Raw genomic sequence first — 144,179 nt, 5'->3', positions numbered from 1 at the left:
GGAAGTCTCGGGGGGAGAAGACTTCAAGCAGGTAGAACTTGGGTGTTGGAATAGGTCAGGCAAGCAGTGATGAAGCTCTTAAAGGATCTCCTTTCCCACTTCTAACACCTTCATAATGGCTAATATAGTTGTATTTTACATAAATACAGGAAATATTTATGATCTATTTTCAGTGATTTGTCTCATTTTTTTTCTAAATAGGAAAGCTCTTTTATTTGTCCATTTAACACAAGTACCAAATGGCTGTTTATTTCCTTAAACTTGTTTTAGAATGTAAATTAGTAGGGCCAGAAAGTTTATTATTTCACTAGGTTTCACGATACTATCTCTGAGGCCATTTGTAAATATTATTTAGTGATGTTGATTTGGCCTATGGGTTGGCCAGCAAGTTAACACATGCTAGGTAGGTCATCTTAGTGCTTCCAGAGAAGTGTGAAATTGCTCCCTCTCTTCAAGTAGAATATAGTCTGAAAAAAAAGAAGACATACATGCCCAGCAATACATGGTTATACATGTATCACCTATATCAGATTGCTCGCTTTCACAGTGGAAAGGGAGGAAAGGGAGGGAGGGAGAAAAATGTAGAACTCAAAATCTTACAAAATATGAATATTGAAAACTATCTTTATATATAATTGGAAAAAATAAAAATATATTATAAACTATTTACATTTAACTAGAAAAAATTAAAAAAATAAGGGATGATACAATCAATTGCTGAATTGTGTAAAGCAGATTGTAAGTGATGTGATGAATTCAGAGAGGAATCCTTGTGGACTGAAACAGTGGAAAACCCTTAAGAATGAGTCAGGTGTCAGAGTATTACAGTGTGATGGGTTTGGTTATTTTAAGCACATGCCAACATAAGCAACCTCTGTTAATATTACTACTGATGCTGAGGGTAGATGGGGAAAATGATACTAGGTCATAGGGAGAAGACAGAATCAATCAGACTTATTTGGCCTTGGTTTTCTTTTCCAGGGTGAATTTTTTTTCACTAGAAAAGGCAAAACAAAAAAATGACTGTTACGTAGATCAAGCCCAAGTTGAGGAGGAATATAATAACAGAATAGCTAGTTGTAGGGGCGGCTAGGTGGTGCAGTGGATAAAGCACCGGCCCTGGAGTCAGAAGTACCTGGGTTCAAATCCGGTCTCAGACACTTAATAATTACCTAGCTGTGTGGCCTTGGGCAAACCACTTAACCCCATTGGCCTTGCAAAGACCTAAAAAAAAATAGCTAGTTGCTCCTGAGCATGTCAAGTCATTAGTCCCAAATAAACTACAATCCAGAGCATGAAAGAATTGTTGGGTGTTGTTGCTGAGTGTTGTCAGTGACCTTTGAAAAATCAACATGAGTTATGCAAACTGTAGGCCAGAAAATTTGCCTTTGATATCTGGCAAAATTCTAGGTGAGCATATTGAAAAGGAAGCAATAACCAAAAAAAGCCAGTATATCTTCTCATCAAGAATAGATAATGCAGGGGCAGCAGCTAGGTGGTGCAGTAGATAGAGCACCAGCCCTGGAGTCAGGAGGACCTGAGTTCAAAGCTGGCCTCAGATAGTTAATAATTACCTAGCTGTGTAGCCTTGGGCAAGCCACTTAACCCCATTTGCCTTGCAAAAACTAAAAAAAAAAAAAAATGCCATATTAACCTTTTTTTCTCCTGTGAAACACTTATTAAGTCAGGGGAATACTGTAGAAATAATTGGTTTATCTTACATTTCTACCTCTATGGGAAGAAAAAAAATGGCGAGATATGGGCTAGTGTGATGATAAGCATGTAGACACCTAGATTTGGGGCATTGAATCCTCCCACCCAAGAGCTCAACATCAATCTGGAAAAAAGTCTGTAGAGTCATGCCTTGGAGACTTGTCCTTGGCCATGTGTGCTATTTAGTATTTTTATCAAAGACCTCAATGAGGACTTATATGATATTGAAAGCCTGACTCTTAATTCCAGCATCCTCTTAGGTCAGGTTCAAAGTTGGGACAAACCAAGATATTCCCAAATCACTGACCATTTTACATAAGGAGGTTTCCTTTGCCTCAATGCAACAAAGCTATAGTGGCACTTAGCTTTTTGGCAGGTGATCCCCCTTTTCTTCCTCTAGGTGAAAATGAATCTGATGAAAAGGACTGGGGAAAGTGACTTTTGTGATTTTGGGTATCCATCGTGTTTCTGGAGCTTTTTTACACCCTTCGATGACCAGGAAATTGCATTAGGGAAACCAAAGCCCCAGGAACAGCTTTGCCTTCTTTAAGCTAAAGCTCCTGCCTGTTGTGGGTGGGAAGAAAGAAGCAACATCAGGGAGTTGCTGACCCTCTCAGAAGATCCCATGCTTATCAAACAGGCATATGGCTTCAACACCAATAACGTGGGTATCAAAGTCAGGATCCAAAAAGGTCTTCATGGTGAGCCAAATTTGAATCGGAAAAATTTAACAATAAATTTAAATACAGCAGATTACAGGTTTAGAAATGAAAGGAACCTTATCTAAATCCAAACTCCTCATTTTACATTTGAGAAACTGAGGGTCTGGAAAACTTAGACTTTTTAAAAATTAATTTAAAAAATGTTTTGAAAATGTTAAACATTAATCAGTACAACCACCCAAACTTTAGCAACCATCTACAGTTATTTTAATGACTTGTATTTCTAGAATTACTCAAGAAGTTTCACTTGTATTTCTAGTTTTACTCACAAGCAGTTTCATTTGTACAGTTAAAGAAAAGTAGAGTCTATTATGAAGAATGTAGGTTTGTAGATTGATTTTTGAAGAAGAGACAAGTTCGAATTTCCTTGACAATTTCAGTAACATAGAACATAACCTTGAATCCAGAAATAAGGGAGAAAATTTTCTGAATAGCCAGAATGGTTGTTTAGAAAATCTTATTTATGTATTCTACTTACAGAAAAGCCCCTTTGTTTCAAACATATTTGAAAAAAAAATTATTCTGAATGTAAGACCAAATTAAACAAACAATTCATATACAGAGTAGAACAGAAAAAGATGGCATGTGAAACTGTGAATCTTTTATGCACAGCTTGCTTTTCCTTATAAGCAGACTTAACTCATCTTTTTCAGAGTTGTGTTGCTTCTCTTCATTTCTTTCTGGTCTAGTTTCTGTTCTCTTCTTGCATTCAAAATAAATGTTTCAGTGTCCTTTTTCTTAGTTACCCTTTTGTTCACCTCACCACCTACCCACCCCCAAATTGGGAAAAAAATGTAAGAAATATATGGAATCAAAAAAATTCTCACATTTCTGAAAACATAAGCCTCATTTTGTACTAGGGGACGGACCAGAAGAGCAGAAGATTGCTTCATCAGCCATCTGAAATCAGGATTGTTCATTTCATTGATTAATATTCTTTCCTAGCTTTGTATCTAAAATTGTTGTTATTGTATGCATATATATATATATATATATATATATATTTCTTTTTAATTGTTTTTAACTGATTTTGATTATTTTACTTATCTTAGCACCAGCTTCCTCATTTTTAAAAGGGGAATAGTTCTTTCTATTCCTTCTTGCCTCTTAATGTTGCTGAGACTTTTTACTTCCCTTCAAACCTTGATAGTAGTACTTTCCTTGCCCCCCAAATTACCTTTAAAAACTTCTATTCACTTTGTACATATTTTATTTCTGAGTGCATTTTGTATGAATCTGTGTTATGCTGTCTTCTCCAGTAAAATATAAGATCCTCTAGGGCAGAAACTATTACATTATTGCCTGTGTATGCCAGTGGCTAGCATAAAGGATTCAATCAATACTTATTGACTTGATGATCATGTAAGACACTATGTGATATTAAGAATGTTATTTCCTTCTAAGACAAATAGGGTCCTAATAACTAAACCAGGGAGATAAGTCAATTTTACCCACATCTCTAAATGATTCTTGATGTAAAATATTAAACTAAATATGACCTTAGAGGATATTAAAATATATATACTCTGACCAACTTTTATTTACACCAGAATCACAGGATTAGGTCAATTTTAGGAAAACTACAAACATATAATAGACCATAGTAGTAACAAAAACAATTAAAGTTATAAATTTTTTCAGTAGATCGACAAACAAACTTCACCCATTTATATTAAAAAATACCAGAAATCAGGGGTAGCTAGATGGAGCAATGGATAGAGCACCAGGCCTGGAGTCAGTAGTATCAGAGTTCAAATCCGGTTTCAGACATTTAATTACCTAGCTGTGTGACCTTGGGCAGGACACTTAACCCCACTGCCTTGCAAAAAAATAAAAACAAAAATGCCAGAAAGAAGAATAATAAATGGTCCTTTACTTAATATATTAAAAGAGTATCTAAAACCAAGAGCTACCATTATATGTAATTGATAATCATTAGAGGCCTTTGCTGTAAGATCAGGATAAAGCAATTATGCTCAGCATCACTACTCACATTTGATTTGTTTCTAAAAAGTCTCTTTCACAATACAAGAAAAATAAATTATGCAAAGAATTATTGCTTTTGCAGAATATTATAGTGCAGAAAATCCTAAAGATTAAAGTAAGAACTAATAGAAACATTAACTTTAGTAATATAAGATGTAAAATAAATCCATCAATATTGTTAACCTTCCTGTGTATTTTCAGTAAAACCTGGCTGGGGAAAGGGGGGGTTGATTGAAATTTACTACAGAATATACAAAGAATCTGGATGTCCATGTATCAAGATACATGGGAATTATATTAATACAGCTCCAAAACACTACAGAAATAAAGGAAGATTTAATAACAGGAGAGGAATTAATTGCTCATGGCTGGAATGTTCTGACATAACTTAAATAATTATTACCTAAATTAATTTACGAATTCAGTAACATACCAAGCTGCAAAAGATTCATTTTCTAGAACTAGACCAAACTGTAACAAAATTAATCTGGAAAAACAAAGCATCTCAAGAATCTGGAAAAACAAAGCATCTCAAGATACGTGATGAAGGGAAGGAAGGGGACCTAACAATACCAGATCTCAAACTATCCTATGAAAATCTAAACAAATTATTTGATGCTGCTTAAAAAAAGAGATAACTTGATAAATGGGACAGATTAGGAACAGATCCAGAAGCAATTAAGCCATAGCAACATAGTGTTTAATAAACCGAATGAAGGATACAAACTACTGAGATAAGTTTGACAGAAATAACCAGGAAGTATGACTGCGGTCTGGCAGAAATTAGACTTAGTTCAAAGCTCACATGATATGCCACAACAAATTTCAAATAATTACATGATCTAGATATAAAAGTTCATAAATGTAAACAAATTTGAGAATACGAAGAGGTAGTTTGTACTGTATGAAATTTTTTTAAAAATTGCATAAATAAATAATTCAGAGTTAGGTGGAAAACTTAATTCAAAAAATTTTGCAGCATAGTTCTCTGATGAAGGTCTAATATCCAAGTTAAATAGGACATTGATACAAATATATTTTTAATGATTAATAGCCACAGGATATGAATAAATAAGCAATTCTCAAGGGAAGAAATTCAAGAAATTAGCAGTCATAAAAACATAATCCAAATCACTATTCAGTCAGTGAATTAAAACAAATTCTGGTTCCGTTCCCTGGCCTTCAATTTGGAGAAAATAGCAGAAAAAGAAAATGTCAGTTTTTGGAACAACTATGGGAAAACTAACACTGCTGAGAGGACTTTCGAGTGGTTTCCTTATTCTGAAAGTAACTATACTCAGTAATAAAATTCTTTATACCTCTTAACCCAATGATAACCATTGCTAGGTATGTACACCCCCGAAAGAGATAAAAAAAAGACACGAATGTACAAAAAAATATGTTTAATGGATACAGAATTGGAAACAAAGTTGCTGATCATCAGTTGGAGAAATATATGAAGAAATTATGGCATATTAATATGTAAGTGGAATATTATTGTCCAAGATGGAACCAGGAGAACTGTTAATCCAGTGACCACTCGAAACTACAGAAGTTTGATGATGAAGCATGTCTCGCTCTTCTTGGGTATAAACTGAGTTGTACCAATACAATACAAATTTCTTTTGCTTCAGTGATAAGGTCTTTTTTTTTTAGGAGGGGAAAATGTAGTGATTGTGATTTAAAAAAAATTTTACATCATTAATGAGACATTTTTAAATACATAAAAGGGGACATAAGTAATAGCAGGGATATGATGGTACTATCACATTAAATTGAATATATTTTTCCTAAAATTGTACTTGATTCATGGTTTCATATATAACCTCCTTTTCTGGCATTCATATCTAGAAATGAATATATTTGAATACATAGAAATATATATGAATAGAGAGTATATATAGAATATATATTGAAACTGACATACTTTTTTATAAAGTTCATATATGAATCTGTTCTGACATTTGTATCTAGAAATGAATATATTTTTCTGGTTCATAATAATCATTTTTAAAAATAGTATTGCAATAACTGATAAAATTAGTGGGGGGATAGGGATCAGAGAGGAGGAAAGAACAATATCAAAGCCCAAAAGCCAGAGTCTGCTCAACCTAGATGTTACAGCACAATATGATAATTCATCAAGGTCTTAAATGGACCTTAAAGGAATCTATGATTCTAAGGCAAGGAGATGTATATTACAATTTAGAAAGCTTTTCATCAAAAAATGATTTAGATTGTTTTAAAATGTGTACTTAAAGGAGTAAATTTCATTTATTTGGAGAATTCATTTATGTGAAAAGTCTGATTTCATTACAAAGCTAAATGGACATATGGCTACAGTAATTGAGTTCCATGGTTTAAAAGTTAGTCATTTTAGATGTTGAATGTGTGAATACAAAACCTTCTTCATCACCATAAGCTTAGCAAAATAGAAAGTAGATGACAGGAGCAAAAATAGATGGTTGTTAGAATGACTTGTATTCTATACCCACATATACACAAACTAGTTCGCCATTGGTTAGAGCAGTCAACCAATCTCAGTATATCAAACCACAAGACATAGGGGGAGTTGGTGTTCCTTTCCTTTTCCATTGGATGAAGAAGTTCTTTTTCTTAACCTTCCAGATTGCCAATGGGAAGATCCAAAACCTTGAAGCCACCATCGAAATGCTCATGGCCAATGAGAACAAACTGAAACAGACAGCCTTGGCTTTAGAACTGGAAAGGTCAGCCCTCCTACAGACAGTGGAGGAGCTACAGAAGAAAGCCGCTGAGCTGGGGAATGGAGATCCCGGCCTTGGCAAGCCGGAGCTCATAGAAGACAACTAATGACCAGCTGGTGACTGGATGAGCTCCCCCAAAAAAGGGGCAAGGGGAAAACTGCCGAGGCAATGTCACCAAGAGGGCTCTTGCACCATCTGCACGATTGTCCATGCCTTAGCCAAGTCAGACAGACAGAGGAGTTGGATCTGGTAGAGAGAAACATGTTTCTCAGGGAGGAAACTCTTGCTTTGTTATCATGGGAAGTTCTTTTGACCTAAAACAAATGCATTTTAAAAAAAATTGGGAGGAGTGAGAGATGTTCAGTATTTTTCTTCTTAGTCCCTACAATCTTCTATCTCCCCATCCATGCCGTTTACTATACTCTAAAAGATTTAGATAGCCCTCTGATATGAATAAATGCACTTTTATGTTATATTGTATTCCTGCCTTATACTTCAGTACCCCCCCCATGCAAAAGAATATGCAAAATACTGAGGTTTTTCCAAAGCATGATGGGATAAAGGTACCTCCTTTGGCAGGGACCATGATGAAACAGCCCTTAGAAGTAGTCTTCTTTGATCAGACCTTTGACATCACTCATGGGGTTTCCTTTCTCCCAAGCTGGGGCACTGTTCATCCATGTTATAAATGATAGACAACCGTTGGAGGTGTCTAAGGCCATTTGTGAAACTCCAGAATCTTAGGCTTAATTGTTAACCTTTCATATTTGGGGAGAGGGGTTGTCTTTTGGGGGTTTTTTATAAACATTTTATTAAAGGGTTTTTGTTGTTATTGACTGTTAATCCTCTCTCCCTTTAGTACTGCTGACCAATGTAAATGATGAATGTTTCATGGAAATAACATAATTTTAGACTCTACCAAATCCTTCTAAGTTTGCCAAATGTCTATGACATTTACAGCTTTGTGTAGGGGGTTTATATCCATATTGTAAAGCGTCATTTATTTATTTATGCATGGCTGTATCCTGGGATACAGCCTAATGCTCTTCCATTTGTGCCTAACTCATTTCTTGGAAAACAGTATTTTCAGATATTTTCAAACATAATAGGGAACTCTGTTACCTTTTAAATGTACCACAGTTTTAACATTTACACAGCCCTTTAAGGTTTACAAAGTACTTTCCCTGATAGGTAAATAACATAATGAATGTTATTCCCATTTTAAAGATGAGGAAGCTGAGCCTCAGAAAAGTTCAGTGATTTGCCCATTGTCACAGAACTAGTAATCTTCAGAATCAAAGCTTAAATGGAATTCTCCTGACTACAAGATCAGCATTCTTGCCATTACTTCCCCCTCTCCATCCCTATCCCCATGTAACTAAATAAAATGAAGTTCAATGTATGCCTTCCTTAAAGTATACCTTTCAACTTAGTCTCTTTGTTTTGCAAAGAACTCCTTCACTGCAATTCTCAGGATAAAAATATACTTTGTATGAAAATGCCCATGAAAACTGGATTATTTTAATATCTTGACTGTAAAATAAAGCATTAAATTTGGGGAGGGACAGTGGAGGCCTAAACACTTCCATTTTTTTGTTCTAATCATTCTGGTTCTTAAATTTTGAAAGCACAGCACATCTCTCCTATGCCAGAGAGGAGTCCTCCTGCCTCATACTGGGTCAATTGGGAAGGAACTTTTAACAAAACAAACCCTGGGGTGTCAAGAAAGAGTTGTAGGCTTGAATCATTGCAGACACTGCATCCCTGTCATTTCAGTAAGAGAGATTGTGATCCTTCTGTCTCATCTTCCTGACAAAACTCCCAGAACTCTGTTCTCATTGTGGGAACCTTGCCTTCCCCAATCGTTCATTTGATGCTCTGAATGTAATATTTAGTCCTTTTGGTGCCCCACTATTCAAGTCCATTGGCTTTAGGTTAAGGAAGCAATAAAATGGTGAATCATCCTCATCAGGATTTCTGTGTGTATGTGTTTTGTTTTGTGTCTTGTCTTGATTTGAATTTTAAGCCCAGGAATAGAATGCCAAATGAGTTCTTCAGGGGTCAAAGGAGTCTTTCAGAAATATGAATGAAAATATTTCAAATATTATCCTTTCCTTTATCTCCTTAGCTTGTCTCTTCCTGCCTCCACCCCGCCTCCCAACTCCCTTCCAGGTTGCAACAATTTTTGCTGTGTTAAAAATTATGGTGGACTAAAGAGTGGATCCATCACTAGATTGCCAGAATTTAAATCATCTGCATCACCCCAAAAGTCAGGCCAGGGAATGTTTGGGTCTCCCACTGCCTCTTCCAAAGGATAGTCCATATATTCAGTCTGCCAGAAAAAAAAAAATTGAAAACCCATGTTCTGGAGGTAGAGCTAAAGAAAAGCTTCCTTCCAGTTCCTTCCTTTCCATGTCTGTATCCATCTTTGGAGGTGGAAAAACCAAATGAGGGGGCTATTTCTTGAATTCCAGCAGCTGAGGTAGAGAACATCTTCAATGAGTAAGCCAGGTGGTAGAATCTGGAGGAAGGATGGAAGGCTCTGGGTGGTGAAGGGATTTGTGCTTCTTGTTTGAAATTTTCAGGGGCTATGCCCATTTTTGCTGACCATTTCATGGTAAGCCAGGAAGAAACTGGCTTTAAAGGAAATCCAGACCAACTTCCTGCTCTATAAACAACACTTACTTTTTGGTTTCCCCACTGGAAGATTTTCCCTTTTTTAAAGTTCTTTCCTGACATCTCTGGAATTGGCCAGAACTAGAGAAAAGCTGAACAATTTATGTTATTGGTCTTTCTGGGATTTGGGCCATGGTTCAGATGTTCTCCTGACACCTGTCGCCAGGTAGCCAGTTTTGATGATTCCAGTTGTCAGAATTGACAATATTAACTTTTCTCTATTCCAGGCTTCAAAGCCCACTGAGCCTTGTGCCATCTTTCTATCTCTGGACTTTAGTGGTAGATGATGATGGTGCAAAGTTCCACTCGTATGGCAAAGGACTTTTTGTTATATAGATTAGTTGGTTGTTTTAGAAACACTGCAAACCCATGTACGTCTGTCTTTGAACATACTATCCCTGTCCTTGCCCTTAGGATCTTGGTGAAGCCATGCCCAGCAAACTATATAGTTGAGTAGGGTAGAAAGGAGCTGAATTGTATAATTGTTATGAATCATTGTTTTTACAACTATAATGCCCATTTTTTAGGACAACTATAAATAGCCCAGTCGATATAATACAACTTTAAGTATTATTCTTGCTGGTAGAGAAAAATTATAATGATTTTTTTATATAAGATAATGGGGTGCCCAAGGTCACACAGCTAGGCAATTAGTGTCTGAGGTCAGAGAGAGAACAGCCAAGCAGTGATGGCTGGGCCTTAGAGAAGATTGTGGCCCTGAGCGTCTGTCCAACCCAGGTTTTTATGTCTTGCATCTCATCCAGAGGGCAAAATGTGAACTCCCCCTATACTGTACCCAGAATTAGCTAGAGGGTAAAGCCTAAGATCAGGATACAAATTTTATGTTAAACAATGAATCAGTGGTAATGGGGATTTCCAACCAATTTGAACAGATTATAAATTATTTCTGTTACAATCATAATTCTCGACTTCTACTCAGTTTACATCTCAAGAGTAGGTGGGAGGCAATTTACATCTCCACCCAATTTCTACATTCATAATTTTCTTCATTTTTCCCCTGCATCATTATGACAAGATCCAAAAAGATCTCAAAGGGTAAAGTATTGGACTAATAAGATGAAATTCAGTAGGAACAACTACAAAGTCTTACACTAAGCACAAAGAAATCAGTTTAATACTGAACAAAGCATCTTTAAAAAAGATTCTTTTGAAAAAGATCTGGGGGTTTTAGTGGATTGCAACTTCAATAAATGAGTCACTTGTGGTCTGTGGCAACTTAAAAAAAATGCCAGAACTTATCTTGAATTTCTTTAAGAGAGGCATTGCTAAACTGTGGTAGATGTATGTCATGGAATGCTATTGTTCTATTAGAAACCAAGGAGGGATGGAAATTCAGGGAATCCTGGAGGGATTTGCATGAACTGATGCTGAGTGAGATAGCAGAACCAGAAAAACACTGTACACCCTAACAGCAACATGGGGGTGATGATCAACCTTGATGGACTCGCTCATTCCATCAATGCGATAATCAGGGACAATTTTGGGCTGTCTGCAATGGAGAATACCATCTGTATCCAGAGAAACAACTGTGGAGTTTGAACAAAGACCAAGGACTATTACCTTTAGGAAAAAAAAAAAACCTGATATCTTATTGTCTGATCTTGTTATCTCTTATACTTTACGTTTCTTCCTTGAGGATATGATTTCTCTCTCATCACATTCAATTTGGATCAATGTATACCATGGAAACAATATAAAGACTGGCAAATTACCTTCTGTGGGGGGTGGGGGCAGGGAAGTAAGATTAGGGGAAAAATGTAAAACTGAAAACAAATAAAATCTTCAAAAAAAAGAGGGATTGCTAGAATCAGATGTTAGCAAAGAAATGATATAAATTTCCCCCACATATACCCTAGCAAAGATTCAAAATATCATTTCAATTATTGATTAAGAAATCCAAGGAGAATCAATACTTGGCTCCATCTGACTGAACTGTATGAAAGGACAGCTGGTATGTCTCCCCCATTGGGGAAACAAATGAAAAGACAGCTGAAAATTGTAATGGATGGATGGGAAAGAGTCAATCAATAAATATTTATTAAGAAGTACAAAGGGGTCGGCTAGGTGGCACAGTGGATAGAATACTGGCCCTGGAATCAGGAGGACCTGAGTTCAAACCTGGCCTCAGACACTTGATAATTGCCTAGCTCTGTGATCTTGGACAAGTCACTTAACCCCATTGCTTTGAATAAAACTAAAATTTTTTAAAAATTATAAAAAGAATTAAATACAAGACACAGGATACAAAGAATGGCAGAAGATAGTCCCTGTCCTCAAGTAACTTACAATCTAATGGGGGGAAGTAACACAAAAAGAAGCTGAATGGGTGTGGGTGCAATGAGGGGGCAGCTGCCATCCTTAAGTAGTAGAAAGGCCGCAAGTCCCCACAAATCTGACCTGAGATGCTTGAGGGTCCAGAAAACTACAGGATTTTGATTACAGGTGATCAAGGTGGTCTTGAAAATTGCCCTCATTCTAAGGCCAGATACTAAGGAGATATGGGAGCTGGTGAAAGGATCCCAGGAAACTGAGGTCAGAACTAAATATGGCCAGAACAGCTCATTCAGGAGTGGAGAAGAAGATGGGAACCTGATATTCATCTCAAACCAGAAAATGAAACTGGAGACTTGAGGGAACAAAAGATAATGTTGATGTCAAGAAAAAATGTTGTGTCAAAAGGTAAAAGGTAAAAACCGGAAAAAAGAAACTCCACAGCACTTACAGGCAGAATCTGGAGTGGGGTGGGGGGCAGGGGAGGGATAGAAGGGAATGGAGGGAAATTCAGTAAAATTGGAGGAAAATAAATAGCTTAGAAAAGAAATTGGAAAAACTTAAGTCATATGTGCCCTGGAAATTAGAATGGACCAAAAGAAATTGAGGACTCCATGAAATAAGAAATAGAAGGGACTACAAACCTCAAAAGCAACTGACCTGGGAAATAGGTGAAAGAGAGATAATTAAAGAATCAATAAATTATAAATGAATATTACCCAAACTCTGAAAATCAAAGAAAAGTCTAAGAAAGTTGGTAGCAAAAAAAATTGATAAATAAAAATCAGGAACTATTTTTTTAAAAATTAAATGATTACATGAAATTGTTACCTAATCTGATAAAACAGAGAAAGAAAAAAATTAAATTGCCTGTACTAAAAGCCAAAAAGGGAAATTAACAAGAAATGAAGAGGAAATAAGGGAAAATATTAGAAACTATTTTGGCAAATTATGTGAGAACAAAATCAGCAAATGACATGGATGAGTATAAAAATAAAAATAATTGGACTAATAACAGTAAGTAGATATCTAATTCAATTCAAAATAGAAATTGGACAAGCCATAAATTCCCAAAGAGAAAAAAAATTCAGGACTCTGAGATAGATTTACAAGTGAATCCTATAAAATAGTCAAAAGATAACTAATTCAATTTACATAGATTATTTGCAAAAATATAAAAAATTCTACAGATTCTGTGGGAAAAAATAATCTCAAAATTTTTTTTAAAATATGGGTCTCCCCATCTCATCCAGGTTAGAAATGCAATACTTGCTGTTGTTTCTCCTTTGTTGTAGAAGAATTATAGTATGATATCTTGACTGATACATAAATTGGATTTAAGAGAAGCAAAGTTGCAGTCATCAACCTCACTCGCTCTTCCAGAGTCACGGAAATTCAATGGCAAGATGGAAGTCAGGATGGCTTTTCTTTTCTTGGGAAGCAGAGGATGGATGACCTTGGTTGGCATCTTTGATGTCTGACCCAAGTTCTAAGTCCTCCACAGAACCTGCTTCAATCACCTTCATGGCTGTTGGAACACATTCTCACCCACCCATACCTCCTGAAAAAGTCTTCACATGCTTGGGGTTGATATCCCCTAACTCATTAACAGGAGGTGATTTTATCAGGGTGTGGGATACAGCATTGTGGCATCACATGTGAGAGTTGAATGTCAGATGGACACCAAAGGTGGATGAGCAGCCCTAAAAAGGGCTTGACAAGACCTCACACCAGAAATACTAGTCCTTCTTAAAATACCCAATTACTCAAACTCTGAAAATCAAAGTCTAAGAAAATAGGTAGCAAAAAAAAAAATTGAATTGATAAATAAAATTAGGAATTATTTTTTTAAATTAAATGACTGTGAAATTGTTACTAATCTGATAAAACAGAAAGAAAAAATTAAATTGCCTGTACCAAAAAGCCACAAAAGGAAAATTAACAAGAAATGAAGAGAAAATAAGGGAAAATATTAGAAATTATTTTGGCAAATTATGTGGCAACAACTGTTAGGATGATCTCACTATTGATCAACATTGGAGATTTGACTTTCTCTGTTTCTGATCTGGGTTTTTTGGCCCCTGAGGCAACCTGATGGGTCTCTCTCCTCTGCCTCCTTTTTGGGAGCTCATTGAGTAAAGACACCATCTGGTTTAGCCTTCTGTAGCTCAGAACTTCTGAATTCAGATCCCCCAGTCTCAGCCTCTGCTTCCTTAGAAGCAGGAATTATAGATGAATGCCACTGTGACTGGCCAAAGGGTCTTGATTCCTAAACCAAGGTAAGATAAAGATAGAAAGCTAAAGTTTCCAACTGGTGCTTTCTGGGCTTGTAGCTCTCCAGAGGACAAGCTATGGCTCCAGTAAGGGGTGGGGAAGACTAGGTCTTTCCTGTTCCAAGGGTAATGGCAATCTCATCCATGTTATAGATAGACCAAACCTCACCTCAGATGATCTTGTGAACTTTGAAAGGAATAGGGAGGGGAAGCTAGGTGATGCAGTGGATAGAGAGCTGGCCTTGGAGTCAGAAAGACCTGAGTTCAAATTTGACCTCAGACACTTAATAATTACCTAGCTGTGTGACCTTGGGGAAGTCACTTAACCCCATTGCCTTGCAAAAACAAACAAAAAAAAAGGAATGGGGAGCTGTGATAGCAGATCCTCTAGAAGGGCAATGGTTGACTACAGGGGGAGTTTTGGAATCATAGACTCTGGTCACCACCAGGAGAGAAGCCAGAGGAAAGATGCTATCTGGCTATTTGATCAAATTGTGTCCAGTACCCAGATGAAATGTGAAATTCCTAATTAATAGTGTGGCACAATTGCTGTATGTGCTAGTGAGACTTAGAATAATAGCCTTTTAGCCTATTTTTTAAAAAAATAAATTTATTATTTATGTTTAACATTCATTTTTTCTTTATTTTTTCAATTACATGTAAAGATAGTTTTCAACATACATTTTTTTAGGTAAGATTTTGAGTACCACATTTTTCTCCCCCCCCCCTTATTTTTTCCAATTACATGTAAAGACAGTTTGCAACATTCATTTTTTTCAGGTAAGATTTTGAGTACCACATTTCCCCCACACACACCCCCTATGAGTAATCTAAGTTATAAATGTACAACTATGTAAAATGTTCTTCCATATTAGTCATTAGCATTCATTTTTTAAAATTAAATTCCTAATTCTCTCCCTTCCTCCAGATCATCATCCACCCATTAAAAGGCAAGCAATATGAAATGGATTATATATGTGAAATCTTGCAAAGCAAATTTCCATATTAATTAATTATTATGTTTTAAATTATTTTTTTCAAATTTCCATATTAACCATCATCTAACCTAATTTTAACTATAGTTTTAACTTAGTTCTAAATTCTCTTCTAATCATTCTATTAATGTTTGCTGTGATTCTCATGTTTACCATACTCTTCCTAGGAATAAACTACTTGTCTGATACCCAATTCATATTTTAACAAGTGCTTTTTTTTTCTTTCCTCCTTTTGGAAAACCCCTTAGATTTTTCAAGCCAAAACCATTACTAAAATTAGTACCTCTCCGTAATGCAGGTAGAGTCAAAGCTAAAATTTGAACCCAGCTCCTCAGTCTAAATCCAGTGCTCAGGACTGGTATGACACAAACCAAGACCATTCCACTTTTTAAAAATTCTATTCTTGAATTTTGTTGATCTTATCTAGTTTCTAGCTTTCCAGTCTCAACTTTTCATTCCAAATCTATTTCCAATCTGTTTTCTGCTATTCCTCTTTAACCCCAGCCTTCAGCTTTCTTCCACTCCAGTGACCTGAAATTACCTTTGAAAAATCAGAGTAATCCTTGGAGAGCACTGCGTAGGTAGATGGTAGACCACAAGAGAGCTACAAATGACATTAGATAGCACCAATAGATATTTCTAGATGCAAACGTTTATTCTTCATGGTTGCTTAGATACTGGTCTCACCACACCCAGATTGTTCAGCAATGGGGAAGATGAGAGATGTCCATCAGTATTGACATTGGCTCTCCCCATATCATTTCCTGAAAGATTTTTACTAAGTTATTGTTGAGCCTCTCTTTTCATCTATGTTCCATTTACCTTACCAATTAGGAAGAGTAAACAAACTGGGGGTAGATGGCACATACACATGTTGCTACTTACAAAATGAATACAGCATAATTGGGAGGAATACAACTGGCAACTTGGAAGATCTCAGGCAAGTCTTTACATAGAAGATAACACTGAAGTTGAACCTTCCAGGGTACCAGGGATTCTAAGAAGCAGAGATGAAGAGGGAGGGCATCCACCAATGGGAAGGAGTTAATGCAGAGATACAGGGGCTAGACTTGTATATGAAGATCACCAGTTTGGCTGGACTATGGTTTGATGCTTAGGTTATAAATCTATGAAAATATAAAAATAACATAATAGGAGTTGCTTAAGAATGCTGCCTTTGTATAACATAATGACAAATTTTGGGAACCAAGATGGCAACAAGAATGGATTGTGTCTTAGGTTCTCTCTTATAAATCTTCAAAACTAAGGACTCTTAACTTAATTTTCAAGAAACAGAACCCACAGAGGGACCCAGTGAGGCAGTTCTCCTACTCAAGGTAACCTGGAAAAGAGCAGAAAGGCTCTGCTCCCCGGGGTTGGAGGGGCGGCCCGCCAGAACGAAAGAACTTCAGCCGCCCAGAGACAGCCTCAGGATGTTGGGAGCCCTGGCTCACAGCAGCAGGGGAGTTTCCTGACCTATTCCCAGGGAGTACCGGGCACAAATTGGGGGAAGGGGGGGGACCTCCAAGCACATGAAGCCTAGTCTTCAGGGCACACAGTGAGCAATGTGGTCTTGCAGCAGCCCAGATCCAGGAAACAGAAGCAGGAGCCAGTAAGTAGGAGCCCCCAGGGCATGAGCCCATTGAGCCTAGGGAGGGGAGTAAAGAGAGACTGAAGAGCTCTGTCCTTTGACCCTGGAACAGGACTCTGGGGTTCTAACCACATTAAGATCCTGATCACAGTCTAGACCCCCCCCATAGAACAGCAGGGCCCCCCCACCTCAGCCCTGTGGCAGAGGAGGGCGCATATGGTCATTCACAGACCAGGAGGGAGGAGAGAGCCTCACACACTGAGATCCTTGTGGGAGTGTCCCAAAAGCTCAGGAAGCACCCCCAAAACCAGGCTCAGGCTGGGAAAATGAGCAAGCAGAGAAACAAGATGAACACCATTGAGAAATATTTTGCATATGAGCCCAAGAAGGATTAAAACACTCAGTCTGAAGATGAGGAAGCACAAGCTCCTGCATCTAAAGACTCCAAGAAAAACAGAAATTGGCCTCAGGCTATGACAGAGATCAAAAAAGACTTTGAAAATCAAATGAGGGAGTTGGAAGAGAAACTGAGAAAAGAAATAAGAGGGATGCAGGAAAAACATGAAAATGAAGTCAGCAGCTTAGTCAAGGAAATCCAAAAAAAAAAATGCTGAAGAAAATAGCATGCTAAAAACCAGCTTAGGTCAAATGGATAAAACAGTTCAAAAAGTTATTGAGGAGAATGCTTTAAAAAGCAAAATTGGCCAGATGGAAAAAGAGATAAGAAAACTCTCTGAAGAGAACAAATCCTTCAGACAAAGAATAGAACTCAGGGAGACTGATGAATTTATGAGAAATCAGGACTCAATACTTCAAAACCAAAAAAAAATGAAAAATTAGAAGAAAATGTGAAACATCTCATTGAAAAAATCAACTTATAGGAAAACAGATTTAGGAAAGATAATTTAGGGGTTTTTTTTGTAAGGCAATGGGGGTTAAGTGGCTTGCCCAAGGCCACACAGCTAGGTCATTATTAAGTGTCTGAGGCCAGATTTGAACTCAGGTACTCCTGACTCCAGGGCTGGTGCTCTATCCACTGTGCCACCTAGCCGTCCCTTAGGAAAGATAATTTAAAAATTATTGGAATACCTGAAAGTCACGATCAGGAAAAGAGCCTTAATATCATTTTCAAAGAATTACTACAGGAAAATTGCCCTGATATCCTAGAAGCAGAGAGCAAAATACAAATGGAGAGAATCCACTGATCCCCCTGAGAAAGAGATCCCAAAAAACCAACCACCAGGAATATTATAGCCAAGTTCCAGAACTCCCAAACCAAAGAGAAAATATTACAAGCAGCCAGAAGGACACAATTCAAATACCATGGAGCTGCGGTCAGGATCTCACAGGACTAAGCGGCAACTACATTAAAAGCTCGTAGGGCTTGGAATATAATATACCAGAAAGCAAAAGAGCTTAGAATGCAACCAAGAATGAACTACCCAGCAAGGCTGAATGTCCTCTTCCAGGGAAAAAGATAGACTTTCAATGAACCAGGGGAATTTCAAATGTTCCTGTTGGAATGGCCAGAGCTGAACAGAAGGTTTGATCTTCAAATACAGGACTCAGGTGAAGCATAGAGAGTGGAGGAGAAGGGGAAAATATGAGGGACTTAATGATGATGAACTGCATGTATTCCTGCATAGAAAAATGACACTGATAATACTCATATGAACCTTCTCAGTTAATAGAGCAGGTAGAAGGAGCTTTTATAGATGAAGCACAGGAGAAAGCTGAATTTGAAGATAAAGTATGGTGTAAAAGTGGAGTTAAAAGAAAAAAAGGGGAGGGAGAATGGGCCAAGATATTTCATATAATAAGATTTTTCTTTATTACAATGAGCTATTGCAATGATATGGAAGGGGGGAGGCAAGGGGGAATGAGGGAATCTTCGCTCTCATCAGAGGTGGCTAGGAGAAGAAACAGCATATATACTCAATGGGGTATAGACATCTGGAATAAGAAGGAGACGGGGGACAGGGGGAAGGGGTGGGGATGTGAGTGATGGAGAGGATGGACCATGGGGGGAGAGTGGTCAGATATAAAACATTTTCTTTTTTACTTCTTGCAAGGGGCTGAGATAGGAAGGCCTGTCCAGAACCATAGGGCCAGGTGGATGCTGGGCCTAAGGGGTGGTATGTGGGCTTGGGGCCTCTTGGCCCCAGGCCCAGGGATCTGTCTGCTGCGCCACTCAGCAACCCTACAGCAGAGTCAGAGTGAAAGGGGAGAGAAAATATAGTACATGGTAGTGGAGAAATACAAAAGGAGTGAGTTGTGATCAGCAATGGCAATGGTGGAAAATATGGAAGTAACTTTTGTGATGGATTTATCATAAAAAATGTGATCCACCTGCAACAGAGTTGTTGGTGTTGGAACAAAGACTCAAGCACATTTTTTATTATTATTATTGGGGGGGGGGTGCAGGGCAAATGTGGCTAGGTGGCCTGCCTGGGGCCGCATAGCAGGGGGATCGTTGGGTGTCTGAGGCCAGATTTGGACCCGGGTGCTCCTGGCTTAAGGGCCAATGCTCTGTCTGCCACCCAGCCACCCCTACTATTATTACTATTTTATTTTATTTTGGGTCTTTTTTTTTCCTTTTTTTGGTTTTTGCAGGGCAGTAGGGTTGGGGTGGCTTGCATGTCATACAGCTGGGTGATTGTTGGGTGTACGGGGCTAGATGTGGGCTCAGGTGCTCATGGCTCCAGGGCTGGTGCTCCATCCATTGTGCCACCTGGCCATACCTACAATTATTGCTATTATTTTTTTTAATTTTAATTTTCTTCTCTCCCCTTTACTTTATCGCTCAAGCAAGTCTATATTTTTGGGGGGGAGGGAGTATTTTGTTTACTCTTAAACAAGAATATTTTGTTAATGTATAAAAGCATTATTTGTACAAAATGAGAATAAATAAATATTAAATATAAAAAAAATAATGCTAAATTTTGTCAAAAATAACTAACCCTGCCAGACTCTTCAGGTATCTTAAGGATCTACCTGATGAAGGTGTAATATTTCTGATGCTGCTTTCAGAGGAGCAATTCCTGCATATACTCCTTTAACTTGACAACCTAATCCAGGGTGAAACAGTCAATCCATTGGATTTTGCCCTTGCCAGAAAAATTGTCTCTTATCTAAGTGATCTTGAGTTATAAGACATTTAATGGTTTGAATGTGCCTTATCAGCTTATTTAAGAAAATAAATATTTCATAGCAGCCATAATATGACTGACTCCACATTAAAATAGATCCATGCCAGGCAATAAGATGGTACAGAAATAGCTGGGAATATTTATGGCTTCATGAGAAACAGGATAAAAAATGTCATTGCCATCTTGAAACATGTCAATGAATAGTCAAAGCAGGGGTGGTGAGTAGGTATGATAGAGGGGCAACCAGTCATGGTAAATTTTCATTCATTTCAAGCCTAAATTAAGTAGATTTCTTAAAAAATTCTTAAATTTTAAGAAAAAAGGTAAGTCACAATAATAATAAATCTTATATTAGGAATTTTATTTTATTTTAAAAGTTTTAAGCCCAGACAGTTTGACAATGAATAGTAAATTCAAATCCTGCCTCTAATATAAAGTGACTGACTCCAGAGAAGTTGTTGGACTTCTTGGATAGAGAGCTGACCCACTTAATTGCTAAGTGACTCTAGCTTTGTCACATAACCTCTGTTTGCCTCAGTTTCCTCATCAGTGAAATATGCCTGCCTTCTAGTTGTAAGGTTCAAATATAATAATTGCAAAGCCTAGCTCCCGACTCATAGTAAGCTCTAAATAAATAAAATAACTTTAATTATTATTTATCATTATAAATATTATCATTATTATAATTTATCATTATAAATGTTATCATTATTGTATTTATCATTATAAATATTATCATTATTATTATAGGTTGCAGAGAAACTGATGATCTGCAATGGTGAAGGGAGTTTCTCACTGGAACCTATCTTCAGAAAAGTAGTCCTCCAATATTGCTCTGTTCAAATTATTTGACTCACCTCAAACAAGCAAGGAGTAAGTATGATTTTGCATCAGAGACTGAAACAAGAAGCATTGCGGGGTATCCTAGGAGTAACAACATTACCAGAATAGTTTATAATCCTATTGTTCTGTTTTTCAAAATTTTACCAGAGTAGGGAGAGAGAGAGAGAAATACTCCCCTCTCCCTAAAGGACTCCCTTTAGAAAAAATATGGTTTCCTGATATTTTTAGCTGCCTAACAAGAGCATATCTGCAAAAAATGTGCTAGCTAGCCTGAGTCCTGGGCTTTCCAGGAACCCTGACCCATCGGTTCTAAGCCCTGGTCTGCTCTATTCCAGATGGTACCACCTAAAGCTACTCAGTCTCCCATTGGTCCAAACTAATCTCAGCTAGTTCCTCAAGGGCAAGTATTGTAATTTCCACAGAAACCAGGCATTCTATTTCTTTTCTAATTTTCTAAGTAAACTGCACACTCTTTAGAGAGTTTGACACCCCAAATGCTAGGCAAGGCAGGAAGATTGATTACACAGTGTGTGCTAAACTAGTTAAAATGTCCACACCTCAAAAATTACCTGGCTTTTGTTACATACCCACTAAGAATTCCCTATACAAATAAATCATCTCTGGGTCCTGCCAGAGTGAGCATAACTTCTTGCCTGGCCTTCCCCCAGGGAGCACCTCATTGCTGAGGGAACTCCTTCCTAGCCCCTAAAGGAAACAGGCTTATCAAATTCAGGTTCTCCTTACACCAAAAGAAAAACTATTCAATCTAGAAACTTTTTATCCCCCCAAAATGGGGAATAACCTAGGCTTCACATGCCACAAACCTAAAAATATTTCGGGCACATTGGAGACCAAGGAATATTATCCAACTTAGTGATGTAGCATGAAAAAAAAACAAACAAAAACCCAAACTCCTAGGGATCTTAAATTCTTTGCTTTCCCTTCTACTATTCTTTCTTTTCCCTCTTCTGTTATTTTTTCCCCAACCTACTTCTTTTCCTCCATTGTTGTCTTTCCCTGCTTTCTTTTCCCTTCTTTCTTTACCTCAGGGAGCCTAGGAAAGGATCATAGGCACAACTGGACATGAAAGAGACCATCTAGGCAATCCTCAAAGCCCATGCATGAGGACATTATTACAATTTATTATTATTATATTCATTTGTAATATGGGTTACATTGTAGTCATAAATAAATATTAAATTCTGTATGTGGCCCTTGACAAGTTTTTATTGGGTGATTTGGCCCAGAAGAGTTAAAAGGTTAGAAACCCATTTCTAGAGATGATCAAGTCTAACCCTCATTATATAGATGAAGAAACTGAGACTTTGAAAGGGAAAATGACTACTCTAGCATCCCACAGCTAGGAAGGGTCAAAGGTAGGATTTGAACCCAGATCTTTCTGACTACACAAACAGCACCCCATCCACTATACCACACAAAGCTATATGAAAACTTCTTCTCTGGCCAATTATTTCAGTCCCTTGTTTTATAAGAAATAAGGACAGCTTGATGGTACAATGGGTAAAGCAGCAGCCCTGAAGTCAGGAAGATCTGAGTTCAAATATGATCTCAGATACTTCCTAGCTGTGTGACCCTGAACAAGTCACTTTTACCCTGATTGCCTCACACCTAGGATTAACTCCAGTCCTTGTGATTCATATCTGACCACTGAACCCAGATGATGCCACAGGAGAAAAAGAGGCTGGTGACTCAGTCCCCCCCCTCCCCCCAATCCAATTCACATGCTTAATGTGGCATCACCTCCCTGATGTCATGGTTTTCTTCTAAAATGAAGGACAAAACATTACCATAAGAAATGATTTAAGAGGGGTGGCTAGGTGGTGCAGTGGATAAAGCACCAGCCTTGGAGTCAGGAGTACCTGGGTTCAAATCCAGTCTCAGACACTTAATAATTACCTAGCTGTGTGGCTTTGGGCAAGCCACTTAACCCCATTTGCCTTGCAAAAAAACATAAAAAAAAAAAAAAGAAATGATTTAAGAATTTGTCTGCTTGAAAGCAGTGAGATAGCTAGGACCCCATAGTCCCCTTTTGGAACTCTGGTCTGGAAAATGGAGACAGAAAACTCTAACCTGGATTGGACATTGCTTGAAAAAATTCCCAGCTTGTCTCTGTCTATTGCTCTTCTCCCAATATTTCCCTCTCTTCCCAGGCAGTACCAGACAATAATAAGCCTTTTAGACCTACATGATTTGGGTGTACAAACTCTCTCCTCAGCCCTGAGTGATAAATCTCCCCATCTGTTAGAATCCCTTAGTTACTCAGTCTACAGCGATATAATTTGTTCCCTTCATATCAGAAAGGAATCTGAAGGGGGCTGACCAAGGTTATCTGGTCCAATACTCTCATTTCACAAATGAGCCCTTGGATATCTCGAAAGAAATCTAAAATAGTCCCTCTATCTGGGAACCTCTACTAGAGTTGAGCCAACTCTGCTACTTCATCTCCTTCTAGGCCCCAGCCACCTTAGCCTTGCACATAAATAAGTATTTAATAAATGTTTATGCAACTAAATTGAAAAAAAGAATCAATCTCTCCTTTGTGAGACGGGCTGTAGGCTGGACCTTGGAGCAGATGGATAGTCTGCTTGTCCTCCTGCCTCATATGTGATGCCCTCAGGCCTAAGACTGGTTGTTTTTTAACTTGGGAACCCTCCATATCACCCAAGCAGTTTGCACTCAACATTTCAGAATTGTAAATAGATGGAGCCAGGGTGTGACTTGGATTGAAAAGGACAGTCTGTACTCCACCCTTCAACTTTTTTTTAAAGTTCATTTGATTCATTTTTCTACTCTTGGGACAATTTTGCTCCTAGCCAGTTGGTGGGCAATTAGGCAATAGCTAGGGGGTATTGTGTTTTTCCCCCCAGTGACCCAGAAAGGCTCCAGTTTCTTCAGTTATTTACTTAAACTATTTCAGTAGGGTGGGGCTGACTCACAAATCCATTTGGGGCCCTGCCCGTGGGAGCATTGCTGGCATTCTTCTCTTGGCTTCTGGGGGCTTTCAGTGGGGGCTGCAGGAGGAGGGGCTATGGAGAAGGAAGCAGGGAAATGATTTCTTGATAGATCAGTTATCTCTGCCCTCTATGTTACTTAATTCAACTCAAGAAATATTTCTTATGAACTTGCAGTGTACAAGGCTCTGTGAGAGGTAATAGAAATCACAAAAACAGATGAAACAGATGCTCTTCTCAAGGAACTTGTGATTGAATGAGGGGAAAAGATCTGCACCAAAACAAACCATATTACAAAGGAAAGTAAGAAACCTGCAAAGGAGAGACCCAAGCATGAGATATTTGAGGAAGGAGAAAATCACTGATATCTGGAGGTCAGAGAAGGCTTCATGGAGAAGTGGGTACTTGATTGGGGTCCTGAAGGAAGGGACAATAGGGAATTTGGGGAGGCCACTCCAGATAAGGGGAATGGTATGAACAAAGACACACTGAAAAGAGAGGAAAAGATGAGTTTCTGTTTGAAACATAATATATAAAACAAAAACAAAATAAAAATAACGTTAACAGGAGTATGAGATAAGTAAGGCTAGGGAGGTAACAACCAGATTTTTGGAGAGCCTTGCAATGACAAGATTTAAGAATTTATGCTTTTTTTTTTAAAGCAAGGATGAGCCACTAAATCCTTTTGAATAGTGGAGGAGATGATGTTAGTGCAATGAGAAGAGCAATCAATCATGGAATGTGAAGGATGAATATTTTTGGAGAGGATAGATAAGAGGCAGGAAGACCAGTTAGAGGACTATTTCAATGAAATGGATAGGAGGGTCTGTACTAGGGTAGTGGAAATAGGAGTAGAGAAATATCCTGGGGTAGAACAAATTCACATGAATTGGCAGCTAGCATTATATGGATGATGAGAGTAAGAAAAGAGTTTTATGAACCTTGGTAACAGGGAACACAATGGAACTTGAAAGAATTAGCTCAGTTCATGTGGTAGGAGTCAAAAGTGGTTTGGGGGACAGTCTTTAAAATATTAGGGTTCATAAAATGAAAATATTTGATAATAATTTTTGACTTCTATGGTAGAGACAGAAGCCAAGTAGTAGACATGTAGGAGGGCTAAGTATTACGTGAAGAATAAATTGGCAAAGCACTCGGCAAATGATGGTTTATTGAATATGCCTCAACCCAAAGAACACTAGCCCCAAGTCACAGCATACCCCTACCTTCATTCTTTATCACAAGAACATATCCATTTTAAGTTTCTATCCTCTGCTACTCATGGAGTCTGTTAACAGAGTCCCTGACATTCTCAGCACCATACTTGTGTTGCTTTCCTAGGCTGTGTCTTGAAGACTTTCTCAACAGTAAACTGTCCAATACAACTTTATTTCTTTTTTTTAATTCTTAAATTGCCTCTCCTGAAGGCAATTTTGCTAAACCAAACTTGCTAACTTTGCTAAACCAAAATTCACTTCAAATGTAAATATTTTCCCATAGATTTATCAGGAAAAAAATTATACGTTTTCAGTCAATGGTATATAAACAAAACAACCAGCTTAGGAAATGTCCTATTTAGAGAGTTCTTGGTTCTAGATTCCTCTATCCATTTGTCAAGCCCACTTGTGGCTCAAGCCTTCCAGTCTTGCAGGAGGGAACTTCCTATACAATTAAACAAACAATTCCTACTTTAATTACTTTGACCAATTTGCTAAATCTTTAGCATCACAAAGTTGTTCCCCACAGATGACCAAATCCCAAGACTGTCTCCTCTCCTTGTAAAAACTGTACAAAAGGGGCGGCTAGGTGGCGCAGTGGATAGAGCACCGGCCTTGGAGTTAGGAGTACCTGCATTCAAATCTGGCCTCAGACACTTAATAATTACCTAGCTGTGTGGACTTGGGCAAGCCACTTAACCCCATTTGCCTAGGAAAAAACCTTAAAAAAAAAGTGTACAGAAGAATTTTTTCCTATTTAAAAATCTTCTTACTCCTGTCTTAGATCTCCATGTTTCATTTCTGACCTTCTGGAAAGACATTTGGACCCTATCTTCTGTCATGTTAGTCTTCCACTTTCTGTGTTTCCTGTTCCTGACCACTCACCATCATCACAATTTTCCAAAACAAAATACTCTTTTCCTGATTCCCTCTCTCTCTCTTATGCATGATCTTTCCTCTTAAAACTGAAGCTTTTGAGCATAAGAACTATTTTAATTCTACATTTGTGCCCCCAATGTCCTCAGTGCTTACCTCACTGCTAGATATCACTCCATTTATACTTCTCATAAACTAGAATGGGCTATTTTGAAAGTAAGAGTGAGTTCCCATTAATAGGAGGTTCAAAAATGGAGGTGCATCCTATCCAGGGATGGTACATAGGACATTTCTGTTCAGGAATGTTTTGATGCTGGAAGAGAGTTGCAGACTTCTCAATCCTGGAGATGAAACAACTTTGAGGAATAACAAGATATAAGGATACTAGAAATACAATTGAAAATGAATTGAACAAGTTGAGAAAGTCAAATAACTATGAAGGCAGGTTGTAATCTGTTTTTGTTGTTCAGCAGTTTCAGACATGTGGGATTCTTCAAGACCTCATTTGGAGTTTTCTTGGCAAAGATACTGGTTTGTCATTTTCTTTTCCAGCTCATTTTACAAATAAGGAAACTGAGGCAGAAGGGTTACATGATATGCCCAGTGTCTCATGGATAGTAAGCATCTGATGTCAAATTTGAATTCAGTTCTTCCTGATTCCAGAAATTGGAATATTACAACCTACTAAGTTGTAATAAGGATAATCAAAATAGCTGTTGAAATCTTAAAAGATAATTACAGAATAAAGGATGGAAGACTGAGCAAGGTGCCAAAGGACTAATGTAGTAGAGTACCTAAGAGACCAATCAATGACTGTGATAGCATTCAAGAGAAAGTTGATAAGTCATAACAACAAAAGAAGAGAGGTTGTTTAGCAATTGTGGCAGAGGCACAATATGGAATTCGTGGGAGTAAGAAGTACTAATTTTGTCTCTGGGTCTACTGAAACTAGTGGAATTAAAAAAGGGGTTATGTTTAGAGGGAACAGTGGGAAGCTAAGTTTCCCCTAATAGCTAGCATTTATTTAACACCTTAAGGTTTACATTTGTTATATCATTAGGAGACTGAAGTATGTAATAAAAAGAGATTCAGGATAAAGTTGGCTAACAAGTCAGGGTCTCCCAAGAAAACAGTGAAAGGGAGGACAGAGGTCTCTGGAGAGGTAGGACTAGTATGAATAGGCCTGAGATATACAAAGAGAAAGGAAACAAACATTTATATATATTTTATATTTATTTACATACAATATTTCATAGGAACTATGTTGTTTTATAAATATTATCACGATTGTTGTGAGATATATGCTATTACTATCTTCATTTTACATTTGAGAAAATTGAGACAAACAAGTTATTTGACTTTCTCAGGGTCACACTCTGACAGGATTTGAACTCAAGTCTTTCTGTCTTCAGACTTCCTTCCACAGGGCCATCTACCTTTTTAAGTATAAAGGGAGCAAGCAAGAGCACAGGGCTTATTTATGTTGAGGCTGGTCCATCCATTGATGATTCATTGTCTTCCAAAACAACCTATTCTTCCTTATGAAAACTCTGCCCCTTGGGAAGCTTTTCTTTGCTTCAAAGGTTATTGAAATCTGAACATGTCACCTGTTATTTCTAGTTTTTTCCTCTGGGGTGAAACAGAATAAACTGATCAATATTCTACGTAACCTCAATTACAGGAATAGGAAATATCAAGGAGAACATCATGTATCTGTAGATCAGATGACAGGGTAAAAAAAGGTGGGGAAAAATAAAGGATTATGGGATGAATGGGTGGGAATTAAGAACAAGTAATGTAGAATGATAGAGAGCTTTTTATGCTGCAATTTCTAAAGGTTAATTTTCTCTCCGTCTACTGATAGCACCTTGGGTTTTCTTCTCTTTGCTCAGGCCATTCCAACTAGAATGTTCTCCTCCTTCTTCTCTGTCTGTTGAATTCCACTCATCCTTCAAAGACAAATTCAATCATATCTCCACAAAGACTTTGCTGATCAGCCCAGATGGAAATGATCTCTGAATCTCTGCTGCCCCTGAATTCCCAGTGTTTGCACATATTTGCACCTATCACGTGCTTCCTTCTGCTGTGGATTTTTCCCCCATACATGTTCTTTTATAATCATAAACTCTTCAAGAGCAAGACCATGTCTTATCCACGGTGCCTTGCAAATACTAGACACTTGGTAAATATTTGTTGAAGGAGTGAATGAATGAAAGTGTATGTCTGTTTGAACCTTCCCCAGGTTAATGAGTACTGAGAATGAGATTATAGCAAGATGAAAGGCTTCCAACAAAGGCTAATCTAATTTCATAATTAGAATTCAGATTAAGCTATTTCATAGCCTCCATTCTACCAGCAAAAGAAGAGAGGTGATGCCAAGTCAGGCAGTCAATCAACAAATATCTACTGAATTGACATGGCTGCTCTGGTGCCGTGCTCTGTTTGTGGAGGTGACCCAAGGTTCTAAGAAAAGTTGTAATAGTGGGGTGTAATCTGTATCAGGTCCTGCCAAATTGGCAAAGTACAGCAGATTTGGTGATCAGCGATGAGGATGAAATTAAGTATAGCTATGACAGGACTGTAACATGAAAGGCAGACCAGTAAAGTAAATAAATAATGGGTTCAATTTAGAGTCAGGGAGATGTGGTTTCATATCCTGTCTTTGAAACTTATTAGTTAAGCAGTGACAAGAAGATGGCAGTGTGGTAGAGTGGAAAGAGGACTGGTTTGGAAATCAGAGGCCCTGGATTTGAATCTTCTTTCTGACACTACTTGGGTGACTTTGGGGAAGCTATTTAACTTTGTTAGGCTCCAGCTTCTTAGGTTCCTCAGTAAAGGTGGGCAAGAGTGGGAATTTTAAAGTAGCTCTCTTCAAAGTGCCCCAGTGGGTTCCCCCGTAATGCTAATTTGGATACCCAAGGCCATGTCTGTTGGGACATCCTCAAGGACAAGTGGTGGGGTTTGTGTGATTTCAGGACCATCCTGCTATCTATCTAGAGTCTGCTGGGAGGTGATGCCTGCAAATTAATTTCTTCTGTTTCCCTGCTCTCACCCCTCACTTAGACCTAGATTTATAGGCCTGAGTCATTTAAATTCTCTGACACTCAGTTTCTTCTTTTGTAAAATGGAGCCAATAAAAAGACACAGAATGTTTTAATTAAAAACTTGGTATTTCCATGTTTAGCACAATGCCTATCCATAATTAGTACTTAATACATGCTTATTGAATTGAATTAAATAGCTATAACTGGCTCACTGAGTTGTTATGAGAATCAAATGAGATAAGGTACTATGAGAGGGAGAAGAGATTTTCTCCAACCTTCTCATTTGTTTAACCATAGAAGTCACAGGATGTAATCATGAGGTACTAATGAAGTATTTAATTCAATGAGAAAGATAGATGACTCTATACTCCAATCTTTTTATGAAATATGGATGCCTCTTAGTAAAAAAAGGGGGGGGGAATAAGAGTAACTGGAGAAAAAAAATTCTGCTCCTCTAGGGGCTTAAATAGTTATGGCTTAAAGAACTTGAAAGCAATCAAAGCTGAAGCAATTATGGAGTGAGCTCCTCTGTGAGTGGGGAAGAAGAAATTAATAATTTTCACTATCTTCTTCTACACAAGCTCACATTAGTTATGGTGTCTAGCAGAGAATAGGGAGATGTCCTATACAGGTAATCAAGAATGAGAGAGATTTTGAGCTTGGAGTTTCCTGAGGAGATCACTGAACTAGAAAGTGTGGGGAGAGGGAGGAATTTTTCTCTTCTCTCCCTATCAGTTATATAAATGATAAATGTGAAGGAAGCTATTAGAACAGTGGGAGACACTGCATCCATTGTGGACAGACACAAAGCAGACATATATATATATATATATATATATATATATATATATATATATATATATATATATATATAGAGAGAGAGAGAGAGAGAGAGAGAGAGAGAGAGAGAGAGAGAAATCAGTCAGAAGATAAGGGAAGAGCAAATTTAAAGAGCATGAATCCTTGAAGTAAGAAAAGGATCTAGCACCTAGCTTGGGAGAAAAGCAGACCCTGGAACCCAATTGAGCAATCTACCCAGCAAAGATGCTGGGGAGTTCCATAAGGACTATACAAATAGAAAAATGACTTCTAGGTCCTAGGAGTTCCAGAACCTGTGAGTTGTTTTTGCTATACATGTAGATAATTACCATTATACTCTAAATTTGAGATTATTGATTCCATGAATATTATATATTATATGTGGAAGAATGTATCCCAGGTTTATAGGAGGAATGTTTTGTTTCTATTGTTATTACTTTTCAATCCTAGTAAAGGTCTGTACTAAGAGCTAATTGTATCTATTGACTGATGAATAATGAGAAGCATACTTATGTGGGCTTGTGGACTATTATATTAAGATCATTATATTATATTAAAAATAACCAAAGTTATTCCTAAAACCCAAGTAAACAATTGCTTTTTGGGGATCCAATCCAGAAATAGGAAAACAGTTCAGATGTTTGTAGATTTCAAAGTTTAAATAAATGGCATTTAATCTTATTACTATTTTGAATTCAATAGATTTCAGCTCTTCCTATTTCAAGGAATCTATATCTATTATGTATCTATCAGATATTCTCTGGATTCTGACAACATGGTTGTTTATAAGACCTTCTGCCTGGATTCTGATATCCCACAGACCTTGTTGCTTTTATATATATAGGAGTGGATCTGATAAAAAGAGCCCCTATGTTTCCTGTCTATAACAATTGTTCTAAAAATGTTAACAACATAATAAGACACACAACAGCAAAACATTCTGTCACACCTCCCTCCTAAGCCAGTTTCCTGTGTAGCACACCCATCAGTGGCAAATATCATTTGATATGCACAGGACAATACTTGATGCAATCTCTTTCTTTAGACTTTGTAATGAAAGGACCCCTTTTCCTACAGGTGGAAGTAATCTTTTATTACAATATATGTGAAAATAAGACTAATGAGCAAATTGTCAGATAGGCTTCAGATGGTCATTTCCCTGGAAATCTCCAGACATGGTAAGGAAGAATTAATAGAACAATGCCTGTTTAGGACACTTTTTTTTTATACTTACCAATAGTAGACTTCTTTTGGTACCCACTTTTCTCTTACATTTTGTCTTAATTCCCTACTAATCAATCAATCAATCAATCAATCATTCAATAAGCATATGTTGGGCAGCTAGGTGGCGTAGCGGATAGAGCACCAGCACTGGAGTCAGGAGTACCTGAGTTCAAATCTGCCCTCAAACAAATTATAATTACCTAGCTGTGTGGCCTTGGGCAAGCCACTTAACCCCATTGCCTTGCAAAAAAAAAACACCTAAAAAAAAGCATATATTAATTGCCTACTCTGAGCTAAACCCTAAGATACAAAGAGACTCACATTTTCATAAAGGTGTGATAACATAAGCAAATGAAGGGAAAATGCAATAATTTGCTTATCAGATCTATGATGATTTTATGACCAAATAAAAGGTAGAGAGGATTATGGATTTCGAATGGATAATTTTAATTACGTTTTATTAAAAAAGTTTTGCAAAAACAAAATCAATGCAACCAAGATTAGAAGGAAAGCAGAAAATAAGAATTATTTTTACAAGTATGTCTGACAAAGGCTTCAATTTTCAAAGATATGGAGAACTGATTCAAATTTATAAGAATACAAGTCATTCTCCAATGGATAGACAGTCATGAATAGACAGTTTTCAGATGAAGAGAGCAGTTATCTATAGTCATATGAAAAGTACTTTAAGTCACTATTGATTAGAGAAATGTGAATTAATTCAATTCTGAGAACTATCAAATTGGCTAATATGACAAAAAAGTAAAATGACAAATGTTGGAGGGGATATGGGAAAATTGGGGTACTAATGCATAGTTAGTGCTGCTGAGCAATCTAGAACTATGCCCTAAGGGCTATAAAACTGTGCTTACCCTTTGATCCAACAATATCACTACTAGTTCTGATGTATTCCAATGAGATCAAAGAAAATTCAAAGGACATTTATGTATAAAAAATTTTGATGGAAATTCTTTTTTGTGGTGCAAAGAATTGGAAATTCAGGGCATGCCCATCAATTAGGGAATGGTAAAACAAATTCTAATTTATAAATATAATGTAGTAATGTTTTAGTATAAGAAATGATGAGCAGGCAGATTTCAGAAAAACCTGGAAAGACTTAGATGACCTATTGCTGAGTGAAATGAGCAGAACCAGAAAATGGTACACAGCAACAACAAATTATACAATGATTAACTATGAGTGACGTAATTATTCTCAGCAACACAAAGATTCCAAAGGACTTATCATGAAAAAAATCCATCTCCAACTGATGGATCCTGAATACAAATTGAAGAATACTATATTTTACTCTATTTTGGGGGGATGGTGGCTTTTTCTTTCACAACATGATTAATGTAGAAATATATTCTGTGTGACTGTATATGAATAGTCTTTTTTTAAGATTTTACTTATTTTAAGTTTTACAATTGTTCCCCTAATCTTACTTCCCTTCCCCCACCCCCACAGAAGGTAATTTGCCAGTCTTTACATTGTTTCTATTGTTGAATATGAATATTTCTAATCAAATTGCTGGCCTTCTTAACTGGGGGTGGAGGGAGAGAATTTGGAACTAATAATTTCAAAAAATGAATGTTAAAAATTATTTTTACATGTAATTGGAAATATATATGTAAAAGAAACTACATTTTAAAAGGGAAGATATTATGCAAATAATTATGTACCTGAAAATATATCCTGAGTAGATGGAAAGCAATTTCATTATGTTCCCTCCCTTCCCCCTCCCACACAATTAATTTCTACTTATTCTTTATTTTGGGGGGGGAAGTTTTGCATTTCTTTTATTTATCATTTAATATTTATTCTCATTTTGTACAAATAATGTTTTTTTATACATTAATAAAATATTCTTGCTTAAGAGTAAATGAAATACCCCCTCCCCCATAAATATAGACTTGCTTGAGCGATAAAGTAAAGGGGAGAGGAAAAAAAATTAAAATTAAAAAAATAATAGTAATAATTGTAGGTATGGCCAGGTGGTGCAATGGACGGAGCACCAGCCCTGGAGCCATGAGCACCGGAGCCTACATCTGGCCCCGTACACCCAACAATCACCCAGCCATGTGACATGCAAGCCACCCAAACCCCACTGCCCTGAAAAAACCAAAAAAAGAAAAAAAAAGACCCAAAATAAAATAAAATAGTACTAATAGTAGGGGTGGCTGGGTGGTGGACAGAGCATTGGCCTTTGAGCCAGGAGCACCCGGGTCCAAATCCAGCCTCAGATACCCAAAGCTCACCCTGCTATGCAGCCCCAGGCAGGCCATCCAGCCCCATTTGCCCCGCACCCCCCCCCCCCAAAGTAATAATAATAAAAAATGTGCTTGAGTCTTTGTTCCAACACCAACAACTCTGTTGTGGGTGGATCACATTCTTTATGATAAGTCCATCACAAAAATTACTTCCATATTTTTCCACCATCGCCATTGCTGATCGCAACTCCCTCCTATTGTATTTCTCCACTACCACGTACTATATTTTCTCTCCTTTCACTCTGACTCTGCTGTAGGGTAGCTGAGTGGGGCAGCAGACAGATCCCTGGCTCTGGGGTCAAGAGGCCCCAAGCCCCCATACCACCCCTTAGGCCCAGCATCCACCTGGCCCCATGGTCCCGGACAGGCCTACCAATCCCAGCTCCTTGAAAGAAGTAAAAAAAGAAAATGTGTTATATCTGACCACTCTCCCCCCATGGTCCATCCTCTTCTCCATCACTCACATCACCCCCCCCTTCCCCCATCCACCCCCTCTCCTTCTTACTCCAGATGCCTATACCCCATTGAGTATATATGCTGTTTCCTCTCCTAACCACCTCTGATAAGAGCGAAGATTCCCTCATTCCCCCTTGCCTTCCCCCCTTCCATATCATTGCAATAGCTCATTGTAATAAAGAAAAATCTTATTACATGAAATATCTTGGCCTATTGCCCCTCTCCTTTTTCTTTCTCCCATTACATTTCCTTTTTTTCTATTAACTCAATTTTTACACCATATTTTATCTTCAAATTCAGCTTTCTCCTGTACTTCAACTATAAAAGCTCCTTCTACCTGCTCTATTAACTGAGAAGGTTCATATGAGTATTATCAATGTCATTTTTCTGTGCAGGAATACATGCAGTTCATCATCAAGTCCCTCATATTTTCCCCCTCTCCTCCAATCTCCACACTTCACCTGAGTCCTGGATCTGAAGATCAAACCTTCTGTTCAACTCTGGCCATTCCAGCAGGAACATTTGAAATTCCCCTGGTTCATTGAAAGTCCATCTTTTTCCCTGGAAGAGGACATTCAGTTTTGCTGGGTAGTTGATTTTGGGTTGCATTCTAAGCTCTTTTGCCTTCCGGTATATTATATTCCAAGCCCTATGAGCTTCCAATGTAGTTGCTGCTAAGTCCTGTGTGATCCTGACTGCAGCTCCACAATATTTGAACTGTATCCTTCTGACTGCTTGTAATATTTTCTCTTTGACTTGGGAGTTCTGGAATTTGGCTATAATATTCCTGGTGGTTGTTTTTTTGGGATCTCTTTCTCAGGGGAATCGGTAGATTCTCTTCATTTCTATTTTGCCCTCTGGTTCTAGAATATCAGGGCAATTTTTCTGTAGTAATTCTTTGAAAATGATGTCAAAGCTCTTTTCCTGATCATGACTTTCAGGTATTCCAATAATTTTTAAATTATCTTTCCTAAATCTGTTTTCCATATCAGTTGTTTTTTCAATGAAATGTTTCACATTTTCTTCTAATTTTTCATTCTTTTCATTTTGAAGTATTGAGTCCTGGTTTCTCATAAATTCAGCAATCTCTCTGAGTTCTATTCTTTGTCTGAAGGACTTGTTCTCCTCAGAGAGTTTTCTTATCTCTTTTTCCATCTGGCCAATTTTGCTTTTTAAAGCATTTTTCTCCTCAATAACTTTTTGAACTGTTTTATCCATTTGACCTAAGCTGGTTTGTAGCATGCTATTTTCTTCAGCATTTTTTTTTGGATTTCCTTGACTAAGCTGCTGACTTCATCTTCATGTTTTTCCTGCATCTCTCTCATTTCTTTTCCCAGTTTTTCTTCTAACTCCCTCATTTGATTTTCAAAGTCTTTTTTGAACTCTGTCATAGCCTGAGCCCAATTTCTGTTTTTCTTGGAGTTTTTAGATGCAGGAGCTTGTGCTTCCTCATCTTCAGACTGAGTATTTTGTTCCTTCTTGGACTCATATGCAAAATATTTCTCAATGGTCTTCCTCTTGTTTCTCTGCTTGCTCATTTTCCCAGCCTGAGCCTGGTTTTGGGGTGCTTCTTGAGCTTTTGGTACCCTCCCACAAGGGTCTCAGTGTGTGAGGCTCTCTCCTCCCTCCTGGTTTGTGAATGACCATATGTGCCCCCCTCTGTCATGGGGCTGAGGTGGAGGGGGGCCCCTGCTGTTCTAAGGGGGGGCCTAGACTGTGATCAGGATCTGAATGTGGTCAGAACCCCAGAGTCCTGTTCCAGGGGCAGAGCTTGGCAGTCTTTCTCTCTTCACTCCCCTCCCTAGGTTCAATGGGCTCATGCCCTGGGGGCTCTTGGCTCTACCTGCTTCTGTTTCCTGGATCCGGGCTGCTCCAAGACCATATTAGTTGCTCACTGTGTGCCCTGAGGGCTGGGCTTCACGTGCTTGCTCTGGCAGAGGTCCCCGCTGTTCCTCCAGTTTGTGCCTGGTGCTCCCCGGGGGCGGGTGTAGCTCAGGAAACTACCCTGCTGCTGTGAGCCATGGCTCCCAGCACCCTGGGGCTGCCTCCAGGAGGCTGAAGTTCTTTCGCTCTGGCAGGCCACCCCTCTGGCCCGCCGCCCCTCCAACCCTGGGGAGCAGAGCCTTTCTGCTCTTTTCCAGGTTACCTTGAGTAGGAGAACTGTCTCACTGGGTCCCTCTGTGGGTTCTGTCTCTCGAAAATTTAGTTAGAGTCCTTAGCTTATAAGTTTTATAAGAGAATGCCTAAGACACAATTTGTTCTTGTCTCCATCTTGGCTCCCAAAATTTGGCATTATGTTATACAAAGGCAGCATTCTTACACAACTCCTATCATGTTATTTTTATATTTTCATGGATCTGCCCCCTCTACTTATTCTTTTTTTTTTAGATTTTTCAAGGCAATGGGGTTAAGGGCTTGCCCAAGGCCACATGGCTAGGTGTCGGGGGTCAGCCCTGACCGCCTGGGTGGATAGGACCTCCCCGGGAGTGAGGTCAGACCAACCCAGAGAAGACACGGCTCCTTAAGGGGAGCAGTGGCTTCGCCTGGTTGGCCTGTGTCGCTTGCTCCAATCGGGTGGTAGGTTCTGCCCTCGGGGCGGATTGGGGTGGCAGCCCGGAAATAACTCCCTATATTAACCAGCGCCCTGAGCTATTCGGGGGATCCTTCTGCACCTAATAAAACATATGCCTCCTGAAGACGTGTCTGCCTGAGTCCCTCCTCGCTGATCCCCGGGGGAGGGAAAAACCGGGGACGCCCGATGCAGTGCCCACTGAGGAGCTCACTCGGGGGTCCGGGGAAGAAGACCCCGGACAGAACTGGCCCCCGAACAGGGACACCCGAAGACCCCGCCGAGTGAGGTAAGCCTGTTTAAGTAAAAACAGAAGAGGCAGACACCCTAGGTCCACGGGACACCTAGAGGGAGTAAACATGGGCAAAGGAATGTCTAAACATTTACAGCCAGAGGATTCAGGAGTATTAGCATGTCAAGTACATGCACTAGTAAAGACTCATGGCATAAGAGTCCGTATAAAAGACTGTAGGGATTGGGTGGAAAAAATATTGGTTGTCTCCCCTTGGGTCTCCCACACTGGCATTGACCCTCAGACATGGAGAGTGGTAGGAACTCAAATGGCCTCTTATAACACAGAAAAACCTGGCTTTCTATCAGACACGGACTTTGTGATTTACTCCGTGGTGGCCACGGCTCTTGACCCGCAGCCCCCACTGGGAGCCGTGCCCGGAGAAACACAAACAGGGCCCTCATTACTAGGGGAACCTGAATGGCCCCCGCCCCGAGATGAGGGGCTTGACGACCTGAGGGAACCAGCCCCCAAATACCCTTGGGAGGAATTGGCTGCCGCGAGTCGGCCGCCTGCCCCGGTAAAAAGTGAAAGTAAGATAGTGAAACAAACGAATATACACACAGAGAAGCAAGGGATATGCGGACCGGGTGCAGATGGCTGGAGACATGTACTGATGCCAGGAAAGGAAGGGTCTGGGGCGACCGTCCCCAGCCAGACACCCCGCCGGACTCGATTACAGCAGGCCATTCATAAGGCTTTGGAGGATGGGGAGGAAGTAGAGGAAGAAGACCTAGACTATCTTACTTCCTCAGCAGCTGCTTACCCAGTATTTGTGCAAAGAGAAAACAGCCAACAGGTTAGAGTTCGCCGCCCAATACCGTACAAATTTATCAAAGATCTCAGAGAGGCAGTCCATAATTATGGGCCAGGATCAGCCTATGTAAAACGGCTCATAAGTTCTAACATTCCTTCCCCGGACCCCCGAGTGAGCTCCTCAGTGGGCACTGCATCGGGCGTCCCCGGTTTTTCCCTCCCCCGGGGATCAGCGAGGAGGGACTCAGGCAGACACGTCTTCAGGAGGCATATGTTTTATTAGGTGCAGAGGGATCCCCCGAATAGCTCAGGGCGCTGGTTAATATAGGGAGTTATTTCCGGGCTGCCACCCCAATCTGCCCCGAGGGCAGAACCTACCACCCGATTGGAGCAAGCGACACAGGCCAACCAGGCGAAGCCACTGCTCCCCTTAAGGAGCCGTGTCTTCTCTGGGTTGGTCTGACCTCACTCCCGGGGAGGTCCTATCCACCCAGGCGGTCAGGGCCGACCCCCGACAGCTAGGTAATTATTAAGTGTCTGAGGTCAGATTTGAACCCAGGTATTCCTGACTCCAAGGCCGGTGCTCTATCCACTATGCCACCTAGCCACCCCTTCTACTCATTCTTTAAAGACAAATTCCAACGTATCCCTACCCAATTAGTAATGATGCTCCCTCTTCAAATCTTGAACCTCATAGGTACTTTGCTTGCATATCTCTTATGCATTTATTATTTTAGCGTATATATTATTTATTATGATAGTTATGTGTCATATCCCCTACAAGAAAGTAAGCTTCCTAAGGGCAAAGAACAAATCATACCTATACTTTCTATATCTCCAGAACTGGATGATTTGTGTGCAGGAGGTTCTTATGACATGTTCTTGAGTTGAGCTAATTATCTCAGTTGAATTAGAAGGAGTAGAATTTGCTGATTCCTCAAAATGGAATGTACTGCTTCAGGAAACAATGGATTTTCCATCACTAGAAGTCTTCTGGTAAAGGTTGGATGAACCCTTCCTCAATTCAGAGTCGCAAATGATATTTGAGATAGAAAGCATTACTAGATATAAAACAGAAAATTCTTATTATATCAAATAAAAAAGGATTTGCATACATAAAACCAATTCAACTAAAATTAGAAGGAAAACAGAAAATTGAAAAACAAATTTTACAGCAAGTATTTCTGATAAAGGTCTTTTTCCAAATACATGGAGAATTGGTTCAAATTTATAAGAAACAAATAATTCCCCAGTTGATAAATGGACAAAGGATAGGATCAGTTTTCAGATGAATGAACCAACACTATCTATAGTCATATGAAGAAATACTTTAAGTCACTACTGATTAGAGAATATAAATTCATATAATTCTGAAGTATCAACTCACACCTATAATATTGACTAATATGTTAGAAAAGTAAAGTGACAAATATTGGAGGAGAAGTGGAAAAATTGGGACATTAGTATACCATTGGTAGATGTGAACTGATTCAATCATTCTGGAGAGCAATTTGATCCTATACTCAAAAGAACTATGAAACTGTGTTTACTCTTTGATCCAACAATGCCAGAACATTATGCCACTAAATTCATTTGTTTCTGTATGTTCTATAGCTAGCTAGATGAAGCAGTGCTTAGAGCACCAACTTAGAGCCACCTGGGTTTAAATCTGGCCTCAGGCCTTAGCTATATGACCTTGGGCAAGTTACTTAACACTCATTGTCTCACATTCAAGACCATCTCCAGTCATCCTGATTTGAATCTGGCTATCGGACCCAAATGTCTCCGAAGGAAAAAGTAAGACTAGTGACTTGATAAAGCACCCCCTCACTCAAGTTCAATTCATTTGCTTGTTATGGCATCACTTCCCTGATGTGGTGGTCTTCAAGAATGATGAATAAACATCATCATCATCATCATCATCATCATCATCATCATCATCAACAACAACAACAACACATAATCTATTCCATGGTAAGGATTTCCCTCTATCCTACCCTCTTACACTTGCTATTCTCCTTACTCCTTGCCTCCCATCATTGTAAAGAAAGAAAATAATTGAGTGTATTCAGCCAATACTGAAAAATCTGCTTTCACCCCACTGCCCTTCTTTTTCTGTTGTCCAGACCCTAACCACAGGTTCTTACATGTTCTTTCCTTTAATCCCTTCTTCACCACCCAGCCCTTAAAGTTGAAGTTGTTTTGCTTGTAACTAATCTCTCCTTTATTTTTGCCCTTACTGTTGAACTTTCCTTCTGTCTCCCTATTTCTGCCTGTTTAGCTGTTGACTTTGATGCTTTTCTACCCCAAGTTCTTTAATCAGTGTCTATGTTCAACTCTTCTTTGTCCAGTTCAAATGAAAGCAGCATTCATGTGATGTCTATTCCCAACTCCTTTTTCTTACCCACCCTAATTCTATGAATTAATACCCTCTTCCCACCCTAATATTTTCCTTTCCTTGCCTTCCCTTTCTTTACTTAAGAGCATCAAAATAAAACCCCACAGGTCCCCTGTATTTTAAACTCAGGCTATGACTCTTCAAGATATTAGCATTTGGGGGTGATACTTGTTTCTTCTCTCCTTGTTATAATGTAAACAAGTCCTCATTCTGATTTCTCAGGAAACCCTCTGAGAGTGTCTCCTCAGTGCTGTGCTTGCATTTTAAAGATTCTATTCAGATCAGGTCTTTTCCTCAGAAATGTTTGCACATCATACATTTCCCCCCATCGGATTGTACTCAATTTTGCTAGCTAAATTATTCTAGGTTGTAGGTCTTTATCTTTTACCTTTTAGAGTATTGCATTACAAAAATTTTTGCTCTTCATGGTAGTGGCTGCAAAAATTTATGTGACATTTACTGTGCTTCCTTGCCTTTTTGAATTCTTTATTCCTGGATACTTGCAGTATTGATACTCTTCAGTATCAATACTGAAAAATCTGCTTTTTTTCTTTAACTTGGATTTTTGGTTATGATATTTCTGGGAGTTTTCATTTTAGGATTTCTTTCAGGAGATGACAGGTTTTTTTTCCCACTTTGTCTTCTGGTTCTAACAAATTTTTGCCATTTTCATTTATGATTTCTTGAAATAATGTACTAAGGTATTTTGTTTTTTGGTTGTGCATTTTCAGGAAGTTAAATGATTTCTTTTTTTCATTTCTCCTCTTTTCCAGATTGGTTATTTTTTTTTCTTTAAATATTATCTTTATTTATTTTCCCAACTACATGCAAAGATAATTTTCAACAATCATTTTTTGTAAGATTTTGAGTTTCACATTTTCTTCCCTGCCCCCTCTCCCTAACAAAAAGTAATCTAATGTGTATTATATATGTATAACTATGTTAAATATATATCCATATTAATCATGTTGTAGAAGAAGAATCAAATTGAAATGGGGGAAAATAGAGAGGGAAAAAATGACAATTTTAAAAAATTGAAGATTTTAAGCTTTAGTCTGCATTTAAGCTCTTTAGTTCCTTCTCTGGATATGGATGGTATTTTCCAAGTATTTTAGAATTGTCTTTTTTTTAAGCTTTATTTATTTTATAGTATTACAATAATCTTGTTGTGAGAGTAAACATAAACCCCCTTCCCCCCCTCCAAGAAGATGAGAAATCTCAAGAATAGTGAGAAAATAGAAAAGAATAGAGAAAGAATAAAGAATAGAGAGAAAAATAAATGTACTTCAGTTTGTGTTCAGATTCCAATGGCTCTGTCTCTGGGATGAGTTGCCTTCTTTATCATAAGTCCACCAAAGGAGTTGCTTCAATATTTTCTCCACAGTTTATTTATTCTATTCTCTCTCTCCTTTCATCCTGTCCCTGTTCAAAAGTGTATAGTATCTGCATAACCTCTCCCATGATCTTCCCTCTCTTCTATCACCTATTATCCCTTCCCTTGCCCCATCCCTTTCTTCTCATTTTTCTCTAGAGTAAGATAGATTTTTTTTACCCTTTAAGTGTGTGGCCATTTCTGATGAGAATGAAGGCTTACTCATTTCCCCTTGCCTTCCCTCATTCCACTCCATTGAAAAAGTTTTTTTCTTGACTTGTATGTGAAATATCTTAGCCCCTTCTTCCTCTCCTTTCCCCTCCTCCTAGTACTTTCCTTTATCACCCATTGATTCCATCTTTTTAGTATATTATACCATTATATTCAGCTCCTTCCCGTGCCTTATCTGTATATGCCCCTTCTAACTGCTCTTATAAATGAGAAAGTTCATATGAATTATCAATATCTTCTTCCCATGCAGGAATACAAACAGTTCAACATTGTTAAGTTCCTCATAATTAGCCCCTCTCATCCATTCTCTCTATGGTTCACCTGAACTTGGAGATCAAGCTTTCTGTTTAGCTCTGGTTGTTTCAATAGGAAAGTTTGAAAGTCCCCTGTTTCATTGAAAGTCCATCTTTTTTCCCTGAAAGAGGATGTTCAATTTTGCTGGGTAGTTGATTCTTGATTGTAAACCAAGATCTTTTGCCTTCTGGAATATCACATTCTAAGCCCTATGAGCCCTTAATGTAGATCCTGCCAGATCCTGTGTAACCCTGATTATAGAGCCACAGTAGTTGAATTGTTTGCTTCTGGCAGCTTTTAGTATTTTCTCTTTGACTTGGGAGTTTGGGAATTTGGCTATAATAATCCTGGAAGTTTTTCTTTTGGAATCTCTTTCAGGAGGTGACCAGTGAATTCCCTCAATTTCTATTTTACCCTCTGCTTTTAGGATCTCAGGGAAATTTTGCTGGATTTTTTCTTGAAAAATGAAGTCTAGGCTCTTTTCCTGCTAGCCCAATAATTTTTAAATTATCTCTTCTGGATCTGTTTTCAAGGTCAGTTATTTTTCCAATGAGATATTTCACATTTTCTTCTAATTTGGGGGGGGGGGGTTGGAATAGTTTTATTTCTTCCTGATTTCTTGCAAAGTCATTGGCTTCCTTTAGTTCCATTCTGCATTTGAAGGAGTTATTTTCTTCAGAGAGCTTTTTTATCTCCTTTTCTAGCTGACCAATTCTGCTTTTTAAGGCATTCTTCTCATTTGCCTTTTGTGTTGCTTTTTCCATTAGACCTAAACTGATTTTTAACATATTATTTTCTTCAGGTTTTTTTTTTTGTATTTCTTTTACCAAGTCACAGATTTGGTTTTCATGATTTATCTGCATCGCTCTCATTTCTCCTCCCAATTTTCCTTCTACTTCCCTTAATTGCTTTCAAAGTCTTTTTTTTTTTTGGCAAGGCAAATGGGGTTAAGTGGTTTGCCCAAAGCCACACAGCTAGGTAATTAAGTGTCTGAGGTCACACTTGAACTCAGGTACTCCTGACTGTAGGACTGGTGCTTTGTCCAATGCACCACCAAGCTGCCCCTCAAAGTCTTTTTTGAACTCATCCATAGTCTGAGCCCATTTTCTATTTCTTTTGGAGGTTTTGGGTATAGAAGCTTTGATTTTGTCATCTTCTGAATCTTCCATATAACCAAAGTAATTTTCAGATTCTTCTTTTTCTTTTGTTTGCTCATTTCCTCATCCTATGACTGATTTACTGAACTTCCAAGGCTTTGGGGGGGGGGGGGTTTGGAATGACCCACAGAGACCTTAATTCCTCCAAGGTCTTAAAAGAAGCTCTGAGCCCAAACATTAGCCTGGATTTGTGTGAGCAAACAGCTGAGTCCTGCCCCAGGGACTCTGCAGAGAGACTTCTGCAGTCTCCCCTATCCCTTTACCATCTGTGGGCTGCACTCTGGAGGTGTAGGCTGGCTTCCCCAATTCCTGCTGCAGATTCTCACCACAGGACTGCTTTGAGGCCGATGCTCACTCCACACTCATTCTGAGAGTTCTCTCACCACCCCTTCAATCTGTTACTAGTGATCCCAAGGCCAGGAGGTCTGAAGACCACCCCCTCTGTCACAGACCCAGGCACCTCCAGGGATCTAGGCACTAGGCCTGGCTGCAGTTGCACTTGTAGTGGCTCTTTCCAACCCCCTGATCAGGGTGAAATAGACCCTACCTGAAGAACTTCCAAGTTGTCTTGGACTGGGAAATTGTATCATTCGGTCTTTCTGTGGGTTCTACACCTTTAAATTTTTGCTAGAGTCATAATTTGATGGCTTTTGGAGATTTTTGGGAAAGGAGTTTCTGAGAATTCCTGCCTTCATGCTGCCATCTTGGCTCTACCCTCCCTATGTTCAGAATTGTCTTGATTATTGTACTGCTGAAATGAACAAGTCCAATATAGGTGATCATCACCCAATTGGCTGTTAGGGTGTACAATGTTCTACTGGTTCTGCTCACTTCATTCAGTATCAGTTTGTGCAAATCTTTCCAGGCTATTCTGAAGTCCTGCCTCTCATAATTTCTTATGGAACAGTAGTGTTCCATTACAGTCACATATTAGAATTTGTTCAGTCATTCCCCAATTGATGGGCATCCCCTCAATTTCCAATTCTTTGCCACTACAACAAAAGAACTGTTATGCATATTTTCTGTACATGTGGGGTTTTTTACCTTTTTTTATGATCTCTTTGGGATACAGACCTAGTAGTGGTATTGTTAGATCAAAGGGTATACAGAGGTTTATTGTCCTTTGGTCATAGTTTCAAATTGCTCTCCAGAAAGGTTGAATCAGTTTGCAATTCCACCGACAATGTATGTGTCCCAGTTTTCCCATATTCCCTCCAAATTGTGATCATTTTCCTTTTTTTGTCATATTGGTAGATTGGTTGTTTTTGATAGGAGATACTTAACATTTTCTTCTGTTTTTAAAGTTCTTTTTTGATTTTGATCTCATTTTCCTATTCATATAGTCATTGATTTACATTTGGTTTATTCTAATTTTCAGGGAAGCCCAGTATTTGCATAACATTTTTATCTTTGGTACCAAGTTATTTATTATTCTTCCAATTCTTTCCTCTATATCACTCATTTCATTTATAACATTTTTTGCTTTTTTTTTTTTGCAAGGCAGTGGGGTTTAAGTAACTTGCTCAAGGTCACATAGCTACGTAATTATTAAATGCCTGAGGTTAGATTTCAACTGAGGTTTTCCTGACTTCAGGGCCATTACTCCAGTGCCTCCTAGCTGCCCCTATATCTTTTTAATCTCTTCTATCATCTATTTTAGGAATTATTTTCTGCAATTTATTTTAAAAGCATTTTAACTTAAATTTTTTTCTATTAATTACCTTTTATTTTCTCTTCTTCCTTTACCCTATCCCCACTGAGAAAGAAAAAATAAAAACAAAGAATAACAAAGCCTTTGTAACAACTATGCATAGTCCAGAAAATCAAAATCCAATGATGGACATATTTAGAAATTTATCTCACTTTTCATATTGAATTCAGATAGTTAGTAGCATGCTTCATCATTGGTCTCTGGAATTATGGTAGGTCATTGCATTGATAAGATTTCCAAAGCCTTTCAAAGTTTATCATTTTTACAATGTTGTTTTTGCTGTATAAAAATGTTCTGCTGGTTGTGCTCATTTTATTCTGCATTAATACATATGTCTTCCCTGTTTTCTCTAAACCATCCATTTCATTATTTCTTATCTTACAATAAAATTCTATAATAGTTATATACCATAATTTGTTCATCCATTCCCCAATTGATGGTCAATCTTTTAGTGTCCAATTATTTGCCACTTCTAAAAGACTTACTACAGATATTTTTGATCATATCAGTGTTTTTCCTCTATGATCTTTTTGGGTTATAGTTCTCCCAACACAATTTAGTAACTTTGGGGGCATTGTTCTAAATCGTACTCCAGAAAGGCTGAGTTAATTCATAGATCTCCCAATGATACATTAATGTGCCTATTTTCCTGAACTCTTTGCAACATTTGTCATTTGTCATTTTTTTGTTCTCTACCAATCTGATGGATGTGAGATGGAAACTTCTTTTAATAATTCTAACTAACTGACTGAAGAATTCAACTTGAGCAAGAGACTAAAATAGATGAACCCAGCAGTTATACTGGTTGAAAATAACAAGAGACTCATCATGTAAGAGCCAAAGTGAGTGAGGTCTAAAGAAGAATCTGTTAACAGGGAAGGATGTAAAATATCCGAATGGGCAATCTGGGGAGGCTGTGGTTCCTTTGAAGAAATTGAGTAGTTGAACAGAATTGTGAAGAAACTTCCCAGGATGAAATGGGTTTATTTCTTCCTGAAGATTGGGGCATGGACTAAGATCTCTTTTAGGGACTTTATACAACTGTAATATTCAATGTAAATATAACCAAACATATAAGGGGGCAAATCATCTCGAGGATGATCAAAGCCAATTTTGCTTACTTCATGATTTTTCATGGAGCCTGACCAGCTTGTCAATATTTTTTAAAGAATAGCTAACATTTATATTTGCAAAGTATTTTGCAAACCCCAAAGCACTATATAAACAAGAGCCATTATTAATTTTATCATGGCTACTATTATTTAAATATTTTGGAAAGCATTTTACAAATATTATCTCATTTGATCAGCACAACAACCTTATCTTCATTTGAAAGATGAGGAAACTAAGGCAGATAGAGACTCAGAGACTTGCCCAGGGTTTTGTTTTTCAGTCTTTTCAGGCATGTCCAACTGTTCAGGACCCTATTTGGGGTTTTCTTGACAAAGATACTAGAGTAGTTTGCCATTTCCTTCTACAGTTCACTTTACAGATGAGGAAACAGGAAAACAGGATTAAGTGACTTGCCCAAGGGTGGATTTTGACTCAAGTTGATCAATTCAGTGTTACCAAGATGATGATGATGATAATTAACAAAATCATAGAACAATGGTAATTAAAAATCTGTGGCCTTGGGGCAGCTAGGTAGTGCAGTGGATAGAATACCAGCCCTAGAATCAGGAGGACCTGAGTTCAAATGTGACTCAGACACTTAATTAGCCTAGCTGTTTGACCTTCAGCAAGTCACTTAACCCCATTGCCTTAAATAAATAAAAAAAAAACTTGGAAAAAAAATCTGTAAGGAGGCAGATAGGTGGCCCAATGGATAAAGCACCGGCCCTGGAGTCAGGAGTACCTGGGTTCAAATCTGGTCTCAGACACTTAATAATTACCTAGCTGTGTGACCTTGGGCAAACCACTTAACCCCATTGCCTTGGAAAAATCTAAAAAAAAAATCTGTGACCTTTCTAAGGTCCATGGGTCAGAGCTGAGCAAACCCAAAGTTCTGAGAAGTTTGAACGTGGGCATAACCAGAACATGTCCAAGCTGCTTACATGCTTTTTCTGTGTAATTGCACAATTGGATATGCTTGAGTCTTTCACACAACAGATGTTCATTTTGCCACAGATTTATCAGCTAGCTCTTTTTCTACTGAGCTGAGTGGGTGTTGCCAGACCTGCAAACCAGTAGGGAAGAGGAAGGAAATGAGGACTTTCTGAAAGAGAGAGGGAGTAAAGAAGAGACCGGTTAACGAGGAGCCTGAGCAGCAGCTGTGACTGGTGCCAGCCTCAGTTGGCGTTTCTACTGCCTTTTCCCCAATTGAGTTTCACAGCTCTTGATTTTAGACAAGCTTCACATTATAGGTGATTCTGGTGTTTGAAATTTCATGATAAGCTACTAGAGCTATGAATGAAAATATGATTGACTAACGATCTCAGGGTCATTAGGCTTTGGGGCATGTCAGATTGTAAGTAACTACCATGGAGAAGAAGCAGTGAGGCAGAACAAAAAGAACTCATTTCTCATCCCCAGAAGAGGTGAGTTCAAATTCCAGCCCTGTCATTTTCTTACTTTGTGATCTTGGCACTGATTTATTTTTGTAGGATAAGCATCCTCAGTTCCTTGAAATGATTCTCATTTTTTTTTAAATTGATATTTAATTTTTCCAGATACATATTATGAAGGTTTTTCAACATTCATCCGTAGGCATATACATATTTTAAAATTATATTTTTCCTTCCAACTTCCCTTCCCACCCCTTTCCCCTCAGCAGTGAACAGTCAGATGAATATTATACATACACATTTGTGTTAAACTTGTTTACAGATTAGTCATTTTCAGTATGAGGAATTAGGATTAAAGGAAAGTAATACATAAGAAAAATGGTTTTTTTTTAAATGAATGTAGTATTCATCAGATTCTGAAGGTTTTTTGTTTTGTTTTTCTTCTTCTGGATGGGGATTGCATTGTCCATAGCTGGTCTGATAGATTTGTCCTATCCCTCTGAACTGCTGAGAGGAGCTGCTTCCATCAAGGTTGATCACTTCACAATGTTATTACTAATGTGTAGAATGTTCTCTTGGTTCTTCTCCCTCCACTCAGCAACAGATCCTGTAAGTCATCCATTCTTCTCTAGAGTCCAACTATTTATGACTTATTATAGAACAATAATATTCCATAACATTTATATACCATAACTTATTTATCCATTCCCCAATTAATGGGCATCCCTTCAATTTCCAATTTTTTGCCATGACAAAAAGAACTGCTATGAATATTTTAGAACATGGAACTTTTCCCATTTTTTATGATTTCTTCTAGATATAGGCCTAGAATTGGAATTTCTGGGTCAAAGGGTATGAACAGTTTTATTGCTCTTTGGACATAGTTCCAATGGCTCTCCAGAAAGGTTGGGTCCATTTACAACTCCACCAGCAAGGTATCAATGTCCCAATCCTCCCACAACCTCTCCAACATTGAGAAATGATTCTCATTTAATATGAACTTGAGAACTTCCACCATCTAGTCACTCTCTTCTAGATGACTTCTAGCTTATCAATGTCTTCCTTAATATATTAAATATTATATGTGTTATATATAATATATATTTATATTTATTTATATATGTTATATAACCTCTTCTGGACCACTTAACAGTTTGGTCAACCCTGTGGATCTGTTCTTAGAATAATGATTTTTAAATGCATAAAATACATAGATTTAAAAAATTAAATTCATTTAAATACTGATTTCACAATATTTTTTTAAAAAATCACAGACCCCATGTTAGGAAGCTTTGGCTGTAGTGGAATATAAATTCCTTGAGAGCAGAGAGACTGGTTTTGGTTTTGTGTCATGGAAAGTGATGAATAAATGTTTATTGAATTGTTGGGGATTTCTCCCTCTCAGGACCTCAATTTTTCTACCCTGGTGATTAGACTAGATAATTTCCAAAGTTCTTCCAAAGTCTAAGCTTTGAATGTGAGGGAAAGCACTTGCTTTCTTAAGTCAGACATGGCATCATGTGTTTAAAAATAAAACAATAACACTATTCCATTTCAGAGTAAATGTACATTGCTCCAAAGTTCTGACTACATATACCATAATATTCAATTGACCTTTCCAAACTTTTTAGACTTTTTCATCAAAAAAAAATAAAATGTGTACTAATACAAGTATAATATATCAAATTGTTTTTCATAGGGGCGGCTAGGTGGCGTAGTGAATAAAGCACCAGCCCTGGAGTCAGGAGTACCTGGGTTCAAATCCGGTCTCAGACACTTAATAATTACCTAGCTGTGTGGCCTTGGGCAAGCCACTTAACCCTGTTTATCTAGCAAAAACCTAAAAAAAAATTGTTTTTCATCTCAGGGAGTAGAGAGAAAGGGAGAATATTTGGGACTCAAAAAAATTATGTATATTAAAAATTAGGGAAAAAATAAACTTATCTTAAAAAAAATAGGTGCCCCAACAATCATACTCATAAGATCATAGATTTAGGGATAAAAGGGACCTTTCATTTAATATCATTTAGTTTCAAAATCTGTCAGATGAGACTTTCCAATCTGATCCATCCTTGAACAAGATTGCACCTTTTATGTTATTCCTGACAAGAACATGGACATAAAACCACTGATTAATCACCTCTCATGAGCAGGGATCAGCACTTTTTTTGGCATTCTATATTGCCTTTATTTTATGAAAAGCTAATTCAAAACCCATATTAGCTATGTGAATACAAAATTCAGACTCTGAAAGATTGACCTCTTATAAAAACCTAGAGGTGAGTCTAGGTCAGTTTCAGAATTTCAGGAATGGTTCTTCAAAGGGTTTTGCATTAGCGTACTTCAGTGCCAAAGCATAAGAGTAAACTCTGGCATCCACCTTGAGATGTTAATCAGCTACCAAGTCAATTCTCTTCAGTAGATCATTCATTGCTTAAGAAATTCCTTCTGCAAATTCTCTATATCCAAGCTTTGGTATAAGGCTCACATTTTCACCATCATCCCCATTTATCATCACAGTCACTATATGTGTGATACAATTTGATAAACCTGGATCCATACATACAGCTGGAGAACATTCAGCTACATCACAACTCTCATTACCAGGTAGTTTCCCCTTCCAATATTAGATTGAAGTCTGCTTCTTCTACTTCATTTTTGAAGGAAGGTTTCTAATCCTGTTCTCAGGGGACAAGTGAGATAAGTGCAATCTTTCTTCCAGATGTCAACCCTTAAAAGACTTGAAAATCGCTTTCATGTCCTCCCTAAATCTTTTCTTCTTTAGATTGTTTCCCCACTTAAAAAAAAAAACAACAGTAATTCATATGGGAAGACCACAAGACCACTTACCAGCTTTGATCACCCTTTTCTGGGTGTGAGCTAATCAATGAACTTTATAACACATAGTACCCGGAACTGAACGTAAGGACTGAGATGTGTCATTATTAGGACAGAATACAGTGGGATTGTACTTTAATCTATCTCCATCATTTCACAGGTGAAAAAATAGGCCCAGAGGGATACAAAGGCTTGCTCAAAGCAATGAAGATAATAATCAGCAGAGCCAGAAATCCAACCCAGGTCACTGAAATGTCTCAAATGATGTTAGTTTGAAGGATAAGCCAATTCTTTGCACATTTCTTATTTTCTTCTTCCCTGGCTTCAGATTTATTTGTGTCCCAATTCAGACAGGAAGCTCAGACATTTCTGTTAGCTCTACCCAAAATTCAATCAGTCCATTTTCTACCTGCTAGAAAGTTGATACTAGGTTTGCTCAGAGGAAACACTAAAATGATTTCCTTCAATGCAATATGTGAGTTTTAATTGTCCACACTTTTCCATCTTCTATGGATAAGAATAAGCATGAATTTATTTTATTCAGCACTCAATTTTTCTGAAAAATGAGGGGTGGGTCAGATAGAACATTGGTAGACTTGCAGAGATTTCAATTTTCTTCCTGTAATAAAAACTATAGTTCTATCAGCCAGGTAAAGAAACTCGAGTAGAAATGACAACATAATTTTCACAAAAGATTATTGCCCCTGTGGGTCAGGTATAGATTGGTATAACTGACTGATCCTGCTGGCAATGGCTACCAAAGCATCTAATCATTATCAGATTCCACACATCCCTGGATTTGATGTAAATTAGCTGAAGGCTGAAATCTCTTGGACATGTTGGGTGACTTTTATCGTGTTCTTCAGATGAATAGACTTCAGAAGGAACTTGCCAGCTATTAGACTATTACCTTTAGGTTAAGTGGACCTATTGTTATACTTTTAGAAATAATCTGGACCAATAATTTAATCAATATGGGGGATTCCCAGTAGGGAAACTCATTCATCACTTCTACTGCAGTAGTCTTGTAATTGGTCTCCTTGCCTTAAGTCTCTCCCCAGTCCAGTCTATCCTCCACAGGTGCCAAAGATCAGATCTGACAATTTTACTTTCCTACTTAATAAAATCCTATGAATCCCTAATACCTCCAGATGAGCCCCTCTGTTTAGCTTTTAAGCAAAGGTCTGTACCTGTCTTTTCCTGTACCAATGCTTTACCTTTCTGTGCTTCACAGTTCAACCAAATCAATCATCTCAAACTCATTATATTACATTTTTTTTTATTTTTGTAACTTGGCACTGATTTTCTTGGAAAGCATTCCCAACTCATTCTACTTCTTAGAGTCTCTTGTTTCCTTTAAAATTTCAATTACTCATAGTCTTCTGAGTGAAGCCTTTCCTGATGTTCCCCATCTTACAAGTTTCCCCACAAACATTTATTTTGAACTTTTTTTTTAATAAACTTGTATATGTGCATATTGTCTCCCATAATTGAATAAACTCTTTGAAGGAGAGCCTATTTCATTTTGGTCTTTATGTCTCCATTGCATCAACGCAGTTCCTGGAACCTATGGAGCTTAATAAATATTGATGTAGATAGGGAGCTCACCAGTAATCTATGGTATGTCAAAGACTGGTTTAGAACCTAGGCTTCTGGACTCCAAGACTAGTTCTATATCAACTACTCTATTCACTTTGTAGCTCCTGACACATGTTGCCTCCTGTGTCTACCACAAGGTGACCTTTTCCTACTAGATTGTCTTGCCTGCCACGTAGGTGGCTTTAGTCAGCATGGTGGGCATGGCTGGTTCTTTCTTCATAGAAATTATTTTCCTGGATTATGGCTACAAGGGCTGGGCTGGAAAGCAGGACCAGTGGTGTGGAGAATATTCCTGGATCTCTTGAACTCAGGATTCTGAGGGCAGATGGTGGTGGAAGGGAGTTGGACTTGATTAGACTATGCTTATTTTTCCCTCAATATGCCTTGCTCTTCAATTTTGCCAACAAAGTTTTCTTTTCTTTGCACAATGATACCACTCTCTTAATAGGTTACCCAAGTATGGAGAGGCCAGTACCAGTGGGTTGACCATTACACAATTAATCTTGGCCATGATTAAGCCATGATATAAAACAAATTGTAAGATAATTTATAAGAATAGTTATAATTGCTACTTGAATTCAGAATATGGAAAGATTTCTTTTCACAGGGTAGGTGAGGATCAGAGATAAATAGGCCATGGAGAAATAGACATTTGAGCTGGTCCTTCAAGGAAAAGTAGGATTTCAAAAGGCAGTGATAGAAGTGATGGGAAGGTAAACTTGCTATACATAGGGAAGAAGGGGATGGACATGATCAAAAATCCTGAGGTAGAAGATAAAAGAATGGGTTTGCAAAATAGTAAAAGTAAGGAGTCCAATTTATCTATGTTGAGAGTACATAAAAAAAATGATTTTAAAGGGTTTTGTGTGTCAGGCAAAGAAGTTAGAACTTTATCCAACAAGCAAAAAGGAGTCATATGAAGTTTTTGAGCAGTGGAATAATTTGATTACATTTATACATTTGGGAAATTAATTTACCACTAGAATACAAGACTGAGTGAAAGGAAGAAAAATGATATTTGAGACTATAGCTATAGTTCAGACAGGAGATAATAAGGGGGCATAGTGGCAATAGGAAAGGTGAAGAAGTAATGAATATGAAACTATCTATATGGCTTGGTAATAGGCCAGATATAGGATAGGGGAACATGAGAGGAAAGAATCAAACATTACTTGTGGCATAAACAACTGGCAGAATAATGGTGCTATTAAAAGAAGTATAAGTATTTTTGGTTGTGGGGGGGATTCGACCTATGATTTCATTGAGGAAATGAGGAAATATTCTTTATCAATGGAATTCAGGACTTACTCTGCAACTTTTAGTCTTGAGAATTACTTAGGCACTGAGAAAGTGATATAGCCAGGACCAAATAACCAATATGTGTCAGAGGAGATAGAAGTATTAAAGAAAATTTAATGAGCTTGATCTTGAGTTGATAATGAGTATGATGAGTTTGATAATGAGTATAATTTGAATTGCCAAAGGATTATTCAAATGAAGATATCCATTAGTCAGTTCAAAATGTGAATCTGAAACTTGAGAAAGAACTATGGACTTGAACCTTATATTTGTGAGTTCTCTGCATATATTTAAAGATATGGGAGTAAATGAGACCACTGAGGAGAGAAGGTAAAGAAAGAGGAAAAAAGGGATCATATCAAAGTCTTGGAAAACCATATTTAGGAAATGGTAAAAGGTGTTGGAATAAAAGAAGCAAAAAGGAACAGCCAGACATTAAGAAAGAGAAACAAGACAAGACAGTGTCACAAAAGCTGAAAGAAAAGAAAATATCAAAACTGGGGGCCCAGAGGGGTGATGATTGACAGTATCATATTACCAAGAGCAGTGAAGATAAGTACATGATTATAATACATAGAACTGGAGGGAATGATCTAGTCCAACTTCTCCTAGAGATGAGGAAAATGAAACCCTGTAAATTTAGGTGACTTCTCTAAATTCACTAGAGATATGAAGTAGCTGGGCCTGTATTTAAATCAAAGTTTTCTTGATTTAAAATCAATGACCTTTTTGTACCACACTGTGATCTTGAGAAAATGTCATCAATAAATTGGAGATTGTGGAGATGGGTACCAAATTAAAATGAGCTGAGGTAGGTGATGATGAATTGGAAGGGTGTGACTGTAGAACAGTAACAGGGGGATGTGCTAGGATTTCACTAAGAACTGAATTAGCATGGTAAAGTTAATCCCAAATTGAGAATTAGAGATTATGAAAGTAGTGTGGGGTGGTAGGGTTGAAGCTTGGGACAATGAAAAATCGAGGGAATCTGACATTTTAGGATAGTTGCAAGCATCTCGTTGAAGTTTCTTGGGAGATAGGCAAATGAAAGATGGTTGAGAGAGGAGAAGTATCATAATAAATCAGAAACATTGAGGAGAATTTCGGGTGTGGGAAGGAAGGTAGAAGAATAGGAGGTTATGATCAGAGAGGAACATTAGTGTTTCCTATCTTGAGTTTATAACCTTCCAAGAGATAGAAAGATCAAAGGTTGACCATGTTTAATGGAAAGATGGGGGAAAAAATGGGAATGGAGGACCTTTCAGTTGATAAATTAACATAGAGAGCTAGGATTTAGAGATCCTTTAGAGAAGGCAAATATTGTTTTCTAGTTGTTTCTGGATCTTAGTACTATTGATCAACTCCAACAAATTGCAAACACTCTCTCAGAGAATACAAGTTCTTGAGGTCAAGATTGTTTAATGCCTGTGACTAGAAGGAGAGTGCCTGAGACATAGGAGGAACTTAATAAATACTTGTGATGATACACAGTGAAGTAAGCAAAGCCAGGAAAATAACATTAACAATGAGTACTTCAATGAGAATAGAAACAATTGCCCCCCCAAAACCCAATAAAAATTGAATGTTGAGAAATTATAAAGATTGGGTTCGAAAAAAGAAATATGAGATGACACCATTACATTGCCTCTGCTCCTTTGCAGAAGTGGAGGGTCCATGACGTAGAACACAGCATATTAATGACAGACGTGTTTGATATATTGATTGGTTTTGCTGAATTTTTTTGTCTTCCTTTTTTTCTTTTATCCTTTTAATAATTTCTGTTTATGAAGGATGGTTCTGTGGTAGAGGAGAAGGGGAAAAGATATTAGAGAAATCCAGGGGAACATAAAAATCAAAATTGTCAAAATCCATTAAGAATGAATAAATTTTCTTTGAATTGATTCAAAGTATGAGAGAAATTTAGTGGAAGAAGTAATGTAATCATATATCAATATAATCATATAATCAATATAATGCTGAAGTACAGTGAGAGTAAATATAGTCACTTAGACAATAGCCATTTATTAAGCACTTGTGTGCCAAATGCTGTTAATCATTAGGTATGCAAAAAATATATATAAAATACAAAAGTACAGTCCCCATCACTCAAGGAATTTAAATTAATGTAGAAGAAGAATGGATTAAGATGGATTGGGCTAATAGAGGATTTTATTTAATTTTAACTTTTTTAAATCAAATTTTGATTTCCAAATTCCCTCCCTCCCCAGTGAGAAGGCAGCAGTTTGATATAGTCTCCTGGTTCTGCTCATTTTGCTTTGCATTAGTTAATGTAAGTCTTTTTCATGTTTTTATATTAGTTGAATTTTGAATTTTACAATTTTTCCCCTAATCTTACTTCCCAATTCCCCCACCCCCACAGAATTTTTCATGTTTTCTTCTGAGAGCCTCCTGCTCAACCTCATAGGGGAATTTAAAGTTGATGCTAGAACTTAGTGATTAGAGGGTAATATGGTCTGACCTACACTTAAGGAAGATTATTTTGGCATCTGAATAGAACAATCAGAAAATGATTACAGTAGTTCATGTGTGAAGTGATGAGAGCCCGGGTCAAGGAAGTAAAGAGAAGGAAATGGACTCAAAGATGTTGTGATGGTAGGATTTGGCCATAAGTGAGGGATGTGTAGAGTGAATTCTCCTGAGGAGTTGAGAACTGCATTGTGGTTTTGAACTTATATGGCTGGGAGGGTGGTGGTGCTCTCAATGGTTATTGTTGTTGTTCTGTTGTTTTCAATTGTTTCTGATTCTCTGGCCCTCCAATTGGGGTTTTCTTGCAAAAGATACTTAAGTAGTTTGTCATTTCCTTCTTCAGCTCATTTTATGGATGAGAAAACTGAGGCAAACAGGGTTAACTAACTTGCTCAGGGACATACAGCTAGGAAGCATCTTCGGCCAGATTTGATCTCAAGAAGATGAGTCTTTCTGACTCCAGGTCTGAGGCTTTATCCACTTCATCACCTAACTGACCCTCAATAATAATAGGGAAACTCAGAAGAAGGGAGGATTTAAGGGGAAAGTTAATGAATTCAGTTCTAGACATATTGAGTTTGAGATGCTTCAGAGACATCTAGTCCAAGGCATGTGGTTACCAGAGATCACAGTTCCCAGGAGTTTACAATGACTTGTGGTAATTATATTTAAAAAAAAATGAGACATAGAAAAATATTCCTGCATTTGAGCACTTAGTATGGATGTTATTGCAACTGTTGTTTTCTGTATTTTCAGTGTTCTGGATTGTTTTCTTAAGTTTGAAATCCAGATTGTGGATGTGGCAGAGAGGCCATAGCAGATGAAAAACATTGGAAACATGGAAAGAATTGAAGAAACAATTATTATCTGTTTATATTTCTAAATTTAGTTAGATTGGATTATGAAAATATAGCTCTCAGATTTATAAATACAAAACATGAACTAGCTTCACACTATCCATGAAGGGGTTTATTCTTTTTGGAGGAGGAGGGGAACAGAGTGAAAGCATGCATTTTTAGGTAGCTTGTATTAGAAAATGGCATGAAGACTTGAAGTTTTCTAGAAAATAATATTTTATATTTAAAATAACAAGTTGGATAGTTCTAGATTGTAGCCTTGTTGTATTCAGTCTCTCTGTTCATGTCCTTGTTTCCCTCCCCTACCCCACCTACATACCATCCCTTCCCAATCTGAGCAATGGGTCACATGTTGTAATGAAAAACTTGGACTGAAGGCATGTTATGTCTGTGGAGTTGAACAAAAATTAATTAAGCAACAGGCACTTTGTTAAATTCTAGGGATCTAGCCTCAGATACTTACCAACAAGTCATTTGATCCTGTTTACCTCGGTTTCCTCATCTTCAAAATGAGTTGGAGAAGAAAATGATAAACCACAACTGAAAAATGACACGAATAGGAATACTTAGGTGAAAAGTATTAAGGTGAAAAGATAAGTCACAAAATATGTAAAAACAGAGTAGGAGTATACATTCAGGAAGGAAGAGCTAATTTTTGAGTAGAGGAAATAGGGAAAACTTGGAACCTGAAAGAGGTGAACTGAACTTTGAAAAGGACTTGATCAGGCAAAGATGTGTATTTGTGCATAAGATTTTTCAGAGTGCTCTGTGTGTGTGTGTGTGTGTGTGTGTGTGTGTGTGTGTGTGTGTGTGCATTGTTCCTAGAGCAGAAGATAGTGGACACAAAGATCCAGAGACAGTCAATCCATAAACATAAATAAGATAGAAGGTAGGTTATATTAGTATATCCATTTTACCAATGAGAAAACTGAAGAAGACAGGTTAAATGACTTGTCCAGGATTCCCCATCTAATTAGTGTATGAGGCAGGATTTTAACTAAAGTGAGGGAGAGGAGAAAGTCAAAGATGACTGAGGCTTTGGGCTTAGGAGACTGGGAAAAAACTCAAGTGCCATCAATAAAAATAATGAATTAAGATGAGGAGTAGGATTTGAGGAGAAGGAAATAAGTTAGTTCAGTTGCAATTCTGCTGTATTTTGAAATGACAGCAGGACATCCAAGGTGTGATTCTCAACAGAGTTCCAGCAATATGGCCATGAAACATAGGAGAAAAATCTTAGCTTTTGTTAGAGAAATAGAAATGTTCTAAATAGGGGTGATAATAAAACTCATGAGAGTAGATAAAAGTCACCAAGGGAGAGAGAATGTAAGAGGGAAGGGAACAGAACTTTGGGTGATACCATATTTAAGAAGAAAGGGGAGGAAGAAACCTCAGATCTTATCACCTAACTAGCAAGAACAGTAAGTCAGAATAGAACTAGCAGGTTTCTGTCTAAGGTGGGCTTCTCCTCATGGTGCCCCTTACCTTACTTTCCAAAAAGTAGAATCATGCCAGTGTCTCCAATCAATCAATCTGTCAATCAATTTCCTTACATTTCCTTCCCACCCAGGGATATAGTCTCCCCACCTCTCGATGGAGGCCATGATTTTTGCCCAGGTGTAATTTGTGATAATTGCCTTAGACACAAACATTTCCAGTTATAATTCTGAGGCTATAGAGGTTGGAGAACTAGAATAATTTAGAATTCAAGGCAGAGGACAGCTAAGGGGTGCAGTTGATAGAGCACTGGCCCTGGAGTCAGGAGTACCTGAGTTCAAATCAGCCTCAGACACTTATTAATTGCCTAGCTATTTGACCTTGGGCAAGGCACTTAACCCCATTGCTTTAAATAAATAAAATTTAAAAAAAAATAATTCAAGGCAGGATGGACCACCAAGAGGGTAAAAGTCATCTCTGTCCACTACTCCAGAGAGGTCAAGGACATGAGGGTAAAGAGGTCACTAGTGATTTTATAGAGAGCCATTTCAGTAGAGAGCAAAAGCAGAAGGGTGAGGGAAGTGGAGACAGAAAGTCACTGAACCTCCCTGGGACTCACTTTCCTGGTCTGAACAATTCAAGTTAGGATTAAATTATGACTAAGACCCCTGCCAGTTCTAAAATCCTATGATTCTGTAAACTTAATGAAAGAAATTTGAATACAATTTGGACAGACCGAAATTCAGATGAAAATAAGAACATTAAAATAAAAAACATCTCATGTGTTGTAATAGCATGATCAGCTCACTACAGACATACACAGTAAAACTAGGTATCATTCCCAGTTCTGAATAGCAAATGTGAAAATACATTTCCTGTCTATTTTTGCTCTACCAGCTGGTTGCAAGATATTAATAAACCAGGGGTGGGCCATCCCAGCCATTTTGGGGGCTTCTCAGTAAGGCTCCAACTATTTTCCAAATTGGTTCCATTTGCTAAAACTCCAGATGCATTTTGCATCAGCACTTTCCCCTTGGTTTTGAACCCCTTGTAAGCTTTCACTGGCATGCCACGCATGTGTTTTTGATTCCCTGTCACTGAAATCACCAAATGTTGCTTTGCAAGAGCTACTTGCTACCCAAGAACTCTTTTAGACCCCTCTAAGTTTTTTAAATCATCTCCCTTCCCCTTTCCACCTCGAATCGGTTATTAATTATGCAAGAGCAAAAGGACATCCATTTAGACCCATGGAAAGCTGAGATTGGAGCAAGACCAAAAAGTCTCATGATGGTTCTGACCAGCTTTCATCTTGGCAAGGTCCACCCGAGGTCTCCCCATTCTCCTGGGTCCTCGCTTAATAATCACAGGTGAAATGCAGCCACTTGCAGCTTCTAGGTAAATAACAGCCAACTGTCAGCATCTCCCAGGGATATTAATTATCAACTAACCATCCACCCGTTTGCCAGAGAGAAGTGCCCCCAAGATATCCTTTTTTAGTAATGCTTTTGTTAATCTGGAAGAACCCACTCTTGTCAGCTCATACTTTAAAAAGAAATAGGAAGTACAGTGGTGAATAGACATTTTCAAACTAAGGCAATATGTTAGAAGAGAAGGAAATGAGACTGTTTAAGAATTAAAGTGCTGACTATGGGGATTCGCCACGCACTTGGAATGACCCGGGAAACCTGCCAGTTCCTATAACAAACCCAAGAAATGGGCCTCAGGAGAGGGTAGATCAGGGCATGTTTTGCCAAAGAAAAACAGACCCTGGATATTAGGCTGCTAAATAACATCTTTTAACCAAGACTTACCGGGTACTCCATAACATTAAACAAACCTTCACCAAGCGCCTACTATGTGCAAGGTCAATGCTGGAGAGACAGCAATAAAATAAACCAGACCTGCCCTCATGGAGTTTGCTGTTGTTTGTCCTTCATTCTCCTTGAGGACCATGACATTAGAGAGGTGATATCGTGACATGCAAGTGAATTGGACTAAAGTGAGGAGGGCTCCACAAAGTCATCTTCTCCTGTGGAGTCATCTGGGTCCATTGGCTAGCTATGGATTAGGAGGACTGGAGATGGCCTCTCCAGGGAGTTTACAATCCAGTAAGAGAATTATGACTGGAGTTAGGAGACCTGGACTCATTCTGACCCTTACTGGAACTGGGACATTGGGCAAATTAGTTTGTGTTCCTGAAGTTGCAGACTCATCTGTAGATTGATGACAATAATAGTTTTACTGACTACCCAAATGGTTACAAGACAAGTTGTAAGCCTTAGAATCTTCTGAAAAGTTAATTGTGTTAACTACTTCCTGATAGATATATTACTGACTCAAAGACAAAAAACCTACATTTTTTGGATATGACCAATGTGACAATTTATTTTGCTTGACTATGCATTTTTGTTACAAGAGTTTTATTATTTTTCCCCAATGGGGAAGGGGAGGAGAGAGAAAGAAAAAATAAATAAAAACTAGAAATATAGGTATTTCATATATACAGTAGTTCTAGATTTCCATTTCACCTCATCCTAGTCTGTCATATCCTAGTCAACCAATCAATGAAATCTAATCTCCAATTAATCCAATTTGCTAATCTCCAAAATATCTTTTAAATCTGTAATCTTCTTTCTATCCACAAAGCCATCCACCCTAGCTCGGGCCTTTAGCAACTTCCACCTGGACTACATCAATATCTTCCTAATAAGTCTCCCTGACTTAAAAGTCTCACCCCTCTCCAATCCATCTTTCCCATAACTGCCAAAGTTATTTTCCTAGAGGCTAGGTCTGACCATTTCATCCCTCTACTCAATAAATTTCAGGGGCTCCCTTTTCAATCTAGGATAAAATATAAGCTGTTCTTTTTTGGGATTTGTTATGGTAGAGTTAGAACACCTTAACTTAATTAATTAAAAACTCAAAGGTATAAATTAGGTAAGAATCAATCAGTTTGAAAAAAGTTAAGTGCCTTGATCAATGGATGAAGATAGTTAAGGCCACACAAGAAATGCCTTAGATTTGACTGAAAGCATAAGAATCATCTCTATAAAATACTCTAAACTAGTTTAGCAACTGGCATTCCAATAAGTTGAATTGCTCTTGGGGGACTTTCCCTCTTCTCTTCTCCCCACCCTCCATTGACCTTGTGAACTTTGAAAAATTGGAAGATCTGGAGATCCTATCAGTGTCCTAGCAGTGTCCATCAAAGCCTAAGAGTATCCCTTAGGGGCAAGGGCTGACAGAAGTTTCTAAACTGTGAGTTGAGAGTCCTACAGATGGCATTCTAGATACACTGGAAAAAGACACCAAGATTCAACAAGGATGTTGACCCCTGGAACCCAGCTGAAAGCTACCTCTAAAGGGAGTTCATGAAGACTCCACAAGGGGAAAAAAATAGCTGTGATTGGGAGATATGAGGTTACTGTTTGGCTATATGAACTCTCTAAGTCTGAGCTCACTCTCCCTAAGGACCCTTCATGTGCAAGTGGAGAGTGTGCTCCTGGCATGGGGATGGGGGTGAGGAATATTTAACAACTTTTTGATATACTTGCTTAGTATATCGAAGAGAAATAAAGAACATAAAAGAAATTTTAAAATGTAAACATAGTATGATTTGCTCTACGTTCAGACTCCATATTTTTGTTTTGTTTTTTATCCCTCTGGATATGGATAGCATTTTCCTTAACAAGTCTTTTAGGATTGTTCTTGGTCACGGAACTGCTGAGAGGAGCTGCATTCATTATAGTTGATCATCTCACAATGTTGCTCTTAATGTGTACAATGTTCTCCTGATTCTGTTTACTTCACTTAACATCAGTTCATGCGAGGCTTTCCAAGATTTTCTGAAGTCTGCTCTCTCATGATTTCTTACAGAACAATAGTATTCCATCATATTCATAAATCATAATTTGTTCAGTCATTCCCCAATTGATGGGCATCCTATCAACTTCCAATTCTTTGTCACTACAAAAAAGAGCTGCAATAAATATTTTTTGAATATGAGGATCTTTTTGCCTTTTTTTGTGATCTCCTTGGGATATAGGAGTAGTATTGCTGGATCAAAGACTATGCACAGTTTTGTTGCCTTTTGGGCATAGTTCCAAAATGCTCTTCAGAATGGTTGGATCAGTTCACAACTCCACTAATATTGCAATAATGTCCCAGTATTCCCACATCCTCTCCAACATTGATCATTTTTCTTTTTTTTGTCATTTTAGCCAATCCAATACATGTGAGGTGGTAACTCAGAATTGTTTTAACTTGCATTTCTCTAATCAGTAATGATTTGGAGCACTTTTTTCATATGACTATAAAGACTTATTTGAAAACTGCCTGTTCATATCCTTTGACCATTTATCAATTGGAGAATGACTTGTATTCTTATAAATTTCACTTAGTTCTCTATATGCTTTAGAAATGAGTCAAAACTAGCTGTGAAAATTGTTTCCCAATTTTCAGTATTTTTTTTTTTTTTGGTTTTTCAAGGCAATGGGATTAAGTGGCTTGCCCAAGGTCACACAGCTCAGTAATTATTAAGTGTCTGAGGCCAGATTTTAACTCAGTTCCTCCTGACTCCAGGACTGGTGTTCTATCCACTGTGCCATCTAGCTACCCCTCTGTATTCCTTCTAATCTTGTTTACTTGCAATGGTTTTATCTGTGCAAAAACTTAATTAAATATAGTCAATATTACCCATTTTCAATTTTTAATGTTCCCTATCTCTTATTTGATCATAACCTCCTCTCCTCTCCATAGATCAGACAGAAAGAATATTTCTTGTTCTCCTTATTGGATTATGGCATCACCATTTATGTTTAAATCATCTCTCCATTGCCACCTTATCTTGTTATAGGGGTGAGATATGGAACTATGCCAAGTTTTTGCGATGCTCTTTTCCAATTTTCCCAGTTGTTTTTGTCAAATAGTGAGTTCTTATTCCAGAAATTACCCTTGGATTTTATCAAACAGTAGATTAGTATAGTCATTTATTAATGTTTCTTTTGTACCTAATCTATTCCCCTGATCCACTCCTCTATTTCTTAATCAATACTAGACAGTATTAATGACTAATACTTTATCATATAGTTTTAAGTCTGGTATGGCTAGGTCCCCATGTGGGGTTTTCTTGGCAAATATGCTGAAGTTGCTCATTTTACAGATGAAGAATTTGAGGCAAATAGGGTGAAGTGACTTGTTCAGGGTCACAAAACTGGTGAGTGTTTGAGGCTGAATTTGAACTCAAGTCTTCCTGACTCCAGGGCCAGCACCCTGACACAGATATGCCTAGCTGCCCTACTTGGTCCATAGGGGATGCTTAATAGGTTGTTCCTTATAATTTTCTACTTCAAATTATCTTTTATCTATTTTGCATATACCCATATATGCCCCCATAATCCCCTGGCTAGATTGTAAGCACTAGGAGGGCAGAGACTTTTTCACTTGTGTCTTTGTCTTTAACAATGTCTAACTCAGGGCAACAAGCACAAGATTGATACGAAACCCTTTACAAACATTTCCTTATTTGATCCTAGGGACTGTTCTGTACAAATTAATCAGGGCAATCCATTTTACAGATGAGAAAACCGAGAAGGAGGGAAGTTTGGTGTCTTGCCCTAAGTCAAACAGCTAGTAAGATTCAGAGCAAGGAGGTCTTCTGAGACCCAGAAATGTTTCCACTGAACCAGGAGAAGGGGAATCCCCTGAGAGTTTTGGGGCAAGTTGTGACAAGATCAGAGCTGTGTTTCAGGAAGATTAATCTGCCCACAAGGTGCACTATGAAATGTGAGGGAGCAGGGCAACTAGAAAGCAAGTAGGTGGTGAAGTAGCTAGAGCACTGGCCTTGGAATCAGAAGTACCAGAGTTCAGATTCAGTCTCAGATACTAGCTGTGTAATCCTGGACAAGTCACTTAACCCTGATTGCCTTAAAAAAAATGGAAATGTAAGGAGGAGATCAGTTATCCAGGGAGAATGCTATGTGATCATAGCCCCCTCCCTACTAATAACTGTGTGATTCTTGTCCATGAGTTGCCATGGAATTTTTCTCTAGAGGATCTGCCTGAGTATTAGTCTTTGGAAGAGACTTTTGAGGACAACTTTGAAGGGTCATCCCCTAGGACCCAGAGAAATTAAATTGCATGCCTAACGAAGAGTCAGGATTTGAATTCAGGTCTCTACTACCAAAACCTCAGCTTTTTCCACCATGCTGCCTCTCTCTCCTAGTTTTATCTGTGTGTTTATCTGTGTGTGTGTGTGTGTGTGTGTATTCTGACACTTCTAGTGATTTAAAGTTTATAAAGCACTTTCATCTGTTTATTACAGAGTTATCATCAATATCTCCATTGTGCAGATGAAAAGACTGAGGCTCAGAGAAATTAATTGACTTATTCATGATCACACAGTGAGCAAGAAAGGTAGGATTTGAATTTAAATCTTCCTTACAATAAATGCTGTACTCTATCAGTGGACAGAGAGAGAGCACTGAATCTGGAGTCAGGTAAATCTGAGTTCAATCAGACCTTAAATGCTTATGGGCTTGGTGAACCTGGGCAAGTCACTTGACCTGTTTCTCTCAGTTTCCTCATCTGCAAAATGAACTGAAGAAAGAAATGACAGACCACTCTAGTATCTTTTCCAAGAAAACTTGAACGATGGTCATGAAGTTGGACATGACTGAAACTCTACTATGAATGACTACAACACAGTTTCTTCTCTCCTTTCCTTCATCATATTTTTCATTTTGTTTTTCATATTTAATAAAGACCTCGGAAACTCATTTTAGCAGCAGTAGACCTCCCAAAAGAAAGGAAAGAAAGAAAGAAAGAAAGAAAGAAAGAAAGAAAGAAAGAAAGAAAGAAAGAAAGAAAGAAAGAAAGAAAGAAAGAAAAAGGAAGGGAAAAGGGAAGTAAGAAAGAATGAAAGAAATAGAAAGAAGGAAAGCAAACCCCTGCCTTTCACTGTTATATTTTTTACCACTTTTTTAAAAAAAGTGCTTCCAGCTGATAAGGAGAACCCTTGAAGAAAATTCGATTGTGTGGTATAGATGATACTCAGATCAAGCACCACAGGATTGTGGTTTTTCTAGGGTGGGGGGAACAGGCTGCTGCCTATGAGGAAATGCTGCAGCAGCAGCAGCAAAAAGAATCTGTCTTGTCCATGCAATCAGGAGGAACCAAAACACAAGAAAACCCTTTCAGCAGAACATTTCAAAGTTCCTTCGAGATTTTATCTTCTGGCTTCTGTTTGTAGTAACAGGCTGACAATTCTGACCTTTGAGTACCTGCTCTAGAGAGCAGCTTGGACTTGAACGTGGAGTCTAACTCCCCCCCTTCCCTTCACCTCCTCCCCCAATCCCATACAACAATTTCCCCACCGAAGGAGGAAGGATTCTTTTTAGGAGATTTACCGGAAGCCAAAATAATCCAAAGGGCCAGAAACTCACTCAGCAGAGCTCTAGCTTGAGTTTCTGAAATGTATTTAAGACAAGTGTAACTAGAAAGGAATATCTAGGGATTTTCCTAGGGAGCTTTTGAATTTGATTTCAGTAAAGGCAGATAGAATAAAACAGAAGTTTAAGCTCAGGAACAACGTTTCTTGTTACATGAATTCATCTCTCTTAATACTGCTGTTGATAGAAGATCAAAAGGCAGAAAAATTATCCAGGCTTTAGTGAAAAATACCTCCAATACCTATTGAGGATATTCACATTACATAGGAGGCATGTTTTCCAGATATTATCTGTGGCACCTTGGGGATTTCCTGAGACACTCATTTTCACCTATCATTTTTCCTTCTGTTCAGAAGGCCTCTGTTCTCAGAGCCATAACTAGGGTGGGGTGACAAGGGATGTGTCCCAAGGCATCAAAATTTAGAGAACACTGACATTTGCACTCCAGCTGTTAGAAACAATTGTAATCAACATCTAGTTAGTATGAATAATTACTTAAAAGAGGAAGTTATCAAAGTAGTCTTCCTCCCTTGAGGGCTCACAGAGTTGATAGAAGGCTACATTTTTTTAGGTTTGTTGCAAGGCAATTGAAGGGTTAAAGTGGCTTGCCCAAGGCCACACAGCTAGGTAATTATTAAGTGTCTGAGGTTGGACTTGAACTCAGGTGCTCCTGACTCCAGGGCCAGTGTTCTATCCACTGCACTACCTAGCCACCCCAAAGGCCACATTTTCTTCTGGATCTATTTATTTGAAGCTTAACCCTAGATGCCAAATTTGCTAGTAATCATTCTGCTTGTTTAATGCCCTATAATCATTAGTTGGAGTGGGGGTGGGGTGAGGGTGGGAAGAAAGGGGGACAATTGAAAAGTAATAAAGGATAAAAATCAAGGAAGGGGAAAAACGAATGTACTAGTGACTTTGTTTACATGGTAATTGAGGGAAACCCCAAAGGAGTTTCAGAGAACATCAGAACCAAAAGGTGTTGTGTAATGATTTAAATGGTAGGATTTAAAAAGAAGGAAAGATATTGGTAAAAACCCTGAGTAGAATTAATTTCTTAATCAATTAATTATCATACCAAGAAGGTACAAGTACAAAGGTGAGATAGTCCCTGCCTTCAAGGAGCCTACAATGAAAAGGGATGGACACAGAATATTAATAGTGCATAATAAATACACAAGGAGGGAGCAAGACTACTCACAACTGAGAATACACTGGAGTGTATTATCAGAGAAAAGAACTGACTTTGAGTGTCAGGAAGGAGCCCAGTGGCAGTATGTAGAAATCCTTAGGCACTTCCCCTTTCTTTCTGCCTTTCACCTTCTGAGGCTATAAGATAAGCAGTAAGATTCCCTGAGGGAGAGAGTTATGCAGTTTAATGACTTTTCTCTCATTCAGATGGGTTGGAATAATTCCCAGTTCCATCAGTAGTATGTTAGTGTGACTGACTGTCTACCTGTCTTTCTACATTCCCTCCACCATTGACTTGTTTCTATTTTTTATTATCATTGCCAATCTATCTTACCTTCTGGTGGTACTAGATCAAGAATGAACCCAATTCAGGCAGCTAAGTGGTGTAGTGTAGTAGAGTTCAAATCCAGCCTCAGACACCTAGCTGTGTGACCTTGGGCAAGTCACTTAATCCCATTGCCTTGCAAAAAAGACCCCCCCCCCATAACCTAAAAACAAAAAAGAATGAATTTAATTCACTCTAATGACCTCTGTGACCAACACTATTATTGCAAGTTGGGTTAATCTGCAAGGGGATGTCAGCAATACCATTATTAGCCAAAGTGCTAATCCAATCATTGTCAGCACCAGAGTCCAATTAATCAATGATGTCTCCGAGTTCCTGCAAGGTGTTCATAGATGCTCTAGTGATCTTAGGACACACATCATCCCCATTGTACATTATCATAGGTGGCATTCCCTTACTTTGCCATCCCCCTCTCCCTTATGACATGGATAATGGGATATGCTCTAAAGAGGTTATGATTAAAATTATTATTAATTTTGGGGCAGCTAGGTGGCTCAGTGGATAAAGCACCAGGCCTGGAGTCAAGAGAACCTGGGTTCAAATCTGGTCTCAGACACTTAATAATTACCTAGCTGTGTGGCCTTGGGCAAACCACTTAACCCCATTTGCCTTGCAAAAACCTAAAAAAAAATTATTATTAATTTGTCAATGTCTATTTCCAAGGGGATCCTCAGTAGACTACCACTTGAGTCTTTCCTTGGTTATTTAACTTTTTTATTAATGACTTGAAACAAGTTTAAAAATTTATAGATGATATAATCTAGATGATATTGTCAGGATCCCAAAATATCTTGACAGACTAGAATTTTTGACCAAATCTAATAAGCTGAAATATAAGGGAGAGATAGAGAATCTTACCATTGGATTAAAAAAATGAAATTTACACCTACAAGAAGGGAATATAATCATTTTTCTAGAAAAGAACTGGCTATTTTGGAGGCCTACAAGAGCATTACGAGTCATTATGAGTATGGTATGATGATTGGGAAAGCTGTGTATTAAAGGAAGCAAGGTCTTCGGTCAGTGAGCTGCGTTTTGCACAGACCACATATGGAAAGCTTTGTTCAGTTTGAGGTGCCACATATTTTATGAAGGATATTGATGAGCTGGAGAGCTTCCAGACTGCAGAGGCCAGGATGATGTCTTCAAGTATTTGAAAGGCTATCATGTGGAAGAGGGATTGCATTTGTTTTGTTTGACCTCAGAGAGCAGATGTATGAGTGATGAATGGAAGCTACAAAAAGCCATATCTTGGTTTCATGTAAGGAAAGACTTCCAAACAATGAGAACCCTCCAAAACCAGATGGGCTTCCTCATCAGGAACTGGGTACTTCCTTAAAGTGAGGTGGCTTAGTGGATATAGAGTCCTGAACCTGATGCCTGGAAGATTTGAGTTCAAATCCTACTACAGATTAGCTATGTGACCCTGGGCAATTCACTCAAGCTCTATCTGCTTAAGTCTCCTTTTCTATAAAATGGAGATAATAAGAGCATCTATTTTGTAAGATTATCATAAGGATAAGATTAGAACATTTTCAAAGTGTTTCACAAATTTTAAGTGCTATATAAGTGCTAGTTATTACTATAATATATTATTAGTCAATATATCATTATATTAAATAATATAGAAATTATTTTTATTATAATTGAAGATCTACTTGACAGAAAGCTTATATAGTCACTTCTTGGAGTTACTGTACAGTGAGGTGGGCAACTTTTTTTTTTCTGCCAAGGGCCATTTGAATATTTATAACAGCATTTGTGGGCTATTTGTGATAATTAATTCACCCCTAAAAATTTCCTACATTTGTTGAATTTTGAGTCCTGCTTGAGGTTGCCTTGATTCTGAAATAGGTACTTTCAATTCTGGGATTCTAGGAGGGTAGGGTAATAATGATATCAGTTGTTTAAATCATGTCATTGGCCTAAACCTTATCAAATGGCCAAATACATTGGTTTTTTTTTTAATATTATCAGTAACATTACAGTGGATTTTAAGGGTTATTTCTCAATTATTTCTTGCTCTCACCCATTGACTAAACTCCCTATTTGTTCACACATTTCTTATCTTTTATACTGTTTTTTTTCTATGTAACTCATTGTTCATGAAATGTTTATGTCTACCATACATTTCTCCATTACCACAGGTTGAGCTATAATTTTAATTCCCTAGTGATTGTATGATCCAATAATGACTTACAACCATAGAGTATCACAATTCCTCAAATATATACCAAGCTGCCTTCTTCCTCCTATTTATCCCTGAGCCCAACTCATTGCCCATCTGCACACTCTATTCAAGATACTTACTGACTAGTACTATGGATGACCCAAAAGCATTCTTCAGGACAATAGGCATTTTTCACATGTGTACTTTTTCCAGTGTGTCTGGTTAGACCAAACTCTTTTCAATGCTTCTGAATCTCATTTGCAAAATTCTGTATCAATTGGAGATTTAGTATAATCAGTATAATTCTATTCACAAACTTAACATGTAAAAGACCTAACCATTTTAAGGACATTCTGGACAGTCACCATGATGATAGCAAATACCTTTAACAAGCATATATATCCCTCTTTTTCAAATCATTTGATAGTGATTTTCATTGGATCACTGAAAAAAATGACCAGGAATCATGTATAATCTTAATGAGAGACAGTTTCTTTAAGGAAAGACTTTCAAAATGACTTTTTGCTATTTTAAATCAAATGCTTTCTTATAGTCAACACACTGAGATTTTATCATTTGAGTGACTGTAAAGATATGATCTACTGCAGAATGTCTATCTGTTAAATTTTTATCCCTCTTTTGGCAATATCCTTGATTTCTATAGATCTCTGCCTGAAAAAGAGATCAAGTGTTTGCTTATTGGTTTGTAGGTAACTTGGCCCACTAATTATGGCAATTGGTTTATATCTGTAGAACTTCCATTGAAAGTCTGGATCATCATCTGTAAAGCTTTACTTAAATTAATGGGTTGGACTAGAGAATCTCTAAGATCTCTACCAATTCTAAGATTTCTTGGCTCTATGTTGGCAATTTATTTGTGGATTTTGTTTATCATTGTCCCTCCTTTCTGATGATAAATCAGGAATCCATTGTAGAGTATTCATATGAGGAAAAAACCCTAAAACAATTTTGTTCAAGAAGGGTGAATTTTGTCATTTTTCTTGCTATTTAAAAATGTACATTTTTTTTTGTTCTGATATACTTAATTGGGACTATAAGGCTAAAAGGATGTTGCTAAATATGATAATTGAGGATAGCTAGACAATGATTTTACTCTAATTTTCATTGTAGAACCATGGTCTGTGGCATCAGGCTTGACAACTAGAAATCAATGTATAACTTTTGCAACTTAGTCTGAGAGTGTGTGGGTGTGACCAGTGGCACTTGGAGGTACCCATTGCCCAGACTTGCCCATGTCTTGATGGTCTTGAACCTGGCAGCTCCATTTGGCAAGCTGCCAGTTTGCTAACTGAGCAACAGCCAGTCTGCCCGTTCAACAATTTGCAAAGTTATTTACCACCTTGGTCACAATAGAATGTGTTTGAGCAATAGTTTAAACACTATTTGTGTGACACCCTGGAGTCTCTATTCTAATAATAATTCTAATAAAAAAAAGACAACAAAGAACATGAAAGATGAGGGGGGAAGATACAGAAAAGATACAGTTCAGAGACCAGCCCTAAATGTGGTTTCAAAGGAAGTTGTAGAAGGAGTTTGTGAGAACACAAACCTTCATCCAATCCATCAGCGATGGGCTCTTGCAATGGCTCTGAGGTTGACTGTGAACTTAGAGCCAAGGAATCTGGTACCAGGAATGTTCCAGAGAAAATCAGATTTGAGCAACATGCTTCTGATGATGTTTGTTCCTGGACTCAACTGGAATTATTCTGTAACGTCATCAAGGGAAGAGTTCATCTCAGGAGTGACTCTACCTCAGTCTTCTCCCAGTGGAATACATGTTGGCCATGACCCAAGTGTTCCACCAGGTGGCACCATTGCTCCAGTCAGGTATAGCAGAAAATTTATTTGGGTTTTTTCCCCTACCAGATTAAGGAGTTATGATCAACTCATCATTTTTCTCTTAATAAAACTGTCTTAGAGAGGTGGAGGAGACAAGGAAAAAAATCCAAGCAAGGAGAACTACTTGAACATGCAACAAACAAGACCAAAGTCTTGTGAGATGGAGAATGTGATGAATCCATCAATGTCAGATGAGGAGTGAAAAATGGGAAAATTTCAACCAGCCTTTTTGTTTCCACATGTAAGCAATGAGGAGACACTGTGATAGAAATTTAGAGCTAAAATTTCCTGCAAACTTCATTATGTGCTTCTCCTACAGGAACTCTTTGCTGTCCCCCCAACTTCCTTCAAGCTTAATTTGCATTTTCTCAGGAAGGACAAATTATTACACATTCCAAAATATATTTAGTTATGTTAAAAGACAGAATGGTGCAATGGAAAGAGGCCTACATTTGAAGTCTGAGGCTCTGTTATTGGCTGTAACAGATGCATTTTGCATATCTTAAAACTCTATATAAATTGTTGCTCTTGATGATGTTGTTGACTTCTCCAGATCTCAAATCATTTTAAAGGATGCTAGATTCAGAGCTAGAGGAGACCTGAGAGGTCATCCATCCCAATGTACTCATTTTACAGATGAGGAAACTGAGACCTAGGAAGGTCAAGAGATTTGTTAAAGGTACTATTACTTGTTATAAATAGCATTCTACCTTAGATGCCAAATCTCCAAGTTCAACTTTCCTCTATATCACATTGCTTCCCACAACTCCTACTTGATGTGAAGTCATTGCTTTCTAAGGTCTCTTTCAACTACAAATGATATAATTCTGTAATTGTTTCATTAAAGAAAAGACAGCTGTAAGATGATCCCTAAAAGTTTCTCAGAAAATTTTCTTCTCTGTCAAATGAGGGGAATGGACAATAATTCTGATTTCCACGGTACTTTTTTTTATTAGTAATGATAATAATAATCATAATAGCTCATTTTCCAGTGTTCTTTAAAGTTCACAAAATGCTTATATAGTCGATCCCTTTTGCTAACACCTAAAGCACACATACCATCCTCATTGTACAAAGGGGGAATTTGAGGCTCAGAGTTGAAGCAATTTGACCAAAGGAACAATAGAGGAGCTAATGAATAGAGGAGTTATGACCAGGTCACTACATTCCTAAGTGATTTTTTCTCTTTATATTGGATCATTTTCTAAAGGATTATGTGTATAGATGAGATCATCAGAGTCTACCAGAAAAACGTCAGATATTGTTAAAATTTCAAAAGCAAGAATTTTTTTAAAGCTAAAAAAAATTGGATGACTTTTGTTATTTTCCTCTATTAGTTGAAGGATCAAATGACTGCCATATTACTCAGCTTCTGATTTACAGGGCCATAAGATCATTGAGTTAAAAGCTAGGAGGGTTCTTAGAAGCCCTCTCCTTTAATTCCTCTTTTTTACAGAGAAGAAAAGTAAGATCCAGTGAGGTTTAAAGGACTTGGCCAAGATGACATGGAGGAAAGTAACAGAAGGAAGATATGAACCCATTCTTCTGATCCCAAAACCTACCCTTTTTATGTCATAGTACCACATGATCTGTTTTGTCTTAGCACTGAGGAGGAAGGCAATTTTAGAAAGTTGAAAACAACTTCACATGATGAGCCTCACTGCTCATCTTAAACTCCACCCATGTGGGTGCCCTGGAGTTGGCTTCTGGTGCTACCCTTCTCTCTGGAGGCCTTGAGGCAGGGCTGAGCTCAGCTCCACCCTTGAAGTCTCTTGGCTGGCTCTCACCAGAAATTAAGCCAACTTTTAGGATGCCCAGCCGTGATATACACACACTTTTAAATGCTGGCACTGCCTCTGTGAGAGACAGGAAGTATCAGAACAACAGAATCTATTTGACCTTAGCAACAGGAAGAAGCAGGAGGATCAAAGCTTCCCAGAGAAGCCCACCCCCCACTCACCCCCCCATGCACCCCCATTATTCCCACCACAGGGAGCAAGAAAGGGAATTTTGTTTTTTTTTTTTGTCTCTTTAGTGAGGGGTCTTCTCCTTGTAACTGAAGGAGCTGGTTAAAGGATTTTTGTCATTGTTAATTGTAAAGGTCATGCCCTACTCTTTGTGACCCCATAAAAGGTTTTCTTGGCAAAGATACTAGAATGAGTTTCCATTTACTTCTCCAGCCCATTTTACAGATGAGAAAACTGAGGCAAATAGGGTGAAGTGACTTGCCCAGGGTCACACAGTTCCTAAGTGTCCAAGGTAAGGTTTACCTGACTCCAGACTTGGTGCTCTATCCACTGTGCCACCTAGCTGCTCAACCAAAGAGTAATGAGTCTTCAAAAAGTTCTGAGGAGTGGGGTAGAGGGGGGAAGGTCCTTTATGAAGATGATGCTATATACAAACTGATAATAATTAGGGGGTAATCTGGATTGAGGAAAAATTTGAATAACAGAATATTTTTTCAAGGAATATTGTTTGACTACTTTCACATTCATACAGTATGAGGAGTGCAGTGGTTAGATTTGGAATCAAAAGACCAGGGTCAGGGGCGGCTAGGTGGCATAGCGGATAAAGCACCAGCCTTGGAGTCAGGAGTACCTGGGTAAAAATCTGGTCTCAGACACTTAATAATTACCTAACTGTGTGGCCTTGGGCAAGCCACTTAACCCCATTTGCCTTGCAAAAACCTTAAAAAAAAAAAGACCCGGGTTCAAATTTTGATGTTGCCACCTCTTACCTAAGTGATCTTGGGTGAATCACTTAACCTCAGTTTCTTCATCTGTAAAACTAGGTCTTTGGACTAGATGATCTCATAGGTCTCCAAGTCTATAATTCTATGATCTACTGGAATTCCATGAAGGACTGGCTCTGATAAACAAAATACCTTCTCTAAAGGACACATCAATTGTACAGATACAAAGGGCTGCTTCTAAAGTGCTTAAAAGAGTTGCTTCTCTGGAGCATTTTAACTATTTCTCTGAAATGGTGCTGACACTATTAATTTACACTGCAGATTTTTTTTCATAGGCAGGTCCTGGCTAGATTGTTTAAAAAAAAATCAAAATGAGTGCGATCCTGATTAATGATTTTATTGTACATAAATTTTTCAATATAACTGACATTACTTATTAAACCACTGAAATCTTTCTTAGGGAAATAACTTATCTAGAAAAGGTCCTTAAAAGTAATAAGCTCCTTCTAATAAGTTATCTAGATTACAAACCATAACATAAGGATGTCCTCTGTCCTCTCTTCCCCAGCTAATACCTTTTCCTCAAGGGTTATTTTTCATCTATTCTGTATCATCTTGTATTTTATTTATATTCACTATATATATATATATACATATAAACAATTGTATGCATATATGCATATGTAAATATGGGCATGTCCATGCACACACACATATAAGCTAGCCTTAGAAGGTAAGCTACTTGAAGACAGGGGCTATTTTTGCTTTATCTTAGTGTCCCAGAACTTAGCACAATGACTGGATCATAGCATATGTTTAATAAATGCTCCTTATTAATTGATTATACAATATCTCCTTGATTGTATGGCATGGGAGACACTAGCAAAGGACCACCCAGCATGGCATGCCCTCATCAATGAGGGTGTGTGCTCTATGAGATGGGCAGAATGGAAGCAGCTCAAAGAAAATGTGATATTCATAAGTTTAGAAGACACACCTCAGTTCACATGCACTATTTGTGCTCAACCCATGGTAGAGCATTGGCAAAGATACTAGAATGAGTTTCCATTTACTTCTCCAGCCCACTGTCTGATCAGCCACAGTCAAACACAGTCATTTGTCTTAAACATGTTATTTTGGTCTTCTTCGATAACAAAGGACAAGAACCAATCTCCTACTTTTGAGAAAGATGATACCATACCAAAAATCTTGCAGGAACATTAAAATCTGGCTCTTAACAGTATTCACTCTAACTTCTCTTATTTCAGATTCTTTCAGAGTCAAAAGTACATGCAGGAAACATCTTCACTAAAACTCTTTCATTTCTCCTCATAAGAAATTGCATGAACTTGAAAATATAAAATAGAGGAAGAAACAATGTTCTAAATTGCCAACTAGGAGAGGAGAAGAGCTATGCTGTAGAGTAAAAATGATTCTCCAGTAGAAAATTCTCATGATTAGCTAACTCAGAGGTTTGGCTGGTAGATCATGATGGGCAACTCATGTATAGGAGAACTTTGCTCAGTGGATATCCTTGTTTAATATTATTTCCCTGCTACATTTATTTTTTTTTTTGGAAGGCAAATGGGGTTAAGTGGCTTGCCCAAGGCCACACAGCTAGGTAATTATTAAGTGTCTGAGGCCGGATTTGAACCCAGGTACTCCTGACTCCAAGGCCGGTGCTTTATCCACTACGCCACCTAGCCGCCCCTCTACTACGCCACCTAGCCGCCCCATCCTGCTACATTTAAATAAATCTTTAACTAACCTCTGGATGATCTACAAATATCAAATTCCTCTCCAGTAATCAAATCTAAATGATCAGACCATTCTGAGTCATGGACTAGCTTATTACCTTTGGTAATAGTTGACCTTCTGAAGTGAGGGATTAGTGATGCTGAGGAAGATAAACTTAGCAAACCCCTGTATTTCTGGCTATGCTTAACAGAGAACACAGTTGACAAATGTATTACTATATAGCTTTTATCTCACCTTTTCTTTCACTTTTCCTTCAGCTCTTTGCTTTACTCCCTTTTCTTTCTGCTATTTCATCTAGGCTATCTTTTTTTTTCTAATATATTTTCCTAAAGCCCTTCCCAACTTTCTTGGTTTTCTATCAACTTGTTTATCTATTTAACAAACGTTTATTGAGTGCCTAACTATGCTAGTATCTTTTTTTGGACAAAGTATCTAGTCACATGTTTACCATCTTTTACGTGTAAAATTTTTTTTAAACCAAACTGTAAAACTTTGTTTTATTTCTATTAAGTAACATTTTATATATTCAATTCATTGTTAAATGTTCCCTGTATCTCAGTTCAGATGCCTTGTTCTTCTGCCTTCTCATTTGCCCTTCACATGAAGATGTCACCTTTTTTTTTTCATAAGGCAAAACCTCAACATATGCAGGTAATCCCATTCCATCCTATATTCACCATCAGATTGCCCATTTTATCATACCCACTAATTCATTTATCTTCAATATTGTAGTCTCCTGACTGCTTCCCTGCTGCCTACAAACATCCTTATAAAACCCTTTCTTGATTTGTCCCTCCATGATAGCTGTTGTCCTTTATCTCCTTTTCAAAGCTAAAATCCATCTAAAATCAATGACTTCTCAAGAATTTCCAGGGATTTAAGGGAAAAAAGTGCAAAAGAAGGGGACTTAGCCCTACCTGATCTAAAATTATATTATAAAGCATCAATCATCAAAACTGTCTGGTACTGGCTAAGAAATAGAGTGGTGGACCAGTGGAATAGACTAGGTGCAATAGTAGGAAACTATTATAGTAATCTGCTGTTTGTTAAACCCAAAGAGTCTAGGTATTGGGATAAAAACTCTCTCTTTGATAAAAACTTCTGGGAAAATTGGAAGTTAGTATGGAAGAAACTTAGATTAGACCAACACCTCACTCCCTATACCAAGATAAAATCCAAATGGATACAGGATTTAGACAGAAAAAACAATACTATAAGCAAATTAGAAGATCAAGGACTAGTTTACCTGTCAGATCTATGGAAAGGGAAGCAGTTTATGACTAAGGAAGAGATGGAGAACATCACTAAAAACAAACTAGATGATTTCCATTACATTAAATTAAAAAGCTTTTACACAGACAAAAATCACTGTAACCAAGATCAAAAGAAATGTAAGTAAACTGGAAAATAATCTTTACAACTATTGTTTCTGACAAAGGATCATTTCTAAAATATACAGAGAACTGAGTCATATTTATTTATTTGTTTGTTTGTTTATTTATTTATTTATTAGATTTTTCAAGCAATGGGGCTAAGTGGCTTGCCCAAGGCCACACAGCTAGGTAATTATTAAGTATCTGAGGTTGGATTTGAACCCAGGTACTCCTGACTCCAAGACCGGTGCTCTATTCACTGGGCCACCTAGCTGCCCCAAACAGAGTCATATTTTAAAAAAAAGCCATTCCCTAATTGACAAATGTTCAAAGGATATGCAAAGGCAATTTACAGATGAGGAGATCAAAGTAATCCATAGCCATATGAAAAATTGTTCTAAATCATTACTTATTAAAGAAATGCAAATTAAAGTTTCTCTGAGGTACCACCTCACACCTTTCAGACTGGCCAATACGGCTAGAAAGGATAATGATCATTGTTGGAAGGGTTGTGGGAAATCTGGGACACTATTACACTGTTGGTGGAGCTGTGAACTCATCCAACCTTTCTGGAGAGAAATTTGGATCCACACCCAAAGGGCAACAAAAATGAGCATACCCTTTGATCCAGCAATACCACTACTGGGTCTGTACCCTGAAGAGATGATGAAAAAGGGTAAAAACATCACTTGTACAAAAATATTCATAGCAGCTCTGTTTGTGGTGGCAAAGAATTGGGAATCAAGTAAATGTCCTTCAATTGGGAAATGGCTTAGCAAACTGTGGCACATGTATGTCATGGAACACTGTTGTTCTATTAGAAACCAGGAAGGACAGGATTTTGGGGAAGCCTGGAGGGATTTGCATGAACTGATGCTGAGTGAGATGAGCAGAACCAGAAAAACATTGTATACCCTAACAGCAACATGGGGTGATAATCAACCTTGATGGACTCTCTCCATCAGTGCAACAATCAGGAACAATTTGGGGCTGTCTGCAATGGAGAATCCCATCTGTATCCAGAGGAACAACTGTGGAGTTTGAACAAAGACCAATGACTATTACCCTAAATTTAGGGGAAAAAGTGATATCTTATTGTCTGAAAAATAAAATAAAATCAATGACTTCTAAGAGCTGGTTTTATGAAAAAAAAATTAAGTAGATAAACCTTTGGTTAATGTGATTAAAAAATAAAGAAGAGGGGGGCGGTTAGGTGGCGTAGTGGATAAAGCACCGGCCTTGGAGTCAGGAGTACCTGGGTTCAAATCCAGTCTCAGACACTTAATAATTACCTAGCTGTGTGGCCTTGGGCAAGCCACTTAACCCCATTGCCTTGCAAAAACCTAAGAAAAATAAAATAAAATAAAGAAGAGGAGTGGCTAGGTGGTGCAGTGGATAGAGCACTGGCCCTGGAGTCAGGAGTACCTGAGTTCAAATCCAGCCTCAAACACTTAATAATTACCTAGCTGTGTGGCCCTGGGCAAGCCACTTAACCCCATTGCCTTGCAAAAATAAAAAAAAATAGAGAAGAAACCAAATTACCAATATCAAAACTGAAAGAGTGAATTTACCTCCAATGAAGAGGAAATCAAACCAATTAAAATGCCCAAGTATATTCTAATACATCTAACAAAGTAAAATGGATGAATATTTACAAGAATATATATTGCCCAGATTAACAGAAGAGGAAATAAAATATTTAAAATAACTCCATTTTAGAAAAAAGAAATCAAATAAACCATCAATGAACTTCCTAAGAAATAAATCCCCAGGACCATATGAATTTACAAGTGAATTCTACCAACTTTTAAAAAACAATTAATTCCAATATAAACTTTTTAGAAATATAGATGGAGACCTACCAAATTCCTTTTTTGACATAAATATGGTACTATAGCTAAACCAGGAAGAGCCAAAACAGAGAAAGAAAACTATAGACCAATTTCCTTAATGAATGATGATGAAATATTTTAAAATAAAATATTAGCAAAGAGATTACAACAATTTACCATGAGTATAATAAATTATGACTAGGTAGAATTCATGCCAGGAATCTGGGGCTGGTTCAGTATTAGGAAAACTATTGGCATAATTGATCTTATCAATTACAAAACTAACGGAAATCATATGATTATCTCAATAGTTGCAGAAAAGTTTTTGACAAAATATATATATACATTCCTATTAAGAATAATAAGAAACATAGGAATAAAAGGAGCTTCTTTTAAACTGATAAATAATATCTATCTAAAATCATTAGCAAAGATTATATGTAAAGGGGATTAGCTAGAAACTTTCCCAGTAAGATCAAGGGTGCCCTATTTTTGAATATTGTACTAGCAAAAGAAGAAGAAAAAGAAATTGAAGGAATTAGAATAAGTAATGAAGAAACAAAACTATCATTTTTTGCAGATGATATGATGTATATTTAGAGAGTTCTAGAGAACTAAAAACTACTTGAAATAATTAACAACTTTTGCATAGTTGCAGGATATAAAATAAACTAATATAAATCATCAGTATTTCTATATATTATCAAAAAACCCACCAGCAAGAGATAGAAAGAGAAATTCCATTAAAAATAGCTCTGGACAATATAAAGTATTTGAGAATCTACCTGCCAAAACAAATATAATTACAAAACATTTTTCTCAAAAATAAAATCAGATCTAAATAATTTGAAAAATATCTAATGCTCATGGATAGGCTAACTCAATATAATAAATATGACAATTCTACCTAAATCAATTTTCTTATTCAGTGTCATACAAATCAAACTACCAAAAATTATTTAAAGAGCTAGGAAAAAAAAATCAGAATTCATCATGAAGAACAAAATTTCAAGAATATCAAGGGAATTAATGAAAAAAATTCCAAAAAGGTGGCCTAGCCATAGCAGATCTAAAACTATAATATGAAGCAAAAATTATCAAAACTATTTTATTGTTGTTTGTCCTTCAAATTTTACAGTCAGTGTTTCTGATAAGGATGATCATCGCCCCCATGTTGTTGTTAGGGTGTACAGTGTTTTTCTGGTTCTGCTCATCTCATTCAGCATCAGTTCATGCAAATCCCTCCAGGCTTCCCTGAAATCCCTTCCCTCCTGGTTTCTAATAGAACAATAGTGTTCCATGACATACATATATCACAGTTTGCTAAGCCATTCCCCAATTGAAGGACATTTACTTGTGAATCAAATTTCTAATAATGCAAGTCATTCCTTAATTGATAAGAGATAAAAGGATATGAATGGTGGTTTCCAGATGAAGAAATTAAAGGTATCTATAATTATATGAAAAAATGCTCTGAATGATTATTGATTAGAGAAATGCAAATTTAAACAAGTCTGAGGTACCATTTCAAATCTATCAGATTGGCTAATATACAGAAAAGGAAAATGATAAATACTGGAGAAGATGTGAGAAAATTGGAACATTGGGGTGGCTAGGTGGCTTAGTAGATAGAGCACTGGCCCTGGGGTCAGGAATACCTGAGTTCAAATCCAGCCTCAGACACTTAATAATTACCTAGCTACGTGGCCTTGGGAAATCTACTTAACCCCATTGCCTTGCAAAAACCTTAAAAAAAAAAAAAGAAAGAAAATTGGAACATTAACCATTGTTGATGGAGCTGTGAACTGATCCAGCCATTCTGAAGAGCAATTTGGAACTATTGCCAAAGAGCTATAAATCTGTGAATATCCTTTGACCCAGTAGTTCCAAAGAGATCATAAAAGGGGGAAAAGGACTCACAAATACAAATATATTTATAGCAGCTCTTTTTTGTGGTGGAAAAGAATTGAAAACTGAGGAGTTGCCCATCAAGTGGGGAATAACTGAACAAATGAATGTAACAGAATACTTTGTATTAAAAGAAATGGTGGGTAGACAGATTTCAAAAAAAATCTAAAAAGACTTACATGAACTGATGATAAATGAAGTGAGCAGAACCAAGAGAACATTGTATGTAGTAACAGCAGCATTATATGATGATCATTTATGATTGGCTTCTCAGAAGTACAATGATCAAAGACAATTCCAAAAGATTTCCAGCCACATCCAGAGAAAGAACAATTCATAATAGAAAAATACTATTCATATCCAGAGTTAGAAATACGGAATCTGGGGGTGGCTAAGGTGGTGTAGTGGATAGAACACTGGCTCAGGAGTACCTGAGTTCAAATCCGGCCTCAGACACTTAAAAATTACCTAGCTATGTGGCCTTGGGCAAGCCACTTAACCCCATTGCCTTGCAAAACAAAAACCCTGAAAAAAAACAAATTCAGAAGTATGGAATCTGAATGCAGATAGTAGCATACTATTTTCACTTCTTTTTTTGTTTTTCTTTCTTGTGGTTTTTCTCTTTTTTCCCCTGATTCTTCTTTCACAGCATGACTAATGTGGAAATAAGTTTAACATGATTATACGTGTAAAATCTATATCAGATTACTTGCTGTTTTGGGGGTGAGGAAAGAAGGGAGAAAAATGTGGAACTCAAAATCTTATAAAAATGAATGTTGAAAATTATCTTTACATGTAATTGGAAAAAATAAAATGCTATTAAGTGGAAAAAAATTAAAATCAATGACTTCACTTCTTTTTCTCTCACAGTCTGGCTTCCAACCTCATCATTCTACTGAAGCTGTTTTCTTCAGTTACCAGGAGTTTCTCAATTGCTCAATGCAATGATTTTTTTTCTTAATCCTCATTCTTCTTGACATTCCGCAGCCTTTGATATCCTCTTCTCCTTGATATGCTTTTTTCAAAATTTTCGTGATGGTGTTCTCTTCTGCTTCTTTATCTGCCAGTCTGACTGCTCCTTCTCAGATGCTTTTGTTAGATCTTTAGCAAGCTAGGTCCTTTCCCCTAACTGTGGATGTCCCACTGGACTCTGTACTGGACCCTTGTGTACTCTTCTTCTATGCTACATCACTTGGAGATCTCATCAATTCCCGTGGATTCATTTATCATCTCGAAATGCTGATGATTTTTAGATCTATTTAAATTTGGGTCTTAAATTTCCAAATACCTGTTGGACATATAAAACTAAATATCATATACATTTCTTAAGCTCAACTATCCCAAACTGAACTCACAATCTTTCCTCCAGAGTCCTCTCTTCCTAACTTTCCTCCTCCTTTTGAGGGAATCAGTCTCTTCCCTTTCACTCAGGTTCTCAACATAGATGTCATCCTGAACTCTTTACTCTCTCTTTTCCCTTTCTCTCCCCCCACCCATTTCCAATCAATTGCCAATTCCTAAAAATTTTATCCATTGGTGGGATTCAAATTAATTAATAACTGGTTATCTGCCCTAATGACCATTTTAAGTATACAAAAAAGATATACAAAATGTAGTTTAATATTTCATGCATTTAATACTCAGATAAGAACAATTAAAGAGGTATACAACACTAGATTATGTTATATTACTCACAGTAAGCAAGCAGATCCCTATGGAATGAAAGCAGCGATGTGACCACAGCAGCCAATGTTGGAACAAAATTCATTGTCTCTTTTTTCCTCCCCTTCTACTTCCATGGCTGCTGAAATGGATGTTAAGATAGCCCTTGAAATCTATCTTTCTATTGGTTTCATTATGTCCCAGCTTCCTATTGGTTTCACCGTTCAGGGAATACCAACACACTCATAATACCCCAGGGGAATTTGGGGCGGAACACAAAGTGGAAACAAACCAGCTTGTCACTCCCTGGTTGGCACTTTTTCCTCTTTCAGTTATATGTTTGTTTACTGAAGAAACAAAAACAAGGGGATTAAGATGTAGTATTTCATCAAAGGTATAATGAGCTTTAAAAAATGAATAAATAAATATTATAGGCATAGTTCCATCAATTATTTTTCCATCTGTGGACAGAATGAACATTATTACAGGCGATTACAAGTACCATTTTAACCATCTTTTCTCCAAACTCTACAGAAAATTAGCTATTGGTTCTGCCAAACTGGTGGTAACCAACTGAATCCCACTACTGATTCTATCTTCATAACATCTTTTGCATATGCTTTCTTCTCTTCTCCAATCCTGTCACCACACAGTGAAAATCCTTACCCTCTTCACACCCAGTCTGTGACAATAGACTGGTTAGTCTCCCTGTCTCAGGTGTCTCCCTACTCATGTCTGTCTCTTTTTAGTTGTCAAATTGATCTTTCTAAATTAGAAGCTTGACCATATCACACATCTCTTCCTCTTCCCATTCAATAAGCTTCAGTATTTCCTTATTACTCTTAAAGCCCTTTATAACCTGGCACCCCCCCCCCTCCCTTTACAGCTTTCTTACCCATTAATCCCCTTCATATGTTCTTCAATCCAATGACTCTGGTCTCTTTGCTATTCCTCTAACATATCATTTTATCTCCCAATTCAGTCTTGTCATTTTCCCCCAAGCCTGGAATTCTCTCCTTCATTCTATCTCCTGGATTCACTGGCTTCTTTCAAATCTCATCTAAAATCTCACCTGTTGTGGGAAAACTTTCCCAGTCTCTGTTAATGTTAGTGCCTTCTGCCCATTGTCTATGTTTTATCCTATTTGTATCTTGTTTGTGCAATTGTTTACGTATTGTTTCCTTCTTTGGATTGGGAGCTCCTTGTTTCTGTAGTGCTTATAGCCTAGTGCCTAGAACATATTAGATGCTCAATAAGTGCTTACAAATTTGGTTTTGCCTTCTCAGTCACTTTTTTTTCAATTAATACAAAGATAGTTTTCAACATTCATCTATTTGCAAGCCTATGACTTTGACATTTTTCTACTACCCTTCCTTCCTCCCTCCCCAGAGGCAATCTGGTATAAATTGTGTATGTACAATTTTGTTTAAATTGTTTCCATATTAATCATGTAACTAAGAGGGGAAAGGCTCCATGGCAAAGAAAGAAAAACATAAAAAGTTTTTTTAAGAGAACATAGTATGCTTTACTCTACATTCAGACTCCATAGTTTTCTGTTTGCTTTTTTCCCTGTGTGTGGATATGTGGTATTTTCCATAACAGGTCTATAAGGATTGTCCTTGATCACTGAACTGCTGAGAGGAATTGTGCCTATCATAGTTGATTCATTTCACAATGTTGCCATTGATATGTACAAAGTTCCCCTGGTTCATCCCACTTCACTTAGCATCAGTTCATGCAAGTCTTTATAAGCTTTTCCATCTGCTCAGGATTTCTTATAGAACAATAGTATTCTATCACATTTATATACTGCAACTTGTTCAGCCATTCCCCAATTGATGGTCATCTCCTCAGTCTCCAATCCTTAACCACTACAAAAAGAACTGCAATAAATAATTTTGGACATGTGGGTCTTTTCCCCCTTTTAATGATTTCTTTGAGATATAAATATAGTAGTAGTATTGTTGGATCAAAAAGTATGCACAGGGACTTCTGGCCAAGATGGCAGAGAGAAGACAGGCACAGTTCTAAAGTCTCCTGATCTCTTCCCTATCTATCATATGAAATAAACCTCTTAAGAGAAATCCGACCCAAAAAACCCAGAAAGAAAAGCCAGGAGAAAGAACATCTACCTCAGGATTTGTCTCCCGTAGCAGTGTTGGACCAATTTGGGCAGGTGAGTCTGGGTTCAGAGGGAGGATCAGCCCTGGATCAGCCAGATTAGCAGCTGAATTGGAGCCAGGAGTCTGAGGGCCCGAGAGCTGGATCAGCAGTGGGGCTAGAAGGCAGGGGCTTGAGTCAACTAGGGAGCAGAGGCACTGGTGTTGGTGCTGTCCCCCTGGAGCTTGGGGCTGGGTCTGGGGGGAGAGTTCTGGTGCAGGAGAGCTGCGGACACCATCCCTGGGCTCCTCTGGTTTGAGGAACTCTGAGTCCACACCTCCATTACAGCTCAGACCTCTTCCGGGAACAAACAATTGCAGACTACTTCTGCCTCAGGCCCAGGTGTGTGAGCAGAAGAACCAGCCCAGATGACCTCAGGCCAGGGCAAAGCCCACCATTGATTGAAGGCAAAAGAATTCAATAGCTCCAACTCCTCCTGTCAAGCAAAGGGAGAAGGCCTCAATCAAGGTCACAGACACTCCAGAGAAAGCAACCAGCACCTCCTACTGGCCAGCCAGAGACATTGCATTCAGTGAGTAAAGCCTCTAATGATCCCAAGCCCCTGTGAACCAGCCCCTCCCCAACTCAAGGTCTTAGCAAAATGAAGAAGGGTCAGCAGAAAGGTGGATACATAGAAAAATTCTTGGAAGGGAAAGACCCTAACTCAGAAAGACCTGAAACCTCTGAGGAGAATACGATCTGGTCTTCAGTACAGAAAGACTTCCTTGAAGAAATAAGGAAGGAGCTCAAAAATCAACTAGAAAATTTGGGAGAGACAATAAATACCTTACAACAAGAAAACAAATCCTTAGAAAATACAATTGGACAAATACAAAACGAGAATAAATCTCTCAGATCCTCAATTGGACAAATACAAAATGAGGATAAATCTTTCAGATCATCAATTGGACAATTGCAAAATGAGAATAAATCTTTCACATCATCAATTGGACAAATACAAAATGAGAATAAATCTCTCACATCATCAACTGGACAAATACAAAATTAGAATAATTCTCTCAGATCCTCAATTGGACAAATACAAAATGAGGATAAATCTTTCAGATCATCAATTGGACAATTGCAAAATGAGAATAAATCTTTCACATCATCAATTGGACAAATATAAAATGAGAATAAATCTCTCACATCATCAACTGGACAAATACAAAATTAGAATAATTCTCTCAGATCCTCAATTGGGCAAATGCAAAAAGAAAATAATTCTCTCAAAACCTCAATTGGTCAAATAGAAAGCTCTTTCAAAAGTAGAATTGACCAATTGGAAAAGGAGTTGCAAAAGGTTAATGAAGAAAAATCCTCCCTAAAAAAAAAGAATGGAGTCTGCAGAAACTAATGACTTGGGGTGGCTAGGTGGCATAGTGGATAAAGCACCAGCCTTGGAGTCAGGAGTTACCTGAGTTCAAATCCGGTCTCAGACACTAAATAATTACCTAGCTGTGTGGCCCTGGGCAAGCCACTTAACCTCATTTGCCTTGCAAAAAAAAAAAAAACCTAAAAAAATAAAGAAACTAATGACTCCATGAGACAGCAAGAGCTAGTTAAACAAAATCAAAAAATAGAAAAATAGAAGAAAATGTAAAATACCTCATCAACAAAACCACTGACCTTGAGAATAGATCGAGGAGGGGCAACCTGAGAATTATAGGACTTCCTGAAAACATTGAAGAGAAAAAAAAAAGCCTGGACTTAATATTATAGGATCTAGTGATGGAAAACTGCCCTGATATCATGGAACCAGAGGTCAAAGTAGTTATTGAAAGAATACATCTATCCCCTCCAGAAAAATATCCTAAAATGAAAACACTAAGGAATGTTGTGGCCAAATTACAGAACTATCAGATAAAAGAGAAAATCCTGCAAGCAGCCAGAAAGAAACAATTTAAATATCAAGGAGCCACAGTAAGGATCACTCAGGACCTGGTTGCATCAACATTAAGGTATCGAAGGGCCTAGAACGAGATATTTTGAAGAGCAAGGGAGCTTGGAATGCAGCCAAGAATCTACTATCCCACAAAGCTGAGCCTTCTCTTCCAGGGAAAAAAAGATGAACATTGAATGACATGTAAGAATTCCAAAACTTCCTGATGAAAAGACCAGAGCTAAATAGAAAATTTGGACATAAACAGGAGGTTCAAGAGACACATGAAAAGGTAAAAGAAAAAAAGGGGGCAGTAAAAGGAAAAAAACTGCTAGCCAGTAAGTTGAAACTGGCTATATCCCAGCATGGGGAAAAAGATTCTCATAAATCTTGAGAACTGTAACTCTAACAGAGAGAATATACCTAGCCAGAAATTATGGACATTCATGACCTATCCATGAGACTGTTATCTAATGGGATGTAACTAAATTTAACCCCACTTGGGAGAAAGACTCTAATAACTCTCAAGAATTTTAACTCTATTAGAAAGAATATACTTTGCTAGAAGTGACAAATACTCAGAATTTTCTATAACTCAGACAGAATGATCTTAAAAAACCTACCTCCTTAAAGAGGGGGATAGGAAAGAGATGGGAGGAAGGAGGGGATTGAATGGGGTAAATCTCACTACACTAAGAGGTACAAAATACCTTGGTAATAGAGGGGAAGAAGGGAGCAGATGAGAAACATCTGAATCTTCTCATCAGACTTGGCTTAAAGTCAACCTACACATATTCAGTTAACTTATAAAACATCTAACCTTTCAAGTATTAAAAGGGGAAAAGGGGAGGGGGGATGGAGAAATGGAAGGGGAGTGGGGGAAAAAAGGGGAACTAACAAAAGGAAGGGAAGGGAAAAGGGAAAGGGGAAAGAAAGGGGAGGGGTGATACAGGAGGGCAAACACACTGAAGGGGTGGTATTCAGAAACAAAATACTTGGGAATATGGATAAGGGGGGAAGGGGAAAATACAAACAGAGGGAAGACAGCACACACACGGAAGGCAATAAAGAATTAGTAATCATAACCTTGAATGTGAATGGGATGAACTCTCCCTTAAAATGTAAGCGAATAGCAGAGTGGATTAAAAACCAGAATACTACAATATGCTGCTTACAAGAAACTCATTTGAAGCAGAGAGATACATATAGAGTAAAGGTAAAAGGTTGCAGCAAAATATATTTTGCTTCAGCTGCAGTAAAAAAAAGCAGGGGTAGCAATCCTTATCTCAGACAAAGCAGCAGCAAAAATAGATAGTGTTAAAAGAGATAAGGAAGGAAACTTTATCCTCCTAAAAGTTATCATACACAATAAAGTTATTTCAATACTGAATATATATGCAACCAGTGGTATAGCATCCAGATTCTTAGAGGAGAAGCTAAAAGAACTACAGGAAGACATAGACAGCAAAATTCTACTAGTGGGAGACCTCAACCTCCCACTCTCAGATCTAGATAAATTGAATCATAAAATAAACAAGAAAGAGGGAAATAGATAAGGAGTTAAATAGATTGTTAGAAAAAATAGATATGGTAGACTTATGGAGGAAACTGAATGAAGACAGAAAGGAATACACCTTTTTCTCTGCAGTGCATGGAACTTATACAAAAACTGACCATGTACTAGGACATAAAACCTAATGATCAACTGCAGAAAGGCAGAAATAGTGAATACATCTTTCTCAGATCACAATGCAATAAAAGTCATATTCAATACTGGGCCAAGGAGATATAGACCCAGAGCAAATTGGAAACTGAATAACCTCATTTTAAAACATGAGTGGACCACAAAACAAATTATAGAAAGAATTAACCATTTTATCCTAGATAATGATAATAATGAAACAACATACCAAAACCCATGGGATTCATTCAATGCAACTCTCAGGGGATATATTATAGCTCTAAATGCTTACATGAATAAATTTGAGAAAGAGGAAATCAATGAACTAAACATGCAACTAAAAAAATTAGAGAAAGAACAAATCGAAAATCCCCAATTAAATACCAAATTATAAATTCTAAAAATTAAAGGAGAAATTAATAAAATCAAAAAACTATTGATTAATAAATAAAACCAAAAGTCAGTATTATGAAAAAACCAATAAAATCAATAAACCTCTAGTCAATTTGATTAAAAAAAAGAAAGAAGAAAACCAAACTGCTAGTATCATAAATGAAAAAAGGTGAACTCACTACCAATGAGGAGGAAATTAAAGCAATAATTTGAAATTATTTTGCCCAACTCCATGCCAATAAATTTGATAATCTAAATGAAATGGATGAATATTTACAAAAATATAAGTTGCCCAGGTTGAATGAAGAAGAGATTAAATACCTAAACAACCCTATCTCAGAAAAAGAAATTCAACAAGCCATCATTGAACTCCCTAAAAAAAAATCTCTAGGGCCTGATGGATTCAGAAAGCGAATTCTACCAAATATTTAAGGAACAATTGGTTCCAATTCTATATAAACTCTTTGGAAAAATAGGGAAAGATGGGACTCTGCCTAACCCTTTCTATGAAACCAATATGGTGCTGTTACCAAAACTAGGAAGAGTTAAAACAGAGAAAGAAAATTATAGACCTATCTCCCTGATGAATATAGATGCAAAAATCCTAAATAAAATCTTAGCAAAATGATTACAAGTTATCACTAGGATAATACATTATGATCAAGTAGGATTTATTCCAGGAATGCAAGGTTGGTTCAATATTAGGAAAACTGTTAGTATACTCAATTGTATCAACAACAAACCTATCAGAAATTATATGATCATATCAATGGATGCTGAAAAAGCTTTTGACAAAATACAGTATCCATTCTGACTAAAAACACTAGAAAGTGTAGGAATAAAGGGACTGTTCCTTAGAAGAATTAGCAGTATCTATCTGAAACCATCAACAAGCATTATATTCAATGGGGAGAGGCTAGAGGCATTCCCAATAAGATCAGGGGTGAAACAAGGGTGCCCATTATCACCACTACTATTCAATACTGTATTAGAAATGTTAGCTTCAGGAATTAGAGAAGAAAAAGAAATTGAAGGAATTAGAATTGGGAAGGAAAAGACAAAACTCTCACTCTTTGCAGATGACATGATGGTCTACCTAGAAAATCCCAAGAAATCATCCAAAAAACTACTGGAAACAATTAGCAATTTTAGCAAAGTTGCAGGTTATAAAATAAACCCTCATAAAGTCTCAACTTTTCTTTATATGTCTAGAAAGATACAGCAGGAAGAGCTAGAAAGAGAAATCCCATTCAAAGTAACCTCAGACAATATAAAATACTTGGGAGTCTATTTGCCAAGACAGACTCAGAATCTTTTTGAAAACAGTTATAAAACACTTCTCACACAAATTAAATCAGATTTAAATAACTGGGCAAATATCAACTGCTCATGGATAGGTAGAGCTAATATAATAAAAATGACAATTCTACCAAAACTAAACTATCTGTTTAGTGCCCTACCAATCAAAATTCCAAAAAATTGCTTTAATGAGTTAGAAAAAATTGTAAGTAAATTCATATGGAGAAGTAAAAATTCAAGAATTTCCAGCAGCTTCATGAAAAAAAGTGCAAAAGAAGATGGCTTAGCCCTACCTGATCTAAAATTATATTATAAATAATCAGTCATCAAAACTGTTTGGTATTGGCTAAGAAATAGAGTGGTGGACTAGTGGAATAGACTAGGTGTAAAAGCAGGAGATGATTATAGTAATCTGCTGTTTGATAAACTCAAAGAGTCCGGCCATTGGAATAAAAACTCCCTCTTTGATAAAAACTGCTGGGATAATTGGAAGTTAGTATGGAAGAAACTTAGATTAGACCAACACCTTACACCCTTTACCAAGATAAGATCCAAATGGTTACAGGACTTAGACATAAAAAAAAATACTATAAGCAAATTAGAAGATCAAGGACTAGTTTACCTGTCAGATCTATGGAAAGGGGAGCAGTTTATGACTAAGGAAGAGTTGGAGAACATCACCAAAAACCAACTAGATGATTTCAATTACATTAAATTTAAAAGCTTTCACACAGATAAAACCACTGTAGTAACCAAGATAAAAAAAAATGTAGTAAATTGGGAAACAATCTTTACAACTAATGATTCCAACAAAGGACTCATTTCTAAAATATACAGAGAACTGAGTCATATTTTTAAAACAAAAAGTCATTCCCCAATTGACAAATAGTCAAAGGATATGCAAAGGCAATTTACAGATGAGGAGATCAAAGCAATCCATAGCCATATGAAAAATTGCTCTAAATCATTAATTATTAGAGAAATGCAAATTAAAGCTTCTCTGAGGTACCTCCTCACACCTCTCAGATTGGCCAAAATGACCAGAAAGGATAATGATCATTGTTGGAAGGGTTGTGGGAAATCTGGGACACTATTACACTGTTGGTGGAGCTGTGAACTTATCCAACCCTTCTGGACAGCTATTTGGAACTACGCCCAAAGGGCAACAAAAATGTGCATACCCTATGACCCAGGAATACCACTACTGGGTCTATATCCTGAAGAGATGATGAAAAAGGGTAAAAGCATCACTTGTACAAAATATATTTATAGCAGCCCTATTTGTGGTGGCAAAGATTTGGAAATCAAGTAAATGTCCTTCAATTGGGGAATGGCTTAGCAAACTGTGGCACATGTATGTCATGGAACACTATTGTTCTATTAGAAACCAGGAAGGATGGGAATTCATGGAAGCCTGGAGGGATTTGCATGAACTGATGCTGAGTGAGATGAGCAGAACCAGAAAAACATGGTGTACCCTAACAGCAACATGGGGGTGATGTTCAACCCTGAAGGACTCACTCATTCCATCAGTGCAACAATCGGGAACAATTTTGAGCTGTCTGCAAAGGAGAGTGCCATCTGTATCCAGATAAGGAGATGTGGAGTTTGAACAAAGTTCAAGGACTATTCCCTTTAATTTAGCAAAAAAACAGATATCTTATTGTCTGATCTTGTTACCTCTTAGACTTCTTGTCTCATCTTTAAGGATATGATTTCTCTCTCATCACACCCAATTTGGATCAAGGTACAACATGGAAACAAAGTAAAGACTGACAGATTGCTTTCTGTGGGGGTGGGGGTGGGGGGAGGGAAGTAAGATTGGGGGGGAAATTGTAAAACTCAAATAATATCTTCAATAGAAATAAATTTTAAAAAAGTATGCACAGTTTCATTGCCCTTTGGACATAGTTCCAAATTGTTCTCCAGAATAGTTGAATCAGTTCACAACTCCACCAACAGTGCAACAGTGTCCCAGTTTTCCCACATCCTCTCCAACATTGATCATTTTTCTTTTTTATCATTTTAGCTAATCTGATAGTTGTGAGTGGTACCTCACAGTTGTTTTAATTTGCATTTCTCAATAACTTTTTGAATCCTGATTTTATCATCCAGTATTTTAGTTAACCTTCCTAATATTGTGTTCACTGAAAATTTGATAATGATATCATCTATGCCTTTATCCAAGTCATTACTATCAATATTAAATGATACAGGATCAAGTACAGATGCCTAGAATATTGCCCTGAAGACTTTTTCCAGTATAACAAATATCTAACCATTAATAACTACTGTTTGATCTAGAAATTTCTGAGTCTCTGTAATTATTTTATTATTTATTACACATCTCTTTATCTTTTCCAAATAATAGCATGAAATATTTTAAAAATATTTTCCTAAAATCTAAGTAAATTGTCTAAATCTGTGATTCTAATAGCATTTTGCCTTTGTGCAGTGTTTTGCATTTAATGAGATTTGAAGTTTTTCTAAGGAATTGCACAATCCCTATGTAAATTTATAGTTAAGAAAGAATACCTTTGGAAGACTGAATAAATTCTGTCTTTCACACATACATAGCTAATCTTCAAATACATGTGGATTTTGTGATTAATAAAATACAAATTTATTTAAAAACAATATATAGATTAATTATATCTTCAATATTTTCCAATCTATATGCACAGTTTTAATTGCCCTTTGGACATAGTTCCAAATTGTTCTCCAGAATGGTTGATTCAGTTCACAACTCTTATCAATATTGTCCCAGTTTTCCCACATCCTATTTTTAAAAAGGCACAATAGTAAATATTAAAAGAATCATAGTAGGAAAAACTATGATGGTTCTGTGTGATTTACCAATTTCTTTTCTGGATGTTCACCAAACATCCTCATAATAAAACTGTTTAGAATTTCTCTGGGGATCAAAGTCAAGCTCACAGGCCAATAGTTTGCAGAATTAATTCTCTATCATTTTTAAAGTCAGAATCCTATGGTAATGTTCTTATTCACCATAATTTTTTGAAAGTGGAGCTTTGGCAATCAAATTTGCTTATTCTGTCAGTATGAGGACATAGTTTGTCTGTGCTTAGTAACCTGAATTCATCAAAGGCTAGGTATTCTCTTGTTATCTTCACTTCTCTTGGGTATCAATTCCCCATTAGCTATATTTAATTTATACATTCCTGTTGAAAAAATCTATTGCTCTTCTTGGTCAGGGAAGCAAATGAAACTATAATTGAGTACTTCTGGCTTTTTTCTATTTTCTGTTATCATCTGTGTATCAGTCCCAAAGATTGGGCAAATTGATATGTATCATTAATAAGGAAATATAGGTCAGGATTATAACTGGTGCTTGTGACTTTCAAATGGGGTTAATTCTAAGGAATTATAGAACATTGAACTGATGAGGGCTGATTCATTAGGTAATTTGGAAGGTCAGTAGACAGATCAATCCAAGTCATATCCCTGAACATTGTCTCTTTTTTGACCCAATGGAATGGAAGACTAGAGCAGTGGCCCAACAATGCCACTAACTTGTCCACTTTGAGACATTCTCAGCTTCATATAGCATTCCTTTTCAACCAACTTAATTTCCTTCCATGTTCACTCAGCTATAACTACTCTTGCACCTCTAAAAAGTTTCTGCTCTCGAAGAGAGCATTTACAGCTATTCTTCTCCTGCCCAATGGATGAAAGAGGCTCTTTGTAAATATACACCATAGCTCTTTTCCCTTAGGAGACTTCGGCTTTTGTCATCTGTTAAAATGAAAATGTTATTTTGACATTGAAATCTGAGCATTTTTAAAACTTGTAAGTCCTCCCTCCACACCCTGTAAGTCACTTCAGTTGCCAGGGTACATTAATACAATTATGCCGTCTCAGGCTGACAGTTGAGAGGAGTGGGGGAGTGAGAAGGAGTCTCACAACCCACTGAAAACAAAACAAGTGATTTTGTCACTAACCATCAGCAGATTGTGAATGTTCTTTGAAGAGATTTATGATACTCCCTGCTGTGGTGCTAAGTACATTAGAGGAAAAAATGTGCACTTAAAAAATTCTTGTTCCAAACGCCATCTAACTCTGCTTTCCAGATGGAGAGTTTTTTCTTTTGGTATGCATGTTTGTGTGTGTGTGTGTGTGTGTGTGTGTGTGTGTGTGTGTGTTTGTGTGTATATATATATATAATATATGTTTTGTTTTTGGCTTTTGGCTTTCAATCACTGAATTCCCTTTGACTTCCCTAAGGCTAATGCTACTTGCTTCAACCTTTGCACTCCTGTACCTGGTATGCCATTCAGGGGTAACCACTCCTTCCTCCCACAGAGAACACGCTAATTAAAAGACAACATGGCAAAAGCCAACCTATTCCATGTCCTGCAACAAGGAAGAAGTTTCTTTCCTTGTCTATGTTAGGAATTCACTCACAAATTGGATGGCTTAAGGGTCAAGCAATCTATTATTAAGTACCCCCAAATTAATTTGTTTCCTTGCCACATGAAAGCCAGACCTCTGAGTTCCATAGACAATACGACCATATGCATAAAAACCAAGATTACCTTTCCATAGCAAGTGCTGACCTTCTCTTGAATAGCTCTCAATGATAATCTGCTCTCTAAATTTGAGGGAATCACCATTTATGACTTAGTCATAAACATGAGTTTATTGAGAAATCCTGCTTGGGTTGTAAGATCTTAGGCAAGTCACACTACCACTCTGTATCTTTATTTCTGCATTTATAAACTAGGAGGTTTGTACTAGATGATCCCTAAGTCCCCTTTGAGTTTTGATATTTTGTGAGTCTTTGCAATGCCAGTTTTAGGGAAGTCGTGAATTTTGGGCTGTCTTCTCTGACCAGTGTTCTACTTCTAGTAGAGCCCAATGAATTGATCTCGAAAGGTCCTTTTAGCTCAAAAACCCATAATCCTAATTCCACCACCAGATGGTGCTGATAGCCATTCTCTGGGTAGTCCTACTCTGGTAGTTTTCATATTACCCATTGGGGTGGAATAGCAATTCCTCCATTTGTTATAATTATCAGAGAGTCAAAAAGCTCCCATCCTTCAACTTGGCTCTCTCTCTCTCTCTCTCTCTCTCTCTCTCTCTCTCTCTCTCTCTCTCTCTCTCTCTTATCACAGTCTTCTTTTCAAGAAGGATTTGACCATCTGAGAACTGAACCCTTATCCATTGATCTGAAACCCCTTTTTTATGAAAGCAGTTACATAATCATAATTTAATATGGTATTGCCTTTATACAAAAGCAGGAAACCATGCTGGGTTATGGTATGGTTATTTTTAGTACAGAACCAAAGACCCAATAAACAGTCTATAATAACCAGAGAACAATTAGCCATCTAGAACATATTCCAAAGGTTGTGAACCTGCCTCTCCCTTAAAACCCTAAAGTTCTTCCATAGGATGAATCTGGAGCCAGGTAATTTGGACCATGGACAGTCTGAGATTATTGTTTCCCTGTGACCATATCACTGGTAAGGAGACAAAGGAATGAGTAGCCTCAAGAATGGTCAGTCACTCTCCTTATAGGACTAGTCATCTGGAGCAGAAGTGGCACGCCTGAGAGAACTTTGGAACTGGGATCCCTTTTGTGCGATTACGATACTCTGGGTCTGGTGTGAACTGAAACTCAGCCGGTTCAGCCCTTCCAAACTTCTGATTGTTTTTTTTTTCTTTTCTTTTCTTTTCTTTTCTTTTCTTTTCTTTTCTTTTCTTTTCTTTTCTTTTCTTTTCTTTTCTTTTCTTTTCTTTCCTTTTCTTCCTTCCTTCCTTCCTTCCTTTCTTTCTTTCTTTCTTTCTTTCTTTCTTTCTTTCTTTCTTTCTTTCTTTTTCTTTCTTTCTTTTTATTTACTTTTTAGGCTTTTCGTAAGGCAAATGGGGTTAAGTGTCTTGCCCAAGGCCACACAGCTAGGTAATTATTAAGTGTCTGAGACCAGATCTGAACCCAGGTACTCCTGACTCCAGGGTCGGTGCTTTATCCACTATGCCACCTAGCTGCCCCCTCTCTGATTGTTTTTCAATCTTGTCTATCCTGGGGAAGAACAGTGAGTGAACTCAGCCACCGTCCTTGGCAAAGAGACTGGCCATTATCATTCTGCGGACCCTCTTACTACTTGAGCTTGGGTTCAACACCTCTCTATGACAGCTGTATTACATGACTTCCTCTCCCTTCTTGCTCAAAACTCCAGATGTTTGGTAGATGAGGTGGGTGGGGTGACTCTGGGGTGGAGAGAGCAGATAGTGAGAGGATGCTATATTATGAATCTTCCTCATAGCAACTCACCCATGATTGGCAGTTCAGGCCCAGACTGAAAAACAGACAATAAGCTTCTGACTTTGTAACCAGGAAGACACAGTAATATTGGTGGAATTAGAGACAGACCTGAGAAAAGGAGAAAAAAAAACAAACATTAACTTGAAGATTACTCACCTCAACTACTCTTAAAAGAATTTAATAGAGCAATCCAGTAAGAGAGAAACCTAGAACATCAAGACTACTTTAACTACTTGGCAAAGAGGAAAGTTATACCCAGGCCCCCAAATCATCAAGGTAGGGATTGCCACTATTGTTGATCTATCCTTAGTGCACCCATCCTCTGCTCCTCTTCCAGGTAAATGAAGAACCCACAGCACCTTCCTGTTCACTGACAGACAACTGAGACCTCACCAATATAAAAATGGAATATGTGTTCTTCCAGAGTATACCTATCATCTCACATTTCCAGAGACCAAAATGTGAAAGCAATGAGTCAAATATAAGATGCCCTGGTTGTGTACAGAACTGACATCTAGAATAGAAACACTGAAGTTTTGGGTGTCCATTTTTCCCCTGATTATCTTTGTTTTATTTTTTAAAAGTATGAAAATACCACTTGTTCTTATAAAACCAGATGGTTGGGGTGGAAAGAGCAATGACTTTCCTCATCTATAAATTGAGGGGGTTACTTTCAGCCCTAGATTTCTGAACCTTTATTGGTAAGAAGATTTCTGATATGCAATATTCTGAATTTTCAGTGTACAGAACCTAAACAAGTAACTGGGACTTTGTTCCAGGGTGCCAAATTTAGACAGCATCAGTTACAGTCCCTTGGCAGCATAGAAACAACATAGCTTAATACCTCCTTAATAATTAATCAAAAATAGAAGACAATCAAAGGGTAAGCTGGTGTGAACACCTGCCCTGCCCTGTGCCACCCTGTTTCTTGAACCTACCAGCACATTCTGTCTGCTTCTTTCTATATCCCAATAGGACATGTCTCATGCTACTTGCTCTGGGCATGGTTGTGATACTTCACACAATTTATTGTTGGACCATCGAGTCCAACTCACATCCAAATTACATACCTGCTATGTCTTACCTATTTGACAAGTGACCACTCAGTATCATCTAAAAGACCTTTAGTGAGGGGAACCCTCCAATGCCTGAGCCAACCCATTCGACTTTTGGACAGCTCTAATCAATAGGAAGTTTGTTCTGATATCAAGTCAAAAGTTGCTTCTTTGCAACTTTTACCCATTACTTCCGATTTCACTCTTTGAGGTTAAATATAAGACAGCTATCATGACCTTTTCTTCAGATTATATTCCCGTTTTTGAAAACTGAAACTTCATTTGCTTTTCTCCAATCCTGTGTTGCCTCTTCTGTTTTCCACATCTTTCTGATACTAATCATTTCTACCAGTTCTTTAGAGCTGGATAACTTGAATTCATTAAGGGCAAGTTAAGTGACATGATATAGTAAAAGGAACACTAGACCTGGAGTATCTATTACCTGTTACCCATCTTTATTCTGTCATTTTTAGTGCAGAGTTTATATTCCTTAGCAGAAAAGTCAGTAGCTAAATGAGCAGTTCCATCTTATTTCTGTTTCAAGTTATCATTTTTCCATTCACCCCCAAGCAGTAGTGTCTTTTGTAAGATCCTCTTTGTTCTTGCTAATATAGTTTTAAAAATCCCTTTTTGGGCATCTAGGTGCTGCAGTGAATAGAGCACTGGCCCTGGAGTCAGGAGGACCTGAGTTCCCATTGCCTTGCAAAAACCAAAAAAAAAAAAAAAAATTCCCCTTTTTATTGCCTTGGGCTACTTTCTTGTGATAGAGGAGAAATATCTACCAGATTTCCTACCCTGTAGGCTGGGCTTATTCTTTTCCTTAAAAGTATTGCAATTATTCCTGAGACCCAGTTGACCTAGAATGTCAATGTTGGTTTCTTAGAGATCAAATCCATGACCTAAATGGCATTAGGAGATCAAGCTCTTTGCCCTGAGACTTTTGAATGGCAGACCAGCAATATAATCCCTGCAGGAAAAGGGAAGATGCACTCAGGTAAATCAATAGCAAATCCTTGATGGTGAGCCTTTACCTGCTATTATTAAGTAAACTTCTTTTTTTGTTAATATGTTCCACAAAGATCTCATTTTGTTTAACAATAATCTGAGGTATCAGATTAAAATGTTCTAATGTATTTCTCAAGCTTCAATTCATTTTGGGATTTAATACTCCTACCACTATAGGACCATGACATGTTATTGTATTGGATCTCTTTTATTTATTACTGCTTTTCCCTTTAGTATATTTTTTAAAAAATCTAAGTTGGTTGGTGAGTTCCTGTATCCCCTCACTAGTCTTGTTATACTATTTTCCCACTCTGTTGGAATTGTTTCCTTTTGGGCTTTCAGAATTTCATTTTTTAAGTGTTCATATTTCCTGGTTTTACTGCCTTTCCTTGTGGAATTTTAGTTCACAGGATCCTACAGATTCTTCTGAATTCTTTGAAATAGGCTTTATCCAAATAAACTCCACCAATCATTGGAGAGAGATCATATCCCATCACAGTTCAGATTTCTTGCACAAACAGCAGGTAACTAGGAAATTGTGATGAAGAGAGGGGAAAAATGCTGTCTAGAACTAGAAACAGGTGGATATTTCTCCAGTCCTCAAAAAAAAGGAAGAAGATAGATCTTTAAACCTAGAACATGGAATTTGTTTTTATTCCTGGCAAAATTGTAGAATGTATTAGTAAAAGGATGACTTGTAAACATTTAGAAAGGGAGGCTCATGATCACTGAGACAGCATGATTTCATTGTATCATAAACTTATAGCTGAAAGGAATTTTAGAAGCTAGCTAGTTCAATTCCCCCTACACACACACACACACACACACACACACACACACACACACACACACACACACAAACACACACACACGACAATTGAGGAAACAGAGACCTAGAATGGTTGCAATTTGCCCATAATTATTTAGGAGTAAGAGGCAGAGCAAATGAAAGGAACTCGTAAATTGGTGCAGAAGTACTCAGGGAAAGAAGGCTAGTATATCAGGGATCTTTCAGGGTCAGAAGGCAGTTGAGGCATGGTATAAAAAAAATTGAATGGAGAGTGGAATCAGGAGACTTCATATCTAATGTATTTTTCCTCTATAGCACAGCTGCCTATATTAGAGTGTATTGTGGGGTGGCTAGGTGGTGCAGTGGATAGAGGACTGGCCCTGGACTCAGGAGGACCTGAGTTCAAATCCGAGCTCAGACACTTAATAATTACCTAGCTGTGTGACCTTGGGCAAGCCACTTAACCCCATTGCCTTGCAAAACAAAAACAAGAGTTTATTGTGCCAGTCTCATTTCCTTTTTTGACAACACTCAATACACAAGATGTTTTATGGTGTATCATCTTACTATGGCAAGTTAGAGAGATGTAGATTAGAAGATGGCACATAAGTAGGTGGTTCTAGAGATAATGGAATAACCAGTTCAAGAGTATTAATAGAAGTCAAGTCAAAATGCATTTATTAAACTCTGTGTGCCAGGCTAAGCAGTGGAGAGAGACAAAGAAAGGTCTCTCAACCTCAAAACAATCCCTGCTCTCAAAGAGCGCATAGTCTAAAGGAGGGTGGGAGGAGATGTGATCAACTATGTATAAAAAAAGAGGTGTACAAGACAAATTGGAGACTGAAGGAAATCAACCTGGACAGTGTCTAATGGAATATCCCAGAGATGTCCTTAACCCTGTTTTGCTCAACATTTAAGAAATTATTTCAATGAAAACAAGGATGGCATGAGATTCACAGATGACAGGAGGGATGTTTAACATGTTGGATGACAAGAGTCAAGATCCACAAAGATCTCAAGCTAGAACCATGATCTTAAATCTAATATTATAGAATTTAATGGGATAAAATATTTCATTCTCTATTTGAGTTAAAAAAAACACAGTTGCACATGTCTCATGATGGAGACATGATTAAATAATAGTTTGTTAGAAAAAGACCTGAGGATAGGGGCAGCTAGGTAGCATAGCAGATAAAGCACTGGCCCTGGAGTCAGGAGTACCTGAGTTCAAATCCAACCTCAGCCACTTAATTATTACTTAGCTGTGTGGCCTTGGGCAAGCCACTTAACCCGGTTTGCGTTGTAAAAACCTAAAAAAAGAAAAAAGACCTGAGGATTTTAGTGGGTGGCAAGCTCAATATGTGGCAACAGTTAAAAAGATTAAATCCATCTTGGACAACAAACATCTAAGCATGGAGTTTGAAGACATATGCTCAAATCCCAGTTCTACTTATTCCCTGTGTGACATCGGACCAGTTACTAATTGTGGTTCAGTCATGTTTCCACAACTCTTTGTGACCTCATTTGGCTTTTCCCTGGTTTGTCACTTCCTTCTCCAGTTAATTTTATAGATGAGGAAACTGAGGCAAATAAGGTTAGGTGACTTGTTCAGGGTTACCCAGCGAGTAAATGTTTGAGGTAGGATTTGAACTCAGGAAGATGAATCTTCCTCTCTCTAGAGCCAGAACACCATCCTCTGTCCCATGTTTCTTTACTTCTCTGAATCTTAGAACTTTATTTATGAAATGAGAGTACTGTGTAAAATGAGAGTCTTTAAGTTCCTTTAAAGTGACCATTAAATTCCCATCTAATTCTAAATCCATAATCCTATAGTTGGAGTCCCATGCCATTCAAGGAGAGACTAAAGAAACTGGAAGAGAAGTCTTAGGAGAGACCTGAAAAGAAGCCTTCTTACTCTGGAAGCTCTCTCTCTGTCTCGCCAACTTCCATAAACTCCATTCTTGAGGAAGACCCTGGAACAACCATCCTTCACTACTCTCCTGACTCCACTCAATTTTTTTTTTTACCATGCCTCAACTGCCTTCTCACTCTGGAAGATTCCTGATATACTATCCTTCTTTCCCTGAGTACCCCTGCACCCATTTATGAGTTCCTTTCAGAACCTCCATTTTGAGGAAGGACCCAGGACAGCCATCCTTCACTCCTCATCCAATTCTGCTCCTGATTTTCTGGAATTCTTGGGGTATACTTTTTTTCTTCTCTTCTTCCCTGCTTTTCAGGTCCCTTTTATATGTTGTCTTGCCCCATTAGAATGTAAGCTCTTTGAGGGAGAGAAGAATACAAAAAGACAGAAGCTCAGGATTTCCAAAAGTACCCAGAGCTCAACACAAACATAAAATACAAAAACAAGAAGTAGGCTAGAAGAATGAGTAAATAAAAAAAAAAAGAATGCCACCATAAAGGTGACAGGGAAACTCAAGACAAGGACAGAAGAGAAGGACCAGAGAATATGTTCAAGCAAAACCTCAAAGAAAAACACACCTTGGACACAAGTCCACAAGAATTCCTAAAAGAGTTAAAGAAGAGTCAAAAAACCCTAAATTTAAATAGTTTTTAAAAGTCAAATTAAAGTAGTAGAAGAAAAATGAGAAAAGAAGCCAGAGCCAGGGAACAAAGATTTCTATGAAAAGAGAATTAACAACTTAGAAAACAAAATCCAAAACATTACTGAAGCAAATAACGCCTTGAAAATTAGAACTGGTCACCTGAAAATTAATGTCTATAAGAAATCAAGAGACTTAAAAAAATAGAAGAAAATAAGAAATATCTTATAGGAAAAATAACTGAGTTGGAAAACAGATCAAGGAGAGATGATTTTAAGACTCATTGTAGTACCTGAAAACAAGGAACAAAAAAATAGATCCTTGACATATTTCAAGACATTATAAAAGAAAATTACCCACAAATCTTTGAATCAGTGGATAAAGCAGAAATTGAAAGATTCCATTGATCATTTCTTGAAAGAAACCTCAAGATGGAAGAGCAACAATAGGGATGTAACAAGAGGACTCAAGAGCTAAGAGCTGGCCTCTAGGTACAAAGTTGGAAAATTAAAATTGATGATCCTAAGATCTGTTTGAAGTTATATCAAAAAAATGAGAAACAACTAAGACCTGTAGGACCAACCATAGACAACCATCACTAAATCTTGTCATGGGTATGTCATTGTCATAGAAAGAGAGAAGGGGATTAGTGCTCCTCCCTCCGCATTTTCTACAGAACATCTGCTAAGGGTTAGAAGTTATGTTTTTCATTTTATTCTACATTGAAGATAAAGAATAATATCTCATACAGATCTATCATAAGATGTTGTATAAATTCAAATTTTGCCAAATTGTTTTCTGTTTTTCCTTAGCAATTCTTATTAAAAAAAAATAATATTGGTTTCCTCCTTCCCTTCCCCCCAACCCCTACCCTACCGGAATTTAAAGTCTTGGATTTCTTGGACACTGGGCTACACTGTTTCTTGCTCATCTAGTCCAATCCACAGTAGGGTATTCAGAAATATATGCCTGGGACACTATCTTTCTGATCACCATAGTCTGCTTTTCTCTCTTTCTTTCCAAGTACTAGAGGGGATGTCATAGAGAATGCCATTGTTATTTTTTGTTCTGTGCTGCTGATGCTGTCCACTAAGATTCACAGGTTCCTGATAGAGATTTAATCTCAGGCCTTGTCTCCCCTAAGACCTCTCTTTTTCAGTTTTCAGTTAAAGGTGCCTGAGAATGTTCTGAACAGAGCTAATTTTTCCAAAATAAGGGAAAAGAACATGAAAAGAGAAAGGGACTATGACCTCCAGAGCTCTGAATGAGGGTCTATTTCTGCCGCTCACTAGAGAGTGAATCTCAAACATTAATTATATAAGGAATAGCATGCTGTATATAATACATTTACAGTTTCACATATAATTTTTTCTATTTTATTATGTTTGTGAAAATACTTGTTTTATTTCTTAAGTTCAAAATAAAATATTTTTTTTTTAAAAAAGAAAGAAGCAGTAATATCTGGTAGATAAAAGCTGGTAGAACTGGAGATCCAGAAATTCTGGACAGAAGCCAATTACCGAGACCTGAAATGCTAACCTGACAGAGCCCCCTTGTCTTCAGTTTCCTGCATTAAAAAGTGTAGGGTCTAATTGTGCTTAGTGCATGGGGAAGATGTTAGGGACGCTTCACTAGTATTTGACAAAGAGACAGTCAAGGCTCTTGTCTTCACCAGTGAGGTTAATGATAAGTATACCCTTCATTTCAGAGAGTGAGAATACAAACAGAGTATTGTGCTAGTCCTTGTCCCAGAGAATTTATTCTGAGGAACAAGAGAACATCTGGGGCAGGCCTGGGCTGGGCTGGGCTGGTTGGGGCTGGGCTGGGCTGGGCAGGGTGGAGCCGGTTTTGCCTGACCTAACCCAAACCAGCTTCAGTCCATCACAGGAATGAAGAAGAAAAAGCTCTGACTAGAAACACTTTTAAAAACCTAATTTAAAAAAAAAAGTCCACAATCCTTGCATGCTGTCCTGCCTGGGACCCCATCTGACCCACTTTTATTTTATTTGACATGTTATCCTGATTCTCTTCAATTCAACAACAGAAAAATTCTCCCCATTTTTCAAAAAACTTTAAACATTTTATTTTAAGGTTTTGTAAATAAGTGACATGGTGAAGGTTGTGTATTTTTTGGGTGAGATTTCTGGGAAACAGTCGGTTACTGTCCCTAGGACTTTCTCCCAAAGACTTTCTCAGTTGAGTCCAGCGGTGACACCCAAGGGATGCCTGATGATATGCCACTGAACTGTGCTGTGATGGGTGTGGACAAACCGCTGGTGCTGCCGAGGCCAGCCGGGGGGTGGGGTGGGGGGAGGAGGTGCTGCTGGCTTCCCTCGCTGGGCCTCTTCTCAGAATGGATAGAAAAACATCATCCACCCTTTCCTATGTACACTGTCCCCTTGAGTGAGCGCCAGATCGCCTGCATCAAGGGGCAGGTTTCTGACCTTTTGGCAACCAGATTAATTTATTTCTCTTTGATGGCTAGAAGAGTGGGAGACTTAAACAAATACACAAATAGGACACACAGAAGCCTAGACTTACCTTAAGGTCATCTAATGTCATCCTTTCAGTTATATGTATAAGGAATGGAATACCCCCCTTTGGAGCCTGCTCTGGGAGGCTTCCTTCCCCTGGCTTTCTTAGAAGCCTCTATACTGCATAACCCTTCTTCCTCCCATTCGTCCAGTCTCCAACCAAATGAGGAAATGACTTTATCATAAGTAATAGAAACCCAAACTGGACACAAAGGACTTTCTGGGAAGGAACATTATCTGAAACCCTGGAACACCAGGAGAGGTTGCATAATCTGATAATCTCATAGTTAACACTGGAACTGACCCTTGAGTCTAACCCTTTCATTTTACAAATGAGGAAACTGAGGTACAGAGAAGTTAAAGTTATATGACTAGTACTTGCTGAGGTGGGATTGGAACCCAGATCTTCCTTATTTTAAGCCATTGCTTGTTGAGGTCATAAAAAGGGTAGGGTCGGGGTGGCTAGGTGGCATAGTGAATAAAGCACCAGCCTTGGAGTCAGGAGTACCTGGGTTCAAATCCAGCCTCAGACACTTAATAATTACCTAGCTGTGTGGCCTTGGGCAAGCTACTTAACCCCATTTGCCTTGCAAAAACCTAAAAAAAAAAAAAAGGGTAGGGTCAGGAGCAGCTAGATGGCACAGCAGATAGAGCACCTGCCCTGGAGTCAGGAGGACTCAGACACTTTATAATGGCCTAGCTGTGTGACCTTGGGCAAGTCACTTAACCCCATTGCCTTAAATAAGTTTTAAATAATTTTTAAAAAAGTGTTGAGTCCACCTCTCTGGATTTATTTAGGTATGGCCTTACTCAAAGGCAGGATGATGGCCTAAAAATATGAGAGTTAGAAATTAGTGCAAAGTTTTTCTACTCTAATCTACCTAATCTAATTTATTAGATTTTAATTTAACATTAATATTATTAAATTAAAATAATCACTAAATACTAACTTAATTTTAATCTAATTTATCATCCAGGAACTGAGACCCAGAGAGGTTAAGTTACCTGTTACAGGTTTTATAATTAATTATTGATAAAATCAGGACTAGAGGATGACCTTACTTTCTGGTTTAAGACATTTTCTGTTCTGCTATACTGCTAGTCCTTTCTTCTGTGATTCTTCACTATGTGTATGTGTTTTGGGGTAGGGGGGGAGTGATTAGAGAGAGAGGTTGTATCTGTGATTTCATTAGTATAAGGAAGTCTCTGGAGGAAGTTAGGTAGTGTAGTGGATGAAACACCTCCTGAAGTCAGGAGGACCAGTGTTCAAATCCAGCTTCATATATTTACTAGCTGTGTGACCCTGAACAAGTTACTTAATTATAAATGACTCAAAAAAAATAAAAGGAACTCATTGTGGGGAACCATTCTGACTACAATTTAGTCTTAAAGAGTTCCCTAAAGGCACTGAAAAGGGAATGTAATATCCAGTCTCACAAGTAGTATTTCTTCTAGATTCTAAGGCCTACCCTCCAACTTCTATGTCATATGGACTCTCATCTACAGTTTCTATATATTCCAGACAATTAAATTAGGTAGGTAAATGTAAGATTAGGGCTATTCCCCCTGAGAAACCTTCTTTCTTTTTTTTTTTTTTAGGTTTTTTGCGAGGCAAATGGGGTTAAGTGGCTTGTCCAAGGCCACACAGCTAGGTAATTATCAAGTGTCTGAGGCTGAATTTGAACTCAGATACTCCTGACTCCAGGGCCAGTGCTCTATCCACTGTGCCACTTAGCCACCCCTGAAACCTTATTTCTTAGATGTCTTCTTTCTAGATTTCTAAGTTTCAATTTTATAAACTTTGAAGCCTTAAAAAAATAACCAAAAGAGTAAGGACATCTTCCTTGACAAATGTAGTAAGAATGGTAAGGACTGTGGTCGCTTCAGGTCCCACACATATAGCCCCATCAACATACACATATTAGACTGGGAGATGATGGCCCTTTGAACTTCATAATCTTTATAAGTTTGAATGCCCATGTATCTTGGACATGCAGTTCCCTATACTACCCTTTTAAAGCAAGAAATGAGGTTGTTCAAGCGCTCCAGGGTGATGTAGGACAAGAGGGTGGAGTGAACAGGATATATTTTCAATATCCTATAGCAGTTTGAAAGTTGTGACCTCCCCCCACCTCAGCTCTTTATATAGGAAATGCAGGAAGTGGTGAGTTGAGATTGAAGTCTATGTATAGCATTCATCTTGAAAATTTCCCTTATTCTAATAATCAAATAGATATGTTGTCTCCTTGATTTTGAAGCCCCTTCAATGATGGAGCGTGCCCACTTAGAATACCATGGAAGAGCCACTTGACATGCCAGAAACCTTCCTCTATTTCACCTAAAATCTCTAGGATATCAATGAAATGTTCTGACTGTCCACTTGTCATTCCTCACTATGTGGCCAGTCCATCTTTCATTTACTTAACCTACATTTCCTTGATAACATCTCTTGCTCTTGTTCTTTTCACCTTTGGTATCTGAATTTGTTCCAATGGCCATGCAGGCAACTGTAGCAGACACTGTGGAAGGCTTGGTTTGGTCAGGCAGAGAAGATGCCAAGGTCATCCACTACATCCCAAGCCATCGTCAGTCTTGACTTTGGTGATTCTGGCAAAGAGAATGAGGCCAAGGACTTTAACATAACTCTACCTCACTTAAATCCAATTTATGAGCAAATCAAAAGACAAAGACATGTTCTTCCAATTTCTTCTGGGATTATATGATACAGCTTCTGCATATCTAACATACATCTTTCCATTGCCCTCTGTGTGGTATTTATTTTTAATTATTTGGAGATAATTGCGTTCTGTGTTTTGCTCAAGGCAACACAAAAATAATATTTAAAATCTGGGGTCAATAAAGGAGCTTTAAAATTTTCCAGAAGTAATCTAACGTGTTCTTCTCTGACTGTTTAACTCTGAGGCCAAATTGTTGATCCATTTGTCCTAGATAGACATTATAAGAGACATACTCTATAGCTTGTCCCTCCAAATGCATGTTACATGTTATAATTTGGGCAACAGACCTTCTTTATCCACTTGGTTTTTCCTGTCTGGATGGTCAGGCCAAACTATTTTAAGTGATTACAGATAGCTTCAAGGGAGTTCTGCAATGGTCTGGGGCTTAATGAAACATCATTATGCTACTCACAAATAGGAGCATATGGTATACATTACATTCTGTGCTGATCTCTATTACAGTGGTAAACATTTTTGTAGATCTCTATCACAGTAGTACACATTTTTGTTAAGTACACATTTCCCTGTCTGAAGCATTTTCCCACATTTTATGATGGAAGGGTTGTTATAGTTCTTTCAAGAAATTTTGTGTGATGTTGATGTGTAGATGAGAGATACCTAAACATAATTATAAGGTAGTAGTTTGCTCTACCAATCAAATGGTTTTTTGGTAATCAATAAAAAATAGACATAGTAATACATTCTGGTCTCTATATCTTCTACCAGATTTTGAAATAGCAAAGATATGGTCCATATTACTTGTGAAAACATGCTTATTCTCCTCTTGTAACCTAATAAAGGATGCCTTTGATTCATGTGTAGAAGAGAGAGTAGATGTTAAGGTTAACAGTTATTGATTTTCTTTCAGTTATCTCTTTTTGGTCCTAATAAGGTCCCAGATTTTTCCATATCTTGGTATCTTCTTCTTCTTATAACTTGAACTGTAGCTTCACAATACCCTCATGTTTATGCTATCTCCAACATGAATTTTCTCTATGTGTACTTGGTTCAATCTAGTTGTTTTGATTATCTTTGTAGTTTTTAGTAGTTTCTACCTCTCCTCTATAATTTTAGGGTGCAATTGTTGTAGTTTCACTATACTTGATAGAAAAAAAATCGTCTCTTATAAAAAATGTTTGCAGTCCCCTTTCTTCTGTTTGTTGACTTCCTTCCAGTTGTGGTTCTACGTATCTTTAGCATCCAGTGAAAATAGCACAAAATGTGTCTACAGACTCTTCTGCAGAAGTCATCTGAACAATGATAATTGAACAAAACATATTGACTTGTTGCTAACACTGGTGCTTGTGCCAATGACATCCCAAGTGTTTTAAAATATGAATTTATAAAATATATAAATTAGGGAATGATTATATGCAATCTACATAGTATGAAAGATTCAATTTATATAAGACTTTCTAGAATATAAGTGATTGGGACTGGTTACCCATAATTTGTGCTTATTTTGTCTCTTCTCTCCTTGGGGAGAGGAAAAAACCCTGATATATTATGAGTTTTATCAGGGCCTCTTTTCTACTTCCTTCCTGATTCCCCACAATACTTTGCACACATGGGACACTCAAAATAAATATTGCTGATTGTTTTTTCTAAGCACTTAATAAGAAAATGGGCAATGTGAAATTGAGACTTTTTCCCCCGTTCCTACCCACACCTGTGCTGATAAGAGACCTCTGGACAAGATGCTCCCAATAATTCTCCAGCTCCTGAAACTAAGGAAAAGGCAGGTGTGTTTGCCACACCCAGTGTTCTCTTCCTCTGGATTTAATAATCCATGAAAAACTGGAAGCGTTCTGAATGCTATAGATTCCTTGGGTGTATATGGGACATTCCTTTTTTGGCTGACTCTGTAGATGTTACAGGGTCCATGGACTGAAACTGTGTCAAACTTGGAGCAATATTTCTGGACATGAAGAGGGCTAATGCATTCTTCTTGCCTGACTGTCTCATATTCAGACTTAATAACTTGATTTATTCTACAAAGACTCATGCCTTGCAGGTAGCAACAGAACTGAATTTTAAGGGATAATGGATTCTTTTGTGAAAGTAATGCCTTGGAATAAAAATATCTGAGATAGGGATAGATGATTTCATTGGTCTTGTTCTATGTATTCCTCCCACCTAGAAATTTTATTTTTATTTTTTGGTTTGGCCCTATAATTTTGTCAGTGGAAAATTCCTATTATTGAAACTCTCTCCATTGGTGTAGATTGACTACTGGTCTCTAATTTGTAGTCTTAGAAATGAGCTCTTGGCACTGAAAGGACTTTGACCTGATCACTCACTACTGTGAGTTAGAGGTCAGAACTGAAACCAGTGCTACTCCTAAGATGGCCTCTATCTACTACCCAGACCATCTCTTAGAAATGAGCACCTATAAATTATATATATATATATATATATATATATATATATATATAATCACATATATTCTTTTTTTTATTTATTTAAGGCAATGGGGGTAAAGTCACTTGCCCAAGGTCACACAGCTAGGCAATTATTAAGTGTCTAAGGTCGGCTTTGAACTCAGGTCCTCCTGACTCCAGAGCAGGTGCTGTATCCACTGCGCCACCTAGCTGCCCCTATCACATATATTCTTATGATTGGTAACCATTAAGTTAACTTCAAACATCCTTCATGGCTAAACATTAATGTGAACCTTTATGTATAATGCTCACCTTTAAAATGAGAATGAGTTACTTTTCACCTATAACTCCATTAACAAATTCTTAATTAGCATATAGCATCTACCAAGTGAGTGTCTGAGCTATTTCCTGACTACAAATTAGTCACTTTTGAAAACTACATGAACCTCTTCAGGTAAGTAAGCAGAGTACAATTGAATAAGAATTGGTGTTTTGATGGACAAAAAAAAAAATACTCTGGTAACTAAGACTTGGAGACCTCATAAAAGCAGTGACCTTCAGAAACCAAAGATGAGCAATTAGGTGAGAACTGCCAAACTTCTATATTTAGATAATCTAAATACTATTAAGTATTATTAAGAAAGAGGGAAAGAGAGCTTCTGGTTAAGGTATGGAATTTGTGGCATCCTAAGAATTGACTTTGAATCTTTGGAAAGATAATACCACCCTCCTGGCAGATTTTCAAATGAAGTATAATAGGGGTCATCCCCTCCCTCCATGGAATAGTTGTCATTCCTGGTTTTGGTTTCCTTGTGGATGTTCTGGGGTCTGCTTCAGGTCAAGGGCTGGCCCACACCTGAAAGGACTTCCATTTTAATATGAGGTAATAAAATCTGGATAACTTCTTGGTCCTTCTCTCCTATGAAAGCATGAAGGGAGTGATGGAAGGGAGGTGTCATTCAAAAGAAGAAAGAGCTTCTGTCTTGGATGAAGAAGTACATTTTGACCATGCCCCTCTAGCCTGACTCTTGGGTAGTGGATTTAGCCAGGCAAACTTGTGCCAGGATCCCCTAGGGTGATTCCTTTTTTGAGCGTGGTCCTTAAGATAGACTTGTCTGAACTTGGAGGTAATCTTATGAGTTCCAAAAGTCCAGAGGTCCTGGGTTCAATGGAAGAAATGGTGGTTGGGAAAATGGCTGAGCTTGATGTTCAGGGGGAAATTTAAATTTGATTTCAAGTGACAGGGCAGAGTCAAGGCAAAAACTATCTTATCAGCAATCCAACAAGCTACTTCATGTTCTGATGGAGTTTTAAGTATCATCTTCCCAGCAGTTACCAAGGATTATAAATTACTGAATCCTATTCTGTTTACTTGAATTTAGGAATAAACTTTGGTTAATTGTCCTTGCTTGTGTGTAGGGAAAAAACTACTTGTCTCGCATTGGAATCATGTCATATTTGAATGCCTTTTTTTTTAAACTCTCCAAATTTTGGGGAGGTACTGGGTTTGAGCCATAAGCTGAAAACTTCCCCAAAGGTGCTGGACTAGTGGTCTTAAAAAGCCAATGAATGTAAAAAAGGGATTCCCCATATTAGTATTCTCCCAAGACTAAACTTGGTTCAACTGCACACCTGGGATCAGAACAGACATTAGCACAACCCTCTGACCCCTGTGGTCACCAATCAGAAATCCTCAAGGTTAGATAAGTATAATACTTTTATTTTTTAAAAAAGAACCTGCCTTTTTCTGAGATCAGGGCAGAGTTATTGCCATTCTTCCTACATACTAGTCTACATTTAATTTTGGATATCTGAAAGATGTCTCCAAAAACATTAATGAAAGAATTTATTCTTAAAAAGGTCTTGTAAAAGAAATAGGATGAAGTAATGTATATTGAAGAAAGCAGAGTCAAGAGAAAAATATACAAAATGACTGCACTAAGGTAAATATAAGGAGTAGAATAAATGAATGAATGAATGAATGAGTGAAAGCAGTGAACCTCATTGAATTTCGATAAACACTCTTGTCCCTAGTGACCTATTTATTAGGGAGATATGCCTTCATCTTTCCAGTAGTGGTAACCACTGTTGCAGAATGCAGTATACCCTCTTTGTCTGGTACCTGTGTAAGCCTTTCCTGCCTCCTTCCATTCCTCTAATTAGCTCTACTTATATTTTTATCTTTGTTAGAAGAAAAGGTTCAAATGGATAGGAAGAAGAATCAAGATAATGTGTAGAAAAATGGCAACAATAAATCTTTTTTAGGGGGAAAAACAATTTATTTTTTAGCTTAAGAGCATGCAAACTGAGTCAATAAACAGAAAATAGAGTCAAGTCTACATACATTTTTGCTGAGGCAAGCAGGGATGTTGCCTGGATAAGTTAAACCACAGATAACCAAATCCACAGCCTCATAGAATCGGTTTTTAACCTCCTTCCCCAGAGAGGGGACTGTAAGAGCTTGCTAACAAACCACTCACAGGACGCAGATGAGTCTCAGCTGCCCACCCCTGCTTTGTGGAGGTGATCATGAGAACATGAGGGAATGAACCCCGGCAGGCTGCAGAAAAACTGACCCTGCAGGAGTGGACCAAGCCATCACCTAGTTCTGAGGGTCAGGCTTCAGATGCTGCACCAGGAGAACAGAGTTGCTGCTCCTGGGGCCTGAGAGAACAGAGATTGTTGCCCCATGGGACCCGAAGCTTTGAATGGTTTTCCCTAGGAAAGGGAATCATCGAGAATGCTGCACATAAGAACATCCACATCTAATAGGCTATTTAGCTTCCACTGTGTGTTGACTCTCTGTTCACAAGGGAGTGACTTCTGTTTAATGAAGTGACACAGGTTTTCCCAGAACAATATATTTTACTATCTTCCTGTGACACCTGTACTTGCACCTGTGGCCTGTATTTACCTTCAGGAGCAAGAATTCTGAGATTGTCAGAAGTGTGCAGCTGCCGGTGTGATTTTGGCTTGCTCCTTCCCACCTGCCTCTTTGGTTGTTTCTTTTTAATTTTGTCCCAATACTCTTTTCCTTCCTTACCAAACCATAAAATTATAGAATCTACAGCAAAGATACTTAACCTGGTTTGTGTCACAGATTCTTTGGGATTTCAGTCTGATGAAACCTATGGATGCCTTCTTGGAATAAGGTTTCTAAATGAATAAAATGCATAAGATTATGAAGAAAATCAATCATATTGAAATAGTTATCAAAATATTGTTTTAAAACCTTCATGGATCCCAGATTTAGAACCCATTTTTTTTTTAGGTTTTTGCAAGGCAGATGGGGTTAAGTGGCTTGCCCAAGGCCACACAGCTAGGTCATTATTAAGTATCTGGGACCGGATTTGAACCCAGGTACTCCTGACTCCAAGGCTGGTGCTTTATCCACTATGCCACCTAGCCACCCCAAGAACCCATTTTTTAAGGCTCCAGAGATCATACAGTCTCATCCCCTTGGTTTTAGAGATGGACTATATTCCATTTATATAGCAACTTAAGTATTTCAAAATATTTTGCATGCATTGTTTAATTTCATCTTCAAGCAATCAGGTTCTATTATTGTTCATTTTTTTTAGGTGTTTGCAAGGCAAATGGGGTTAAGTGACTTGCCCAAGGCCACACAGCTAGGCAATTATTAAGTATCTGAGGCTGCATTTGAACTCAGGTACTCCTGACTCCAAGGCTGGTGCTCTATCTACTGAGCCACCTAGTTGCCCCTATTATTGTTCATTTTAAAGGTTGAAGAAACTGAGGCTCAGAGGTGGTAAAAGATTGAGTCAGAATTTGAAACCAGATGCTCTGGCTCCAAATCCAGGATTTTTATTATTATTTCTCTTTGCAGACACTTTAAGAAAGGTTTGCAAGTTGACTAATTGATTATAAGATTTTATTCCTAAGCACCACTTTTTTTAAACCCAAGAGTTATATTACAGGTATGTTAAAAAAAAAAAAAAGCTTTCCAACTCTTTTTTTGTAGTGGCAAAGAATAATTGACAGGATGCCTCAAGTGGGGAATGGCTGAACAAGTTATGGTATATGAATGTGATGGAAAACTATTGTTCTGTAAGGAATCATGAATGACTGAACTTTAATTTTTTTTTTTTGCATTGCAATAGGGTTAAGTGACTTGCCTAAGGCCACACAGCTAGGCAAGTATTAAGTATCTGAGGCCACATTTGAACTCAGGTCCTCCTGACTCCAGGGCCGGTGCTCTATCCATTAGAGTGCACCACCTAGACACTCTACTGACTGAACTTTAGAAAAGCATGGAAAGGGACAGCTAGATGGCATAGTGGATAAAGCCCCGGCCTTGGAGTCAGGAGGACCTGGGTTCAGATCAGGTCTCAGATACTTAATACTTACCTAGCTGTGTGGCCTTGGGCAAGCCACTTAACCCCGTTTGCCTTGCAAAAAACCTAAAAAAAAACAAAAACAAAAAGAAAAGCATGGAAAGACTTGTAAGAGTTGTTGCTGAAGTGAGCAGAACCAAGAGAACACTGTGCACATTAGCTGCAACACTATGAGATGATCAACTCTGATGCAGTTCCTCTCAACAGTTCAATGATCAAGGACAGTCCTGAGAGACCTGTTAAGGAAGATGCCATTCACATCCAGAGAACAATTGGATTTGGACATACTATGTTCACTTTAAAAAAAAAACTTCTATTATATTTGTCCTTTCTTTCTCGTGGTCTTTTTATTTTCCCCTTAATGTTAATTCCTCTTTTACAACATGACTAAAATGGTATTAGACATGAATGTACAATGTACAACTTTTATGAGTTTGTTTGCCATTTTGAGGAGGGGGAGGTAAAACTCATAAATTATAGAGAGAACTGGTCTCAGATCTAGAGAGACCTGAGTTCCAGTCCTCCATGTACTAGTTGAGTAACTCTGGGAAAAGTCACTCAATCGGATCCTAAAGACTGAGCAATGAAAAGGAAAGGTCACAACTTCTCAAGGCTCCAGGGAACTTTGCAGGTGCTGACCTGCCCAGGTGGAGAGAGTCTTCCATATAACCATAGTCCCAGGGCTCCCTCTCCCTTCTCCCCTCCAGTTTAGAAGCTGTGAATGGGGGGAAGCGGGGAGAGGTTATCAAACTATAAAACCTGAATAACTCACAATTCCTTCCTCTTTTGGAAGGCTATTCACCCATAGTGGTGTGGGCTGCCTCCCCTTCTCAAGCTTAGAGAACAGAGCAGTTGCAAATGGAGATTTGGCTCTTACTACTTCCTACCTGTGTGTCCTTGGGCCAATTGCTTAAATTGTTCCCACAGTAATAACAGCTGATATTTTTTATAAGCTTTACTTATGTTTTGTAAAGTGCTTTCCTTAGATCGTATCATTTAAGCCTCAGTACAACCCTGAGAGCCAAGTATTAAAGATATTTTCCAGGTGAGGACATTGATGTTCAAAAAGTTAGTCACTTGCCCTTGGTCAGTGAATCCAAATCTCTTCTGAACTCAAGTTCATCTTGGCCACCACACCATGGACCTTTATAACCTCCTTTGCAAAGGAGGGGATTAGATCAGATCATCTCAAGAGACCTTCTTACTCCTAAATTCTATGATTTCATGAGTTTTCTCAGAGCTTCCTGGGGGAAGTGTGGGTCTGGAATGATCCACATGAAGTAGAGTGAGAAAGCTGAGAGAGTTCACTAGAAGTCCTGCTTTTTGCCAGTCTTTTAATTGATAAAGTTAGTGTTTGCCTAGAACAAAGATTTTTAACCTTTTCTGGATCATGGAAGACTGGTGACACCTATAAACCCCTTCTCAGAATAATGTTTTTAAATGCATAAGATATATAAATACATATATTATAAATGAAATAAGTTGCAATTATATTTCAATAGTCTATAATTCACACAAGCAATCTAACATTTGGCTTAATCATAATAGCAATTGCAAAATAGTGGGGAGTGTAAATGATATTTTAAGATATCTACAACAACTACACAGTAGTGTGATATGAAAATATTTGTTATTTCTATTGGTGACAGACTCACAGATGCTGCTAATACTATTGTGAGTTGTCTAGATTCATATTGGAAAGAAATGCTTGATTTCAGTGAGAGTTTAGCAAAAATAAAGATGTAATTCCATCCAATTTGGTGGTTCCTTCCTCAGACCCCTTAATGATCTGAAGACCCCCAGATTAGGGACCCTTGATTCTCTCCCTCTTTCTTTTAATGTTATTGCTACTTCAGGTTTGGAGTTATGGAAAGGATTTTAAGGATTTATTTAATAACAGTTTTAAAATTTGGAGCTTCAAGAAGCTACTTGGGACAAAGTACAAGATTCTGTAAAACTAAAACTCAAATAAACTGGACATTATTAAAATGTCGAATAATAGTGGATTTTGCCATTATATTTTCATGCTTAATCTATGCATATAGCCACTCATCTAGGGCAAGTTATAATCTACTCTTGGAGTGGGGAAGATGTGATTTTGTTCATTTGACTGCCTGAAGGAGAGCAAGCTGGTGAATGTTTACATACTTGCCCAACTTTTTTGTCCTTATTTTTTTAAAGTTGATTAATAACTGCCTGGTACAAATGTATAAACAATTCTCAGGGTTATTTGGAACAACTTTGAAATGATATTTTTTGCGTTAGCCTCTAAATGATCAGTGTTGCTTCCAGCATATTGCAACTGAGAACTTTAGGTTTCCTCTTCTCTACGTGTTTCCTGTTTGTAAATTTAAACTCCTGGAGGGGAGGAATTGGGTCATAGTTCATCTCTCAATCTCCCCTAAAACCCAGCATAAAACCTGCCAAATTAATCTTTATTGATCTGAATTAAATGACAAATTTAGGAACCTCTTCACAATTCTGCAGTTGTGAAATTACAGAATCAGATAGTGACTTCAAAAAGATCAAAGAAAGAAGCAAAGGGCTCACATACATATAAAAACATTTATAGTGGCTCTCTCTGTAGTGACAAACTGTAGTCTGGGAGTCCTCAGTACTCAATGATTCTCTTAATCTTTTATACAAAACATGGAAGCAGCCTAACAATTAGAAATGCCAAGAGGTTTCCAACATGAGCCCTCCATCAATCATCATAGTTACTAAAAAATGTTTGTTGATTGGCAGACTATGCATTTGAGAGCATTTTTGTATGGAATGGACTAGAGTGGCCTCTGAGGATCCTTTCTAATTCTGAGATTCTGCAAAAATCATTTTGAACCCTAGACCTGTGGCTCTCATGAAAAAGGATTTAGAGGTAGAAGGGACCTTAGCGATCTACCAAGAACCTTTGTGATGGACAAGGTCAACTAGCAAGATTGGGATTCCAGGTTCAGTGCTCCTTTATTTTTTAAATGTTTTTTAATGGATATTTTTTATTTTTTACATTACAAAAATTTCTCCCAGGATCTTAACCCTCCCCACTCTCTCCTCTAAAGGAAACAGTTCTTTGTAAAACAGTTTCTTGATGAATATGCTAGTTTCTCTCACTTTGTAGTTCTAGTAGTAGCAGCAGCAGCAGTAGTAAATGCATTTATTAATGTACTAAGTGCCAGGGATTGGTTGGTTGGTTCTTGTCCCTCATTATCAAAGAAGACCAAATTAACTAAGTGAAGCATGCAGATATTCATCCATGTTGTTTGTTCTTGAAAAGGACCATATTTGAGGGAGGGATGTGCAATCTTCAGCCTCATTTTCTCCTCCTGAATCATCTGGATCCAGTGGTCAGATATTGATAGGATTTCTGGAGATGGCCCTGGTTCCATTGGGAGACCTTAGTTTAAGAAGGACAAGGTCTTACAATGCATCCAGGGTCATCTCAATCATCCTGTCCTCTTTAAGAATGAAGGGCAAATTACCCAATTGACAAATGGTCAAAGGACATCACTATATTGGAGACAAATTACAGTATGTCCAACTATGGCTAATCAGACCAATATGAGCTTGGAATGCTCTACCACAACTCGGGCACAAATTGTCCTTGTGAACATTTGGTGTGGATTCTCTCAGTTTGCCCCTTTCACATTTCCTTAGAGCTGCTTCCATTCTGCCTTGCTAATAGAGCATCTTATCCTCTCTGATGAGGGTACACCATGCTAAGCCGTCTCTCCCATGCTGCACAATCAAATCCAAAGTCCTTAAGGGAGACCTTGAGAGTATCTTTGTATCACTTTTTCTGACTCTTGTGAGCACTTATCCTGTGTGAGTTCTCCATAAAATATTCTTTTTGGCAAGCATTCATTTGGCATTTGAATAATGTGACTATCCCATCAGAGTAGAACTCTCTGTAGCAGAGTTTGGATGCTTAGCAGTTTAGTTCTAGAAAGGACCTCAGTGTCTAGTATCTTCTCCTGACAGGTGATCTTCAGAATCTTCCTAAGACAATTCCAAAGGAAGTGATTCAGTTTCCTGACATGGTGCTAAGACTGTCCAGGATTCACTAGCATACAACAATGAGGCCAGCATAATCACTCTGTAGACCTTCAGTTTGGTAGTCAGCCTAATATCTCTTCTCTCCCACATTTTCCTTGGAGCCTCTCAAACCCTGAGTTAGTTCTAGCAATGCATTTATCAACCTCATCATCAATGTGTACCTCCCTGGAAAGTATATAGTCAAGGTAAGTGAACTTATCCACAGTATTCAAAACTCCTCCATTTGCTGTAATAGATGGTTCCATACACAAATGGTGATGGAGCTCCTGGGTTTTCTAGGTGTTAATTGTTAGATCAAAATTAGCACAAGCAACAGAGAATCCATCCATACTTTATTGCATTTGAGTTTCAGAGGCTGCATTGAGTACACAATTATTTGCAAACCGAAGATCATGCACCAACCCTCTCTCCACTTTAGACTTGGCTGCAGCTTTTTCCAGATGAATTTACCATTAGTGTGGTAGCTGACCTTGAAAATATATTTGTCCTCAGTGAAGGCATTTGATAATATGGCTAAAAACATCATGCTAAAAACATGAGAACAAGGTCACAGCCTTGTTTTGCTCCAAATACAAATATAAAAGAAAAAAGAAAAGAAAGGCAGTCTCTTCCTCAAAGAGTTTATAATCTAATGGATTTAGAAGACACTCAAAGCTGAAAAGATGGGAGGAGGAAAGGTGGAAAGGGGGGTGGGGTATGGAGAAGTCAAAGAAGTCCCAAATGAATGCTGCCATGTAGGAAATGAGAACATGTCAGGTATCATTAAACAGTTTTGGTTCCTTCTGGAATCCTCAGATATGTCTTTCTCGTTAAGGGATCGTAGTGGTGCCTTCCTCTTTATACCTCCTTGTTTTCTGACCAAGGAAAGGCTAACCCTCCCTCTCTCAATAAACAAAAACCAACTTTCGTTGCCACCAAAGGTAAAAAGCACAAGAACTATTTCCTGTTTTTCAAAAAACACAGTTTAACTAAGTGAAGCATGCAGATATTCATCCATGTTGTTTGTTCTTGAAAAGGACCATATTTGAGGGAGGGATGTGCAATCTTCAACCTCATTTTCTCCTCCTGAATCATCTGGATCCAGTGGTCAGATATTGATAGGATTTCTGGAGATGGCCCTGGTTCCATTGGGAGACCTTAGTTTAAGAAGGACAAGGTCTTACAATGCATCCAGGGTCATCTCAATCATCCTGTCCTCTTTAAGAATGAAGGGCAAATTACCCAATTGACAAATGGTCAAAGGATATGCAGAGGCAATTTACAGGTGAGGAAATCAAAATGATCCATAGTCATATGAAATATTGCTTTAAATCATTACTTATTAGAGAAATGCTAATTAAAGCTTCTCTGAGGTACCACCTCATACCTCTCAGACTGGCCAATATGACCGGAAAGGACAATAATCAATGTTGAAAGGGATATAGGAAGTCTGGGACACTAATACATTGTTGAGCTTTTTGGAGAGCATTTTGGAATTATACCCAAAGGGCAACAAAAATGTGCAAACCCTTTGATCCAGCCATACCACTACTGGGTCTATACCCTGAAGAGATTATGGAAAAGAGTAAAAACATCACTTGCACAAAAATATTTATAGCAAAGAATTGGAACTTGAATGTCCATCAGTTGGGGAAATGGCTTAATAAACTGTGTTATGTGTATGTGTGTGTGTGTGTGTGTGTGTGTGTGTGTGTGTGTGTGTGTGTATGATGGAACCCTATTGTTCTATTAGAAACCAGGAAGGAAGCCAATTCAGGGAAGCCTGGAGGGATTTGCATGAATTGATGCTGAGTGAGATGAGAAGAACCAGAAAAACATTGTACACCCTAATGGGGGCGATCATCAACCTTGATGGACTTGCTCATTCCATCAATGCAACAATCAGGGACAATTTGGGACTATCTGAGATGGAGAATACTATCTGTATCCAGAGAAACAACTGTGGAGTTTAAACAAAGACCAAAGACTATTACCTTTAATTTATTTTTTTTTATTTAAAAAAATTTTTTTTAGGTTTTTTTGCAAGGCAATGGGGTTAAGTGGCTTGCCCAAGGCCACCCAGCTAGGTAATTATTAAATGTCTGAGGCTGGATTTGAATTCAAGTACTCCTGACTCCAGGGCCGCTCTATCCACTGTACCACCTAGCCGCCCTCATTACCTTTAATTTTAAAAAAATTTATGTAATTTGCTATCTCTTGTATTTTATTTTTTCCTTTAAGATATGATTTTCCTCTTAACCCATTCAATTTTCATAAATGTATAGCATGGAAACAATGTAAAGACTATCAGACTGCCTTCTGTGGGGGGTGAGGTGGGGAGGGAAGCAAGATTAGGGGGGAAATTATAAAATTCGATAAAAATAAACATAAAAAAAGAAGGAAGGGCAAACACAAATAATGACCTCTGTTCCAACTGGAACTGACCAGTTGGCCAATACAGCTATTCTTTTCTCTCTCTCTCTCTCTCTCTCTCTCTCTCTCTCTCTCTCTCACTCTCTCTCTCTCTCCCACTCTCTCTTTCTCAATCTTGATCTTTCTTCCCCTTCAGTTTTATAGCCCTTTGAACACAGTTCCAAATTGTTCTGCAGAATGGTTGAACCACTGGACTCATTCTTTCACTGGCTGGATCCATTTCTATTTGAGTTTGACTCCACTGTAACATATTTTAATGTCTCTCAAAAACAAAAAAATTATGTTCTGACAGGAAATGACATTATAGATATGCCTTTTCTTAATGTATTTGTGCATAGACTATATTTATTTTAGAACTAAAATCAAAATTATTATAAAACTAGAATAAAAAATAAATAGGAAAAATAGATATAATGAAAACGATGTCAACATTCTATTTTTTAAAAGCCCATTAAACTGGGAAATGGATGAGGAAAGGACATTGACACTGTTTATAACACTTTTCATATAGAAGACCTATTAATTCCCATAATGGGAAGACTAAAACTATCTAAACACTGCCTTAGCTAATTAATACTTGATCTTCTTGCCAAATTGAGATATATGATGGCAGAGGACAATATTTATTTTGAATATAACTTCTTTGTAAGATCTTAAGAAAAAATAGTAGAAGATTCTGAGTATTATTACCTTATGAAACTGTAAGAAATAATATATAGGGGAAATGGTAGAAGATTCTGAGCAATATTACCTTATGAAACCATAAAAAATAATAGATGGGAAAACATATTTTTTAAAAGTTGAAAGAAAGGGGGCAGCTAGATGACACAGTGGATAGAGCACTGGCCTTGGAGTCAGGAGTACCTGAGTTCAAGTCCAGCCTCAGACACTTAATAATTACCTAGCTGTGTGGCCTTGGGCAAGCCACTTTACCCCATTGCCTTGCAAAAAAAAAAGTTGAAAGAAAAACAAATTGATCAAGAGATACAACTAAGCAAAGTCATCCCTTGGGAACAAAAAAGACAATCAATATTCCTTACATCAGAGACAAGCTGCTCTTGCATAGAGTCTAAGAATATGATGTTTTGCTGTCTCATCCTGGAGGAGGCAACTGAACAGTATAAAGGTTGAGCTATGTCCAAACTAGGAAAACTTTCTTTAAGCCAGGGAACTGGTTTTGATGGCAAAGGACATGGCTTCAAATTCCATTTCTGTCATTTATTGTTGGATGATAACCAACAATGGATTTATAGAAATGATTTCATTTGAGCCTTACCACAGTCCTGTGAGGTGGGAACTCATTATTAACCTCATTTTATAGATAAGGAAACTGAAACAGAGAGATATTAAATTACTCTTGTCCATAGTTATGAAATTAGTAAATGTCAGAGGCAGGTCTTGACTGCAAGTACAACATTTACATCTCAGTGTCTTCATTTGTAAAATGAAGGGATTTAAAATTATAACTAAAAAGTTTCCTTCTAAATCCAAATTTATGATCTTTTGATGTAGCTAAGAACAACCAGGGAAGCTTTTATTGGTGGGTGCCTCTGCAGTTCCATCATAAGGAATTTGAATTTTTCCAAAATATTTTTCTCTATATAGTAAGAAATTTATTTAGCAGTTTAAATTTGTACAGTCCTTCCCTCACAACCATCCTGGTTATGGAAGTATAACATTCCAATTTTAGAAATGAGGAAACTACAGGTCCAAAAGGTTAAGGTGACTTGCCCAGAGCCACACAGCTAGTAAACAACAAATCCTTGACTTAGACTCAGGACTTCTATTCCAATTATGTCATATTGCTTGTTTCTTTTCTCACAAACAATTCTGTGAGGTAGGTGAGGGCAAGTATTCATAAGATATCCATAGTATATAGAAATGAAGTCAGAGAAGTTTTCTACTTACAGCCTTGTGTGACCTTGGGCAAGGGACTTCCCCCTTCTTACCCTCAATTTCCTCAACTTTATGGATTTTGTGAACTTGTAGGTCTCTCCAACCCTTAAAAATCTCATGATTCTTTTATCTTCATTTGACAGATGAGGGAACTGAGACCCAGAGATTTGATGGGACTTGCCAAGTTCACTCAATCAATAAGAAGGCCTAGAAGTCAAGTTTTCTGACTGAACACTTGAAATAATTTTTTTTTTTAGTTTTTGCAAGGCAATGGGGTTAAGTGGCTTGCCCAAGGCCACACAGCTATGCAATTATTAAGTGTCTGAGGCAGAATTTGAACTCAGTTACTCCTGACTCCAGGGCTGGGGCTCTATCCACTGTGCCACCTAGCTACCCCGAAATAATTTTTTCTTTAAAATTTAACAATTACCATTATATTATTATTCCATTTTACTAACTCATACTTTATTTTTCTTCCTTAAGGATATGATTTCTCTGTTGTCACAGTCAACTGAGATCAATGTATAACATGGAACCAATGTAAAGACTAACAGAATGCCTTCTGCAGGGGGTGGAGGGAAGGAAGCAAGAATGGGGGGGGGGGGGAATTGTAAAACTCAAAATAAATAAAATCTTTCTAAAAAAATTTAACAATTACCAACAAAAATGAAATTCCATTTTACAAAGAACATGAAAGAGAATTGTATAAGATACAATTAGTTTTTTGAAAAATACTTTAAATTTAATAGGTAGAAACAAATTGCCATTTGTATGCCCTTCTGTACTTCCTTTAGCTTTCTTTTGTGATTTTCTTTAAGTTTTTGATGCTTCTTTCTTCCTCTTTTTTTTGCCTTTCTATCATTCCTTACCAATTCATTCTTTTCTCTTTCCCCTTTATAATAAATAAGTAATAATCGACTTTTAAGAAGCAGGGATAAGAATAACATCTGCCTCCCTTAGTTGTTGGGAGGACCAGCTGAAATTATAATTGGCTTAGTGCAGTGGTTTGGTTGTACTAAGAAAACACTATATAAAATGTTAGTTACTATTATTATTATTATTATTATTATCATTAGGGAAAAACAAATGAACACACCAGTCATCTCTGAAAATATTTTTGTCATTCAGGTATCTCATCATGAAGTCTTCTGAAGTCTAGATGGTTGTTGCTACAGTGTTGAAAATCTTTCTAAGTTGTCTTCCTTTATTTCATCACCTAAATTGTTCCCTTGGTTCTACTCATTTTACTCTTGTGCACACTTTCCAGTAAATCATTTTCTGCCTCCAGTTTTAGGCTATTTTAGACAGCACCTATCCCTAAGGATTTCTTTCTCTAGCCAATCTGGAGAAATTCCTGAGATAACAGGCTTCTGAAATCCACTCTGCTCCCCCTAGCTAATGACTAGATTTTCTCACTTGTCCATCATGTTTTTTCTTAATAGTATTTTTTCATTTACATGTAAAGATAGTTTTCAACATTCAGTTTTTTCAACATTCATTTTTTAAAAGATTTTGATTACCAAATTTTTCTCCCTTCCCTTTCCTCCCTCCTTCCTAAGACGGCAAGCAATATGATATAGGTTATAAATGTATAATCACATCATTTTTTAAAAAGCCTAACAACAAACCAAAATAATAGATTTCCTATTCAATACATTGACCAACCAAGGTTTTGTAAGCAGATATTAATTAAAGAAATGTTTATGCCCTTGAGGAGTCTGCTTGCCCAAGCAGATATACTAATGAAACCACATAAGATGCCCATCAGTAAAAAGGCAATCAGAAAACACAAAAGATAAAACTACCATTTAGGGGGCAGGGAGTCAAAAGCATCCAACTCTTCACTCGTATTTTCTCTCTGTCACCCCGCCCCTCCATACACACACGCGCACGCACACACACATTTTATTGTGATCTTCATTATTAAAACTGCTATTTTTTGGGAGGGTTTTCTTTTCCTCTGCCAAGGAGTTTGACTAGATTAATCCAGAGTGGTTTACAAGTTTTCCCCAGGTCCAACCTCAGGCATGGATGGGAGAAATAACCTTATAAAATATATTTGCTGATGATTTGGATTACAAAAACAAATAAACCGAGCTAAAGGGCAGGGCAAGGTGAAGAAACAGACTTCCTGGAGTTTCATCAGGCCAGGTGAGGCTGTCTCTGCTTAATCATCTTCACTCCTGGCCTGAATATGTACCTGAGATCTTAAGGGCTATGCTGATGGAGCTCGGACATTGGCATTTTCAGCCAAACCAAAAAGGCTTTGAAATCTTGATGCTCAGGAATGAGCTCTGTCTTTATGTCTAAGGGCCAGCCTAGGGAAGGTAGCTGAGGTTTATCACCAAAAGGTTGGACACCAGGTAAGACTTTGTTTTGGCCATAGCAATACCAGCAGATTATGTGCTAAGGTTTGCTATCTGCATTGGTGAAGGTAGTACTTACCTTAATGAAATTACAGATAATTAATAGGATTGAAATAAATTCCTTAGGGATTTAGAAAAATCATGGTAATCTGGACTTTCATACTAGATGTAGGTTTGGAGAGGATGAAGTGCAAAGAATAGAGTACACAAACATCCTGCCCTCAAAAAGCTTACAATTCAAAGTTAATCATCTATTAAATGTCATCTTAGATTAAGAGTTAGGGAAACAAAGGTACAAAATGATGATGGGAGGCATTGTATCACATGAAGAGCACTGGTTATAGAATCAGAGGATCTGGGTTCAAATCCTACCTAGAGGTAGGATTTTCTACATGTATGACCTTAGGATAACACAATCTGTTTGGGTCTTGATTTCTTCATATACAAACTGAAGGTTAGTCTGACAGTCTCAGAGGAAGATGATCTGTGATTCTAGGAAATTCCAAAAAATATGTAGAGTAAGAACACTCCTAGCTCTCAAGAGGTTTACAATCTACCAGGACTCATAGAACTGGGACATAAATTGCAAAGGCAGGTAAGTGAAAGGGAGGAATTCTATTAAAAAATGACTATGAATCATTAATGAGAAATCAGAGAATTAGAGCCCAAGGTCATCATCAAATTGCAACCTCTTATAGAGAGAAACCTGAGATGAGAGGGGCTTTGTAGGATTATACCTCAGACATGTCTGGGGAAGGATTTGAACTCAGATCTTCATGACTGCATGTCTAACACTCTATCCTTTAGACCAGAACCAGGTCAAATAATGTGGTCTGTGGATCCCCTGCATCCCCTGAATCATATTAAAATATAATGAAGAAAAATCAGTGAAACTATAATAAAACAGATAATGTTAAATTTTAAAATGTAAGTCAATGTGTGCTCCATTGGGATCTCTATGTGTGGATTAGTGGTATTCTTTTCTATTTAAAGTTGACCCCATTGCTTTAAGTCACCCTGCCTGGTGAAGGTCTGTATCTTTCTAACTGGGAAGAATCATAGAAAGCTTTGCAGATAAAATAGGCCCTGAGGTAAGGCTTTCATGAGACCTTTCATCAGGGTTGGGCAACTGGAGAAGGGTGAGAAGGTGTGGATGGAAAGGGAAAATGTTGTTTTGGGGAAGAAGGATGAGGATGGAGGTAGGGGTCAGCTATTTCAGTGGCATAGGAAAATGTAGATTAAGCCCTGTAGTCTATACCTTCAAGTTCCATTTATTGAAGAAACTGAGGTAGAAAAAATTTTTCTCAAAGTAAAAAAATGGGACAATCCAATGAAAATTTGGAGCTAATATACATAATCAGTTAAACTTGTTCCACTGTAATTTTGAAATTCCATATATATATATATATATATATATATATAGAGAGAGAGAGAGAGAGAGAGAGAGAGAGACAGTATATGTATTGTATTCCTAATAAAAGCTATAGTCCTACTCCCTAACTACTTTATTCCCCAGTTTTTAACTCTTTTGGGAAGATGATTTGTGGTTTTGAGAAATGCCTCACATAAAGGTGCTTTTGGTAAGCTTACTCAAGGTTTTATTTTTCAAGCAACAAAAAACCCTAAAGTTACATGGACAGCAGAGAGTTCAGGGAGGGTCTATGCAAGACTTGAAGCAAATATCCCATCTCACTTGTACTCACCCAGTTGAGTTGTAAGTGGCTTATGGAACTCATAAATCAATCATGAGGGACATTCCTGCAACCAGCCAAATCCTCAGGAGAATGAAATCCTGAGGTCCAAATGGAGGGAAAGGTAACATGATTCTTTAGCAACTCCCATCCTCCCTGCCTTGGCCTGTCAGGTTAAATGTGAACCTCTGTGAACTTTCTAGGCAGTTGTTATATTTCTGCTGTTTTCCCTCTTTTCCAATGCAATTTATGGCCATATCGAATATGAGGTTCTAGTGAAATAAATTGGGTCACTGGCTTCATTTAGTCAATGGAGTTTAATTGCCTATGCTTAATCTATAGCCCCTGCCATTTTCTCAGATTAAAAGCTATTGGGGAGCTAAATCTGGGGCCACTCTCTTTTTTTATTACTCTCTTCTATAGCCAGGCTGAAGATTGTTCCCATCTCAGGGTTAAGATTTCAAGTCAATGATTAATGGTGTGATTACATTTGTTTTCTTTCTGTATTAACCCATGTGACCTGTGGCATTTGCCTCCTGTGTTAACCATTAGACATATAAATAAGCTCTATATTTATTTGAGGAGAGGAGTTTTAATGCCCTTTGTTCTCAACTTGTTCTGAGCAAGATCTATGAGAGTTAGGCCTTTTCCAAGATCTGTGACACAGAGAACCTTGTTTTCTTGGGACCCTGCTAGAGGGAGGGTCTGTGATTGTCTGTTTGCTCAATGATTGAAATATGTCAGAGCCGGACCTTCCGGCAGGTTGATGATAAATGCATTCTTTGGTTGGCCTGTGAAAATATCTGATGGACAGGTTCAGACAAGGCAGGAGGTTAGACATATCTGGAGGGCAGCTTACACAGGGCAAGGGGTTGAAAGTATCAGGAGGATGGGTGAGTGGAAATTCAGCATAGAACTGCTTCTGACCCTCAGAGGAAGCCAAATCACTCCCTCTTTTGAATTCCAAGAGGTCTATAGAAAAATACTATCTTTTAAATTCTTTGTCCTATTGAAAGTCTATTATAGGGAATTGGTTGTAGCTTATGTGTTTTGGATGCAATGAACTCAGACCTGGTTAAGAAAAGAAGCTTTACTTCTCTACCTCACCCAGCTATAGGGAGGAAAGGACCTGTCTATCTTAAAGCACAACAAATCCTTGAGGTATTACTGTTATTCAATCTGCTCCAAATAAAACTGAGAACTCAGGTTTTCTTGGAGTCATTCTTAGGATGACTTTTTAAAATTCAGATTATGTGGATCATAAGATCATCAGATCATAGGTCTAGAGCTAGAAGAGACCCCAAAAGTCATTTAGTCACACCCTCTGCCCCTGATTTTTAAGAACTTGAGGCCAAAAGGAGGGAGTTGCCCAAAATTACAGAGCAGTAAGTGTCAGACTAGATTTGAAAACCCCAAGGCTATTCCAAAGCTCTTTCCAGTCTCCCACAGGATCCAGGCTTCTGAAGGAATCAGATTACTTGATGACTACAGTGTAAGAGGCTGGGGGTGGAGGGAGGAGACAGAGAGCTAGCCTTGGAGCAGGAAGACGAGTTTAAGTCCTGGATCTGTACATACTAGCTGTGACTGTGGCCAAGTCTTGACCTTTCAATGCCCAAGGCAAGTTTTCTAACAGGAATTCCTAATCTGAAGTCTATTACCCTGTTTATTTTTTTTTAATTCTCTTTAAAAAAAATTGTGTCTTCTCTCTACTCACAGACCTCATGCACAAAGAGGTTTGAAATAGACTGATTCAGACTGGGTTGATTTACCCCTCTTTAGGAAACTTGATTTCCACCTCACCTGGCCAGATAGATAACCATATTAAAGCCAAACTTAGTGAGGACACCTAATATTCTTAGCCCATTGCCCCAAAAACGCCCATCTTAGCCTCTCTGGATAATAGGGTTTGCAGACCTGTGACAGGCTCTCCCTGCCTTGGACATGCTCCTTCCTCCTCCCTTTACCCTGAGTAACTTAGAAGTTAATTTTTTCCCCTTGTGTCAGATCTTTTATGTAGCATTCATCCATATTTATGATTTCAGCAGTCTAGGGAATCCCCAGTATGAAAACTCCCTTCACTGCTGCAAATTTTTCAGTCAAATCTCCCCCCCCCCCCCCCCCCCCCCCGCTACTATCAACCAGCTCCAATCCAATGAGATTTTGGACTTCAGGATCTCTCAGGCCCCAAGATAGCCTCCAATTCTGGACATGTCCATCTTGAGATAGGTATTTGCATATCTAAGGAAAGGATAGCATAAGCACAAAAAAGGCAGTCAAATTTAGACTTGGACCTGCTTAGGCAGAACATATATTTTTCCTGCCACCTTGAGTAAGGTAGTGATGAGGCAAACAATCCTTCCCTTTCCCCTCATAAGAGCTGGCTTAAAATATTACTAACCTGGTTTGAAAAGGAAAAGGAAAAATAGAGAAAGGCATACAACTCTCTTTTATATATTCACTGAATAATCAAGTCTTCCAGTTCTAAAACCAAGAAGAGGACTCAAACCCCTTAAAGATATCACAAATGATGGGAAGCAGATTTTCCTTGAAGCTTCAATTTACTTGCTCAGATGTAGGAACTACAACTCTGAGTACACTCCATAAGGATGACCATCATAGGTCAATGCAAACTAATTCTATCAGACTTAAAAAGAAATCAGTCTACCAGAAAGGTTGATTGATCCAGATCCTCAGCTTTGTGAGCCTCATGGTAAAGTAGTTAAATTGCTGAATAGCAAGACTACCTTTTAGCCATGCACTCTAAATTCTTAGAAGAGTTGGAAGTTGTTTGGATCATGCTCCTAGATGGAAATTAATTCTATTTTGAATGGATAAAAAGAATATGTTCTCTTAATTGGAATTAATATAGGATTTCTCATTTATTTAAACTCTGCCTTTCCATGGTCATATTTCTTTAGCTACCTGGTTAAAAAAAGTATTGGACTAGTAGACTCTAAAAACTCATCATAGAGAGGTGCTCTGTTATATCGAATCTGGCTCTCTGGCCAAAGAGATCATTTTGATAAATGTTTCCTTGTACCTTCATGGGAATTTCATAGTATTTGCATATAGAAAATCACTGAATGAACCATAATGAAAATTATGGTCTGCTAGATTTTCCCACTGCCAGAAATAACAACCCAATTTTTAAGACCTTGAAGTGTCATCAGAGCAGGTGAATTCCCCTGGGGCTTATCTAAAGATGAAGAACTTTGGGGTTTTTTGAGAATGCATTTCCCAAGTTAGAAGTACATTGACTATTCATAGATTCCCACTTCACTGCTAATTGGCTCAAGATCTTTGACTCACTCTGTTTTCAACCTATGTCTCTTCATTCCTCCTTAGACAACCTGAAAGTTCCCAGGATCCTGGGGACTCATATTGGTGGTTATTTCATTGTGGATCTAAATAACTTTATCCTATCATAGCTCAGAACTCTTGAATGCAAGCAAATCCATCAGCCTCACCTTCTTCAGCAGTAGAACTCACAGGCATGCACTACTTCAACCAGCCTACAGATAGATGAAAGAGGAGAGTTTGTGAAATGGGAAGAGTCCTAGATCTGGAGTCAGAAACTTGGGTTTAAATCCCTGCTCTGTCCCTTACTACCTATGTGTCTTTAGGCTAGTCACTTAGCAACCTGGGTTTCCATTTTCTCAACTGTAAATGGAATTGGATAACATGAACTTTTAGGTTCCTTCTAGTTATGAAAAGAAAATCTAAAACCCTAGAATGTTTTTTTTTATTTTTAAAATGTATTATTTTATTTTCCCCACTTACATGTAAAAGCAATTTTTAACATGTTTTGAAAACTTGAGTTCCAAATTCTCTACTTCCCCATCCCCCATAGAGAAGGAAAGCAATTTGATACAAGTTATACCTGTGTAGTCATGCAAAACATATTTCCATATTAGTCATATTGTGAAAGAAAACATAGACCAAAAAAATCTTTCAAGAAAAAATAAAGTTTAAAAAAGTGTGCTTCAATCTGTATTCTAACATTATCAGTTTTGGGAATGGATAATATTTTTTCATCATAAATCCTTCAGTTGTCTTGGATCATTATTTTGCAGAAAATAGCTGATCATCTTATAATGTTGCCAGATTCAATATAACAGAGCACCTGTTTTTTTGCACACAGTATTTTCACTTTGCATCTGCTCGTGAAAATCTTTCCAGGTTTTTCCGAGAGCATCCTGCTCATCACTTCTTTTTTTTTTAAATTTTTTTATTTATTTAAGGTAATGGGGTTAAGTGACTTGCCCAAGGTCACACAACTAGGTAATTATTAAGTATCTGAGGCCAAATTTGAACTCAGGTCCTCCTGACTCCAGGGCCGGTGCTCTATCCACTAGGCTACCTAGATTCCCCTGCTCATCACTTCTCATAGCACAATAGTATTCCATCATTTTATAGCCATTTGGGCATAGTTCCAAATTGTTCTAAAGAACAGATGAATCAGTTCACAATCCACCAACAATGCATTAATGTTTCATTTTTCCCACACTCCCTTAAAAATTTGTCATTCTCTTTTTCTGTCCTATTAGGTAATCCAATAGGTATGAGGTAGTATCTCAGAATTGTTTCAATTTGCATTCCTTCAATCAAAGGTGATTTAGAGCCTTTTCTCATATGGCTATAGATAGTCTTGATTACATCATCTGAAAACTGTTCATATTTCTTGATCATTTATCAGTTGGGGAATGACTCCAAGATTTATAAATTAATTCAGTTCTCTATATATTAGAGGAAAATATATCAGAAAAACTTACTTTAAATTTTTTTCATATATGATTACTAAATATATTTCCTCCAGTCTATTATCCCCCTACTGTTTATTCTCTTCTCTCTGTCCTCTAAAGTGCTTTGCCTTTGAATATCACCTCTCCCAATCTGCCCTCAACACTCACCCCCTTCTTTTACCCTCTTTCCCTCCTAGTTTTCTATAGAGTAAGTTAGATTTCTATAGCCAATTAAATGAGTATGTTGTTCCTTCTTTCAGTCAATTCTGAGTTAAAGTTTACTCACTCATGCCACCCCCTCCCACTTCCCTCATCTTCCCCTTCACTGTAAAAACTTTTTCTTCCTCTTTTATGTGAAATAATTTACCCCATTCTATTCCTTCTTTTCCCTTTCTCCCAGTGCATCCATTTTTCTCATCCCTTAATTTTATTTTTTTTCCATATCATCTCTTCATATTCAACTCACCTCTGTGCCCTCTGTCTCTATATACTCCTAACTGCCCTAATAATGAGAAAGTTTTTACGTTACAAGTGTCATCGTCCTATGTAGGATTGTAAATAGTTTAAGCTTATTAAGTTGCTTTATGGTTTTCCTTTTCTGTTTACCTTTTTATATTCCTCTTCAGTCTTGTATTGTATGGTCAAATTTTGTATTCACCTATGGTCTTTTCATCATGAATACTTGAAAGTCTTGAATTTCATGAATGTTCATTTTTTCCTTTAAAGAATTATATTCAGAAGTAGCTAGGTGGCACAGTGGATAAAGCACCAGCCCTGGAGTGAGGAGTACCTGGGTTCAAATCCAGTCTCAGACACTTAATAATTACCTAGCTGTGTGGCCTTGGGCAAGCCACTTAACCCCGTTTGCCTTGCAAAAACATAAAAAAAAAGTCATGGCTTTCAAGTAGTTCAATAAATTTTAAATAATCTCTCTTGGATCTAATTTCCAATACAATTTGTTATTTTTTTCCAATGAGATTTTTCATGTCTGTTTTTTTATTCTTTTGGTTTTGTTTTATTGTTTCTTGATTCCTCATAAAGTTATTAGTGTTCATTTGCTCAATTTTACTTTTTTTGAGGAATTATTTTCTTCAGTAGGCAAAAAAATTTGGATCTTCTTTTCAATTTGACCATTCTACTTTTTTTTTTAATTTTTTCAAGGCAATGGGGTTAAGTGGCTTGCCCAAAGTCTGAGGCCAGATTTGAATTCAGGTACTCCTGACTCCAGGGCTGGTGCTCTATCCACCTAGCTGCCCTCAATTCTACTTTTTTAAGGAGTTTTTTTTTTTGTCAGTAAATTTTGCCTTTCCCATTTGACCAGTTCTGCTTTTCAAGGCATTCTTCTCCTCATTGGTTGTTTGTACCTCTTTTTTTGTCATTTGAACTATTTTTTAAAGTGTTGTTTTCTTCAGGTTTTTTTGTACCCCCTTTACCAAGTTGTTGACTTTTTTCATGATTTTCTTACATCACTCTCTTTTCCCAATTTTTCTTCTACCTCTCTTGTTTGACTTTCAAAATCCTTTTTTGAGTTATGCAATGATCTAAGACCAGTTCATATTTTTCTTAGAGGTTTTAGATGTAGAAGCTTAGACTCTGAATTTTTGTTTTGATCTTCCCTGTAACCATGGTAACTTTCAATGGTCAGAATATTTTTTTCTACTGTTTCCTCATTTTTTCTGGTCTCTTGACTTTTAACTCTTTGTCTAAGAATTGCTCTGTTGACAAGGGTGGAGGGCATACTATCCTGAGCTTCAGTTTTATGTAACTATTTGGGAGCCTGCAATATTTCAGTTTTTCCAAGGTGATATAATCTAAGGAGATGTGTGTTTACTACTCTCATGGCCTGTGCTCTAGTTTATGAGTGATCACAAAAACTTTTCTAGCCTGGAACTATGACAAGGATCTCCTTTTCCTCGGAGGCTCCAAGCTCTGGTGTGCTGAGTATGGACAAAGCAATAGAATTTTGCAAAGAGTGCAATTTCCTTTTTGACTAGTTGTTTGACCCCTTTACTGTCTGTGGACAGAAAGTTCTGGAAATAGCTGTTGCCAATGTTGATTCCCACTGAGAAAGGAGATTCTTGCTTTGGGTGGAAGGCTGTACTAGATGACTTCTTAAGTCCTTCTTGTACAAATATTTGGTTCTTTTGTTGTTCTCAAAGAGGACCAAAATAACATCATTGTGTTGGGGTCAAGGTACAGTGTTTCTGACTGTGACTAATCAGATCAATATTAGCTTGAAACTCTACCACAGATCAGGTGTAGGGTTGTTAGGAGGATAGGGCACCAGCCCTGGTGTCAGGAAGACCCGAGTTCAAATTTGGCCTCAGATACTTGATACTTACTAGCCGTGTATCATTGGGCAAGTCACTTAACCCTGATTGCCTTGAATCAGGGCCATCTCCAGTTTTTTTGATTCATATCTGGCCATTGGACCCAGATGACTCTGGAGAGGAGAAAGTGAGGCTGGTGATTTAGCTCAGCACCCCCTCATTCAAATCCAATTCATATATTTGTCATGGTATCATCTCCCTGATGTAAGGGTCTTCTTTGAGAATGAAGGACAAACAATAAAACAACAACCACAGATTGAGCGCAAATGGTTTATATGAACATTTGAAGTGGAGATGTCTCCAATTGTGCACCTTTTATTTTTTTTGCAATTTTTCTTTGCTCATAGAGCATATTACCTTCTTTGTGTGAGCATGCTATGCTGGCTGGTCCTTTGTTATTATCTCCCATATCTCATAATTGAATTCAAAGTTTGTCAGAGTGACCTTGAAAGTATCCTCATATCACTTCTCACCACCATGTGAGTGCTTGTCTTATGGGAGTTCTCCATAAAAATAGTCTTTTAGGCAAATGTACATTTGGCATTCAAACAATGCGGCCCTGTCTATAATAGAGTTATTTAACAACAATTCAATTCAACAAGTATTTTTTAAGGTTCTATGATTATTTATTTGACATTCAATTGAAGAAGAATGCTATAATTCTTAATGCAACAAAAGCACCCTGAATTGGGATTCAAGACCAAGATTCTTGGGCAACTCCCCTAATTTTATTGGACTTTTCTTATCTATGAAATAAGAGTTTTAGCATGAATTGATTTCTAAAATGCTAGTATTCTTGGAATTGGATTTTACTATCATTAGAGTTACTTATTTTCTTATCTGGTTTTCAAAAATATAATTCATAAGCCATTTGGAAAGTTAATTCTTTGGAAGTTGTCATTAAACTTAACTGCAAGATATGGGCCCCAGGAATTCTTTAAAACAATTCTGTCCTTTTTAGTTTGGTCATGCCCGAGCAATGTATACCTAACTTAAGGTTCATATGCTTAGGTAATATTGCAGAAAACTATCCTGGTATTGGGTGCCAAGATTTTATGGTGCAAAGTCTTAACTAGCTGACACTATGCCTCAGGGCAAATTCAATTGGAAGGAGGGGACAAAGACTCAAAAGCAGGGAGATGCCAGGGGTGAACGGAGTGTGGAGGGGATGAGGGGGTCATAGTGTCTTAAGATCCTGTCATTGGTACAGTTGTGCCTAGAGAAAGAGAGAGATGGTCTGACCCTCATTTACAGAGGCAAGTGATCTGGGGGGATTGGGAGCAGGGAAACTCAACTTTCAGGGAAGGGAGTGGACTCTTTCAGGACAAAAGAACCTCATTTTCCCTAGGATAATTCTAATTCTACTCTCAGATTCCTTCTCCAGCTCTGCCTTCCTGTCCTATGGGGAAGGGAACTAGCTATTCTTAAGTATCATCTGTATAGTGCTAGGAGTTTGCCAAGGGCTTGACAAATATGACTTTTCTGATTTTCCTTTTTTTTTTTTTAGGTTATACAACTACATTTTTTGTTTTATTTATTTATTTTTAAATTTTCTTTAATTTATTTACACATTACTAAAATATTCTTGTTTAAGAGTAAACATAATACCCCCTTCCCCACCAAAATATAGACTCTTTTTGATTTTCACAACACTATGTCATTACTTCCATTTTTTACATTAGAAAAAACTGAGACAGCAAGAGGTTGTGACTTGTCGCATTAACTAGGAAGTGTCTGAAGTCAGATTTGAACATAAGACTTCCTAACTCTAGACCCTGGGCTCTAGTCATTGTGTCACCAACCTGCCTTAACAACAGAACCAGTTCCTCTCTCTCAGACTTCCAGAGACAATATCTTGGATCTAATGTATAATAGTAATGGCCAGAATAAGCCTTCTCAGCTCCTCTTTCTTCTCAGCAGACGGGGTGGGAATGAACAGGTGAAACTGGGACCAATGACCTAAGGAAGAGGAGGAAGCAAGGTACCATCCCTGTAACTTCCCAGACTGTCACCAGGTGGCACCCTGAAAGCAGACAGGTACAATGATACTGCCTCGACTGAAGTCTCTACAGGCAGGGAGATGCCTTTGTGGTCATCACCAACATTACAGCTTCCCTTCGACTGGCTCCCTCACCCATTGGCCTGAATTTCTCCCCCTGACATCAAGGGCTCTGGGCAGGATGCTAGCCAATTGATTTCTGCCTCATGATAGTTAACGAACCAAATACTTGAAGCAATTCATGCTGGGAGAAAAAAGGAGATAAATTGTCCTCGGCCTGTCTCAAAATCAGTAGACTTTAAAAGGGAGGGCAATTGAGAACATTTTAACTCAGCAAAACACACCAACATAAATTTCCTTAGAATGTGTTTTTTAAATGAACCATTCAAATATTCTCTTAGATTCTTAAAACAGAGAATACAATGAAACTAATGCCTTGGCTTTGATGTTTTTCTGAGACATTGTTTGAGGGAGTGGAGAGAGGTCAGAACCCAGAAATAGTGGTCATGAAATTTTGGGCCTCTTTCCCATGCATACATAAATTACCTGAATTTTTAACATTGGCTCCAGCCTGTGTGAAGAAATGCTATTGGATTTTTATGATTTTATGCTAGAATGGAGTCATCTTCCTGACTCATCTTTCTTGAGTTCAGGATTTAATGCTAGAAAGAACGGTAGAAATTAGTGTTATGGGGCAGCTAGGTGGTGCAGTGAATAGAGCACCAGCCTTGGAGTCAGGAGTACCTGGGTTCAAATCCGACCTCAGACACTTAATTACCTAGCCGTGTGGCCTTGGGCAAGCCACTTAACCCCATTGCCTTGAAAAAAAATCTAAAAAAAAAAAGGAATTAGTGTTACCAGTCCTAAACCTGGGGAGGGGGGTCTATGAATTTGGTTTTGAGTATGTGTGTCTTTGGATACACACACACACACACACACACACACACACATATATACATATATTTATACATTTATATGTTTCAACAATTATATTTCAATGCAATTGATTTCCTTTGTAATTCTAAGTAATTTTATTTTATGCATTTAAAAACATTATTCTGAAAAGGGGTTTGTAGGCTTTACCAGATTGTCAAAAGGGTCCTTGGTCCAAAAGTGCTTAAGAACCTCTAAGACTAACCTGTCATTTTTCTGATAATAAAACTGAGCCCCAGAGATGAGGGACTTGTAGAAGCAGTGAAATAACAGCTAGGATGGAAGCCCAGGTGTTCAGACTTCAAATCTAAATTTCCCTTCATTGCTGTATTACTTAAGAAGTAGGGATTTTAGGTCAGAAAAAAAGCATGTTCTAACATTTCCTACTGCTTGACAGGTCTTATAAGTCTTTCTAGAAATCTACGTTTCAATTGAGTTTTCCTTATTCACTGTAGATTTGATTTAAAGACCCAGCCAGGTAATAAACTGTCTGATATATAAATAATTCATCTACTCCCTTATCTGTTCTCTTGGGAGATGGGAATCATCTCAGAATGAATGTTTCTCCTTTCCTTTCAGGTTTTTGATTCTGCTTCTGGTTTCCAAAAGAAACCCGGCTTTACTGGGCCTGGCTCAAGTCCCACACTCAGCACCAGGGCTCCACTGGACAATTGGCTGCTTTTCGGGGTGGGGTTCTGGGCGTTGCTGAAAACAAAAATAATTTTGACCTGATGAACCAGATCATCTGGATTAGGGGCAGCTGCAGGGAGGAGCCCTGATCTTGTGGCCCAACCCTAAGGTAAAGGCCTGAAGTCATGCACTTTATCTTTGGTCCTGACCTTGGGTCAGATGCCTCCAGTAAACTAATCCACCGGCTACACACCCTGTGAGGTACCATTGATGTCCTTACATTGGATCAAGGCTGTCATTTTCTCTCTTGCAAACAAATTTCCAAACTCTCTGACAGGCCAACATGAGAGGCTCCAAGGGTGTGATGGAAAGAGGAAAGATGTGGGTTCAAGTCTCAACTCTTTCACTTACTGAATTATACAGACTAGGTAAGCTTTTTGGCATCTCTTTGCCCTCCTTTTTTTTTCTTAGGTTTTTTGCAAGGCAAACGGGGTTAAGTGGCTTGCCAAGGCCACACGGCTAGGTCATTATTAAGTGTCTGAGACCAGATTTGAACCCAGGTACTCCTGACTCCAGGGCTGGTGCTTTATCCCCTACGCCACCTAGCCACCCCATTTGTTCTCCTTTCTAAATTGAAGATAACAATATTCACATTCCCTGCCTAAAAAAAATTGTAAAACCTTATATAAAGATTTGTTGTTGATTCATGAACCACTCTTTGTGTCCCCATTTGGAATTTTCTTTGCAAAGATACTGGAGAGATTTGCCATTTCCTTCTCCAGCTCATTTTACCATTGAGGAGACTGAGGCAAACAGGGTGAAGTGACTTGCTCAGGGTCACACAGCTAGTATGATTTGTATTCAAGGAAGATGAGTCAGAAAAGATGACTTCAGCCCTGAATCACCTAGCTGCCCAAATAATAATAAATTAACCTGAATCCAGCCTCTTCAAGTATGCTTCCTAAATCGTTGCCCTTGTAACTGAAGATGATTGTTGGTGTGGCTGAGAATAATAATAGCTGTCATTTGAAAAACCCTTTAAATTTTAGAAAGCACTTTACATAATAGCCTACATTTTAAAAAGACTCTTTAAAGTTTAGTAATTACCTTACATATGTTTTCTCATGTTACAAGCCTGTGAACTAAAGTCCTAAAGGTATTATTGGTCCCATTGTACAGATGAGGACATGGATGACATTCAGAGAAGTTAACTTGCCAGGATAGGAACTGAAGCAGAATTAGAGTTAGGTCTTTCCTGAGCCAAAGTCCAGCTCAGTAGCCAAGAAGTGGCATTCTTGGCACATCTTCTCACACTCATAGGACGGTTGCTCGTCGGTGTGGACTAGTCATTCAAATTAGTTGGACTTTTAAAGGTTTTGTTTGTGGAACAGTTTTCTTCCTCAGTTATTAGCAATAGAGAAGCTACCCGAAAAATATGTCTGGTTATAATGATGGGGCTTGTAGGTTCAAATTCATTTTTATCCAGGCTCAAAGGACAATAAACCAGTCACATACCAGTCAGGGGTGGATTTCCTCAGCTTTGACCCTACCGTGGCACCCAGCTCTTAAAAGTATTTGATCTCACTGATTTTAGATACTGGAGGAGAGGGCCCCTCCTCCCTGCTGCCACTCCCACCCCTTCCTAAGACCTTTTTTTTTATCTTTTCCATGACTTGAATTTCATGGTTTCTTGTGTAGTTATCTGATAGTGATGTATTTTCTGGCTTCAGTGAGAGGCTAGGGTGTAACTAGGTGGGGCAGGTGGGGAAAGAGGCCAGGTACGCCCTGGGGAAGAGGTAGAGGGTGGGGCAGGGTGTGGCCAGCACGTGTGGGCTCTAACCATGAACATGCCTCTAGGACACTTCCTGCAGACCCAGGACACCGCAGGGAAACCCATTTCTAGGTGGTCTGTTCACCGTCACCACTTCCTCCCATTTGACACTCAGGGCAAAGCCACCAATTCATTCAAACTGCTAACAACACCTCCAATGCCTCCAGTTACTAAAGAAAATTGTCTTTTCCTTGTCTTTCCTAGCTTTGTGTTTCCCATGGTTCCACTTCAGTGAATTCATGGGGAAATAGATTTTCTGCTTTGTTCAGACTAAATCTTACTTATTTTAATTCTCAATGAAATTCAGTACAGTTTAAGGAGAATTTGTTAAAAATCCATACTGGGTTCAAGACAACTAGGTGGTTAAGTGAATAGAATGATGGGTTTAAATTACTTGCTGTAGGGCCCTGGGAAAGTCATATAACCCACTGCCTACCTGAATTTCTTTCTTCATTTGTTAAATGGGTCCAATAATAAAGTTGCCACTGATCTGTTTCTCGGGTTCCGTTCTGCCCCCCCCCCCCCCCCATGAATTGCAACTCAACTCAGGAATTCAGGTTTTGGCAAGAAAATTAAGAGATTTATTAAAGGAAGTTACAGCATATTAAGAAAGAAGTTAGAAAGAGTTTTAAGAGAAGACCACGTGGATTGCTGATTGAATTGGCCAGCTGGCCAGGGTTCAGCAGGAGAGGTTGGAAGGTAATAAGGCTGAGCACCCACCCCCCCATCTCCTTAAATTCTCTCCCAGGGTCCATGGGAGGGGGTGGTGACTTGGGAATGACCCAAGTCCCTCACTGGAGATTTTGTCTTTTGGGGAAGGGTATCTTTTGGGTGGTCTTCCTGGGCCTGTGCTCCCTGGCTGCCCCACCCAGAAAAACACTGCAATCCAAATCAGGTTGAAGGTCAGGCCTTCAGTTGTGAAAAGATGAAGGAAGATTCCCTTTACAATGCAAACAAAAGATTTACAAAGTTTGTCTACAACTGATCTCATCACTCCCATGCCCACATTTCTCTGCATCAATAAGATCGACTTTCCAGGGTGATTGTGAGAACCAAATAATATTTGTAAGGCACTTTGCAAACCTTAAAATAAATTATTCAATCATTCGGTAACAATCTGACTCTTATGTGAAGCAATGCTGGCCATGGGATTTTCTTGGCAAAGATATTGGAAAGGTTTGTCATTTCCTTCTCCAGTGGACTAAGGCAAAAAGGTTAAGTGACTTGCCCAAGGTCACACAGCTATTACCACAGAGGACAGATTTGAACTTGAGGGTCAGCCCTCTACTGCTGCCTATTTACATGTTGTTGTTCAGTCATTCAATTGTATTTGACTCTTAATGACCCCATTTGGAGTTTTCTTGGCAAAGATACTGCAGTGGTTTGCCATTTCCTTTTCCAGTTCATTTTTTTTTTTACAGATGAGGAAACTGTGACACACTGGGTTAATTGACTTGCTCAGGATCACATAACTAGTAATGTGGGAGAATGGATTTGAATTCAGGTCTTCCTGACACCAGATCCAGCACTCTATCTACTGAATCTGCCTCCTTATTTAAATGCTAGCTATTATTATTTAGGTACTAGGAAGGCAAAAAAAAAGTTGCTCTCCTCCAGGAACTTACATTTCACTGCTCATACACAGAATATGCACAAATAAATTCATACAAAGCACATTAAAAATAATTTTAAGACTTTTTAAGAAGAAAATACTAATGACTTGGTCGGGGTAGGAGGGGTCAAAAAGATTTTTGAGTGGAGGGTATTGGCATGCCTAGATCAAAAAGGATAATGAAACAGGTCTTGGGGGTGAATATGCCAAAAATGATAAATTAAGACCTTGTATAAAAGGTGGCATCTATCTGAGTTTTGAAGAAAGTGAGGAATTCTCTGAGGCAGGGGAGAGGAGGAAGGGCAGGCCAGAGATGGGGAATAGACTATGCATCACAGAGATAGGAGTTGGAATGTTATGTCTCAGGTAAAGCTAATAAGCCAATTTGATCAAGACAGAGAATAAATGAAGGGGCATAAGAAGGAAGAGTGGGAAAAGTAGAGAGGATACATAGGGTTTTAGATGCCAGACTGAGGAATCTGTCATCTCCTGTAGTTAACTGGGAGCTACTGAGATTTTGGCTTGGGGTGAGCCAATGTAGTCACATCCTGGCTGTTGTTGGTCAATTGTGTTAGACTCTACATGACCTCATTTGGAGTTTTCTTGGCAAAGATATTGGAATGACTTGCCATTTCCTTCTCCAACTCATATTTGAAGAAACTGAGGTAAATAGGGTCAAGTGACTTGCCCAGGGTCACATAACTAGCAAGGATCTGAGGTTGGATTTGAACTCAGGAAGATAAATCTTTCTGACTATGGGCTTGGTTTTCTATCCATTGTGCCACATAGCCATCCTCTCATGTTAGGAAAGGGAAGCAAAAATAAAGGTGTCTGTAGGTCAGGTAAGAGTCTATGCTATAGGATCAGAATAGCCGTGTAACTGGTCTCTCCACTGCAAGTCATTCGCTTGTCCCCTCCAATTCATCTTCCATACCAAAATCATTTTTTTAAATTCACAAATCTGACCACAGCATACCTCTCCTCAAAGGCTTTCACTGATTCTCAATTATCAAGTGAATATAATACAAAGTTTAGCATGGTTCTCTAAAATGTGAACTTACTGGTCAAATCTTACTTCATGTTATTTATTACACTTCATAAATTTTACTATAAACAAGCAGGGCTAACTTCGAGGTTCTTAGGCTCCTGCCCAGCCCCAGTTCTATGTATTGTCAGGCCCACTTCTCCAAACCACATTCTTCCTCACTAGTCCCTCCAATTCTGCCTGTGGAAGCTCTTCTCTCCCAAAATGCATCCAATCTGTAGCCCTCAAAGTCCCTTCATGCAACCCTCATCATATAACAGAAAAATGAAGGAACAGGTGAGCCAACTTGCAACATCACAAACCACCTTAATTCTTAACTAACACAAATCAATTTTTTCACATAAATAACATTGTGCAGTCTCACAGACTTCTGAAGTTTGTTTTTTTTTACAAAAGATATGCATCCAGGAATTATGATCTTTATTTTAATATTTATATGACTCATAATTACAACAAGCAACTTTATTATAAGCAGCATTAATTGCTATTTTGTCAAAGGACTTTGAGAATAGATTTCTAGATTTTATAAAACACCAACTGAATTTCAGTATATTTACTACTCTATTCTTAGTTGACATCAACACTTACATTTATGTATGTAATGTAAAGAGAAAATTATCAAATGTCTTTGTTGGACATTTATAAATTATACCTGCCTTAAGAAAAATACCTGGCATTTCATGAACATCCCCTGTTCATGACATTTCTTTTGGTGAGTATGCATATTTACAAGTAACAGTTTTCCTGTAAAACAATTAAAGCAATTAAAAAGTAAAAATAGAATAAAAATTTCAGATGAGCATCTTGAAAATATTCTTTGCATTGCTACAACATCTATCAAATCAGATATAGATCACTGGTATGGCAAAAGCAGTTTCAGTGTTCACATTAAAAATGGCATGTTCTTATTTTTGTTTAAAAAGTAAAATTTTTGTTTTTGTTATTCTGCTTTATTGTATTTTGTGATATTTTATTATATCATTATCTTTTATTATTATACTCATTGTTAATATGGGTCATTTTGCAATCATAAACAAAATTAAGTTTTATATGAGACCCTTGACAAGTTTTTGTTGTGTGATGCAGCCCAGAAGAACTAAAAGGTTGGACGTGGCCTAGAATAAGTACCTCCATCCCCATGATGCCTTATCATCTCTTCCCCTGCTAAAAGTGATTTCCCTCCTTCTTTCAATATCTCTGGTCTCTCCTAATCACTTGATCACACTCTAACTTGTAGTTACAGCTAAATTCTTATTAGTTCCCATTCCTCTAATAAGGATTGGTCTAGGCAGAACAACCATAGTTGACATAATTACAATATCAAATTTCTCTATTTTCCTGGGATTCATTATTTGTAACAATTGGGCCCTGACTCTATTCATGCATATGTCTTATTCACTCTACTAGATTTTTAACTCCTAGATGAACTGTCATTTTTTCATCTCTGTTATCACTAATAGCTAATATAGTGGATTGTAGCTTGGAGGTGTTTAATAAATATTTGGTTCATTTAACTGAATAGAAGTCTACAAAAAGAAGTTCCTATCTTTAATATGTGTGGGATTGTTAATAGCCAGAATTTTTACCAAATGCAGGACTTCTGTGAGAGTAGATTTAAAGAGATGGTTTGAAATTCACCCCACCCATTACCACACCCATTGAGATCCCAGAGCCTCCCACTTAAGTAGCCCCAAGGGAATTAAAGAATAATATATGGTTGCTGAGAAAAAGAATTCTACACACCCACCAAAGTAGTATGGGTGTATCTCCCTTTAAGTAAACCCAACATATAAAAATCTAAAACTATAAAATAGATAAATTAAGGAGTAGCTGCTATACAAAAGGAGTCATTTATTTGCAAAAAAAAAATTGGCTGGTTACTTCTAAATAATGAATTCTCAATGCATTTAAAATATCACTACCTAAATTTGTATAGTCATCACTTTAAGTTTTACAAAGTATTTTCCTAATTACAATCCCAAGAAGAATGATATGAAATTGAATCACAACTGTTATGGAAGGAACACGTATTGCATAAAGTAAGATACACTTGTGCATCCTTCTTAGTGGAGTCTTTGGAGGGATAAGTAAGCATCAAAAAGTGAGAAGGGAAGGCAGAAGAAGAAGGTCAAGGGGATAAGTACAAAAAATAGGGTAACTGAAATTTCTTTGATATAATTTTATAATAAAATTAATTACTGTCCATGAAACAATCATTCCAAAAAAATAAAGAATAAGATCACACAAAAAAATTATATATTCTTGACCATTTATACTACAGTTTGCTAAAATAGCTCATTTTCCTAACTTCAAATCTGGTCTTAGACTCTAGCTGTGTGACCTTGGGTAAGGCATATAACCCCATTTACCTTAGTTTCTTCATCTTTAAAATAAACTGGAGAAATGGAGACAATTCAGTATCTCTGCCAAGAAAACTTCAAATCAAGTCACAAAGAATCAGATTTTATTGAAATGACTGAACAACAAAAGAAGAAAAAAAATAGCTTTATAGGAGCATAAATTCAGAGCTAAAAGACTCCTCAGAGGTTATTTAATCCAAACACCTAATTTTATAGAGGAAGAAAATGAAGTCTAGAGACATTAAGTGACATACAATTAATAGATAGAATTGCAGATCGGAACCTTAGGTCCTCTGATTTCCAAGCTAGGGCACTTTCTAATTCATCATGCCTCCTTGGTTTGAAATTTGAAAGAAACAAGAGGAATAGAATTTTATTTATTGACAGGTGACTAAAAGACTTGAAACACAGTCTCTGAAGAATTGAAAATGAGTAAGTGTGAACATGCTGCAACATATAACAAATGAGAAACTGAAGAACAAGGATAAAAGATGTCCTTGTAAAAATACTTATAAAAGGTTATATAATGAAGATGAGGAAATGACAAGTGGAGAGCTAGAGTGATCCAATATCACCTTTTCTATGTCAAGAGAAAGTGAGAAAAGCCTCCAACTGGTATTCTTTAAATGAAGAAGTGAGCAGACTTTTGGTTGAGCTTGGATAGATCTGCATCAATGAATCCATTTGAGTATCTGAGAAGCACTTTATTTGTATCTCTCTCTCCCCTTCCTATCTTTTCTTCAGATTCTGAATTGTAGTCTATGAAGATTTTTTCATTTGCATTCTGCTTTGAGAGTTTTAGCCCATGTTCTTTTAAAAGAAATTTACTGAGAATGGATAACTTTACCAAGGTGACAGGCAGTTCTACCAATAAATCAGATCCAGTGCTGTTCTTGCTTCCTAAAATTTCATTTATCATAAATTTCTTTAAGGAAACATACCCACCTCCCTCTTTTCATATCTCAGAACTTTGGTATTTAAAAAAATAATTAAATATTGATGAATCACCTTTAAGAGGAAGAGGCACTAGAAATCAGCCAAATTACAGACTTCTTGGGAATTACATTTATGAAACCCCTTCTATGAACCAGAAATCTTGTTAAGCTTTTACAAATGCCTCATTTGATCCTCATAACAACCTTGGGAGATAATTTTTATTATTTTCCCCATTTTACAGTTGAGACTGAAGAAGACAGAGCTGAAGTGATAAGACTAATTAATATCTGAAGTCAGATTTGAACTTGGGTTTTTCTGACTCCAGGTCTCCTATTAAG

The 144,179-nt window shown here is 37.7% G+C and overlaps 1 protein-coding gene and 1 long non-coding RNA gene across 3 annotated transcripts in view; one reads left to right on the top strand and one right to left on the bottom strand.

Annotated features, from left to right (window-relative positions):
• Positions 1 to 9,121, top strand: part of TBC1D1 (TBC1 domain family member 1) — a 252,928-nt gene extending 243,807 nt beyond the window's left edge. The window contains exon 17 of the mRNA XM_074231584.1: positions 7,050 to 9,121. Coding sequence (XP_074087685.1) covers positions 7,050 to 7,253 — 204 coding nt within the window. The 3' untranslated portion in view covers positions 7,254 to 9,121. The remainder of the gene's footprint in view (positions 1 to 7,049) is intronic.
• Positions 9,122 to 47,398: 38,277 nt separating this feature from the next.
• Positions 47,399 to 125,546, bottom strand: LOC141518015 (uncharacterized). 2 transcript variants are annotated; one of them, XR_012477057.1, is made up of 4 exons: positions 125,436 to 125,546; positions 95,596 to 95,694; positions 56,672 to 56,748; positions 47,399 to 54,661 (listed from the first exon to the last, which is right to left on the bottom strand). It is a non-coding gene; the product is annotated as an uncharacterized LOC141518015 (long non-coding RNA). The 2 variants fall into 2 exon arrangements; XR_012477056.1 differs by lacking the exons at positions 95,596 to 95,694; positions 125,436 to 125,546 and adding exons at positions 80,403 to 81,511; positions 81,919 to 82,357.
• Positions 125,547 to 144,179: the final 18,633 nt, after the last annotated feature.

The sequence above is a fragment of the Macrotis lagotis genome, chromosome 3, assembly GCF_037893015.1.
Source record: "Macrotis lagotis isolate mMagLag1 chromosome 3, bilby.v1.9.chrom.fasta, whole genome shotgun sequence".
In the NCBI taxonomy this organism is placed as follows: domain Eukaryota; kingdom Metazoa; phylum Chordata; class Mammalia; order Peramelemorphia; family Peramelidae; genus Macrotis; species Macrotis lagotis.
The sequence above is the reverse complement of the archived record's forward strand: the minus strand, read 5'-3'. Positions and strand labels throughout refer to the sequence as shown.